Here is a 142,940-nt window from a genome sequence, read left to right as displayed (position 1 = left end):
AAAACTTGTCTTTATGTTTTACTCTGTGGATGTCTTTTTTGTCTTCTCCCCGTCCCCTCTGCCTTCAGGTTCTGTCCTGACTATCCTGCGTGCCCTCTTCTTTTTCGTGGCCTTGATCACTTCATCTCTGTTGAAGACACCCAACTCTGTAGCTCCCAGCTAAGGTATAGACTGTGAGTCCCCTAGCTGCCTATAGGAAGTCCTCTCCTGGATGTCCCACAATCGCTTCATACTGGACATCCAAACCTAATACTTCCCCTTACCCCCAAATCTGTTCTTCTCTCATATTCCCAGTCTCATTTGGTGATACTACTGGACCTAGTCACTCAAGCTGGAAGCCTGTAACAGCATGTGGGACAAACTGGAAGGAGACAAAGGAGGCAGCCAGGAGACCAGTTAGGAAGATATTTCCATCATCCAGGCAAGAGGTGTTGGCGGCTTAGGTGAGGGTGTGGCAGGGATAGATAAAGGCAGACCTGGATTTGCAGTGGACAGACAGGAAGTGACGATGGAGTAGATGTGAGAAATGAAAACCATACTGGACTACATGCTCTTCCCAGAATGCTCACACCTTCCTCCTCCTCCTTTTACACCTTTATATCAAAAACCAGCTCTTCCTCTGAGCCCCAATTCAAATGCTACTCTCTGAGGGCCTTTCCCAACTACTTCACCTGGACTTCTGCAACCTCTTCCCCTTGACCCGGTCCACAGTCTGCTTGGAGGCATTGGTCTGTGTTTGTCTTATCACCCACTGGAACCTCAACTCCACGAAGATGGGGGTATGTCTTGACTCCACCACAACCAGCCGAGTGCAGTGCACAGAGAAGGTGTCCAGGCAAAGGCTTGCAGGGGCAGGAAACCTCCAGCTCTGCCTCTCTCAAACCCAGGGTGTGGTCGGTGGGTGAAGTAGAGTTATGTGAGCTTCTCCTCCCCGGGGGCCACCCTAGTTGGAGTAAGGAATGGCAGGTAGCCTTCACTAAGGCTGAGGTTCAAATCCTGATTCTGTTCCTTACTAGTTGTGTGACATTTGTCAAGTCCCTTAGCCCCTATGAACCTCTTTCCTTGCTTTCCTGCCTCCCTCAGATCAAAGATCAAGTGAAATCCTATTTGTAGAAACATTTGTACAAACTCCTAAAAGGTTTGGCTACTTGTGTCTGGGCCCTCCTTCCTGATGGAAGCAGATGTGATGGCTGGAGTACAATGGCTGTCTTGTGACCATGAGGCAACCTTGAAAACAAAGCCTCATGCTTAAAATGTGCCTGTTTATACCTCCCCACCTCCTTATACTTCCTGAGAGTCCCAGTGCACACTGGGCCATGAGATATTCCCTTCCTTAGCTTCCCAGATGTTTCTCCCACATCAAGCCCCCTATCTGTTGCCGAAACTCTGCCTCTTTTCACCAGTGCAGAATAGAAACGTGGAGACAGAGTTTTGGGTGAAGTAAAAAAAAAAAATAGCTTCACTGCTTTGCCAGGCAAAGGGGCCACAGTGGGCTAATGCCTTCCAAACTGTGCTTCCCACCCTGGAGGGGGTAGTGAGGAGTCTTATAGTGCTCAAGGAGCAGGGTGTGATCCACTCGTGCACATTCTTCTGATTGGTTGGTGGTGAGGTCATCGAGAGTCAGCATGACCAACCCTCTGGTTCCAACTGGTCTGGGATCTATGTGCTTGTGGGCAGCATACAGTTAACTTCTTCCACCTGGCGGGGGGTTTCAGTATCTGCAACAGCTCAAGGATGTGACTCAGAATATTATCTACAGCCCTTGAGGAGGAACTAAAGGTCCTTGACTTTGTTTAATAGCTAAAGTATTATTATTTTGCCTTGCTTGACTGTTTCTCATTTTTTTTCTCATTTCTCTGATTAAATTTATTCTTTGACTAAAGTTTTTCTGCAGACAAAAGGCAGGCAGAGGACATGGGTGGGGGCTCTATTCTGGGCAGGCTTCATAGGGTCCTCCTCAGTTACATGCCCCGTTTTCCACAGGCGTTTCTAGTTCAAAACAAGTTCTGAGCATTTCTTCAGAGGAAGGTGTGTCCTTGGCCCATCAACTGTGGTGTCCTCTTGCTCTGTCAACTCCACCTTAGCTCTTCAGACCAGATGGCTTTGGGGCCACCTTCACCTTGTACATTCCACTTGGAATCTTGTTTGGGGACAAGAAAAAAGGAAGATAAATAACAAGTGTTGGCAAGGATGTGGACAAAAGGGAACACTTGTGCACTGTTAGAGGGAATGTAAACTGGTGCAGCCACTATGGAAAATGGTATGGAGGTTCCTCAAAAAATTAAAAATGAACTACCATACGATCCAGCAAGTTCACTCCTGGGTATTTATCTAAAGAAAACTAAAACACGAATTAGAAAAGATATATGCACCCCTATGTTCATTGCAGCATTATTTACAATAGCTATGATATGGAAGCACCCTAAGAGCCCATAAATAGATGAATGGATAAAGAAGATGTGGTGTGTGCGTGTGTATGTGTGTGTGTCTGATGGAATATTAATCAGCCATAGAAAGAATGAAATCTTGCCATTTGTGCCAACATGAATGGACCTAGATGGTATTAGGCTAAGTGAAATAAGTCAGACAGAGAAAGACAAATATTGCATGACTTAACTTAGATGTGGAATCTAAAATAAACAAGTAAACAAACATAACTAAACAAAAACAGAGTCATAGATACAGAGAACACACAGTTTGTGGGGGTGGGAGAGGAGAGAAGTAGGTGAAAGAGATTAAAAGGTATAAACTTTCAGTTACAAAATGAGTCATGAGTGGGAAATGTAGTATTTGGAATGTGAGTCAATAATTATGTAACATCTTTGTATAGTGACAGATGGTAACTAGACTTATCATGGTGATCATTTTGAAATGTACAGAAATATCGAATCACTATGTTGTGTACCAGGAACTAACATAGTGTTGTATATCAAGTATACTTCAAAAACAACAACCTCAGGGAAAATGTGATCAAATTTGTGGTTATCAGAGGTGGGGTGTGGGGGGAAGAGGAATTGGATGAAGGTGGTCAAAAGGTACAGACTTCTAGTTGTAAGATAAATACAAGGGATGTCATGTATAACATGATAAACCTAACACTCCTGTACATTATACATGAAAGTTGAGAGTAAACCGTAAGAGTTCTCATCACAAGGAAAAATTTTTTCCATTTCTTTAATTTTGTGTCTATACGAGGTGATGGATGTTCACTAAACTTACTGTGGTCATGATTTCATGATATATGTAAGTCAAATCATTATGCTGTATACCTTAAACTTATACAATGCTGTATGTCAATTATATCACAATAAAATGAGAAGAAAAAAGTAAATGGGATTTTACACGCATGCACACACACACACACACAGGAATATTATTCAGCTATAAAGAAGAAGGAAATCCTGCCATTTGTAACAACACAGATGAGCCTGGAGGACATTTTACTAAGTAAAGTAAGCCAGAAACGGAAAGACAAACACTCTATGATCTCAACTGTATGTGGAATCTAAAAAAGTTGAACTCGTAGAACCAGAGGTTGGAACAGTGGTTGCCAGTGGATAGGGGTGGGGAGGGTTGGGTACAAACTTTCAATTATAAGATGAATAAGTTCTGGGGATCTAATGTACAGCATGGTGACTGTAGTTAATAATACTGTATTGGTAACAATGTGAGGTGACGGATGTGTTATTTAACTTGATTATGGTAAATATTTCACAATGTATGTGTATATTAAATCATTTCATTGTATACCTTTAAAAATCACATTGTACAACCCAAAATATATATGATTTTTACTTGTTCATCACACCTCTATATATGTACCACATCTTCTTTATCCATTTGTATGTTGATGGGCATTTAGGTTGCTTCCATGACCTGGCTGTTGTAAATACTGTTGCAATGAACATTGGGCTGCATGTGTTTTTCTGAATTATGTTTTTCTCGGGGTATATGCCCAGTCGTGGGATTGCTGGGTCATATGGCAATTCTATTTTTAGTTTTTTAAGGAACCTCCATACTGTTCTCCATAGTGGCTGTATCAATTTACATTCCCACCAACAGTGCAAGAGGGTTCCCTTTTCTCCACACCCTCTCCAGCATTTATTGTTTGTAGATTTTTTTGATGATGGGCATTCTGACCATTGTGAGGTGATACCTCATTGTAGTTTTGATTTGCATTTCTCTAATAATTAGTGATGTTGAGCAACTTTTCATGTGCCTTTTGGCCATCTGTATGTTTTCTTTGGAGAAATGTCTATTTAGGTCTTCTGCCCATTTTTTGATTGTGTTGCTTGTCTTTTTAATATTGAGCTGCATGAGATGTTTACATATTTTGGAGATTACTCCTTTGTCCTTTGATTCGTTTGTAAATATTTTCTCCCATTCTGAGGGTTGTCTTTTCATCTTGTTTATAGTTTCCTTTGCTGTGCAAAAGCTTTTAAGTTTTATTAGGTCCCATTTATTTATTTTGGTTTTTATTTCCATTACTCTAGGAGGTGCGTCAAAAAGATCTTGCTGTGACTTATGTCAAAGGGTGTTCTTCCTATGTTTTCCTCTAAGAGTTTTATAGTGCCTGGTCTTACATTTAGGTCTTTAATCCATTTTGAGTTTATTTTTGTGTATGGTGTTAGGGAGTGTTCTAATTTCATTGTTTTACATGTAGCTGTCCAGTTTTCCCAGCACCACTTATTGAAAAGGGTGTCTTTTCTCCATTGTATATCCTTGTCTCCTTTGTCATAGATTAGTGGACCATAGGTGCATGGGTTTATCTCTGGGCTTTCCTTCTGTTCCTTTGATCTATATTACTGTTTTTGTGCCAGTACCATATTGTCTTGATTACTGTAGCTTTGTAGTATAGTCTGAAGTCAGGGCGTCTGATTCTTCCAGCTCTGTTTTCTCCTCTCAAGATTGGTTTCACTATTTGGGGTCTTTTGTGTCTCCATACAAATTTTAAGATTTTTTTGTTCTAGTTCTGTAAAAAATACCATTGGTAATTTGATAGGGATTGCATTGAATCTGTAGATTGCTTTGGGTAGTATAGTCATTTTCACAATACTGATTCTTCAATCCACGAACATGGTATATTTCTCCATCTGTTTGTGTCATCTTTGATTTCTGTCAACAGTGTCTTATAGTTTTCTGAGTACAGGTCTTTTACCTCCTTAGATAGGTTTATTCCTAGGTATTTTATACTTTTTGTTGCAGTGGTGAATGGGATTGTTTCCTTAATTTCTCCTTCTGTTCTTTTGTTGCTAGTGTATAGGAATGCAAGAGATTTCTGTGCATTAATTTTGTATCCTGCAACTTTACCAGATTCATTGATTAGCTGTAGTAGTTTTCTGGTGGCATCTTTAGGATTATCTATGTATAGTATTATGTCATCTGTAAACAGTGACAGTTTTACTTCTTCTTTTCCAATTTGTATTCCTTTTATTTCTTTTTCTTCTCTGATTGCCATGGTTAGGACTTCCAAAACTATGTTGAATAAGAGTGGCGAGAGTGGATGGACATCCTTGTCTTGTTCCTGATCTTAGTGGAAATGCTTTCAGTTTTTCACCATTGAGAATGATGTTCACTGTGGGTTTGTTGCATATGGCCTTTATTATGTTGAGGTAGGTTCCCTCTATGCCCACTTTCTGGAGAGTTGTTGAAGCATGTTGAGCACAGGCTCCGGACGCGCAGGCTCAGCAGCCATGGCTCAGGGGCCCAGCCGCTCTGCAGCATGTGGGATCTTCCCGGACCGGGGCAAGAACCCATGTCCCCTGCATTGGCAGGCGGACTCTCAACCACTGCGCCACCAGGGAAGCCCCAACATTCTTTATTTTAAAGTCTATTTTATCTGATATGAGTATTGCTACTCCAGCTTTCTTTTGATTTCCATTTGCATGGAATATCTTTTTCCATCCCCTCACTTTCAGTCTGTATGGGGACACAGGGATTTTTTTTAGGTAATGGTAATACTCTGTATTTTAATTGTAGTGGTGGTTACACAGTTTTATGCATTTGTCAAAACTCATAAATTGTACACTACATAGGGTGAATTACCTGACTTGAAAAAATTTACAGACCACAGAATTTGCTTTCATTTTATTTTTGGAAGGCTGTTCTGAAGTGATTATACAAATGCCATTTGACTTGCTATTTTGAAATGTCATTTTCTTTTTTTAGGTTATCTGCACACTTAAAAATTAATTGCTTCATTAAAAAATAATTTCATGACTTTTGAATGCTTTTAATTAAAGTACATATTGCTTTGCTGAGGACCTTGTCTCTGTCTTCTCCCTGGTGAGCCATGTTGCAAACTGCCTATTTACAGCAGGATTCTGAATCAGCCCACATGGGATGGCCCAATGAACTGCATTTAACCAACATCACTGGGGATTCTAATGCTTGTGGTCCAAGGACTGTTAGTAAACACCAGGAGGCAGTAGAGCTTTGTGTGAAGAATGTGGGTTCTGAAATCAGACTGCCTGGTCTAAAGTCATGCTTCAACCACTCATCTGCTGTGCAGTGGAAGCTTTCTGTGCCTTAGACTCTTTCTTTGTTAAAAAAAAAAAAATTGATAACAGTATTATCAACCTTGTTAGATTGTAGTGAGGATTAACAGTGTTAGCACAATGTCTGGCACCTAGTACATGCTGTCCTTGTTGTTAGTTGCATGTGTGATAGTCTTGCAGTGCTGTTGTAGGAAGCTCTTTTTCTTTCTTTTTTGGTTTTATCCTTTGAACTTTATTATCACGTTTCAGAAATATCTTCATTTGGTTGACATACTGATAATTCTTCCCTCATGGAAGGTTCTTTTTCTTGAAGAGTGAAGCTGTGGTCCAGATTGAGAACTTCGTGTGGTAGAAATACATCTATTTTCATTTTTAGAGTACTTTTCCTCCAGGTATTTCTCAGGGGACTAGGCAAGCCTCACACAATGAAATAGCAGGGGAAGGTAAAGGAGAGGGTGATGAATATGGGCTGGGGGAGTAAGAAATGCAAGGATTTTGGTTTCAGATCATAAGGAGCTGACAATTTGTCAAGCACATAACTCTCAAAACAATGTCTCCACTTATACACTTTGTTGCAGGTATGTACTATTTTGCAGTAAATCGTTTCCCATTTACCTTATGGAGTGTTATGAACTCTGAATTTATGAGATTTGTTTTTAAAGTGTGTGGGAAAATTATACCACTTCTCTTGTGTACTATGTAAGTACAGATATGTTTATATTAGCCTTTGGGGAAAATCCACAGAATTTATAATTCACAAAAGAAAGTAAGCAGGTAAAGGAACAGACCCTGTAACTGGAAGAGACTTTAAGAGTCTCTGATCCAGGTCCATGACTTTATGTACAGGTGGTCTTTATTAATTTCCATTTTTGCATTCAAAATGATTAAGGTTATGTGATTTTCCAAGGTCACATGGAAAATATCAGGATTGTAACTAGAATTTGAGTTTCCTGCCTCCTGGCATAAACGTTCAACCTGTTTTTGATGATAAAGAGGGCTGGATTAACTGATATGGGGACAGGGACTGGGAGAGTGTGGTGGGACAGAAGAGACCTTGAATAAGAACCACAGGCATATGAGAAAGCCTCATTCCTATACATTGCATGTTTCAGGCAAGTGAGGCCTGATACCTGTTGGATGAGGGAAGGCTGGCTGGTCATCACCATTCCCATAAGGAGTATAATGTAGGTCAATTAATTACAGTCTGAGGGTTTTTTGGTATAGAAACAATATGTTGGTACATTGAGAATGGAATCATCTCTCACAGGCACAGTAGAGTAGCATGGATCAAACTCACAGACCAATGCAAAAAAAAAAAAAAAAAAAGCACCAAACCTATCTTAATCTATACTGAGACACTAAACTATCCATGGGACAAATGGTTGTGTTCCCCCTATCCCTTATCCTATATAAGGGATATGGTGGGCATAGAGTGAAGGACATGGCGATTCAGGATAACGTTAAGGGATGATGTCATGGCACTTGATAAAATGGATGCACCCATCCACACAGAGAGGCACCTGCTGCATTGAGCAAAATGGACCAGGCTTTGGTCTCCTGGGCTTGTGGTGGAGATCCACTGTGAAATCAGTCTGCCTTTCCATTTCCTAAGGCTGACCCAATCCTCCCCGCCCTCCACTCACACGAGCTGTTAATCCTAAAATATGTTATTACCTTCCTTCAGTCAATTTTTAGTCAAGTCTTGTCTTGGGGACCTGCCTTATTTTAAAGATGACTTTTCATCTCTTTGCTCTAATCCATTATGTACATGCTTCAAAAAGTGTGATTCTCAGCAATTTTATTTCCTTAGTTCCAGAATTTTTTTGAAGGCAATTTTATGATTGACTCCATGTACCACCTACCATGTCAAAAAAATCTGACAAAGTTTTTTTCTTGAAACATCCTTAAACATATATGTCAAAAATATAATTTATTCCTGATGCTTGTGTCCAAACAGACATAAGTTCCAAACTGGATAAAATAGCTAACAAATGTTAGATGTCCTCAAATATGATGTGTTACCATGTGTCAAGATGAAAATACGCCCATGTATTTATAGACATGGGCTGCTATTTATAGACAATAGTGGAGAAATTCCAGTCCATGAATCAAACAGGGGGTTGAAGGTTCTAAAAATGAATCCATTGTACTATCAAACCCTACAGGAGTAACTTATATTTATTTTCCTGAGACTTATTCTATTGAATAATCATGATGAGCACTGTAGATGTGGTAAAAATGATCTGTAAATATGTCTCCTTATGAAAGCAAAAAAAGTGCATATAACTAACCTAAGACAATTTGTTTAAATTGTAAGATATCTGAAAAGCATCAAATTTGGCTCCAATATCATTTATAGTTCTGGTTATAAAATGGACCATTCCTGGAGGGAGAACAGCCTGTTCTACATTCACAAATACCAAACTTCACTTTAGTGAGGTTCCTGAGCAAAGCTGGCTTCCCTGACCCATGTCCCCAGGGCTGGAGTGGGAGGCATGAGGGGAAGGTGGGATCTGAGTTCTGTTGGCTAAGAACAAAAGTCTCTGTGGTGGAGGAAAGGCTTCTGGCCTCTGATGCCTGCCCCGTCATATCTAGAACTTTTTTGGAAAGACTTGAGCATAGAAATCTAATGAACTTGGAAATAAAGCTTCTATTGTAAAACGGCTTCATAGCTGGTTTCAGTACTTACTTTGTCAATTTTAGGAAACTGTATGGAACAACTGCAGAGTTCTCACAATCTAAGGTTTTGGTTATCTAATAACCAAATGCATTTCCCCTGGATTTAATGATTCGTGCACACAGTAAGTTTAAGGAAGATCCCAGGCTAAGTTGCAAAACAAACTCACATTAGTTGTAGCTATTAAAAAATCGATCACAGTTTTCAGCAGAGAAGGGAGTTAATTCTGTCTGATTTTCAGGTTGATTGATTGCTCAAGTATTCTCTTTCATAAAAGTACTCTTCCTCATTTTCAGACCAGTTTGTGGTTGTGCAAAGATAAAATTGTGGTCTTCTCTCATGCCAGCAGAGATGTGGTTCTGTGGTATGTTGTACAAACTATTTAAGATACTTATGTTTATGTACACACATACATGCTTTGTCTACCATAAAATATTTAGATTTTAAGTGTTAAAGGCTTTCTCATCATACCATGCAATATTTTTTCATGTACTTCATATAAACCATACGTTGGAAAGTTGTAGAGTCACAAAATAAGAAGGCTTTATAGTTTCAAAATAAGTATATGAAAACACAGTGCCATGAAGTTACATGGTGAGCTGGGGTGGAGAGGAAGCAGCCATTCACAGGACCAAACCCACATACATGCAGGAGACAGCAATTAAGAGGCCAAGGATAGGGATGTTTTGAAAATATACTTAAAACAAGATGAAAGATCTTGGACCTTTGAAAATGCCCTAGAAAGTGAATGAAAACAACAGCCTTCTCTTTTATCAGAGCTCTGACTCAGACCTACTACTAGGAAGACCTTGAAATACAGAATATATGTATAGAAATATATATCAAAAAACCATATATTCCTTTAAGTGGATCAAACTATTATATGTGCAAATTTCTTTTAGAGATCCTAGAAGCAGTTGCATACATGGACAACATTAAGTACGTAGGTGGCCCACCGTGATTCCTCACAGCCCAGAAGGCTCTCAGGGGTACCCCATATTTTCTCCCATAATTACTGGGTGCACCTGTAGTCCAGAGGAACTTGGAAGCTCTCAAGCTTAGCAAGGAGATATCAAAATGAGGCCCACAAAGCAACACTTCCTCAGGACAGATTTTTCCTGAACCGCCCCCCTGCCCCCGCCCCCCACTGAGGTCAGGTCTCTGCTGTAAGTTCTCCTAACAATGTACACTTCTTTTCTAGCACTCAGCAAACTGTAATTAACTATTCATTTTGTGATTACTTGGACAGGTCTGCCTCCCTACTAAACAGTAAGCTCTATGAGGGTAAGTCATTGTGTAAGTCATTGTGCTTTCCTCTCCATTTAGTCCAGTGCCTGATGTCTTGCATGTACTCAATAAATCTTTATTGCCTACGTGAAAGTGGTAGTTCTTTGTCTTTCCAATATTATTCCTGACATAAATTGAAACAGGTATGAGATTGCCATGGGAGGGAAGCTGTGGGGTTCAGAAGGTTCTAAGCAGGTGAAATGCTGTGGCTGGCCCAGAGGTATGCAAATGAGCCAGCCAGGAAGAGTTTCATACATCAGAGATGGAAAGGTTTTCCTACTAAGAAGACAGGCATCTCTGACAAGTACATAAACTTGAATTTGCTGCCTGATTTTGTGATTCTAGGTTTGAATGTTATGTAAATAGTTTTGTGTTTCATGTTCCTTTTAGCCACTTTCATTCTCACTTCCTAGTTCAAAGTCTCAGGAAGGGGTGTGGGAATAGACAGACACATTATGAGGAGGAGCTATAATCGTGGGCTCTAAGGGAATGTTTTATGGAGGTTAGCTTTGCAGAGACCAGTCGCATTAGGAATGAGCATCGTTATGATAATCTCGGTTGAGTTTTTATAGTTTATGAAGCTTTCAGATCATCTGATTCTCACAGACATATTGTGAACTAAGCGACTCAGAATCGTGGCCCACAGTTTATAGATGAGAAGAGGGAGGTTCGGAAGAGGTTGAGTTATCCAAGTTACAGTGAAAGCAAGAGCAAATTCACATTTTTTGAGAACTTACTATGTGTTGAGGCACTATGCTAAGCCCTCTATATTTAGAATATACAATTTAATCCTCACCACATCCCCATGATGTGATACATTATATATTATATAATAATATATAATAATATTATATATTATTACCTCCGTTTTACAGATGAGGAGACCAAGACCTAGAGAGGTCAAGTTGTTTGCCTCAAATCGCAAAATCAAGAAATGTAGAGCCAGGCTTCAAACCCAGGTGGTCTCTTTCAGAGCTCAGAGGATAAACCACTATGCTAATGAGTAGCATTAGGAGATTTCCAGTAGAGTATATTGTATTATTTGTATTTGCTAACCAGGTTTTCAGACTCTTGGTTCAATTCTGCTACTTTATGCTGCCATTTTTTATTTTTTGCTGTACGTGGGCCTCTCACTGTTGTGGCCTCTCCCGTTGCGGAGCACAGGCTCCGGACGCGCAGGCTCAGCGGCCATGGCTCACGGGCCCGGCCGCTCCGCGGCATGTGGGATCTTCCCGGACCGGGGCACGAACCCGCGTCCCCTGCATCGGCAGGCGGACTCTCAACCACTGCGCCACCAGGGAAGCCCCTGCCATTTATTTATTTATTTTTTAAACCTATTTGCAGTTTCACCTTAGCTTAGACTTTATCAGTAACCATAGTGATGTCATTGCATATGCCTGAGATTATATCAACCAAGTTCAGATAAAAATCCCTTCCTTATATTTACTAATTAAAAATAATTGTTGAATATATTTACTAGTTTTATGTTTTAGAGGTGCTCATTGCTTAATAACCACAAGGAACATCTATTGAATACACTGGGGAAAACTTGCACCTTTCTCTGACACTCTACAAAATATTAAGAAGTATAAAAAGAATCTAAGTCCGTGAAAATACGTGATTACATGAGTTCTTTTTAGTCCATTACCTCTTCGAAGAGATGACAATGAACAACAGTGATGGCACATTCTGTGTCCTCTACAGATCCAGCTCTCTCTCTCTATAGGTTCTCTTTGTAATTGAAAAGAGAACATGAGGGTGTCCTAATTTGTAGCTGATAAGAACAGTTACAACAAAAAGTGCCCTGCCTAGAGTTCTAGATAGGAAAGTGATCCATCCAGTCAAGATTTTGGGCCTGTGCACAGAGATGTGACCCAAGCTACACACCTGAGCCCTGGTCAGGAGGGCACTGAGCAGAGCCCAGCTTTTGAATATCACTGCATTTCAAAGCCACATTAGAAAGAATATTGGCTGCTATTTGGCTTTTTGTGTTATCTGTGCCTCTTCCCCTCTCTGTGATGGATAACTGAGGTTTTAATATACAGTAGTGACATACTAGTAGATGAAGGAAGGGGGCAGTCCCCAAGGGCAATCTGAACTTCTGCTTAGTATATTTACTCTTGCTGTTTTCCTTCCTCCTCATTTGTAATTCAAGAGGCTCTCTGAGAAGAGAGAGACAGCAAGGCTTCTTAGATGGATCAAAGGACGACAAGCTGGGATACCGGGTTCTATGAAAAGGTCTGCTATTGAATTTGTTCTGCTACCTTTAGGCACATCATTTGTTCACGCTGTGCTTTGGTTTCTTCCTGTGCTTGCTAAGAGTAAATAACATGTACTTGAATATTTTGTGATGATTATGGAGTATTTTAAATGCGTGAGTGATTTATTTTTCCAGGCCGCCTGCTCAGGTCTAAAGTGAAAGTCTGCTCCTTTGAGATGCTAGGCTTCGTGGTGGTCAACTGACCCCAAATCCTTTAGACGACAGCAGCCACCTAGTTGCTTCTTCTCAGCTCATCAGGCTTACTCTATAGTTGCCGGGCTTATCTTTTGGTCTCCTCTGTTTGCAGAAATGAAATATGTAATTTTATATGTTCATGCTGCTTTTACACTCCCCCACCCCACTCACCCCCTCGAAAAAGATGAAGGCTTTCTTTGGCACAGAGCTGCTTTATCTGTGACACTGATCCCAAGAGACAGTGGAGAGAGGTGACATGGCAAACAAACTGAATTATCTGAGCTTGTTACTATAGTTCCTTTTTGATGATTTGGGTCAGGACCACTAGAGGTTTGAACTAGATTTAGTAAGGTGCAGGCTCTTTGGGGTTTGGCAGGGAGAAGTCAGGGAATATACTGGAAACAGAACACAAAGTACCCTTCCCCTTTCCCCTCCCTGCCTTTTTGTTTGTTTGTTTGTTTGTTATAGCCTGTGTTACATTAGGCAACAAGATGCCCCTGTCAGCGAAAGGTGCCAAGCTGAGAGTCTTAGAAGCTAATAAAAATGTTTGTGGATAAGCAACAGTTTTGTTCCTCAGCAGTGGATCACCACGACGCTATTAAATAACAGTCTCTGAAGTGCACTAATGGAGTTAACAGAAAGGTTTCTTTTGTTTTGAACTAAAATACAGTGTATTACATTATTTCTAGTGAAGTTAAAAGCAGTTTCTAAACAAGCCTAGGAAGGTGTGAAGCTAAAGGACCCATGAAATATGTTACTCCTTAGTTGTAGCTTTGGTGGCAGCAGGAAGAACTTCAGACACAGGAACACAGTGTAACCTTTCAGTTTTGAAACGCTGCTAGGTCTTCCCGTTCTATAAATGATCAAAGAAACATTTGGGTAAATACTGCTCCCAAACCTTACTTGGCTTTAAGAGTGCTGGGTCCAACTTCCGTTTGTTAGTTCAAGGAAACAAGCAGCCAGGGACTCTAATTTGGGGTCTTCATTCTTGGACAGGGTCATCAACACACCAAAACATTACTTGCAGGTGCCCCAGCTGCAGCAACTTCCAACAAAGGCAGAGCTTTCCCCGATGCCTCTTAGAAACAGGGAGCCAGCAACCTGCCAGGCTTGGGGAACTGGGCGGAGAGGTGGGGAGGGATTGGTGGTAACTTTTCCCCCCTAGATTCCTGTCCGCTTTGCAGCCCCTGTGAAGCAGGGTGGAGGTCCTTGGGGTGGGGGTCTGGCTGGTCGGCTCTAAATGTAAATAGGAAGCCACGCAGCTCAGCAAGTAACAGTTAAGAAATGGCAGTCTCCATCTCTGGCAAGGACTTGGTCCAAGTGTCCGAAGGTACGAAAGGGATGAGGGTCACCCCCGGGTCAATCTGCACAACCTGGTGAAAGTCCCTCCGTGGTGGGGGCGTGAATGAGGGGCCCAGAGGCAAAGACTAAGGCGAGGAAAGACCAGAAGAACCGCGGACACTACCTTGGAGGGACGGGGAGGCTTCAGGTACCGCCTTGGAAATTATCTCCCCTGGCCCAAAAGTCTTAAAATCGTTTCCGCCATGATAAGGAGCCGCGACCAAACGGGAGGCGGGGACGCGCGCCACGCGGATGCGCGCTCCCTTTGTCCCACCTCCTGGCCGGCCCGCTCATTGGGAGGAGGGAGCGCGCTTCGGAGAGAACGCGCCGCAGCCGTGCGTACGTGGTCCGGGTGGAAACTGGAGCCGGCGGCGGCGGCGTTCCGGGGGCGGAGAGGACGGGGGAGGCGGGAAGGCTGCGCGCCGCCCGCTCCTCCCCACCCCCCGCCTCGGCCCTGAAGGGGCTGGATGGGCGAGTTGGGCGCGATGGCTCGATCCTGGGCGGCGGCAGCGGCGGCGGCGGCGGCTGGAGGCGGTGGCGCGTCCTCCTCCTTGCCCCGGCGCCGGCGGTGATCCGAGCGAGTGGCCGCGGCCCCCGATGAGACTGCTCGCGGGCTGGCTGTGTCTGAGCCTGGCGTCCGTGTGGCTGGTGCAGAGGATGTGGACCCTGCGGAGCCCGCTCACCCGCTCCCTGTACGTGAACATGACGAGCGGCCCCGGCGGGCCGGCGGCGGCCGCCGCGGGCGGCAGGAAGGAGAACCACCAGGTACTGGGCCGAACCCGGGCCCGGCGGGGCGGGGCCGTGGCGGCCGACCTTCCCGCGCTCAGCCTGGCTATTGTGCGGGGCGTCATGGCGAGAGGCCCCCCCGGGCCTCGCCCCGCCGCCCCGGCCTCTCACAAAGTTTCCCCCCGTCTTCCCGGCCGGGCGCTCGGTCCCGGCCCGGCGACTCCTTTTGTTCCGCGGCGCGGGCGGAGGACGGCCTCCCCTATCCCTCCCCGGCCCCGGCGTGCGCGGCCCGGAGCCCCGCATTGTTCCTGGGTCCCCGGCGGTGATTGCAGGCGCTCCGCCACCTCGGCGTCCGCTCCCGGCGGCGGGACGGAGGAACTTTGGGGTCGGCGCGTGGCGACTGGGACCCATCTGACACCAGGGCCTGAGAGCTAGATGATCGGACCAAACCCATTATCCCGGACAACCTTCATCAGCTCCGAGAATCACACCGAAAAGCCGGTGCCTCTTTTTGCCTGGTTGAATTTCTGAACGTACAAAAGGTCATAAAGAAATTTAACCGTGCTTCGTGAGCCATTTAACTCTCTGGGCTCGTTCCGGTGACATTTTCCCTAAGCACTTAAAAATGTGTTTGACAGGTCGTCACTCCCATCCTATCGAACCTTCCCCTGCTACTAAAGAGAGATCGCCTTTAAACTTTGATTTTGGTATCTGACTGCAGAGATGTGATAATAAGAAAGATGATGTAAGCTTCTACTGGAAGGGTTATTAGAACTGGGCAGGAGTGAATTCTTTAAAAAGTTGTAGTTGTGCACTGTGAACGATGGCGGTGTGGCTCGTTGGGTAGTCTTTTCATTAGCTTAGTTTTGTGCCACTTAAATATGTGCATTTGTAGTATTAAGAGTGAGATATTTCATATTTGACGGTAATGTAGTTGGCGGTTAACATGACTATTGCAAGGAGGCTTTTGAACTCTGCCAGAGTGTTCGTTTATAATAGCTAGCATTTGTAGTACATTTTGCCTTCCCAGAGAGCAGTAGCTAATTACTTCCCATCTTGTGTCTCATAATTTTCATAGTTTTCTCATTTTCCTATGTCATTTTTCTTGTTATGCCAGGTGTTCAGAGTTTACACCGAAGTTGATTTCATGTGTTCTAATGAAACTAAAGAATTATCTAAGGAGATAAGGCTATTCATTCAGACAAGTAGTATTTAGTTTTTCTTTAAAAAATATCTATAGTGGCCTTTTTCTATTTTTAAAGGAAATCATAAATTTCCATAAAATTTTTTAAAATTTATAATCCCACAGCTATTGCACTTTGTTAGGTAATCACTCCTATGATATTGTTAGGAGTGCACATAAAGTTAGTCGGTGATCTTAACTTGTAAACCACATTGTTTGCTACAGATTGATCAGTCAGTTTTAGAGTTGTACTGTAGTGATAATGTAGTTACCAAAATGTCATATATCTGTAAGGAACATGGATAATGGTGTAAAACAATGAATAGAAATGTCCTTTTTAACAGTTGGTAGAAATAAGTTTCTGGGTAGGATAAAAAGGAGGCTTATTTCCATTGACATGGAATTATGGTAGAGTCTCTTGGCTGTAGGTGTTTATTACAACGCTTGTGATTACCTCTATTGCAGTACACTTGATGTTTTCAGTGCTCAAAAAAGAAATAGACATATTATAAAACTGAAAAACTGTTTAAGTAACTTGATTTTTATGGGGCCTAGGTAGAACTATAGCTGTAGACATAGCCTCAGAATATGTCCTAGCAAGATATCTCTGAATGTCTTCTAATTGTGTACCTTTATCAAGTTGAATCTGCCAGGTTCTAAGGAAATGTAATACCTCATTTACTTCATTAGGCTTCTGAGATACTAAAGTATGTGTGTACGTGTGTACATGTGTGTGTTCTAACCAGTTGCACCTGACAGCTTGGCAGCTAATTTCTCTGAAGACTAATCTGGTGGTTTCTGAATATTAGGTGGGCAGGGGGAGATTGGCTCTTTTCCTTAGAACAATCAATCCAGACATTATTTTGAGTTGATACATGCACATTATGAAAATATTGTCCATGAATAAAGATTAAAATGAACAAAAGAAACATGTATAGAAACCACAGTGAAATAGGAGACTGTTCTCTCTGCAACGTGGCTGAGTTGATGATTTGTTACCTGCTTTATATTTCAGGATCCTGGGTTTGCCTTATAAAATTAGTTGCTTGTGAAGTAACTTAACCCTAAACGCTTTTCCTCCCTTCAAATTAATAGTTCATACTGGGTCTTCTGGTGTTCATTTGGGTATGTGGCTTCCATAGCCAGCCACATCTGGTTCTTTTGCAGTTGCATGAAAGTGGGGTTATGGATTTGATTGAACCATACTTAGCACAAGTTTTCCTTATGGTTATTATTATTATTTTTTTAAGTTTTATTTTTTTTTAATTTTATTTATTTTTTTGTGGTACGCGGGCCTCTCACTGTTTTGGCCTCTCCGGTTGCGGAGCACAGGCTCTGGACGCGCAGGCTCAGTGGCCATGGCTCACGGGATCTTCCCGGACTGGGGCACGAACCCGTGTCCCCTGCATCGGCAGGCGGACTCTCAACCACTGCACTACCAGGGAAGCCCTCCTTATGGTTATTTTGATTAAGAAGTTATGGTGGTAGATTCTGTGTTTAAGACAGACCTTGGGCAATGTTTGTTCTTTAAAAATAGCTATTTAGTTACTATAGCCTTGAGAGGCAAGGCTCCTTTGAGCTAAAGCAGCTCTAAAACTATAGTCGCAGCACCATTTTAATAACTCGGTTTGGTGTGCTAGCTTCAAAACTGGGATTTATGTTTCACTTTGGGAAATCGAGAAGCAAGGGAGGGCTTCTCTCAGAGTAGGGATGGATATGGCTTGCATGCCAAATTGGGCTCACTGACTTTTTTGTACAGACTGTGAAGTAAGAGTAGTTTTATACTTTTAAATGGTTGCAAAAAATATATAATCTTTTGTAATATGTGAAAATCTTTTTACATGAAATTCAAATTTCAGTATCCACAAATAAAGTTGTGTTAGAACAGAGCCACCAACTTTGTTTACCTATCATCTGTGAGAGCTTCCAGATACAATGGCACAGTTGCATGGTTGCTACTTTATGACCTACAAGCCTAGAATATTTACTGTCTGGCCCTTTACAGAAAAAAAAGTTTCCTCCAGAGAAAATTTCCAGCTTCCTTAATCAGCAGCACATTCTTTTTTTTTTAAGCAGCACATTCTTAATCACAGATTGCAAGGTGGGTAGTTTGACTTACTGGGAAGAAATTGAGGCAGACAGTGAGAAACTAGATATGTGACTTTTCAATATTGGCTGACCCGGAACTTACAAAGAAGATAACAGCAACAAAAACTTTGGATCTAGTCTTTTTGAGGCATTGCACCTAGTACTTAAAGTTAATGCAACTATTAAAGAGCTATTGAAACTCTTAAAGGACTCTTAGGCCCCACTAACTAGGTTCTTGATAATAACAGTTATTCAGCAGCTTCTCAATTGATGGAGTGAAAAAAGGATTTTTATCGAACTCCTTGGAGCCAGGCCAGGACTATTTCTGCAGGTGACATACTGCAAGGTTTTTTTTTAAAAGCACAGATAACATTATCGCGAGTTAATAAGGTGTGACATAAAATTGCAAATATGTGTATATCTGACATTTTATTTTTTCACCTTCTTATATAAACTTGAACTGTGCTTTGCCATAAGCAGTGGTGGATTTAAGATAGAATTGAAATGATTTGGATTTTTTTCCAAATGAAAAAACACTTGGACATCACAGCGAAAGATCAAAGGTTATGCTAAAGGACAGATTCTGTCTGCTGCCCCTCACTCCCCAGTTACCTTATGGAGGTGGACCCAAGTCAGGCATGAGTTATCAGTGCTCAGTGGGGCCAGTCAGCTAGCCAGACAGACACTGATGGATAGGTTCGTGTCCTCCTCTGAGCTGCCTTTGAAAGTCTGGAGGCCTTTGCAGCCGAATACCAAAGAGATTTTGAAAAGGGTTTCTTCCTTCCTTATAACCTGTGTTGAAACCCTAAACAAGTGTTTGCTTCAGTTTTACAGAACACGGGGATGCTCTGTTCTTCTGGATATACCAGAGGCCTTTATGTTCCCCTCTGAAGGTGCCCTAGGGGACCCAGGTACTTCCAGTAAAAGAGTTTTTTAGACCCTCTGAAGCGTGGTTAAAATCTTAGGATTGTAAAATACAAACAGTGAGTGAGTATTTGAAATGAAGATTGCCAGTAATTTATTCATTACATCAGAGCTGAAGCAATTTAATCTAATCTGTATAAGTTGTTTCCCTCCATGGACGTGAAGGTGTCTTGTTACTCTGCACTTTGAAATCTCACATAAAGAGGTTGTTGGTTTAGGTTTGTGTCATTTGTAGAAAAAGAATGAATGATTTGAATATCTCCTCCTAAGCTGTACTTATACACAAGGTGTCAATGATTAAACGTCTGGACTGACATGATTGCATTGTAGAACTGAGAATGTGATTTTTGAATCCTTAGCTGTCGAGGTCAATGTCGTCAGGCTTGGTCTTACCACCTGCTGTAGTAGAAAAGATTCTGCTGGACCCTGTCAGTGGAGCCTTTCTGGTTGTTTTTAGTGGTACTGAATATCTCAGGTCTTTGCTTACTCATTTCTTTTGAGAATGGCTGGGTGCCCAGACCTACAGTGTGGTTTTTGGGCATTCCTTTGAACTTCAGTTCTCTGACTGGCTTTTGTGGACCTTGGACAGGAAGGGAAAGAAAATCAAGTTATTTTGCTTCTATTAAGTGTCAGGTACTTTAAATATATTATCCTCTGTAATCCTCAAAACAACTCTTGGATGTGGTATATCCCCATTTTACAGACAGAAGATTGAGGCTGAGCAATGAAACTTGCCCAAGAGCACGGTTAATAGATGGCAGAGTTGGATTTTGAAACCCTGCTCTGTCTGGTTTCAAGGCCCAGGCTTTTCCCACTGTTTCATGGTGTCTCTCCTAGGAATCCTTGTTGTCTGAGGGGCTGTGAAAGTAGACTGCCTTCTTAATGGCAGACTGTCCCCATTCTAGTGGACGTCTGTGTAGACATTGAAATTATGTAGCTGAGTACAAAAACCAAGTTGTTCTTGCAGTTTGTGAGTTAGATAAAGATGGGACAAGCGCTTGAAGTTCTGGCTTTCATCCAGTTTGTGCATGCTTAGGTCAAGTTTAACATTGAAAAAAAAAAATCTTACCTGTGGTGTCTTTCTTGTGACACCAGCCAATTCTCTGACACTAACTAGGTGTTCTACAATTCACTTCTGTTTGACACTACCCGGAGTTAATAGCCCAGAGACTTAAGGGCTCCTTCCTGCAAGACTGCCCTCACTTCACATGTCAGCTACAAGTTGAGGGTCCACAGTCTACCCATGCTTCTGTCGGACTTGTTTATAAACTCTGTGGTTTCCACAACCCCCATCAGGTTAAATAACTTGCTGAAATGACTCACAGAGCTTAGGAAAACACTTTACTTCTGCTTATGGTTTATTATAGAGGATACAGCTCAGGAACAGCCAAGTGGAACAGATGCATAGGGCAAGGGGTTGGGGGTTGGAGAGGGTGGCACAGAGCCTCCGTGCCCTGTCCAGGTAAGCCACCCTCCCAGCGTATCGATGTGTTCAGCCACCTGGAAGCACCCAGAACCCTGTCTTTTAGAAGTTTTGTGGAGGTTTCATTACCAAGGCATGACTGATGAAATCTTCGGCCTTTGGTCAGTGAACTCCATCTCCAGCTTCTCTCCCCTCCCTGGATGTTAGTGGTGGGGCGGAAAGTTCCACCCTGCCCTCCCGGTCATCTCGTGAGCATACAAAAGGTGTTTTATCACTCCTGAGTTTCTCTAAGGTTTTTAGGAGCTCTGTGCTGGGAACTGGCGATAAATACCAAATATTTATTTTTTATTAAAATCAGGAAGTTGGTTTTTTAAAATAACTTTCTAATTCTAATTTTACTAATGTGCGCAAGTCCTTTGTATTTTGGAAGAAAAGACTGTTATATCATATGCCACGTGTTTGACTAGTTGAGGAACTCAAAAAAATAATTTCAGAAAAACTTTTAACTGTATCCCTCAGTCTGATAAGCAGATATAATTTTATAGGGAAATTGCATTTCTACTTTAAAGGAACGATTCATCAAACAAGGTTATATAAAGATGAGGAGATTTCCATGGCCTTAATGAAATCTCTAAGACATGACTTAACACTTCCTTATGTTGACTAGCTGGTACCCTGTCATGTCTACCTGATTTGGCCATTTATTGTTTGGCTAATTATTAGTATCTCTACAGTCTTGTTGCTAGTAGGGAGAACATTGCTATTTACTGTAACCTCTTTCAGAAGATGTTATGTTTAGTTATCACATCCTATTTCACACTTGGCATCAGCAGATGACTGCATGGCATAACTCTGGCTTGATTAGACTTTGTTATTTCAAAGATTTCCTTACTTATTTCCATTGAACAAAACTCAAGCAAACTTTAAAGGGAGATGCTAGCTCATAAGATGCTTTTTCAGACACTGTGGTCTCCAGCTGAGGAGTACAGCCCTACAGTAGGGCTGGCACACAGTCCTTCCAATGTGAACCTTTAACAGGCAGGATACTTTGTTCTTGCCTGTGCACATTTGTCTCTGTAGTCTTTGAGGAGCACACGTTCAAAGAACTCACCTGCTTGAACATGTGCAGAAGCCTACAGACAGGCCACTTAGTGAGAGCTCATTAAAGCTTTTCATTTAAGCTGGGTTGTCTGGAGAGAGGTAACTCCAGGGGCACTGCCACATGGTTGCCTGGGCTCCTGCACTGACTTTCTGTCAACATCTTAAGGGCAAGGTGACTACGTATTTAAGGCCTGAAGGTCCTGGCCAAGATCACGATGACATTACTTGTTTCTCTGGGTTTCTGATTTTTTCCCTCCTCTGGAATGTAAGTTCCTGGAGGCCAGTGAGTCCATCTTTAATTTTCCCTAGACCACTTTTGAGCTGGGATGGTTAGGAAATGCTAATGAGATTTTCTGGGTAAGCCCATTTAGGGGTTCTTAAGCAGTGGTGATTTTGTACCTTCAGGGACACTTGGCAATGTCTGGGACATTTTGGGTTGTCATAACTGGAGGGTGCTACTCGCATCTGCTGGGTACTTGCTAAGGATGCTGCTAAACAGCCTACAGTGCACCAGGCAGCCCCCATAACAAGGATTGTCCAGCTCCAAATGTCAATAGTGCGGAGGCTGAGAAGCCCTGGCCTGGTGTAGTTTAGTCGCTGTCTAGATCGGATTACCTTTAGACACCTTTAGTCAGTCTAACTGGCCAGAATAGTTCTGCTTTCTCAGACAGATACACTGGGTAGCCTGAAGCAAAGAGAAGCTTCTTTGAAAGAAACTCATAAAAAAACCACATGCACCTAGAACAGGAGCTTGAATCAGCTGGGAGTGCTCAGAAACCCCAGGCTTCCTATTCATTCAGGAGCTATAAGGTGGGAAATGAAATGTGCTCTGCCAGGTGCCTGGTACAAGGTAGGCACTCGGTGTGTTCCTTCATTGCTTGCTCTGCTAATGCAGTTTTGTGGTGGGTGGGTAGCTTAACTACTATTTACAGAATTGGGTTTAAGCAAGGCCTTGCAAAAACCTTGAAGTTTTAGAAATTGATGAAACCCAGTGACGCCTGTCTCCATGGTTATCCTTGTGTTCTCTCCAGGATTTTACTAGAAACTCTAAATTTTATCTGGTAGACTGCCTGTGATTTTTAACAATAATTGTTAAACAGATGAGCATTTATTGTTCATCCGTATCTGTGCCAGTCACTGAAGTCAGTCATTGTCCCTGACCTTTTATGGCGCTTTCTGTCTACTGGGAAGATAGACACCGGACATGCAATTATGTACAGGTGTTCAGTTCAGTGGTTATAAATGTTACTGAGGAGACTTGGGAGATGTGAGAGAGTATTAGAACAGGGGATCCATCCTAGTCTGGAAGTTCAAGGGAAACTTCCTTGAAGAAATATTTAGGCTTAGGTCAGTTGGGGTGGTGGGAAATGTAGGAGACAGCGAATACCATGCGAAACAGCCTTGGGAAAGGAGCCTCCCAGGAAAAGAAAGAAGGGTACGGTGTTGTGACATAGTGAGTGGCTGGGTGTTATGGATTGGTAGGGAGTGTCGTGAGGTGAGGCTGTGGACACAGAATGGACAATCCTGTAGGGCCTTGTAAGCCATATTAAGTATTTTGGATATTAAGACTTCTCTGAAGCAGGGTATTGACATGATTAGATTTGCATTTGAAATTTGCATTTTTAAAGAGATATGCTTGACCACTTAAGTTTTCTAAGTGTACAATTCAGTGCTTATTAGTATAGTCACAAAGGTGTACAACCATCCTCACTTTCTAATTTTAGAACATTTTCATCACTTGATACAGAAACCCCATATTCATTAGCAGACACTCCCCATTGCCTCCTCTCCCCAAACCTTTGGTAACCGTGATCTACTTTCTACTTTCTGTCTCTGGACCTGCCTATTCTGGACAATTCATGTAAATGAAATCATGTAATTTGTGGCCTTTTGTGACTGACTTATTTCACTTAGCATAATATTCATAGTTCATGTTGTCTCGTGAATCAGTACCTCATTCCTTTTTATGGCTGAAATAATATTCCGTTGTATGGATCAATCACATGTTGGTTATCCATTCGTCAGTTGATGGACATTGGGGTTGTTTCCACTTTTTGGTAGTTATGAATAATGCTGCTATGGAATTGACATTAGTATCATACAGATGGTCAGGAGGAACATGGAATTCAACCTTCATCTTTAAAGAGAAGGGCATGACTCCTTTTTATTCTGTAGCACAGTCTTTTCAGTAAGCATTTTCTTTTCTGAAAGATTTGTATGGCAGTAAAGATTCAACCACATGTGTTAATGTTGATGAATTGAGAGAAATGCTGTTAAAAACTTGAGTTTTGGGGAGCACTTGAAAGCATTATTTGCAGTTAATGGTGCCAATTCTTGCTTAGTTCTGGAAGTCAGAGTCTGTTATTGTTCTGGTTGTCCATTTACAAGTGGATGCCAAAGAATTCTTAGCTCCTCTGTTCCACTTGAATGACTTCTTGTCCACGTTAATAGAATGTACCTGATTGCCTATTACCAAGGTGATGGCTTTCATCTTGATTAGTCATTTCAGAGAATTAAGAGAAAATAAAAGTTAGAATGGCCTCAGTATTACAGAGTTCAGAATGTGAACCAGGAGGTCAGGCATATAATAAAAAATGGTTTATGACCTGCACTGGGGCATAACTTCAGGCACAATGAGTGTTAAGAATTAGTTAATGATTAAGCATGAACGTTTTCAGACCAAGGAAAAAAGTGTAGGCAGTGAATGTAAGAAGCTTCAAAGCTTATCATGTAGAGTGGGAAAAATAAAAATAGTATCAAGCTGAAGCAGTTTTGGTAAAAGTGTTTAATGGTAAATTAACACAAATCAGTCAACAATTGGAAAGATTTGGTTTATCAAGTCAGGGCACAGAGTTCGTAAAAAGATTAGTTAATCTTTGAAATCTTAATGTGCCTGTCTGCTTCTTTGTATTGGTTTATAACTGGTTCCTTTCAATGTTAGTGTTGGGAATATTACCCAAAATTTCATTCAATATTTAGCAAGCTTAGGATGACTGTAAAATTGGTCCATCAATTGTGCAAGCAGTTACAGGACACCTACTGCTGATGAATGGTCGTGTTTGTTAGGGGGAAGCAGGTTACTTTTGGCTACTCATGGGGAGAAATTGATTGTTTCTTAGTGGATAACAGATTAATAGTAACTGGTCTACTCTGCAGTTTCATCATGGTACTTAATGGACTTACGTTTATTTATCAGGCCATGTCAGAGGACTTTATCTCACGGCTATTATTATTACAGTAGTCTCATGTGTCTGGTCCTATATTGAGGATTGGCCTGCATTAACTTGCTTAATCCTCTAAGTAACCTACCAGGATAGATAGAAACCAGTGACATCTCTAGTCTACAGATGAATTTACAGAGGCTCAGAGATTAAGTGACTTGTGTGAGCTCGTACACAGGAATGGCTGAGCCAGGACTTGATGATGAGCTCACTCTAGAGCTGCGGCGCCCTGCAGGCTGCTTACCCCCTTCTCTGGTATACTAACGCTAGATGAAAACGGGACACATTTATCACGGAAGATTACATTTCATCCACAGTTGAGGTTCTTGAATTTTGTTCTAAAAGTGTGTTCTGGTTAGAGCCTATTCCTAGAAATCTGGTTCTTAGCATGTTATTACTTTGTCTTCTCATTGGTTGCATGTGACCTTAAGTAACTTCTTAATCTTTCTCAAACATACTTGGCTCCTGTCTAGTAGAATGTTATGTGACCTGGTAAAGCGCACCTCAGTGTTCCTAAAGGTCCCTATTTAGCCCACAAGAAGAAGCGCAGCTTAATCTGGTCACTGGAATATTAAATTCTGCTGTTCCTCCTCCGCTTACTTGATTTGTCTGGTGGTTTCGAGTTAAATCATTGCATTGAGTGACTGTTTTCTTATCTAAAAACAAGGTTAATGTTGGTAGTTATTGCCTTATGTTGAACCCCAGTGAAGGAGAGGCCAACAGTTTTCCTAATCTTGGGGTTCAGGGGGATATGGTGACAGAGTTTTGGGCCAGGAGTCAGAGCACTTGGACGGTGGCCTGGCTCTGTCACTTACTGAGCTGCATGACTCGGAAGCCTCTTCACCCTTCCCCCACTCTTCTCTGCGTACCCTGAAGGTAATGAGAATTAAACCAGGAATTATGTATGAGGAAATACTTTATACCTTATAGGTCATATAAGAGATGATGATTATTCTTAAAGTGCCATGAGATTATAACATTTGGAAATCTTAGATTTAATTTCGTCTTCTATTTTTTGTTTTTGGACTTCTTAGATGACGCTTCAGTTGTATGTTTTCATTTTTTTTCTTCTTTCTTTTTAGTGGTATGCGTGCAACAGAGAGAAATTATGTGAATCACTCCAGGCTGTCTTTGTTCAGAGTTACCTTGATCAAGGAACACAGATCTTCTTAAACAACAGCATTGAGAAATCGGGCTGGCTGTTTATCCAATTATATCACTCTTTTGTGTCATCTGTTTTTAGCCTGTTTATGTCTAGAACGTCTATCAATGGGTAAGTGAATCTTGGATACTTTTTTCTTTATCCTTAGGTCTAAAAAAAGAAAAGGAAAACGAAAAGTTACCTTGTTGAGATGTTGACCACCTCTACAGCTACAACACTTCTAGTCAGAATCCTTGGCCCAGTGTCTCAGCCTCTGCAATTATGCTTTTAAAATTCACTGTAACTTGATCTTGATAAACAGCCTCATTGGTCTGTATTTCTGTGATGGGAATCACAGTGCTTCCCACTTTGATGTGCACAGGAATCACCTGGGTATCTGGTTAAAAGGCAGATTCTGAGTCAGTAGGTCTGGGGTGGGACCAGAGATTTTGCATTTTTAACGTGTTCCAGGTGATGCCTATGCTGATCTATTAGAGAGGAGCAAGATGGTTGGAACCATCTTAACATAGGCTGAAAAGTAAGATCTTTGCCTTAAGCACACTTCCCAGGAGCAAGTTTTTTTGGGAAGGATCTAATTCAGCCCAGCAGTGGATGGTGGCTTGTTCGAGTGAAGGGTTCTCCATCTGTTCTTTCTTTCTTTCTTTTTAAAAATATTTATTTATTTATTTCGTTGTGCTGGGTCTTAGTTGCAGCAGGCGGGCTCCTTAGTTGTGGCACGTGGGCTTCTTAGTTGTAGCATGTGGGCTCTTAGTTGCGGCATGCATGTGGGATCTAGTTCCCTGACCAGGGATCAAACCCAGGCCCCCTGCATTGGGAGTGTGGAGTCTTAACCATTGTGCCACCAGGGAAGTCCCTCCATCTATTCTTACATAATGTTTAGACTCACCAGAATTTTGTAAACATTGTGGAATTCTCTATCCCTAGAGTGGTTCTCTCATATAAGTCTATGGAAGAAGCTTTAGGAATATTTTTATCCTTTCTTGGCCAAATTTTCAGACACCGCAAAGCCTAAGAATCCAGAACTCCAAAGAGAAAAGCAGCAGGGCTCAGTGCTTGAAAAGCCTGTTGGACCACTTGAAGCCACTGGCTGGGCCCACTTTTTCTTCCCTTGAGGTTTGGAGCCAGCTTCTACTGAATGTCTGGATCCCCAGTCTATCATCTGGTCCTTAAATATGTTTTCAGGAACCATGAGCCGTTTCTCAAGATTTCTTCATTGTTTATATGAAATTGCCTTAAATTTGCTTTAGCAAACAGTTGTTATTTTTGTATTGGTAGTTGAGTTTAAACAACTTGGTCTGACATTTTGTTTCTAAAATTCACGGCATTGAATTTCTGTTCTGTACCATTTATTTTTTCGCTGGGAAAGCAGACAAGTCACCGCAGCAGTGATTTTTAACCTTTTGGGGGCCCTGTACCTCTTTGAAAGTGATATAAAGTAAAAATTCTCTCTTCAAATAGTCCTTACATTCAGCATTTTGCATATAATTTAGGGAGATTTCAAACTCTAAACCGCTTCCCCCTACCTCTACCCTGTTCGCCCCTGGTTAAAATTCTCTGCTCTGGGATTTCACAGTTCGGTCAAAGGGGCAATAAGATTAATAAATCCGTTTTGGCTTATCTTATCCACAGCTCTTCTGCTTTTCTTTTTTAAATAACCCTCATCCCCACCCCTTCATCCCCCCTTGGCACCCCTCTCCCCCAACAAAACAAAAACATCTCTTGCCCTGTGTCCTATTCTCAGCTGGAAACTTAACTTTGAGCCCATTGGGAATTTCCGTCTATGGCAATGGAAGCTTATTACCACAAGTGGCTGTCTCTTATAGAAATAATTACTATGGTAACCTTTTTTTAAAGAATATTTATTTATTTTATTTATTTTGTGGGTTTTTTTGGCTGCGTTGGGTCTTAGTTGCGGCATGCGGGATCTTTGTTGCGGAATGCGAGATCTTTTCCATGCGGTGCATGGGCTCTTTGTTGAGGCTTGCGGGCTTCTCTCTAGTTGTGGCGTGCGGGTTTTCTCTCTCTGGTCGTGGCACGTGGGCTCCAGAGGCCGTGGGCACTGTAGTTTGTGGCACCCAGGCTCTCGCATTAAGGTGTGCGAGCTCAGTAGTTGTGGCTCGTGGGGTTAGTTGCCCCGCGGCATGTGGGATCTTAGTTCCCCGACCAGGGATCGAGCCGTGTCCCCTGCATTGGAAGGCAGATTCTTTACCACTGGACCACCGGGGAAGTCCCTATGGTAACCTTCTTGAATTAAAAAGATAAGGTACTTATCGACGTCCTTTACTGGGAAGGGGAAGACCAAGTAAGGAGAGACTTGATAGCTGTTTTCAGAGTTTATTTTATAAGGAAGATATTTGTAAGGAGGTTTATCTCCTCTGTAGACTTTAAATCTAGAGAGAACTTAGAGAACGTAGGATTTTTTTTGCGCGCACACACACACACACACACACCCCCCAAAAAAATACATCGATATCACTAACTTTGGGAGTTAAAGACAAATTAGAGAGCCATACCTCTCCGTGGTATGTGTTTGCTGGAAACCTTGTACTGAGCAAAAGTCAGTGTCTTGGTATTTTAAGTAGGATAATTCTTCATTGTGTGGGACTGTCCCACACATTGCAGGAAGTCTGACTTTTCTGACCTTGCCCTCTAAGTGACAGTAGCACCCTCAAGTAATTGTGACCACCCCAAACTCTTCCCACCTACTCCCAGGGCCCCTAGACACCAAAATTCATCTAGGCTCGATGAATTTAGATTTTTTTTTCTTTTGGCAGTTTAAATCTTTTTGTGTAGCCTCTGTTGCTCATGATCTTTGGAAATAGGACAATGCTTCTCTCTCTCGTGCCTTTCACCCTGAGCTCTGACCTCAGATGACCTCTAGCTCTAGAATTTTATGATTATCAGGTCAAGGGTCCTTAGACTCCAAAGAGATGGCTAGGGAAGCCTGTTATTTTAAAACTGGGAACGTTTAAGCCATGGAACTGTTTTGCAACTTACCTTTGGTCCTATGGCAAGTTAGCACCAGCATTTGAAACATGTACCCCCAAGCCTGTGACCTCTCTTAGCTCTTGTTCTGACTCTGGCTCCCATGTGAAATTTTGTATAGCTCTTTCAGGAAGTTCAGCTCCTTTTCTCAGATTTCTTTTTCAGCCTGTTTTCCCACTGGAAGATAGGAACAATTGAGGATTAAAAACAACTTGTCTTTTAGGAGATGTTTTCTCTGGGAGCTAGTTGTATTGGGTGAAAGTCTCTGAGGGTCCCCCCCACCCCATTTTTTAGCATTTCTGTAGGGCAGAAGATTTACTGCAAATATATTGTTAGATTTGGTTGACCTCTTCTAAGGGAAAGGGGAGGAGGAGTTTGTTATATGAGCTCCATATTTTAATTTTTTCCTGAAACTGGTCTTACCAGGAACACCCAGTTGCACACGTCCTTCCAGTCACTGTGTAACAAACATATTGCACCTTAGGATTATTTCCAGAAAGCAGCAGTATGGTACAGATTTCCCTGCCATTTCCTAGACCAGTGGTTTTCAGGCTTTTCCAGGGTCTGAAGAGGAAGCGCCTCAGGAGCTGCTTCAGGCTGCAGAGAAAGGCCCAGGAGTGGGCTGGCAGCAGCGCTGAGGCTCTCAACCTCATTTCAGCAGCAGTTCTCCTGTTACATTTTACATTGTCCATGAGTAACGTCTGCTTCATTTAAAGAAACGGTTCTGCTGCTTAAAGGAAGTTTGAGAATCCCTGCCCTAGACAGACTGGGATTTGAGAGCTAGAAAGCAAGTTCTAAATAGGGAGTGCATTTTATTTCTCAAGATGATGCTTCCTCAGGACTTGGTTTGATGTGTAGCTGCTTTTAGGAGAGCTCTCTTTGATCTCCATTTTAACTCCTCTTTTTTCAAAGGCATTACTATGTTTTAGATGTTTTTTAGGATTTTTAGAAATAATAGGACCCAGCCAATTGTATAACATACAAACTGACACAAGTATGAATCTACTTTTTAAATGCAGATTAACGGATATCACAAGGACCACTCTTCCTCTTTTCTCTAGTGTCTCTTAAAAATCTAATACCTAGAGCTATTTTTTATACTCATTGTTCAGTTTCATATTCTAAATGGCTTTTTTCCCCTATTTTCTTTTTCTGCTTAGTGTTATTGGCTAGTGTTGTGGTCTGATCCTGTTGGCCTGTCATTTTTTTAAACCGATATACATGTTTTCTATTACTCCTTCCATCTTTCCTTCCTATTTTGACTTAAATTCTTCACATTCATCTTTTTTTTTTTTTTCTTTGCGGTACACGGGCCTCTCACCATTGTGGCCTCTCCCATCGCGGAGCACAGGCTCCGGATGCGCAGGCTCAGCGGCCATGGCTCACGGGCCCAGCCGCTCCGCGGCATGTGGGATCTCCCCGGACCGGGGCACGAACCCGTGTCCGCTGCATCGTCAGGCGGACTCTCAACCACTGCGCCACCAGGGAAGCCCCACATTCATCTTTTAATTTCTTATATATTTTTTCTTCCCTTCCCACCTTTTATTCCTCTCCTTTCCCCACTCTTTTTGGTGTATTGTTTGCAGCCTCAAAGGCAGACGATGATATCTAGAGGTGTTTTCTTATTTTATTAACTTTGCTTTTTAATCATAAATCATATAGAAGATATATATTTTCATCGTATAATCGTATAAAATAAACATTGTTTAAGTTCAGAAGGCTGTTGGTGTTGAGTCACTACTTTGTGTGGATGTTGGGTGGAAGTGCTTAGCTTGTATAGAGTCATCCATTTTTGTCCTCTTTTCTTTTCCAGGTTGCTAGGAAGAGGCTCAATGTTTGTCTTTTCACCAGATCAGTTTCAGAGACTGCTTAAAATTAATCCAGACTGGAAAACGCATAGACTTCTTGATTTAGGTGCTGGAGATGGAGAAGTCACAAAAATCATGAGCCCTCATTTTGAAGAAATTTACGCCACTGAGCTGTCTGAAACTATGATATGGCAGCTTCAGAAGAAGAAATACAGGTACAATTTTTAGACATGGTTTAGAGTATATTTCTTGGTTTTAGATGTATTGCTTCTTGAGATTATATTATTTAAAGAATATAAATCAGAAACAATTTCCATGATGAGGAATTAAAAAAAAATCTTTCTATATTACAGTTGACTCTTGAACAATGCAGGGGTTAATTCACGTATAATTATAGTCAGCCCTCTGTATCTGCAGTTCCTGCACATCTGCGGATTTAACCAACCATGGACTGTGTAGTATTGTAGTGTTTACCTTTGAAAAATATGGGCAGTGTACAAGTGGACCCAGGCAGTTCAAACCTGCATTGTTCAAGGGTCAACTGTACAAGTAAGTGGAAATTGAGAGAGAAATCATCTTTCCTTGGCAGTGTTCTTCTGAACTAGAGGTTTTGGCACTGTAGGAAGGAAAAGGGTGGGTGAGAGACAGCTTGGAGATCAGATGTAGGGACTTGTTCCCTAATTTGAATCTGGCATTCTCAAATCTTGTTTTTTGTTTATTTTTTTAATTAAAAAAAGCTTTTTAAAAATTGTGGTAAAAATATGTAACATAAAATTTACCACTTTAACCGTTTTTAAGTGTACAGTTCAGTAGTATTAAGTATATTTGCACTGTGGTGTAACCACCATCACCATTCATCTCCAGAACCTTTTTATCTTTCCCAACTAAAACTTTGGTACCCATTAAACACTGATTCCCCAGTCCTCTGTCCCCCTGGCTCCTGGCAGCCACCATTCCACTTGCTGTCTTTGTGAATTTGACTATTCTAGGAACCTCGAATAAGAGGAATTGTACAATATTTGTCCTTTTGTGATGGGCTTATTTCATTTAGCATAATGTCTTTAAGGTTCATCCATGTGGTAGCATATGTCAAAATCTCCTTTCTTTTTAAGGCTGAATAATATTCCATTGTATGTATATGCCACATTTTGTTTATCCATTCATTTGTCGATGGACACTTGGGTTGCTTCTACCTTTTAGCTATTGTGAATAATGCTGCTGTGAACATGGGTGTACAGATATCTGTTTGAGTCACTGCTTTCCCTTCTTTTGGGTATATACCCGGAAGTGGAATTGCTGGATCAAATGGTAAGTCTGTGTTTAATTTTTTGATGCATTGCCATACCTTTTCCACAGCAGCTGCACCATTTTACGTCCCATTGCAATGCACAAGTGTTCCATTTTCTCTACAACTTCACCAATACTTGTTGTTTTCTGTTTTTTTGATAATATCCATCCAAATGGATGTGAAGTGTCAAATCTTGGTTTTTAGACCATCTGCTGCTTGAGAGACTTAGGAAGAAGGTTATTCTTAATTCAGTATGGATTCTATTGAATGGGGGAAGATGGTGCTGAGTATGGAATGGGGGAGGTGGAGGTAGAGCCTGCTTCCTTCTCTGATATATTTGAAGCTGGGCTTAGGCTTAGAAAGAAAGGAGAGAATTATGTACTCCCTCACTTTCTTACCCAGCTAGGTTCCTAAGTAGGAGACTATCTTAGGAACAGACTAACCCTAGAGACAGAGCATTAGCATAGCTCTTGGAGCAGGATTAGATTTAAATTTTGGCAAAACATGGACATTTTTAGCCTGGGGAAGAGAAGACCAAGTAGGAAGGAGGGGAAGGGAAGATTACTGTAAATGGGTATTTAAAGGGATTTATATGGAAGGAGGCCCACCTACCCCGGGCCATGGCCTTGCTTGTTTGCCTGACATTCAAACCCTTCTGAGACTAAGTGCCCAAAAGGAATTTTCAGTGAGACTTCAGATGTTTGAATTAGTGATTCAGTATATGTAGAGTTTACATGTTATGTTACCTGATAAACTTGTACACCACATAAAAAATACTTAGTTATTGGGAATTCCCTGGCAGTCCAGTGCTTAGGACTCGGCACTTTCACTGCTGTGGCCCAGGTTCAGTCCCTGGTCGGGGAACTAAGATTCTGCAAGCTGCGTGGAGCGGCCAAAACAAAACAAAACAACTTATTTTTCTTTCCCTAATAAATATTTCATATGCCAAAATCTGTTTGCAGTTTGATAGGGAAGTTATACTGGTTGACACTCTCTTCATAATATTATTAGTATGAAATAGAAACGTATTCACAAAAGTGGCAACTTTTGGTACAGTTTGACATTTTAATGGGCAAGCAGTATCTTACTAAGTTTAGGGTTCGCCTAATCCATGATGGCAGGGCAGACTTTTAGCTTCCATGGTTTTTTTTTTGGCTTCTTTTTGGGAGGTAGCTGTTTTTTGTTTCTCTTCAATATCTGGGCTCATGAAAAACTGGCTTTTTAGTAAAGGTTCTGGATGTCATTTTTGAAATAAATCCATAAAACAGAAAATGGCCAGGCTTTCCCTCTGTTTTGCCAGGATATTATTGTTTATGCCAGAAAACCTGATTGTAAAATTTAAGGGTGTGGCTTTGATTTTTAAAACAAAACAATAAATTTTCTCTACATTGCTGGTATTTTTTTTTTTATTTAGGATTTATCAAAATACTGATTGCTTTGTTACTTCTCTAAGGAAAATGTATTTTAAATCCCCCTGAAGGTAAACTATTACTTAACTCACTTTCTTGAACATAATAACCCCCTGAACGGACGCCTTTCTTCTAGGGTTAGAAATGCTGTTTTGGAAGAGCCATAGACATTTAGGAAGGAATTATACAATTACTTTTTGATTGTGTGTACTAATGAACAGTTCCACAATTCAAATGACAATAAATAAAAACTGTTGTTTGGCAGGAAGAAAATTTTGGCAGCATGGTTACCTTCCTTAGTCTGCTTTACCAAAAGTTAACGTGAAAATTTGTTGACATGATCTGAATGGTGGTTTGTAGATAGTGGAGGAAACAAGTGTGTGGCAAGATGCGGACTGGCAACGTGGACGGGTTTGGAATTAAGTCCGCACGGGCAGTTCACCCAAGTGTGTGGGTAGTTCAGAAGGAGTTGCGTATACATTTTTGACACCAGAGAACAAAGATCTTTAATGTAAATTTGAAAGATGCTTGACTTTAATCCATTATCTATAGGTTATCTTGATTTACAGGGATCTTTCTTGAAAGGAAAGGAAAATATTGTGGTTAATTCTATTTCTCGTGTTCATATCCTCTTTTCTTTTTTAACAAAAAGATACTGGAGACTGAAGGGATGGCCATTCACTCTCAACCCACCACCCTGGAAGCATTTATTCAAGGACTGATTGTTAGGTTCTTTCTCACCTTATATGGAGAGAGCAGGTTCATTGACCTGAATAACATACTAGGAGAGTTTCCAAGTTGTAATTTCTACTCTGCTAGAGATTTACAGTGTGACCTTGGACAAGTCACTTCTTTCATTTTTCTCATAAGAAGAGGAAGATTCTAACAACTTGTTAGGATTCCTGGGCTAATATGCAGTTTGAGTGGGGCTGATAAATATGTCTTCATCAGTGGAACTGAGTTTATAAGTAGAAATCACAAAACAGAAGTAAAGATGAAGTTGGACCTCTATAGGTATAGTTTTAACTGTCCCGGTATTAAGGCTATAATTTTCTGTTATGAGCATGTGTTTCTGTCTTTCAAAATTACCAACATGGAAACTACCTATCCTCAAATAATTCTGAGATGGATTTAGTTAGATTATTCTAGATATTTTTTAAAATACATTTATTTATTATTTATTGGGTCTTCGCTGATGCGCGCAGCCCCTCTCCAGTTGTGGTGAGCGGGGGCCCCTCCTCGTTGTGGTGCGCTGGCCTCTCATTGCGGTGGTTTCTCCCGTTGCGGAGCACGGGCTCGAGATGCTTGGGCTTCAGTAGTTGTGCCTCGCCGGCTCCAGAGCGCAGGCCCAGCAGCCGTGACGCACGGGCCCAGCTGCTCTGTGGCATGTGGGATCTTCCTGGACCAGGGCTCGAACCCATGTCCCCTGCATTGGCAGGCGGATTCTTAACCACTGCACCACAAGGGAAGCCTGCATTATTCTAGATTAAAACATGCTGATGATGTTGGGTTCTGCTTCGTTTTAGATCAGGCCTAATTTTTTTTTTTTTTTGGTTTTTTAAATCAAATATATAATTTGTCTTTTGCAAGTTTATGAATTTAAATTGGCTGTTTGGCTAAGGTATTAGTATATAAATAGTCTTTCTTTTTAATTGTTCATTTCTGCTTTTAAAATGGGAATTGATGACATTTTTATCCTGAAAGTAGAGTCTTCTCTCTAGTTTAAATGAGCTAAATACAGCTCCTAAAATCATCATTGCAGTCACAGTTTCGATACAACAAAGTGATTTTGGAGCTCTAATGCCCTAATTTCAAGCAACAAAGAAATCTGACTAGCTCCTTGAAGTTTGTCAGTTTTGCTTTGGAGGAGGCTTTAGTTTTTAAAAACATCTAGATTGAGGGACTCCCTGGTGGCGCAGTGGTTGAGAGTCCGCCTGCCGACGCAGGGGACACGGGTTCGTGCTCTGATCCGGAAGGAAGATCCCACATGCCGCGGAGCGGCTGGGCGCATGAGCCATGGCCGCTGAGCCTGCGCGTCCAGAGCCTGTGCTCCGCAACGGGAGAGGCCACAACAGTGAGAGGCCCGCGTAGCACAAAAAAAATAAATAAATAAAATTTAAAAATCTAGATTGAAAAGAAGATGCACCTGAGCAGTTAGTGTTTCTTTTTATTCTGCTATACAAAAATGCTCTAAAATGTCATTATACTGAGTTTTCCTAAACAGTCCTCATTATGCTTCTAGAATTTTCTAAGATATCTCTATCTGCTGAGCGTGATCAAAGACTTGTTTACCAAAGGTCCTTTTTCCTGTTTCCTTCTCCTCCTGTCTCTATCATAACATGCCTCACCTACCACGTTCTGATTGGTATAACCAAGCAGGAGTGAGTAATTTATGGAATTGCCTTGATGGTGTGGCTAGCAAAGCCTCTTGATACAGGGTCTCCTCCTCTCTGCGAGTAAAACATTGTAAAGGACTAGAAATGCTCTTAGGGCGAGAGAAGACAGGGAGGAGAGAGGGGGGGAGAGACTGAGTGTGTTCATGAGATACTGAGGGCTGAGAGTGGTGCGTTAACTATGTTCTTCGCTTACTGTTTTAATAGGATGTCCTGTGCTTTATCTTTTTCTATGTAGTTATTTAGAGATGAAGATTCTAGAATATGAAATAGTATCTCTCTCCTGGGAATAGAGATGTGCTCAAAAGACATAAATGGAAATTATCTTATACCACTCCTAGCCATTCTTAAAAATAGGAGGGACCCTAGGAATAGAAAACATGAATATATGATGTCTTCTACGATTACATTCCAGTGAATGTAAAAGTAGGATTCTTTGTTCATTAACTGATGTTCAAGAATTGGATGCTCCAGTTTCATAACCATTTTTATCATCTTATATCTTCATATTTATTAAACGTACTAGTTCTTATAAAGGAAATTTTGCATGTTTTGAGATTTGGAAATAGGAGAATTGCTAAATTTAAAGAAATATGGTTGTTTACTTTTGTATGGCCATTTTATTATTGCAAATATAAATTATAAATGAAGATTTTTGAACTTACTTTGATTTAGAAGACAAAATTAAAGTCTTTACTGGCATCTAAGTATTTTTAAAGATGTCTTTAAGAGGGTTTGTATCTTTCTGATTTTTCCAGAGTACTTGGTATAAATGAATGGCAGAATACAGGGTTCCAGTATGATGTCATCAGCTGCTTGAATTTGCTGGACCGCTGTGATCAGCCCCTGACTTTGTTAAAAGATATCAGAAGTGTCTTGGAGCCAACTAGAGGCAGGGTCATCCTTGCTCTGGTCTTACCTTTTCATCCCTATGTGGAAAACGGTAAGTGTGGCCACCCACTTACCAGCCTGTTATCCAGAATTGGTGCTTATTGGTATTTGTGATTCTGTGCTGTGCACAATTAGACATGGACTGGTATTTCTCAGAATAGCCTGGAATTTAACAGAGTACAGTTAACCCATGTAAAATACCACCTTGGTTAATGTTCGTCTTAATGTGGATTTTATAGAACTCTGGTACTCCCTTTGCAGTGGTAAGAATTAATACTCAGATGGATCTGCCTGCTCAAGATTGAAAGCCTAAAATGCCTTTAAATGGAGCCTTAACCACTAATTTATTAGCTTATGAGCTGAGTCAAGCAATAAATGATGCCTTTTAATCTACCTGAATATACCTGCCAAATGTTACAGCTGTTTCATATTTTACGTCTCTCGTCCCAGACTCTAATAATGATAAATGCTGTTGTTATCCATTTTTTCCTTTTGAAGACCATTTGTGTCCCAGCATGTATCATTTCTTTGACGTTTGGTGTTTTGATTGCATGGTCTTGCTCTTCAGCAACACTGAACGAAGAATATCTCAGAAGAAATGGTTTGATTTCATATTGCTTCACGTTTACTTTTGGCCAGAGACATTCATTCATACTTGGTTTTCGCTTATGTGGTTTGCATTTTAGATCATGTTGAAAGTTATGACTTTAAACCTCTTTTGAATTTTCATAAGTTATTGTACAGTCATGTAAAAATTATTATATGCGTAATGCATGTTAATATTTTTAAATCTTTACTTTTTCTTTTTTACTGCCTTGTTCAGCTTTGGGTTCAAAAACTCTAAGAGCTTGTAGACATTTTTAAGAAATCCATTAGTATTTTGTAAGCATCGTAGTTATCAAATACCTGTGAGAGTCTGTGTCTTAAGGAATAACACTGAAGTTTGCTTATAACTGTGGATTTGTGTTGCCATTCACTTGCTCCTTCTTTTCTTCTTATTTTTTCTCCCTCAGGTCTTAGCCCCTTCTGATTTCGTGCTTGTCTTAACGTTTGCCGAATGGTTTTAGGTTTGTGTTGATGGCGGGGAAAATGGAGAATTCTTTAGACATAGGAGGGTGGGAAGGAGAATAGATAGAATAGATGTCCCCTCCCCCATCTAACTTCTCCATTCCTGTGTTGAATCCTTTTGTCATGGTAAAGAAAAAAACTGCTATAATGTGTGAGTGCCCATATAGTGCAAATATGTGTTGTATAGGGGAAAACCTGGTAAATGTTGTCCTTGATAATTTAGCAGCCTGACCTTGTTTCAGTGCTGTTCCCTGTGCAACTAAACCTCGGCTCCATCTCACTGCATTGTAGTCACTAGTCATCAGGTTGTAAGGTCCAGTCTTCCTGTGTCCTGTTGGGCAACCACACAATGGAACTTCAATGCTACTTCCTGACATAGCAGGAGGTGGAAGAGCAGGGGAAAAAACATCAATCTAACCATGAATTTTATTTCCTTGTGGTTTTTTTGTTTGTTTGTTTGTTTTTTGTGCTACGCGGGCCTCTCACCGTTGTGGCCTCTCCCGTTGCGGAGCACAGGCTCCGGACGCGCAGGCTCAGCGGCCATGGCTCACGGGCCCAGCCGCTCCGCGGCACGTGGGATCTTTCCGGACCGGGGCATGAACCCGTGTCCCCTGCATTGGCAGGTGGACTCTCAACCACTGCACCACCAGAGAAGCCCTCCTTGTGTTTCTGACACTAAAAATTGAAAAGAAGTTAAACTGGACAAGAGGGCAGTCTCTAGTAAGGCCTGAAAACAAGCTCCTTGATTGTGGTTGCCCAGTTGCCTGTTGAATCCAAGGAGTCTGGTGTGTGATACACAGCAAACTGAGCAGCGGAGCCTTGTTTGCTGTGGGTGACCTTTAGTGACCTATAAGTTTTGTAGACCGCTTGTGGCACTCTATTATTGCTTCCTTTCTCTAAGTCACTAATTAGATCCTGATGATTTCCATGTGACACTGTGTGAAGACCCAGGAGGTGCAAAGTGATCTTGCTGTGAGTTCATGTATATGGGGCTGGTTTAAGGATATGTGAGTGTACTTTTCACACTTGGCTCAATTTATTTTTTAACAAAAGCAGTTGTAGATGAAATGATTACTTGTGTAATTTTTTTTGATTTGTCTTGAAGTTGAACCACAGCAATTTTGTTGCTTAGGTTAATTTAGGGAAAAAAAATGCAAAATGTATCTTTGTAATTTCAGTTTGTTTGGTTTGCTGACCCAATTCTGGTTGGGGGTTATTAAACCTAGTGAGAATTGTTTTAAGCATCAAAAAGGGGCAAAGTATGTAATCAAGAAAAGGAGACTTATTTTGCAAAAATGAACATTTAGTGATGTTTAATTTTTCAAAATTGTAATTTTTATGAAAAGGTAATTCATGGTCAGAAAGAGTTCAAGCAGCTTGCAAGAGAGTATAAAAGGAGGTTTCTTATCCACTCGTTACACAATCTTGTTCAGGTTTCTTGAATAGTTTTCTAAAGATAGTCTATGCAAATATGTGTGAACATGAAAAAATTGATTCTATAATTAAAGCCCATTATAAATAGTTTCATTGCCCTTTTCCTCTCAAGCATGTCTAGGAAATTATTCCTTACTAGTGCGTAAGTATCTACATCCTTGTCTACGTGTAAGCAGTGGTGTGCTGGAGCTGGTTTTACTGGCTCAGGAGAGCTGATTGTTATCTTGGCAGGAATTTAGTGAACTGGTTGTTAAACTTGGCCATTATTGAAATTGACCTCAATGGGAGTACTTACACCATGGAAATTGGCACACTCCACAAATAGTCTCTCCCTTCTCCTAGCTGATTGGTAAACCTTTACCAGCACACTGCTGGGCATTTGGTAACTTTACTAGGGAGGCCTCTGTTGACTTATTACTTTTAGATAACAGCAGTTTGCTTTATAAATATTTACAAGTGAAATGAACATTCTTAGGCAAGTCTTTTGCACACGTGTAAGTAGGTATCAGGATGTTTTCTGCTTCAAGAAACAGAAGGAGCAACTAAAAGTAGCTTTTAAAAATTAAGAGTTTATTTTAGAAAAGTGATTTCGAGGTTGGTTAATTCAGTGATGAAAGTGTCCACTGAAGTTCAGAACTTGCTTTCATTTCTTCATCTTCAGTGTGTTGACATTCCCCTCGCAATTACAAAATGGCTGATGCAGCGCCAAGCATCATGTGTAGGCGTGACAGAGTCTTGGAAAGAAAGAGGCATTTTCTCCCATCCTTTTTTTTTTCTAAAGTGATGGAAACCTTTTCCAGAAAGCTCCCTGGCACATCGCACTTTTTCCCATCGGTAAGGATGGGGGCACATGCCCTGCCCAGCCAACAACTGGCAGGCAGGTTAGGACAATTGTGCTGCAGGTCTGGGGAGGGAGTCTGCCCTGAGCATATTTACACTGTGAGACTGAGCTTGCGGTGAAGGTGGGAGGGATACTCTTATGCCACAGAGTATCTTTATCATTTAAAAAGTGTATGCTGAGTGATGCTGGAGATAAATGAGCGAAAAACATACAAATATCCTTGTCCTCATGGAGCTTATGTTCTAATGAGGAAGACAGACTGTAAACAAATGGCATGTTGTTGGTGATAAATGTTATGGAGAAAAATAAACAATAAAAGCAAAACAGGGGCTTCTTGGAATTGGGGGTTGGCTTTGGGCGCTATAATTTTAAAGAGGGGGGCTCAGGGAAGGGCCTCTCTTAGAGGGTGATGTAGGGAAAAGGCTGAAGGAAGTAAGGTTTATGGTTATCTGGATGATACATTTCTAGGAGTGGAACTGCTTGTTAAAGAGTGAGTTTTCCAGGGCTTCCCTGGTGGCGCAGTGGTTGAGAGTCCGCCTGCCGATGCAGGGGACACGGGTTCGTGCCCCGGTCCGGAAAGATCCCACATGCCGCGGAGCGGCTGGGCCCGTGAGCCATGGCGGCTGAGCCTGCGCGTCCGGAGCCTGTGCTCCGCAACGGGAGAGGCCACAACAGTGAGAGGCCCGCGTAATGCAAAAAAAAAAAAAAAAAAGAGTGAGTTTTCCAAATAGCTACACTGTGATCCTAACACCATTTATTGAGTAATCATCTTTTCCCCAATGCTTTGAAATGCCACCTAAATCATAGACTAAAGTCCTATAATGTGTTTGGTTCTGTTCTCTGAAGATTTATCCTTCTATATGTGTACCAATACCAAAATACTTTAATTACTGTAGCTTTATCATGCTTGTTAGTATCATAGCACTAGTCTTTCTTAATCAGTTTCTCTTAGATTTTTCTTGGCTTATTTATTTAACAGATCAACTTTAGCACTAACTTGCCTAGTTCCCCTATATTTATCGGTTAATTTAGGGAGTATTGAGTGTTCTTAGCTAATAATAGGATGTCTTTCAATTTATTCAGTTATGTTCATTAGTAACAAAATTTTCTTCATAAATGTCCTGCACAAGTTTTGTTAGATTTATTCTAATGGTGTGTGTGTGAGATATTATAAATAGGAATTTTTCTTCCTTCATGGTTAAAAAAATAAAAAATTTTCCCAGCTTTATATAATTGGCAAACATTTTTTGTATTTAATGTGTTCAACGTGATGATTTAGTATACAGTATACATTGTGAAATGATTGCTGCAATCAAGTTAATTAGCACATCCATTACCTCACATAGTTACCTTTTGTGTGTGTGTGTGTGTGTGTGTGTGTGTGTGAGATGAGAACACTTAAGATCTATTCTTTTAGCAAATTTAAAGTATACAGTTCAGTATTATTAACTGTAGTCACCAGGTGGTACATTAGATCCACAGAACTTTTTCATCTTATAACTGAAAGTTTGTATCCTCTGACCAACATCTTCTTATTTCCCCCACCCACCAGCTCCTGGCAACCAACATTCTCTTCTCTGGTTCTGCAAGTTTGACTTGTTTCAATTCCACATATAAGTGTGATCATATAGTATTTGTTCTTCTGTGTCTAGTTTATTTCAGTTAGCATAATGTCCTACAAGTTCATCCATGTTGTCTCAAATGGCTCTCCCATCATATTTTAGAGTGGATATTATGCATACACAGACAAGCAGTTGTTTTGTGTGTGTGTGTGTGTGTGTGTGTGTGTGTGTGTGTACCAGTTTTGTAACCATTTACCTTATTGGGTTATTTTAGTGTGTCCAGTAGTCTTCAGCATTGATTCTCTTGGGTTTTTTAAAATACAGTTATAGCATCTGCAGATGGTTTTAATACTTCCTTCTCATTTTTAGACTTTTTTTTTTTTTTGGTACAAGTGAATTTGTAGTTATTTCCAGAAAATGTTAAAGAAAAAAATGGTGGAAATTTTTGCTTTGTTTTTTACCTTAATGAAAAAATACTTTAAATATGATTCTGTCTTTTGGCTTGAGATTGCTGTCTGGCTTGAGATACATATTTTTAAAAAATCCTATTTTATTAAGAGCTTAAAAAAAATCAGGAATCAATGTTGAATTTGCCACCTGTGTTTTCAACATCTATAGAGATAGGGTTTTTCTCCATTGGCTTATTAAATTAATAGTACTTTTCTAATACATATCCACTCTTGCATCCCTGGGCTTAGGCAGAATAGTCTTGTATGTACCACTAGATTGTATTTACAAAAACTCTAAATAAAAATATTAGCATTAATATTATTGAAAAATGATAGTCGGTCTGATCTGATCTTTTATTTGGAGGATGTTATCTTTGTCATGTTTTGGTATCAATGTTCTGCTGGTTTTGTAAAAAATAATTTCTGAGTTCTTTCTAATGCTCTGGAACAGTTTAAATAGCATTATGGTTATCCGCTTTTGGAAATTTGGTAGAATTCTCCTGTGAAACCAGCTAAGCCTGTGGGTTTTGAGAGGTAGCCACTGGCAACTTTCTCACTTTCTTTCAGGGTCATTGTTCAGATTAAATTAGACATGTTAAGTCTTAAAGTTCCCATCAGTCTAAATAGAAAAAAGCTAGACTCTGGCCAGACTGCTTTGTTGAAAGAGCATAGGCTTTGAGGGCTGACCTGTTTTGAAACAGGGGTCAGCCCTTATTACCTGAGCCTCTCATTAAGCTTAGTGTTTCATCTGTAAAAATGGGGCTAATACCTACCTTGAGGTTTGTTGTGAAGATTAAATAACGTAATTTAAAGGATAGTGCCCAACCTTGTCTATCTCAGTATTGGTATTTGATACACATTAGATTTTTTCATTCCATCCTATTCCGTTACTTTGCTTTTATTTGTAGCTTCATTGATCAGATTTGTTCACAGTTCTTCACTCTGAAGTATTTGTCAATGTTTTTGCATTTTAACTTGGTCTCAGAATCTGTACCTTTTCCATCGGTTTATGTGACTTGACTCCACAGACACTTAACTATATGCCTATTAGCCCAGGGCTTCAGACTCTCTCAGGTCTTATATAGTAGAGAGAAAGAAATGACTTATTCTGAAAATCTCGTTTACACCTTTTGGTATGTGGGTTTAAGTGCTCTTGTCTAGAGGGTAGGGTGTATAGACACTAGAACCATGTCTGTCCATTTTCGTCTTCAAGTTGTTTTAATATTATTTGCTTTTCATTGTCTTGGGAAATATAAATCTAAACAGAAAGCTATAGCTTAATCCTTTCCAGTGAAAATTCTGGATGCTCAGATAGCAGGAAAATTAATGTTAGGGATCCAGTGAACAGTCCTTATGAAGAGGGGTGAGGATCAATGGCTAGAGAGTGAAGTGTGCTTCATATCTTAGTTGAAATGCTGAAAAAATATTTTTCTATAGAAACATCGTTCAATTGCATTCATATAAAGGCATTTAAGAGCCTACTATGTACCAGGCAGTGCTAGGCAGTAGAAATAAAAAGAAATGAGACATGTGCTTCTAGTTTTAAAATACTTACAGAATAGTTCAGAAGATGTAAACAGACAATGGCAGGATAGTCTGATAAGAAACATGACAGAGTACTATCGGTTTAGAGAAGGAAAGATCCATTAACTGCTAGGGAAGTTTTCATGTAGGTGACATTCGACCTGTTTGTATCTGTGGAGCATTTTACCAGGCAGAGGGAATGGCATGTGCAAAAAAGCATGAAGATGTGAACAAAGTGGGGTTCACAGGCGAGGACAAGTTCAGTGAGACCCAAGGATAGCATGCAAAAGAGGCCTTTGGTTGCATAATAGTATAGCACTCAATAAATATTGTTGGCTACATGGATGGATAAAAGAATGAATATTCTATATACATCAGGCGCTCATATATGACCTCAGGGAATATAACTACTTGGAAAAGTGTATTCCAAATTTTAGCTTAAAAATCAATCTTTGAAACACAGTCTTTGGTTGTATTGGCAAAGATTTAATCTGAATCAAATATGAATTTGTCTTAGGGATTTTGTTTCCTTGTTAGTTACACAAAGAACAGTATATTTTCAGCCCTGAAAGTACCAAGTAATGATTCTCAGAAACGAAAAGGAAATGATCGAATCCAACACTTCTTCTATTCACCTAGATGGTGTTTGTGGTTAGTGGTTTGGAAGTTCATTTATTTCAGCCAGGCCAGTGGTCTCAAAGTGGAGGGAGTACACAAGACAATTTATTTTGGGATATAGGAAGAAAATATTAACATTTTTATTTATATTACTTTTAATGCCCATTGTTTAATTTCTATTTTTGTGTATACACATATACACACATAAGTGTATATGCACACACTATATAAATCACACACACGCACTCAGACGTATATACATCCTACACACAAATAAAATGAGGTTATGTGCTCCCCTCCCTCCCCTTTCCATTTTTCCTGGCACATGTGATTAGAAAGGTTAGAGATTACTGATTTAAACCATTAGTACAAAACGCTTTCAAGGGATCTTAAAATATTCTAAACTTTGATCTGGGTTTTAAAAATAAGAATACATCTCATTTTATACCAGCTTAAGAGAAGCACTTTAATGAAATAAACATAATAGGTTGTAATTCATGTTTAGTAATGAACATATACTTGTAGGTACTTTAAATAGATTTTTTTTTTACACAGAAGTAACTTTCAGGGAACAATTCATAACATGTTTTCTTAGTGAGATGGTAATGAGTGCCATAAACATCCTTGCTGTATACCCAGTCCCTTACCTAACATTTCCCTCCTAAGTTGGTTAAAAATCAACATTGCAATGGACAATACAAAACTATATACTTAGTATGATCCCAGCTATGTATAAAGTGTAGGTTTGTATAAATGTGTATGTATGTGCACATATGTATATTTGTGTGTGTGTGCGTGTAATACAATGACTAATTAAAAGAGAAAAAAAATCAGTATTGCAAGGGCATTGTCAGGAACAGTGCATTGCCGAATCCTTCCCTGGTGCTGCTGTTTGGCACGAGACTGACATCTAGAGTCGGATGTGGCTTATTTGTTCTGAGGTTTTTTCTGGTTGAACTTTCTGCTTTGGATTTTCTGTATATAAATTATTGTATTCTTACTCTATATTCTATTCTGGTCTCACTTTTTGTTGGTAGCATGATGTAAGTTATTTTGCATACCCTGGTAGGAAAATGTGCACTATACCATTGCCCCATTGCAGTACCAGAGGAAATAATTTTTGCTACAAAATACTTTTCAAGGTGATTTTTTCTAACTCAAGTTTTGCCACTCTCCTTCCTCCCTCCATCCTCCTTCCCTGCCAACTTAGTCTAATTGGCCCATCACTTCTACACACCGTAAAGACAGTTCTTCCATGCAAGACTGAGGCACGTGGTGTGGCTTCAAATCTTCTTCAGGGCAACAGTCATCATGTGGTCCACCTCATATGTTGAATGAAACAAATAAAGGATATATGCTGTAATTGAAAGTTTTTGAAGATGTTTGACTGCTTAGAATTCTCCTAGCAAATTAGGAAAGTATTTTTCAGTTGCATTTTGTTGGGCTTTAGTATTGTGATAATTACTCTTAGTAATAGTTTCCTTATATTCTGACATTCTTCTCGTAGCCAGTTGACTTTTCCGTTTACTTTAAATTGTTTTTAAAAAAAAGCCCTGATCAGTGTATGTCCATTGACACTTGCATAACTTCTGGAGTTGGATTTTCAGTGACTTAATTGAAAATCAGAAGATTTCTATGGTCTTTCATAGTTAGAAGGTGCTCTTCCATTTTCATAAGTGTTGTCTTTCTCCTGCTGCAATAGTAAATAATAAGCCATATTTTAAGTTATGTAACCAATAACGCCACACTACAAGCAACATATAAACTACAGTGCCATCTTGCATTCTGGGTCCTAAATACCCTTCTAGTAACCTTAAAGGTCCAGTTACCATTTTCCCTTTATTTGGAGTAAGATGTGGGAACTGAAGAATAATTTTCTTGTTCAGATGCCATTGTCAAAGCCCTGGCTTAGAGCTTTAAAATTCCTACTTCCAGGCCTGTCTTCAGGCCATTTAACTTGGTCTCTTTGCTGAAAAAAGTGCCCCAGCATCAATAAGAAAAGAGTATGAACAGGCATTTATAGTTATTTAGAGTGACATCTTAGGTAATTAGGCCACTTCTTTATGTGTTTATATATACATTGAAGGATGAAGTGACCACGTAGATGATATTCTTTCCTGGATGAAAATCCTTTTCAGAAATCGGATTTTAAAAAACACACTTCAGGGGGGCTTCCCTGGTGGCGCAGTGGTCAAGAATCCGCCTGCCAATGCAGGGGACACGGGTTCGAGCCTTGGTCTGGGGAGATCCCACATGTCGCGGAGCAACAGCCCGTGCGCCGTAACTACTGAGCCTGAACTCTAGAGCCCATGAACCACAAATACTGAGCCTGCGTGCCGCAACTACTGAAGCCTGTGTGCCTAGAGCCCGTGCTCCGCAACAAGAGAAGCCACTCAATGAGAAGCCCGTGCATCGCCACGAAGAGTAGCCCCCGCTTGCCGCAGCTAGAGAAAGCCCGCGCGCAGCATCAAAGACCCCACGCAGCCAAAAATAAATAAATTAAAAACAAAACAAAGCAAAACCCCCCCCACACCTCATATCAGAATTCTGTTTCATTTGGCCTCATGGCTGCTGTTTAAGAAGAAAATATCTTTCCTAGTATATAAGTTCATTATTTTGTATACATTTTAATTTAAATCTGAGCAGTTTGATCATGCATCATGGAAACCATCTGCTCTGCTGGCTCTAAAACAATGTCTTGTTTGAAAAACCTGTTTATATAGGACTTTAAAGAAACACTATCAGAATGTATTGTAATCAATATAGATGTATTCTTTCTATGACTACAACCCCAAAGACTGAAAAAAAACCTCATTTCTTCTTCTTATTATTATTTTTTTTTGCGGCACGCGGGCCTCTCCCTGTTGTGGCCTCTCGTGTTGCGGAGCACAGGCTCCGGACGCGCAGGCTCAGCGGCCATGGCTCATGGGCCCAGCCTCTCTGCGGCATGTGGGATCTTCCCGGTCCTGGGCACGAACCCGTGTCCCCTGCATCGGCAGGCGGACTCTCAACCACTGTGCCACCAGGGAAGCCCTCCTTTCTTATTTTTATTAGCTGTATCTTTTTTAATGTGAACAAGTAAGTTTTCTATATAATTTGATCCACAGATGTTTGCAACATCTACTTAATGCTTACTACTGCATGCAAGATACAATACAAAGTAGCTTTCAACCCACAAAAGCATCCTCGTCTGTACTGAAAACATTGCCTGTATCCAATGTGTTTCTGAAAGACTTCATGTCACTAAGATGCCAGCCTGTTGTCTATTGAATATTGCATCAGATGACCTTTGTTATGTATTTATCAAAGCAAGTTCTATATAAAGATGCATTTTGTGAAAATCCTCTTTCAGACGTTTGTAAAGGAAAACTTGGTTATCGATAGGTTGTTGGCAGCTTAGTTGTTTTTAGTTAAACATATGCTTTATATCTTTTTTGATATTTTACACTTACAGGTTGTTGGTTTGTTTCCATGTGTCTCTTCGTATATAGTTCTTGAGCAATTTCCTGAAAAATACACCGAGCACTCTTTTTCTATAAATACAAATAAGAAAAAAATGTATCTCTCTCAGGAATAAAAGCAGTGATTATTGCACATCATCTCAGCCTTTTCTTTCTTTATTGCCATCAGTCTCAGAAGCTACCCCGCCCAACACATCTATACCTAGTTAACTCTTGTATTTTGAGTATAGTAAGTAGAATTTATGATTGAGAACTATCAATTTACCACATATGTTACCATTATCATTTTTCTCAACAATAGGAAAGAGTATCTGTGGTTGCAAGTTGTTCTTTGATGATGTTCTGAGTTTCTTAAATTATTTTGGATTTGAAGTAGTTACAACCACAATTCGAAAGATATTTTACAAGCATTGGTCTGTACCTTTTGTGAATCTTCTGTTTCTTTCTTTCTTAGAGTGTTAGATTTTGACTGTCAAGAAGAAAAGGAGAATCTTATAAGACACTTTATGTACTCAAAACAGTTGTGGCAGAGATCTCATACCATAATAAGGTTAAACTAACTTAATATTTAAATGGTAATGCAGTAAGAGTTAATAATTTTCATGTCATTTCTGAGATGCTTTATTAATAAAATAGCTCAAACTGATTGTAGGATTTATAGTAATCCTAATATAACATACACATCCCCCCTCTTGTAGCATGTGAATAACCAGAAGATAGTCTTTCTCAAAATCTTTAGGCCTTTTAAAGATATTTAAAGGCAGTTTCTAATCTCTTTTAACTTTTTTTTGCTCTTAAAGATTGTTCTTAGCCCTTTCATACCTCCCCCACCAGCGGAAAGTAGCATGTGTATGATGGTTATAAAGAAGGGTCTCTTATTCCCATATTACTGGGTTTTAAAAAGAAAACCCTGTAAATTGTGTACTCTGGTTAATAATTTCAGTGATGAAAATTTTTGCTTTCTTCTACAGACCTCTTCTGCAGGTGGTATTTCCTGCAAATGCAAAGGAAGATATTAATTAGATGAGCTATTTCTGAGGCTCCCAACATGTGGAGAGATGGAAATTATTTCCTTATGATAATATTCAAGGCCATAGGGACATCTAATGCAAGAAATTTTACTTACTTTGGTGAGGACGATGAAGTACACGAATACACCAGTGACGTAGATAGACAGCAGTGATAAGAGGGCCGTCAGGAGACTCTGCAATTCCTTGCTGAGAGCCTTCCTGTCTTTGTTAATTACAGATACAGAAAGAACCACAGTCACTATTGAAGCATATTATTGCAAATATTTGTATAAAGTATAATCGAAACTACATGTTAGAGGTGAAACATGAACTTATTCTATTTGGCTATTCATATAAAAATTTATTCAGGGTCTCTTGATTCAGAAAGTACTCAAGTATATGATATAGTTAAAGCCAGTTCATTAGTTCTTTAAATGTATTATGCCCAACATGTTATTCATTTTTAAAACTTAAAATTTTTAGAAATTCAATTAATTACTTGTCATAATGCTAAGAATCACTTTTTATATAAAGTTTTGCTGAAAGTTAGATAAACATTAAGAGTTTGTTCAAGGGTGTTTAAAGTTTCTTTTAGTAGATATGATGTACAGGTGTCACCAAGAGTCTGTTTATGGAGTTAAGATACTTTCCCATGTGTATTTATAACCTTGAACTGTTTAGTACACAGTGCAGTTCTCTAAGAACCTGAGAAGGCCGTACATTGAGACTCTAGTGCTCACTGCATGCTTAAAAGACAGGCATTGTTATATGTGCCCCTTATTTCTAATAAAGTTCTGCAAGTGGATTTATTGAATCCGTTTGCACATTCTGAATTTCTCCCTCCTTGCAGGAAGTGTCCTGTGCCCTAGGTAGTGATGAAGTAACACACCATGTCTTCAAGTACCTGAGTATTTGAAATACAAAATCCATTTAGATTTATAATTGTTATCTGAATAACTTGTACTTTTCAACTAAATATCCCATAGATGCTTATCGTGTGAACTCAGTTTATACAACGTACATTTTTCTTGTGAAACTAACAAATCAACCATATCTGTAAAACTTAAAAAGTTTCAAGTGCGAAATTAGGAGCTCTGTAGAAAAGGAAGTTGCCATGTCTATCTTAGTGGTACTTCCATTCCTGTTCCTCAAGAAGAATGTTTCTTCACATAAGCTTGCAGGTTTGAAACCTTCATCTCTTTACAAACCATTTTTCTTCTGTCTAATATTTTTTATAGAAGATGAATGCATGCAGTGAGATATACAGATCTCCAAAGCTGTTGTGTTTGTTTTAATACCTATAGCTAATATTTATTGAGCACTTGCTATGAACCAGGCACCATTAAAAGTGCTTTATGTGTATTAACGCATTTATAATTTACCTTACAGGTGAGAATAAACTAAGGTTAAATGACAGTGGAAAACTAAGGTTAAATGACAGTGGAATATCAAAAGGCCATTAGAGCACCAAAGCAGGGGTTAAAATACAGGACCATCTGGGCTCCTCAAAGTCCTGTTTTAAAACCAAAAGGCTGGTTAATTTGAGTTTACGTTTTAATGATCTCAGTGCTCATCATACCAGAGTTTTTTTTTTTTTTTTTAAAGAAGATGTTGGGGGTAGGAGTTTATTAATTAATTTTATTATGTATTTTTGCTGTGTTGGGTCTTCGTTTCTGTGCAAGGGTTTTCTCTAGTTTTGGCAAGCGGGGGCCACTCTTCAACGCGGTGCGTGGGCCTCTCACTATTGCGGCCTCTCTTGTTGCAGAGCACAGGCTCCAGACGCGCAGGCTCAGTAGTTGTGGCTCACGGGCCTAGTTGCTCCGCGGCATGTGGGATCCTCCCAGACCAGGGCTCGAACCCGTGTCCCCTGCATTAGCAGGCAGATTCTCAACCACAGCGCCACCAGGGAAGCCCATACCAGAGTTTCTTTAAAGGCGAGAGGTCTGAAAAAAAGCACGGAGTTGCTGCCCTTCTTTTCCTTCCCCCAGAATCACGTGAAGCTTTTCCTCTGAAATTTCTTAATTTCTTAATTTATAGAACTTAGCTAGGCTCCGTGTCCTCACTTGCATGAGGAAATTGTCATGGATTTTAGTAAGTCTCAAGAAGCCAGGGCCACACCGACCTTTTTTCTGTTCATTATCTATGCAGAAGGGGTAGGGTCAGGGATCCCCCAGGGGCTTCACCTAAAATTTGTGTTTATTCTCCATAATGCATTTTTTTTTTCTGGGTCCAATTTATTGATCGCTTTCGCTTCTCCAGTGTTTTGTTCTAGATGGTGCAATACCAGACTAGATACTGACAAGGCTGTCAGTTAATCATCACATTTCAATCAGTGTAACATACAAAAGGAGGATATAGTTGGTCAGCCTTTGCCAGTAAAGTCTGGACATGGAAAGAGAATATAGCACCCACATAACCCTGACTCTGCGTCTGTGGAGGCTGGGAGATGGTGTCAGAGGAGTTCTTGAATCCAGACTTCATGTTAGCTTGTGTGCAGGTCACACTCTTCACTGGCTCGGGTACTAAGTTATCAAATTTACCTCATAATCTCTGCATATAAGTATTGTGATGCATTTCGGGGGCAGAGCAGAACGCAGTGTTCGGGAATAAAGTCTTGACTAACCTCTTACCACCAGCACAGTCCCTCCTCCCGTCCGCTTAGCTCTCGGTTCCTTTGAACTGGGAAAGGCTATTCCACAGATGTAGATTGCACTGTCATTGAAAGCCAGCCTGTTTACAGTGAGGGCAACTTGGTTTTGTGCCAGATTCACAAGTGTGAATTTGTCTGTCTCATCTCTGCATCCATCCAAGCACAGGTTCTCGGGCTGGAGAGCGCCATAGCGAAACCACAGGCTTGTTGGTCGCTCTGCAGGGCACCCCGCGGTGGAGAAAGAGCACTGCATGGTCACAGCCTTTTGAGTGTAGTCCACTTCAAGGGAAGGTGGTTGAACCACCGAGACGGTACAGTTGCTCGCGGCACCTGCAGGAGGAAGCAGGTGAGCCTGTTTAGTGGGCCTCTCACCTCCCTTTGTGCTTCCGTTTTATTGACATTTTGGGGTGAAGAATCGTTGAAAGCCATTGCTTTCTTTTTCTTCCCTCACTCCCAGCACAGACAAGACTGTAAAAGTAGACACTGGTGACAGTATTTTATAATAACTATAAATGGGGTATAACCTTTAAAAATTGTGAGGTTGTACACCTGTAACTAACATAACATTGTACATCAACTTCAATTAAAAAAATTTGAGACTAGAAAAAAAGTAGACACTGGTATTCCTCACTTTTCCTAACTCTCCGAGTTTCCTAACCTCAGCCTGCTGTTGTGCAGTGATGTCTGGTGCTTGAGGGCAGCCCCAGAGAGGTCCTGGGAATCTGCATTATCATGAGCGGAGGTGACAGCAGATCCAGAGTCAGAAGTTCGGGGTCCACATGTACACTTGTGGTGTACGTACAAGCTTTCCTCTGACCTCCCTATGCAGATCACTTACTCTCTCAGGACCCGTTTCCTCATCCGTACCCCCTGGCCTCACAGGAATGTTGTATTCAATGTGGTAATAGGTATCAAAGCCCTTCATGCAAATGTCACGCCCACTGATTGAGCACATGGGCAGTAGGGATTTGGGGGGGGCCTTGTGGCAGTTGTGATTGCTAGGAATTCATGACAATTTACAATTGTTCTTTTATGAGTCTAGTTGTCCCAGTGGGAAACATTATAAAAGGCAAGATGTACATCTGGGAAAATGTAGCCCGGGCTTAGCCTACAGTGTCTTTGATTACTGAGCAGAGGCCTAATGAGCTGGCCGGGCCACAGCCCAGCAAGTTGGATTTCTTCCTGGCACTTGTACGTTGCTTTGTAGTCTCTTGTAGCTTTCATCTATTTGATGAGAGTGTAGCTCCTGGAGCACACACTTTAGTTCGGATCCTAGCTCTGCCAGTTCCTAGTTCTCTGGTCTGTTTCCTCATTAGCAAAATGGGGATAGTATTGTGCACCTCATGAGTTTAGCGGGAAGTTTAAGTGAGGCCATGTATGCATAAGGAGTATTTACTTACCTAAGTCTTAGTAAGTATTTAATAAAAGGTAGCTATTTCTGCTGCCACCATTATTCCATTAACGGGCAGTGTCATATGCCCATTTTAGAGATAATTGTGGACATCTCAGCAATGTGTTAGCAGGGCCGGGATTAGATATCCAGTCGAGTGCTCTCTCCACCACGTCCTGCTGCTTTCATGTCATAGAGGTTGGGTCCCTACTTTGGCCTTCTGTCTAATCCCAGGCATGTGAAGCTGGAAAGCTGCTCAGGTGTTTATAAATGGGAAGACCTCCCCTCAACCCTTTTGGGATCAAGGGAGGGGCTCTATGTGAAATAGTGTTGGTTGAGACAAATTGGAATTTTTGCATGTTTTTAGTCTGACTTTACCTGGTTATATGTTTCCATGTGGTCTTATTTGTCTGACTTTGTCCTTGGCTACTATAAACGAAATTGAAAGGTAATCCAAGTGGTCTGATGTAAGTTTCAGACGAGCTTTTTGTCACCTAACGTTTTTGTTATAGGTCCTGACCCAGAACAGAAGAATTAAAACTAGAATCATGGTATCTGTGATGCAGGTCTGTTCTCACCATGTTTTAATTTTAGCATTTGTACAATTGAAGACGAGCTGGGAGCTTTTTAGCAACCTGATAAACGTAAACCAGATGAGAGGGTAAAGTCACTTGGAGAAGACCAGCCTTCCTACTTCTTCAGCTGAGGGACTTAGCTTCACTCCTAAGTCTGATAGCTGTAAGCACAGGTCTCCTACCCAGACTCAGTCACCTTAGAAGTAAAGAAACGCTTTACAAGGTATAGTGATCGTTATGTATGGAAACTTGAAATGGAAGTGGGCCTACCAAGCCACAAAGTTAACCAGCAGTGTCCCAGTGTCAGGTCCTCTGTCACATAGAGTTTTTAACAGGGAAGCTGCCTTTTAACATTTTTCTTGGAGAGCTAGTGCTCCAGGGTAAAATAAATATTTGCAACTTGGGAGTTTCATATCTCTGCTCATTTCTGACTACTGCCTGAGAAGGGAGAAAACCAGTTGCAGTGGTTTCCTGTGAGAGCGCAGACTGTGAGGACACCGCTGCCCCTTCCCCCATGCTGTGAAGCAACATCTCAGTGAAAAAAGGGAAGTTTGGATGATATGTCGCCCTGCAGCCCACTCCGTGAAAGATTTCTCTTTAAGAACTCCCACATTCTGTAGGATTTTTTTTTTAAAAAAATCTGAAAAGGTTGAATGTTTATCTTCTTAGTGGAGGGAATAAAAAAAGATTACTATTTTTGAAGACCAAGCTAGAAAATACATAGAAAATTAATTTTTTGACACTTTCTAAAAAAAGCCTCTTTGGAAAATTTCGAACATATGCAGAAGTAGTCGACCAGCACAGTAACTTCTGTGCCGTCACCTGACTTCAACCCAATGTTGTTTCACCTCTTCTCCCTACTTGCTCCTTCAGTCCTGTGTTATTTTAGGGCAAATTCCAGATATTTTATCTGCACATCTTTCAAAATATATCTTTAAAAGATAAGAATTCTTTAAAATAATACTAATTAAAATATATTAAAAGTAATATATACATATTAGGGAAAAAAAGACTATAACTGAAAGTAGAAGCAAAAAAATCACCCATAGTCCTTTCATCACCCCCACCAAAATCACTGTTAACATTTTAATATATTTCTTGACAGATGAGAAAAAAATCATTTTAAGGGCTTTTGCTCCCTTTCCTGCCCTATGACCCAAACTTTGTGGGCAAATCTGAGATTATTAGATTTATTAGAACTATGGTGAGATTATTAGAACTGTGATGTAGGAAACTCTTTCATAGAGAAAAAAACAGGTATAGGCATCCATATATTATGAGATGATTCTTCAAGGAAGGAGCCATTGCAGTTGTTTTTTTAAATGACAAGTACTTTAATTTATAGAAATTCAGCTTTTCTGAAGCACTGTTCTTTAAAAATATTCAAGTATTGTTTAGTGCAGAGTGAGTTCACCTGTATGGGAACTGAATTGTTGATTACTAACATGTGATTTTACGAATATTTTCAACCCTTTGGTGAGGTGCCCTTCTCTACAGCTGCATAAGAGCAAAGGACATTTTCAGTGTTAATATGAAATTTTTTCTCAGCTATTTTTTTTATTACCTGTTTGAGAAAAAAAATTTATCACCTTAGACAATTTCCATAATGTTATACATTTAAAAATTAATCTGTAGGGGCTTAAAATATAAATGAATTAGGCGAAAAGTAGCAATTGATTTAAATAAAATGGAGGGAAAAATAAAAGAACCTTACCGACATGAAATAGAATCAGATTGAGTTCCAGACCGAGAATGATTTTGCCTCTGTTCACAGTCTCCATTTCTGTGTGTATGTGTGACGTGGTTGGTGGGATTGTGTATTTGAAGAGAGTTGGCTTTTTTTTTTAAAGAAAGGAAGAACCAAAGAGAGGAACTCTTATTAAGGAACCATAATCAGGAACTTTTTGAAATTGTGTAAAGATTGTTTGTAATCCAGTTTCACCATTGAAAGTTGAGATTTTAGCCTAGAGCACACTTCTAAATGTTCATATGTTCACATTTTTCTTGGATTTTACAAATCCTCGAAAGCGTTAGATGTTTTGAGTGAGATTTTGATTTACACGTGGTGCATATTCTCAGGATGTATTGTTTGACGGATAATTCGTACTTTAAATTTCTAGAGCAGTTCAGTCGCTGGTCTTGGGGCATCTAATTTGTGCTTAGTGCTGGGCCAGTAACTTCTGGAAATGGAGGAGAAGCAGAAGGAAGTGTCTTCACGTAGAGACAAGAGAAAAATTAGTGAACGGTACATCAGAGTACAATGAAGAAATAAGTTGTGTACCATTAACTAGCTGTGCCCCAGTTTGTGTGACCCCTTTTATTGTGCTGTGAAACAAATGTGTGGACTCTCTGTCATCCCCAGCCCCTTGGGGGCTTCATCAGTCAGGTTCTTTGTAAGCAACAGAAAATGACTTGGGCTGACTTAAGCAAAGGGTAATTTACTGAAAGGATTTGGGGTAGCTCAGCGAGTCACTGGAAGGACTGGAGAATCGTGTGTGGGGGGTCTACACACAAGACACATGCCCCAAAACATACTATAAAACTGATCCAAAGAGCACACTGCCGCCGCCGAGCACTAGATGCTGCAGCTGGACCAAAGCCTGTCGGTAGTACCGCTCAACGCTGCCCAGCTGCTTGGTCTCACGCCACCGCTCCGCCTCCCCAGAGAACGAGCCTCATGTCCCCACTTCTCTGGGTCACTAGCTCCTCCTTCCAGGTCTCAGGCGAGTGTTTCTGAGCTTAGGTCGTGTGCCAGTGCCTTAGCTGCCAGAAAGGCAGGGAAAGCTGCTTCCCCAGGCTTTGTCTTCCACCAGGAAGAGGGTGCTGGGCCACTGAAAAGAGTGAAAAATCTTCCCACTGTACTGTTTGTACTCTTGGCCCCTGTTGACTATATTTTGTCATTTACGGAAAGTTATTCTCAGTCTGAATTTAGTAACGCTTTTAGTATTATTGTGTTTTTTCCATCATCATAGCATCTAAAAGCACCCCCAAATTTATATATACTAGTGTGTGTGTGTGTGTGTGTGTGTGTGTGTGTGTGTGTCTGTAGTCAGTGCTTGGTATGTGTGTGAACTTGAAGACCTTTTCTAGCCCCCCAGTATCTGGGCATCTGATGCTCATGGGTGTGGAAATGACTAACATAACATAGACTTCAGTCACTATTCCAAGAAGTGCTGGATTGATTCATCCATTCTAGTGTGTTAACCACTCTCTGGTTCTGGAGCTTAAATTTTATGAAATTGTTCTGGAAAGTTAGAGAGTGGATTGACCTCCCTTGAAAAAGATACTGAATGATCTGTTTTTATGAATTAAAACCCTTCATTAGCCTATTTTTATTTTCAGCCTGATAAACCGCTCTAGTTAATATGTCGCATAATTTTACTACACTAGTGGCATTTTCTAGCATTTATCCAAAACCGTCTTTCAAATTTTACGTGTTACTCTCTGCTTCAATATTCCAGTGTTTAATCAGCAGTTTTCCAAACCTATTAACCGTTACACACCAATCAGTCTGAGGGAGGGTGATGTCCAAAACTGTCAGAGAAAATAGTAGTGTGGGCCTTGGGTCCAGTTAAACCAGGGATTATGTTTCTGCCCCAGTGTTCATGAACCTTGTAGGCTGGGGCACGTGCTTCAGTTCTCCTAAGTCTGTACTTCCTCTCTTTGTCCTACTGCTGGGTCACCTGGGAGATGATTCCTCAAAGCACCCGGTGCTTGGCACATACCAAGTCCTTAGCAAATATTGTTCTTCCCCTCTTCCCTCTTCAAATAACTTGTTTGTTCAAGAATTTAACTTAATGTTTTTATTTGTTTTAGTAGGTGGCAAGTGGGATAAACCATCAGAAATTTTGGAAATCAAGGGACAGAATTGGGAAGAACAAGTGAATAGTCTGCCTGAAGTTTTCAGAAAAGCTGGTTTTGTTATCGAAGCTTTCACTAGACTGCCATACCTGTGTGAAGGTGACATGTATAATGACTACTACGTTCTGGATGACGCTGTCTTTGTTCTCAAACCAGTATAAACACGTGGAGCTTGAAATTTTCACAGTCCACCCCAAGAATGTACGCTCCAGAAGAGGGTCTGCGTTCTCAATTATGCGAAGGGAGAACCTTTGGGGACTGCCATTCTAAATATCATGTAGGAATTTTAAAAGCCAAAATACTAATTATTTCTTTGTAGTGTGTAAAAGGAATGTTTTTAAAAAACAAAAACCCAACTCTTTGAGGATTTTTATTAACTCTTTACTCAGTAATGCAGGTCACACTCCGATTATGGAAGATATTTTTTATACTTAATTGCAGTAGGGACTCATTCCCAGGCAAAGCAATAGTCATGACTTCACATGGAACCAATAAATATGGATTGTTTTTAATAAAATGAAGACTGGCAATAAAACTGTCCATCCAGTTGCAAATATTGGTTATAGGATATAGCCACCGATACTCTTTCATGTTTAGAAATTCTATCATTATTCAAGAAAATGTTTTTAATCATGCTAATAAACTTTTTTGGAGATGACTTTGGCATCATGTTTGAGTTAATATAAGGCTTCCCTAGCATCTGTCATTGCTTTGGCTTCAGGGGTACCCGAATAGTAGCAGTATGTGAAGGATGCAGTTGACTTGAATGTGCGGTGAAGGAAGGCTTGAGACGGGGGTGGGGTGCTTACTGCAAGGTGTGGTGAACATAGGCAACCCAGACGAACCCTTAGAACAACCTCATTCAGATACAGTACTTCGAGGACCACTCTCACTCCCTAACTCATGTTGTTTTCGGAAGTGCGGAACACTGGATTCTGACTTTGTGGTAGCTTCTGCCCTACATTCAGAATTTTGTTTTTTCCGGACAGTCTCAGGTTCTCAGCATTGAAACATTCAGTTTTGTCTTCTGACAAAAATGCAACCTAAAAATGTTTTAATTCAGCTTCTTACTCTGTACTTGTATACATCTTTCCCAGAACTCGGCTCTTTCGAAATCCTTAACTGAGTTTATCGAAATCCTTGACTGAGTTTAGAGTTTGCCAAGAGTGTGGTTTGAGGAAACCATGTCAGACTCATGCATTCTAGAATCAGCAAGTACCTCCAACTATATATCCAGAAATGTTGCAATGAGGAACTCATTAGCAAGATCAATAGCCATTATGGATGGTACAAAGAGCAGAGCACTTAACCCAGAATCTAAAATCTCAGTAATAACAGATGCCAATTTGAGATCGTGGCTATTAATATGTTATTCTCACAACTTTATTTCTTTTGTCAGCCAGGTGTTTCATTAAATATTCTCATTCATATGCTCATAGAAGTTATCAGATCAGCACATTTACTGCAACACCTGGGTGTAAAGGAGAATTAAATCCTTGAGAAGAATGACTTTATTATTCATTGAGAACAGCATTCCCATGTCCTCACACCAATATCTTCCAATGTTATTGTGTAGTCATAAGAGTTGGGTTATGTGATTTATGCAAAAGTGTTATTGGTGTGTTCTAATGCTTTTTTCCAGGAGTTCAAGTAAGTGAAGTGCAAATACTTAGCACCTTAGATTGTAAAAATAGAGGAAATGAGTAAACTTAATGTAGTTCTTGTACAGTTGAGTTTTGCTTCTTTATAAACTGTCATCATCAGGGGTTACTATTTAGACTGCCGAACAAGAGTGCAAGAGTGACGGATGTTCAAAGAGGCAGGCTGCTCCAAAGTGTTTCATAACCTTGAAATCCAGAATTAATTTGAGAGTCTATTTGAAAAACACACACCTCATTCTTTAGCCCCCAAATCAGAGAAAGCACAGACATTAATTTATTTCAAAGGTAAAAATACTTTCTCAAAATCTGAGGTTCTCTGAAAGCCAGCTTCTCAAAAGTGCGTTTTTTTTTGTTTTTTTGTTTTTTTTTTGTGAAAATTTAAACCAGCAAATCCGCTCACATTTCATGCCTGGTCTTGAAAGTCTTGATGGTGTGTCACCATTCCACTAGATGGCAGTGTTGCTTACTGAGTGTCAATGGCTGTTTTTTTCCCTAAATGGAGTCATGTTTTTTCTTTTTTCTCCCCAAAATACAATAAACTGCCTTCTTGTCTACACCATTCCTGTGTAAGTGCTTCATATCAAGTTAAGGTTGTACTAGAGGAATTAAGAAGAGCTCTATTTGTGGTCAAAGCAAGCTAACCAGTTGACCTTAAAGGTCACAGAGAAAGGAAATGCAAGCTGCACCTGTGAGTCAAAGCTCTTTGCACCTGCAGTTGTAAGCCCCTTGAGTGTTGAGACTACTGATTTCAGGGAAGGGAAGGGAAGGGAAGAAGACACAATGGCCTTAGTCATTTCTCCCTTGTGCAGAGTTGTTAAGAGAGACAGTGTATTTTCTACCCTTCTCAATGTCGCGTCAGTTTTTACACAGTTGACCTTTAACAGAAAAGAAGCTGGGCTGGGAAATAAAGTAAAACTTAGCTGTTTCAAGTCGTCTTTCTGAGCAAAGCTTTGTTTTCACTTAGTTCCGAGTATAGTATTTAAATAGACTTATAATGAAGCAAGGTGCATTCATCAATTGCTTCCCCCTGCTTGGTTACTGATAAAAGTATTTCATGATCTTTTTTCTCTAAAAGCTACAGCACCTTCAACAGGGGCTTCTAGTGGCTAAAGTGACCTACTATGTTTGTGCAGATGCCTAAGTACCCCCCAAATAAGCTTTTTTCCAGTGCACCCATGTTGCAGCTGGAAGCTGGTGGACTGAGCTAGGGTTGTCCAGGCTGAGTTGTGCTGCCTAGGAGTCCACTGAGCACAACCCTGGGCTTGCAATTGACTTGAAACAACCAGGATGCTCACTAAGTCACAACTTATCAAAGATAGAAAATCATGAATTGGCAGAAGGAAGTTCACACTGTGTCCATGCTAAGATCTAAGTGAAAAAATGCACCCAGGATCATTAAGGAAATATTACCGCAATATAAAATTCAACAGCCTGCCTTTTTGCAAGTAGTGGATGATGAGACAATAGCTGGGCAACAGTGAACAGCACAAGAAAAACAATTTCATATCTACCGTAGCTATATAGGTGTTCATATGTTTTGCTGCTTACCTTTATCAATTCTAATACATTTGTATTGTCTGTCTTCTATGTAGGAGTTGATTCTAACTTCTTTTTAGTTGTCACTTGCTTTTTAAAATTTTATTTTAAAATGAACTTTTATTTTGGAATAATGTTAGATTTCAAGAAACCTTGCAAAGATAGTACAGAGAGTTCCTGTATACCCTTAACCCCCTAACGTTATCTTGCATGGAAGCCACGGTATGTTTGTCTAAACTAAGAAATTAACATCAGTACACTACTATTAAGTAAGCTACTGACTATTGCAATTTTGCCCATTTTTCCGTTAATGACCTTTTTTCTGTTCTAGGAGCCAATTCAGCATACCACATCCCATTTAGTTGCTTACTTTTTAAATTGTTAGTGTTTACTGACACAGTACCATTATTTATCTTTTCCTTCCAACTTTTTTATTGTAAAAAGCACATGAAATTTACCATCTTAACCATTTTTAGGTGTTCAGTTCAGTGGTATTCCGTACATTCATATTGTGCAACCATCGCCACTATCCATTTTTACTCTTTTCATTTTGCAAAACTGAATCTCTGTACCTGTTAAACACTAACTCCCCATTCCCTCTTCGCCCCCAGCCCCTGGCAATCACTGTTCTACTTCCTATGAATTTGGCGCTTCTAGGTAACTCATATAAGTTAGAATCATACAATATTTGTCCTTTTGTGACTGGCTTATTTCACTTAGCACAATGATCTCAAGGTTCATCCATATTGTAGCATGTGTCAGCATTTCTTCCTTTTTTTTTTTGGCTGTGCTGCGCGGCATGTGGGATCTTAGTTCCCCAACCAGGGATCGAACCCACAGCGCCTGCAGTGGAAGCAGGGAGTCTTAACTGCTGGACCACCAGGGAAGTCCCTCTTCCCTTTTTAAAGTTGAGTAATATTCCATTGTATGTATTTTGCTTATCCATTCATCTGTCAATGGACACCTGGGTTACTTCCACCTTTTTGTTATTGAGAATAATAACAAAATGCTGCTATGAACATGGGTGTACAAATAATCTGTTTGAGTCACTGTTTTCACTTCTTTCGGGTATATACCCAGAAGTGGAATTGCTGGATCAGATGGTAATTCTATGTTTAATTTTTTGAGGAATTGCCATATTGTTTTCCACAGTGGCTGCACCATTTTACATTCCCACCAACGGTGCACAAGGGTTCCAATTTCTCCATATCCTCCCGAACACTTGTAATTTTGTATTTGTCTTGATAGTAGCCATTCAGTGGATATGAGGTGGTTTTGCGTTTCCTTGATGATTTGTTCTTACAGTACAATTTGTACAGCATTGGGTTTCATTTACTAGTAACTTGCACTTTATAGCTTGCTATCTATATTGATATCAATGAATTGGAATCAGTGTCCACTGATACCAAAGTACTTCTTTTTAGTTATGAAATTTCATACTTTTGGAAAATTAGGAGAATATTATTACATAACTGGAACTTAAGATTTCCCTCTGGATTTTAGAGTCAATATGCTGTATTCACATGACTTAAATACTAGTGTATTTTTGATGCAAAGCCATTTAAAAATTACTTTCAGTAAGTGTAAAATGAAAAGTAAAGATCTCCTTTCTCCACCCCCAAATAAATGACCATGTGAAACTGGAATGTCTTATTACAGACCTGCATTTCTTAAATTCTGGAAAATAATTGAGAACAGGTAGAATGCCCAAATGCTGTTTTCTTATATCCTGTTCAGGAGTCAACACAGAATATGGGTTTTAAATGCCTTTGAACCCTCAACACTTTTCAAATGGTAGAGTTGTGGTGTTTGAGAATACATTGGCCGTCATTTTTATACTCAGCAGAACAAAAAAGTTTTCCCTGCCTTTGATTTTGCCACCTTGTTTTTATTATTTATAAGGTGGCTGTGACTGATCATAAAGCCCTACTGGTTTTGGCATGTTTGTTATAGAAAAAGTAGAAAATACCGACAGGTGTAAAGAAGAAAATGCAAGTAGGTTTTACCTGTATCATAATCTTAGAGCACCACTGTTAACGTTTTGGTATATGCCCTTCTAGACTTTTTTACATCCATATATGTACCCACACATACACATTTACAAATTAACATGAAAACTTTTGACAATAAAAAGATACTTTTATTCTTCCGAGATAAATCATGTGAAACTCATAGACACCTATTTTCTAAATCAAAAATTGACAAAGGATGGAAGACATTTTCTATCATTTAGTGCTTGAGAGCAAGATTCTTGTTTAAAGGATTAAACCAGGAGCCTGGGGATAAAAGGATGTTTTTGAGGATGCTGATAAATATTATAACTATTTTTAAAATAAAATTTATTTTATCGTTTTTGGCTGCCTTGAGTCTCCGTTGCTGTGCGCAGGCCTTCTCTAGTTGCGGCAAGCGGGGTCTACTCTTCGTCGCGGTGTGCGGGCTTCTCATGGCGGTGGCTTCTCTTGTTGCGGAGCACGGGCTCTAGGCACGCAGGCTTCAGTAGTTGTCGTTCTCCGGCTCTAGAGCGCAGGCTCAGTAGTTGTGGCGAACGGGCTTAGCTGCTCTGCGGCATGTGGGATCTTCCCCGATCAGGGATCGAACCTGTGTCCCCTTCATTGGCAGGCAGATTCTTAATCACTGCGCCACCAGAGAAGTCCCACAACTATTTATAAATAATATAAATATTACATTAAAACCATCAGATGAGCAACAGAGCAGTACAGTTGGCCATTTCTGAAGAGGATGTCTAATTTTGCCACTGACAAAGTAATTTTGCATTACACATTTTAAAAAAGTTATTTAAAAAAAATTCAGGCATTGAGATGTATTTCATTAAATGTAAAGGATTGCAAGGAAATCTCTAGAGTTCACAATTATATTTTCATTAGAAAAGACAGTTATTCATCATTTCACCATGAAAACCTAACACTTCAATGTATTTCCTTTCTGTTTTAATACAAGTGCATATAACATATATTACTTCATATTTGGCTTTTTTTGGATATAAAATGATTTCCTTGTGTTTCTGTTGTACAGTCTTTATTAATACCCATTTAAATAGCTGTATAACCCACGAAATGGATGTAGCATAGTTCATATAACCATTTCCTTAATGGTGAACTCAAGTTGGATCTTTTCCTACCGCCCCCCACCCCTTCTTTCTGTATTTATATGTAATGCTGCTGCAGTAAATATTTTGGTGCACAAACTTTTTTACTTCTGAGCATTTTTTTCTCCTTATATAAATTTGGCCATGTTTACTGACCTAGGGGTCTGAATATCTTTACGGTTCTTCTTCCCCTTTCCCTTCCTCTTCTTCCTTTTCATCTTCTTCTTCTTTTAAAAACCTTTTTATTACAGAAAATTCCAAGCTCACGAAAAAGAAGAAAACAGATAACAATAACCCCTGCTCAGGCTGCAGCAAGTATCAACACATGACCAGTTTGTTTCACCCAGATTCCTGCCACTCCTTGGTCCCCGTTATTTCCACGTAAATCCCAGACATCATATTTCAGGTTTGCAAATATGTATCTGCAAAAGATAAGGACTCTTTAAAAAGAGCCATACTGCAATTGTCACCCCTAAAAAACCTAACCATTAAACATCTAGCGACTACATTGCTGCAGTTGTCCTATCATTTTTAAAATAGTTTGTTTGAATTCAGATCCAAATAAAGTCGCTACATTGTAATTGGTGGATGTGTTTGGAGAGCCCTTCAGCCTCCTTCCTCGCTGCTGTCTCGGAGAGGGGCGAGGGAGAGCGCGTTTTCGCCTGCGTCTTGCACGCTTCGGGATTGTGACCCCCGCTGCGCTCGGTGCCCGGGTTTCCACTCGGGCAGCCGCCGCCGGGAGGTGGGCGCGGTTCCCACCGCCCGCGCGCTGGACTCAGAGCAGCCAAGCGGGGCACCGCAGGTGAGGCGCGGGCGGCCGGGGAGGACCCCGCGGGGCCAGGCGCAGGGACGCGGGCGGGCGCAGCTCAGGCGCTGGGGTAGCGCGGGGGCCAGGAGCTCGACGCGGGCCCGGTGCAGGAAAGGGGTACAAGGTGTGCGTGGGGCGGCGGGTGACAGACAAAGGAGAGGGGGCAAATGGCGGATTCAGCGGCTTTAAGGGCTCGCGGGGGCGACGGCGTCATGGGAGGGGGTGGGGAGGAAATTTCCAAGAAAGGGATCCGAAGCCACTTAATAATAGTAAGAAGAAGAAAATGATAATACCAGGAGCAACAACAATAGCATCAGTAATAATAATAGCTACTATTCATCGAGTGTTTGTATGTCCCACGCTGGGCTCAGGTTTTTTAACGTATTTTACATATAAGGAAAGTTCTTTGCATAGTTTACGTATTTTATCTCATGGCTGTTGCGAGCAAGAAATGAGAGTATCAGGAAGAGCATAGTACTGACTCTGCATTGCATAAATTGATGAACTTTAAAAATGTTTATACAGTCTTTCGGAGGGAGGTACTATTGGCATCCCCATGGGACAGAGGAGGAAATGCAAGCTCAGAGAGGTCAAGGAATTTGTTGAAGAGCACACAGCTAGTAATGGGTGGTTTAAATGAAAACGGGGGCTTCTATCCCTGAGGTGGCACCTCCCACCTGGAGTTTTAGGTTCAGAGTTACTGAGCAGAGGCTGGAGAGCAGAGCCAGTATGTGCTTGGAATCATTTAGCTCTGGGTTTGGGACCTGGCCCTGCCACCTACTAGCTGTGTGACCTCGGGCAGGTCACTGGACCTTTTAGAACCCGTTTCCTCGTCTGTGAAATAGAAATAACAGTAATATTTGCCTCAAAGATTCTGCAAGGACTGAGAGAGGCAGTGTGCATAGAGGGGCACGTGCTTTGTTCTCTCTCATTCAACGGTTGCTACAGTTATGATTACTAGGGAGTCCCGCCATTTGCTTGCTCTGTGACCTCTGCATGTCCACTGAACTCATCTCTGAGACCAAGTAAAGTAAACCTTCAGGGCTGGTGGATTGAGTAAATGAATTGGTCTGGCAGATGGAAGATGCACAGTGAGACCAGCATCCTCCTGTCTCTTCTTTTATCACAGAATCCCAGGCCTTCCATTTTGCTCTCCTGAGTCTAAAAGAGAGGAAGGGGAATGACTGTCCAGAGTCTCGCTATCAGTGACAGAGCTGGGACCGGCACTTAGGCCTCATGCCTGTAGTCCAGAAAGCTCCTATTCCCTTCAGTTCTACAACCCTTGTGAGCCGGGCAGTTCTAATGCCATGGTTTGAAATAAAATCCAAATCCAGTTCAAATAGCCTGGTATTCTACAAACCAGACAAGTTAGCCCACTTTGCATTCATAGTAATGAAAATAGTCTTGTGGGGTTTTTTTGTTTTTTTTTTTTATTATTATTATTATTTTTTGTGGTACGCGGGCCTCTTACTGTTGTGGCCTCTCCCGTGGCGGAGCACAGGCTCCGGACGTGCAGGCTCAGCGGCCATGGCTCACGGGCCCAGCCGCTCCGCGGCATGTGGGATCTTCCCGGACCGGGGCACGAACCCGTGTCCCCTGCATCAGTAGGCGGACTCTCAACCACTGCGCTACCAGGGAAGCCCTTGTGTTTCTTTTGATTTTTGTTTCTGGGAGAAAATCTCCAAGATAGTGTCTGTAGGTCCGTATGTATGTGTCCATGATTCAGACCTTAAATGGAGCTGCTTTGCAGACAGTAAAACTTCATGTACTTTTGAATTGTTGGTTTGTGTCTGGGATGGGATGCCCCAGCGTTGGGGGAACCTCCTAGCATCTTTGCAAGTTTCATGGAAGATGAAATGTCTCTCATCCCTTGGGTGACCAGCTCATCCTGTTTTGCCTGCACCTTTCTGGGTTTTAAAGCTGAATCCTCCCTGCTCATCCAAAAGCACGAAGTTTTTTAGGAAACCATGTTCATTTCAGGTTTGTGGTTATTGTTGCTGGTTTCATTTTGAGTTCCTTCAAAGCAGTCCTTGGTTGCCTGATTTTCACCCATCTGCTGGGAGAGGGCCTTTAGGTGGGAAGAGGGGCGGGCTGCGTGGAGAAAACTATCGACCCCCAAATCGCCGTTGCCCAGCTCAGTCCTTTTAATCCTCTTGGCCGAGCTCCTGAAAGAGAGTGACCCGAAGGGCTTTTAATTAAAACCAAATCCCATCCTGGCGATGGGCTGGGGTTTCGTTGGAACGAAGACTTTATGTGCAGCAGAAAGTGGGGCATCTGTTTCAGTAATTGTAAACCCCTTGTATAGTTAATAGGGAGACTGTAGCAATAAGCACAAGAAGCCTCATTGTCTGGGAAACTGGAGAATTGTGAATGAGGCCAATGCCCCAGGGCAGCTGACCAAAGGGAAGGGAGAAAAAAGGGCCAAAGGTTCCCCAAAGTCCCCAAACCAGTAAGAGTTATTATGAGAGTTGAACATACCAGCCTGCGGGGTGGGATTGATGGAGCAGAATGTGTCTACAAAGTGCTTTGGGATCAGGTTCGCTCAAAACCTGTTAGAATGCGCTGCTTTTGGTGTCTGGAGGTTTCAAAAGTTTCAGTTTGTTTTTGCCCTGGGCGGTCAAGTGAGCATACCTGTTTCCAAAGTTGGTTGAGAAGTCCCCTTGGGGGATAAAGAATCTATTTGCATAACAAGCCAGGCAATAGCAGGGGAATCTGTATTAGAGGGTGCTGGGGCGCCTATAATCTCAAGAAACCATGGGTGTGCATTATGGTGCAAGTTCCCAAGGGGGTGGCATCCTGTGACTGAAGTGAGCCTGGGAGTCAGGCACCACCCTCACCTGTTTTCCTACCAGTCCTCTGGCCACTCCTCTCAGCCCCCTTTCCCAGTTCCTCCTTATCTTTTATGAAAAAACACAGTAGCTCTCTCTTTTTTTTAATTTTTAAATTTTATTTATTTATTTATTTTTGGCTGTGTTGGGTCTTCATTGCTGCTCGCGGGCTTTCTCTAGTTGCAGCGAGCGGGGGCTACTCTTCGTTGCAGCGTGCAGGCTTCTCATTGCGGCGGCTTCTCTTGTTGTGGAGCACGGGCTGTAGTCACACAGGCTTCAGTAGTTGCAGCACTTGGGCTCAGTAGTTGTGGCTTGCGGGTTCTAGAGCACAGGCTCAGTAATTGTGCATGGACTTAGTTGCTCCGCAGCATGTGGGATCTTCCCGGACCAGGGCTCGAACCCGTGTCCCCGGCATTGGCAAGTGGGTTCTTAACCACTGCACCACCAGGGAAGCCCCCCAAAACAGTCTTTTTTGTTTTGCTTTTTCTTTAAAAAAATCATTTATGTGGAAAATTTCAAGCCCATATAAAGGTAGACACAAGAATATAATGGGCCTTATGTACCCATCACCCAGCTTCAGTTGTCAACTTGTTTCATCCATCCCTATTTCCTCCCTCCTGTATTATTTTGAAGCCATCTCAAATGTCACATTTCTTCTGTAAATATATGAGTGTAGCTCTAAAAGTGGGCTTGGCAAACTTATTCAGTAAAGGAACAGAGAGTAAATATTTTTGGCTTCGTGGGCCACACAGCCTCTGTTGCAACTTCCCAGCTCTGCCGTTGTAGTGTGCAAGCAGCCGTAGACGCTACTTAAATGAATGAAATGGCTGTAGTCCAATAAAACTGTATTTATGGACACTAACGTTTAAATTTCAAACATGAAATTTTAACGTGTCAAGGAATGCCGTTCTTTTGATTTTTCGAAACTTTAAAAATGTAAAAACCATTTTTAGCTCACGAGCCACACAGAACCAGGTAGCCTTTGAATTTGGCCCTTGGCTTGTAGTTTGCGAGCCGCTTGTAGGAGGTCATCGAGAGGACGTGACCGCCTGTTGACCCTGGAGCTGGACTTGGGAATCAGAGCCTCCTCACCCCTCCCCCGTCCTTGGAACGTACATTCTGCTCACTATTCCCACAGTGGGAGCATTTTCAAGGACGCAGCCTTGAGAGAGCAGTGTGTTGTTGAGATGGTCTGGACAGTATACATGACTGAGCTCCATTAAGGCCTCTATAAACTTTCTATATTCTGGGGGGCGGGGGTGGGGATCTTGCGGCCCCTCAAGACAAGCTTACTGTATAGCACAGGGAACTCTACTCAGTATTCTGTAATAACCTTTATGAGAAAAGAATCTGAAAAAGAGTGGCTATATGTGTATGTATAACTGAATCACTTGGCTGTACACCTGAAACTAACACAACATTGTAAATCAACTCTACAATATAAAATAAAAATTAAATTAACAAAACAAAACAAAAAATCCCTCATTAAAATATGTAACGGCAACAACAACAAAGACAGGCATTGTAAGTAGGTTTCCTTGCTTATTACACCTGTCCCCTACCAATCTTCCTCAGTCTCCCCTTACCCTCCCTGTATGGGGGCCAGCGTGTGAACCAACATCCCTCCTTTAAAAGATAAGTACTCCTTTAAAAATATAACCACATTTCTGTTATCAACAGTATTTCTTTAAAATCTTAAGATAATCACTCGAGGTGCAAATTTCCCCAGTTGTCCCACAGTCTTTGTTTTTTACGGTTTGCTTGAATCAAGATGCAAATAGAGTCTGTATGCTACAAGTAATTGTTATATCTCTTAAGTTTTTCAAGTTCCTCCGTGTGTGTGTGTCTGTGTCTATTTCTGTCTGTCTCTTTGCAGTATATTTGCTGAAGAAACTAGGTGGTTTATTCTGGGGAGTCTCCTACAGTTTTGAGTTTGCTGGTTGCACCTGGTCTACCTAACATTTTAACAAAGGAATGCTTGGGTCTCAGTCCTTGAAACTTACCCACGTCTCCCTACGCTCACTTTCTTGGTGATCTCATCCAGTGTCCTGGGTTCAAGTATATGCTGACTGCTCTGCATAGATAGCTCCAGTCTGGAGCTCTCCCCTAACTGCAGGCTCAAACACCAAACTGCCTACTTGCTTTCTCCACTCGAACAATTAATAGTCTTCTCCAGCTTAGCTTGTCCACATCTGAGCTCCAGGGCCTCTCCCCCAAACCTGCAACTCCTACGGTTTTTCCCATTTCCCACCTCTCTAGATGCTCAGGCCCAAATCCTTGGAGGTTCTGTGACTTCTCTGTCTTTTATTCCTCACATTCGGTCTATTGGCTGCACCTTCAAAATACCCGCAACCACATCTCACCGCCCTTACTGCCATCGGTGACTAAGTCATCATCATCATCATCTCTTACTGCTCTCTCTGCTTTAGCTGTTGCCCCCCTTCAGGTTATTCTCAACACAGCAGTTGGTTTTATGGAGCCAGTTTTTTAAAAGTCAGAGCACAGCTCTTACTCTTGTGCTAATATCACTTCAGTGGCTCCCATCTCCCTCCAAGTAAAAGTCAAGTTGCTAATGATGACTTAACCTCATCTACTGCTCTCATCCTCTTGTGATTTATTGCATATGTAAATTGCATTCCTAATGTCAAGGCCTTTGCACTTCTGATTCCCTTTTTCTGGCACATTCTTTCTCCAGACTTTCCCATGAGTTGAATTTTGAAAACATCAGTCTGGCTTATTTGTTTATTTAATAAACCCATATGTAGAGCTTTCTTCATGCCAAGCATTGTTCTAAATGATTTACTTCATTAACTCATTTTATCCTCATATGACACTATGAGGTAGGTACCATTTATTAAACCGCATCTTACAGATGAGGAAATGGAAGCACAGAGAGATTCAGTAACTTGTCCAACATCACACAGCTACTAAGTAGCAGAGATGAGATTCAATCCAGGCAGTCCTGCTCCACAGTCCATGCTTCTCCTTTCTCTTTTGAAATCAGCTTCTGTGAGGTATAATTTATATTACAATAAAATGCATCCATTTAAAGTGTAGAGTTTGATGAGATTCAATAAAGGTATGTACCTGTGTAACAACCACCAAAATCAAGGTATAGAAATGTCGCCCCCAAAGTTCCCTTGTGTTCTTTTGCAATAAATTCCTCCCGCTGCACCCAGTAGAGTCCCAGGCAACTTACTTGTTTTCTGTCACTGTAGATTATTTTGCCTATCATGGAGTTTCATATAAATGAAATCATGCCATATGTACTCTTTTGTGATTGGCTTCTTTTGTTTGGCGTAATGTTTTTGAGGTTCATCCGTGTTGGTGCATAAATCAGTTTATTCCTTTTCCTGAGTTTTTTTTTAATCTTCCATGTCTCTCCTTTACATGTTTATCCTTTTCTCTACTTTCCTGAACTTACAGAATATATTTATAATAGTCATCCGGTCTACTGATTTGATCTTCTGTGTCATTTCTGGATCTCTTTCTGTGGACTGGGTTTTTTCCTATGGTAACCAGCCATATATTCAATTTTTAATTGGATGCTGGACATTTTGGATTCACATTTCTGGATTTTGTGACACTCCTTTAAATATTGTTGGGTTTTGTTCTAGGATGCAATCTAGTTATTTAGAATCAACTTGATTCTTCCAAGACTTGCTTTTAAGCTTTGTTAGGGTAGGTCCAGGGCAGACTTTAGGGCTAATTCAGCCTATTACTGAGGCAGTACTTCACTGAGAACTGTCCTTGATGCTCCGTGTATTTGGAGGTTTTCCACTGGTAGTTGGGAATTATTCTCCACCCTGGATGAACTCCAGGGATTGCTCTGCTTATTACTGGTGGTTTTTTCTTCAGCTTCAGGTGGTTTCTTACATGTATAGGCATAGACAGACCAATAGTCAGCCAAAGACTCAAGGGACCCTTGTTCAAATCTCTAGAACTTTCTCTCTGTGCAAATCCCTCCTCAAGTAGTCTTCCCTGTGGATTCTAGTTGCCTTGATTTCCCTAAACCCCTACTCTGTCTCCTCAGCTCTGTTGGGATTCTCCTTCTGGTGCTGTGGTCTAGAGACCCCAGGCAGCGAGCAGGGGCACTTACAGAAAAACCTCAGCTTTCCCTCCTAAGTAAGGAAAACCCCAGTTCTCCCCCTCCTTCTTTGTTCTCTTCCTATAAGCCTTTTACCTGTGTGTCTCCTTTACTACTCACTCAAGACACTCAACACAGAACACATCACTTCTGACCCTCCTGGTCACCAAACGTGTGGAGGATTTTCCTTACGCCAAGTGATTCTGTGACACCAGCTGGGTGTCCTACAATTCAACTTAACTCTGACACTGTCTACCTGGAGGTAGCCTCAGGTCCCACAGGTTAAGGGCTCAGTCCCTCAAGACTTCTCCCATCCCACTTCAGACACCAATCTCAAGTAGCAGGTCTCCAAGTTACCCACAACTTCTGTCTGATTTGGCTACAAATCAAGGTTCCCATGACGACCTCCTCGGGTTCAATTAATTTGCTAGAGCAGCTCACAGAACTCAGGGAAACATTTACTTACATTTACCAGTTTATTAAAGGATATGATAAAAGGAGCAGATGAATAGCCAGATGAGGAGACACATAAGATGAGGTCTGGGAGGGTCTCAGGTCTCAGGAGCATCTGTCCCCAGGGAGTTGGGGTGTGTCACCCCCCTGATGTGAATGTGTTCATCAACCTGGAAGCACCCTGAAACCCCTATTATTGGAGGCTTCCTCACATAGGCATAATTAGTTACTAACTCCATTCTCAGCCCTCTCCTCTCTCTGGAAGATGGGAGGGTGGGGATGAAAATCCCAAGCTTCTAATCATGGCTTGGTCTCTCTGGTGACCAATCTCCATCCAAGAGCCCACCCAGAGTTGCCTCGTTAGAACAAGAGGGCTTCCCTGGTGGCGCAATGGTTGAGAGTCCGCCTGCCGATGCAGGGGACACGGGTTCGTGCCCCGGTCCGGGAAGATTCCACATGCCGCGGAGCGGCTGGGCCCGTGAGCCATGGCCGCTGAGCCTGCGCGTCCGGAGCCTGTGCTCCGCAACGGGAGAGGCCACAGCAGTGAGAGGCCCGCGTACCGCAAAAAAAAAAGAACAAGAGGTACTCCTAGTGCTCTTTAAAAAAAAAATTTTATTGGGGTATAGTTGATTTATAATGTTGTGTTAGTTTCAGGTGTATAACAAAGTGAATCTGTTATACATATACATATATCCGCTCTTTTTTAGATTCGTTTCCCATGTAGGCCATTACAGAGTATTGAGTAGAATTCCCTGTGCTATACAGTAGACTCTTATTAGTTATCTATTTTATGTATAGTAGTGTGTAAATGTCAGTCCCAGTCTTCCAATTTATCCCTCCCTCACCTTATCCCCTGGTAACCATACGTTTATGTTCTACATCTGTAACTCTATTTGTTTTGTTTTTTTTTTAATTTATTTTATTTATTTTTGGCTGCGTTGTGTCTTTGTTGCTGCCTCTAGTTGTGGTGAGCAGTGGCTACTCTTTGTTGTGGTGCACGGGCTTCTCATTGCGGTGACTTCCCTTGCTGTGGAGCATGGGCTCTAGGTGCGCGGGCTTCAGTAGTTGTGGCACGTGGGCTCAGTAGTTGTGGCTCATGGGCTCTAGAGGGCAGGCTCAGTAGTTGTGGCTCACGGGCTTAGTTGCTCTGTGGCATATGGGATCTTCCTGGACCAGGGCTCGAACCCGTGTCCCCTGCGTTGGCAGGCGGATTCTTAACCACTGTGCTACCAGGGAAGTCCCTCTATTTCTGTTTTGTAGATAAGTTCATTTGTAACCTTTTTTTGTAGAGTCCACGTATAAGCAATATCATATGATATTTGTCTTTCTCTCTCTGACTTACTTCACTCAGTATGACAATCTCTAGGTCCATCCATGTTGCTCCAAATGGCATTATTTCATTCTTTTTTATGGCTGAGTAATATTCCATTGCATGTATGTACCACATCTTCTTTATCCTTTTCTTTGTTGATGGACATTTAGGTTGCGTCCATGTCCTGGCTATTGTGAAGAGTGCTGCTAGGAACATTGGAGTGCGTGTATATTTTCAAATTATGGTTTTCTCTGGATATATGTCCAGGAGTGGGATTGCTGGATCATATAGTAGCTCTATTTTTAGTTTTTTAAGGAAGCTTCATACTGTTCTCCAGAGTGGCTGTACCACTCCTAGTACTCTTATCACTTAAGAATTTACAAGGGTTTAGGAGCCCTGTGTCAGTGATGGGTCAAAACCCAAATATTAGAACAAGAGATCCTCCTAGTGCTCTTATCATTTAGGAAATTACAAGGGACTTAGGGGCCCTGTTCCAGGAACTGGGGGCAGAACCCAATATATATTTTCTATTCTCTCACAGTTTCCCTTCTCTCAGGGATCTCAGTCTTGTCCTACCTGTTGTCCAATGTCTGAAAACCTTTGTTTCATGTTTTGTTTGTTTTCTAATTGTTTAAGGCGAGAGAGTTTATCTACTGCCAATTACTCCGTCATAGCTGGAAGCAGAAGTCCAACTCATTCCTTATTTATTGATGAATGGTATTCCAATGAATGGATATACCGTATTTGTTTCACTTTTCATCTATTGTTGAACATTTGAGTTGTTTCCAGTTTTCGGAATGGAACTCTACAAACCTTTGTATGGACGTATGTTTTAACTACTCCTGGGTAAATACCTAGGGGCAGAATTCCTGCATCATAGAGTATTGTATACTTAACTTTATAAGACGCGGCCAAACGGTTTTCCGGAGTGGCCGTATCAGCAACGTATAAGAGTTCATGCTGCTCCCCATCATCCTCAACACTTGGTGTTGTTAGTCCTTTTAACGTTTAGCCATTCTAGTGTGTATGTAGTGAATTTGTTACCACATCAGACTGGGGTCCGCTTGCCCGCACGCAGCAAAGCCGATCTATTGACCCTGGGTTTTGGTGAAGGAAAGTGCAGCATTTATTGCAGGGCACCAAGCAAGGAGTCCAGGGAGCTGGTGCTCAAAAGGCCCCCCCCAATCCCCAGAGTCTTTCAGGGAAAGTTTTTTCAAGACAGGGTGAAGGAGGGGGGTTTGGGGTGTGTGATCAGCTCATGGACATTCTTCTGATTGGTTGGTGGTAATTGGGAGTCGACATCATTAACCTTCTGGTTATAACCGGTCTGTGGCCTATGTGCTTGTGGGCAACATAAGTTTACTTCTTCCACCTGGTGGGGGTTTCAGTATCTGCAAAACAACTCAAAGGACGTGGCTCAGAATATTATCCACAGTCCTGGAGGAGGAGCTAAAGGTCCTTGACTTTAATGGCTAAAGTATTATTATTTTGTCTTGCTTGACTGTTTTCCTTTTTATGCGTTTTCTCACTGCCCTGGTTAAATTTGTTCTTTGGAACTTGGGGAAGGCCTAGGAGGCTAAAGTCTTTGTATAGACAAGAGGCAGGCGGAAGGGAGTGCGGGTCTGTTTTGGGAAGGCTCCATACGGTACGGCTCAGTTACAGTACCTCGTAAGGGTTCAGTTTGCATGTTCCTGGTAACTAATGATGTTGATAAGCTTTTATGTGCTTATTGGCCATAAATGTATTTTTTTTTTTTTTTTGCGGTACGCGGGCCTCTCACTGCTGCGGCCTCTCCCGTTGCGGAGCACAGGCTCCGGATGCGCAGGCTCAGCAGCCATGGCTCACGGGCCCAGCCGCTCCGCGGCATGTGGGATCTTCCCGGACCGGGGCACGAACCTGTGTCCCATGCATTGGCAGGCGGACTCTCAACCACTGCACCACCAGGGAAGCCCAAATGTATTTTTTTTTTAAATGAAGTTTAAGTTTATATTTTTTCCCTATTGGCTTGTTTATCTTCTACTTACTGAATTGTTAGAGTTCTTTTCATATTCTAGATATAAGTCCTTTGTCAGATATAACAGAATCCATGCTTTTAACTGCTGCTTTTTGTCTGATTGAGGGGAATGAGAGGTAGATGTCAGAATATAAACAGGCCATTGTAGAGTGAGGAGAGAGATGATTGTGTCTTATACTAGCATAGGGTTTAGATGGAGCAAAGTGGATGGAATTTAAAATTAAAAAAAAAAAACACCTCAAGGAATTCTGGGTCTATTTTTTCCCCTTTTGTCTTCTGAATGTTCCTAAATATATTTACAGATACAATCTGAATCAAACCTGAATTTTTCTTTGCTTGAATTAACTACAGGGAGAATGTCTCAGGAACCTAGGACATACTCTCTTTTGCTGTTCCTTTTTCTGAGCCATGGAGTGGCAAGTCATGGAGTTCCAGATTCCCGGCAGGGTAAGTCCTGAGGGAGGAATCATCTGCCATGGTTTCCACACATCTTAGGGAATGGAGTGGGGTTAGATCAATTTAGGTACATGATGCCGCAAAGTGTTTAGGGATGTGTGTGTGCCTGTGTGTGTGTGTACCCACGTAAGTGTAGAATTTTCAGGATCATTCTGAAAGGGTTTTTCAAACCAAGGTTTTTTCACACTGGCACATATGCTCACAAGTATAATTAAAATTCACTAAAAATTTCCTTCACGAGTAACCTTTTCGGGGGCTCTTTTCTTAATACATATTTGTATTTTTGAGGGTCATCCAGTTCAGTTCTATTTATACATTCAATGGCTTTGTTGCAGATTTGCCTCCTTTGTTGCAAAAAATGGCGGTGAGTATCCATTTGATTTTAAACAACATCCCCTGTACTGGAGCTGCCAACTTTTGGATGTTATACTCGACATTATCTCTTTGCCTTTTAGGAAGAAATAATAGATGGAAGCTACCTGAATGGTAATGTCCCTGCTGTCCCTGCTTGTTGCTTCTAAGAATTTCAAGCAGAATGTGCCTATGATCTCTCTGGCATGATTCCTTTTTAAGTTGTCTTTTCATTTTATTTCCATTGTAGCCTTGCTGGATCTCATACAGTTTCAAAGGTAACTCATCCTAAAGGGGAGGGGAAGGGATGGAATAGATTTTTAATAAAAATTCTTAATGGAAGTCTCTTAACTATAGAAAGTAAAATGTACTCATTACAAAAAATATCACCCAATGAACAAGTGTTTTAGAATAGATACATTCGTTCAACACAAGTTTGGCCCCCTCTGCTCTAACATTTACTGACTGCTTACTGTGTAGCAGGTACTATTCTAAGTGCTTTTATGCATAGAAACACATGTCATCTTCCCAAGCCTCCCCCTCCTCCCACCCAAGTAGGCCCTATTGTTACCCCATTGGACAGAATAATGAAACTGAGGCCCAGGGAGGTGATTTAAGGTCACACAGCTGGGAAATGGTGGAGCTGGGGTGTGTATCCGGCAGCCTGGCTCCAGGACTCACTGTTACTTTGCTCTCACTGTCACTTTATATTCTGTGTACAGGCTGGTGTTAGATACCAGGGATGTGGAGCAGGGCACTAGATAGTCTTATGGAAAGACAAATATGAACAGATAATTCTAATACAACAAGTACTATGAAGGAGAAATGGGAGCCTTGGGGCCCCGTGACAGGAGCACTTATTATACTAAAGTACAAGATCTCCATAAACAGTCTTCTCCCTAAGGTAACTCCAGTTGATAGTTTTGGATATATTCTTTCAGGCTAAAATTTTTTATCTATCTATCTGTCTATCCATCTATCTATGTATCTATAAAAAATGTGACTATAAAAGGCCTTCTAACCGTTTAAGGCAGGAAGATTTATCTACTGCCAATTATTCCATCACAGCTGAAAGCAAAAGTCCATCTCACTCCCTTCGTCTGGATGAGTGGCATTCCATTCCATACCATCTGTTTAACATTTCACCTGCTGTTGGATATTTGAGTTGTTTCCAATTTTTGGCTGTTATGAAGGAAGTTGTGCATTTTCTATGTGTTGGTCAATGTTTTAAGCACTTTACATGTGTGAACAAATTTAATTCTCACAGTTGTTCACTGTATTACATAGAAGGGGAAACCGAGGCACAGGAAAATTCAGTAAACTGCCTAAGGCCATACAGTTCAGTGGTAGAGCCAGGATTCAAACCCAGGTTTCGAGCCTACAGTCCTAACTGTGCTATTTCAGCCTCTCATGGTATACAAGGCATCTGTTTTCTAAACTTAATGTAGTCAGGACACCTTTCCAAGTCAATCTGTTTGGATTATTAATCTGAGTGGATTGTTATGGGATTTAGAATATAACACACAGCTTCAAATTGATCATTGTCTTTGAGAGACTGGTATGCAGGCTGATTCCTGGAATTGGAAACTCCCCCTCACTGTGCCAAGGAAACACATCTCCTACCTCTAAGCACAGAGTTCCTAGCATCCCGGCCCATCTTCATTGTCCTTTCTGAACCTCGGTCCCCTGATCACTCAGCTAGTAGGGGAACTGCTCATCCTAGGCGAGCCTGTCACCATGACCTTCTCCTGTCTGTCTTCAACTGAAGCTCCCATGTGTGGACGGCAGACCTGTCCCACAGAGTCGTGGCCTATCTGAATTCACGGAACGTTGCCTTCACCATCCCCAGCCTGCAGGTGTGTATCTGAGACCCATCCCTGTGTTCCCCTCTCAGTGCTCAGGGGTTGCAAAGTCAGGGGCCAGGTAAGTCAGAGAAGTGGGCTAGGTGGAGAGCTAGTCTTCACTTCCACAAAGGAACATGTTCTGTCCAGTGTTTTTTGAAACATGATATAAGCTCCTTTGTCTCTCTTTCATTTTTCCACTTTTGATGGCGACATGGTGTATTAGAGCAGCAGTCCCCAACCTTTTTGGCACCAGGGACCGGTTTCATGGAAGACAGTTTTTCCATGGGTTGGGATCGAGGGAATGGTTTCGGGATGATTCAAGTGCATTACATTTATCGTGCACTTGATTTCTGTTGTTATTACATTGTAATATATAATGAAGTAAGTTTAGAACTCACCATAATGTTGACAGGAGGCAGAGCTCAGGCGGTAATGCGAGTGATGGGGAGCGGCTGTAAATACAGATGAAGCTTTGCATGCTTGCCTGCCACTCACCTCCTGCTGTGCGACTTGGTTCCTGTCGGGCCACAGATCCGTAGTGGTCCAAGGTCACGCACTGGTATTAGAGTATAGGCTGAGCTACTCTAACAAAGAGACCATAGATTGCAGCAGCTCGAACAATTTAGTTTATTTCTATCTCATATAATAGTCCAGGGCTAGGTGGGAGGTCCAGAGAGGAGAGACAGCTCTACTTCAAAAGGCCATCGAGGGGCCTGGGTTCCTTCTGTCTTGTTGCTTTGTCATCATCTAAGGAGTGGTTGCCCACATGATTGAAACAGCACATCCCATTCTCCAACTCAGAGAGGGTGTGGTGGGAAAGAGGAAGTGAAGGCTGAATAGCTTCTCTTTAAGGATGTGACCTGCAAGTTGCACACTTCTTCCTGCTCATGTTTCATTGGCTCACAGTCCACAGTCACATCTTACTGCAGAGGAGCAAGATGAGAGACCATGTACCCAGCTAAAACTTATGGGATTCTGTTCCTAAAATAATTACAAGAGAGTGGACCTTTGGGTATAATTATCAGTCTCTCAATCATGGGTCCAAGAAATATTTTTCTTCCCTTTTAACTGTACTAGAAGAAAAACAGTAGCACAAACATGTAAATGGATGGCAGTGGATATTTGCCTTGGGGAACAATAGGGCCTGGTGGGGACTGCGGTGAATTGGCCAGCACATGCCTCATTAGCATAATCGGTAGCCCAGGGCGTTTTGTTTTGCCTTTACCAATACACTGTGAATAGCACAGAAAATTGAGACAACATTCTTTCAGATTTCAAAGACTATTATTTGATTCAGCAAAGAAGTCATGTCATTGACGAATGAATTTCTGACATACGTCTTCTTTTGTTTCGGTTTTTACTTACCTTATAGTGAAGATGAAAGTGTCAACCAACATTCATGTGAGGACGACACTCAGAAGCCTGGTTGTTATCCATTTACCAGGACACCCGCTAGGTGGAGGTGGCTGGTGGCCTCATGGCATCTGCTTTCTTCGCCATGTTCATCTGTGCAATCTAAAGAGGAGTGATGCCTGCCCTTTCTCTCTAGCAGTAGGGTTTCTCATAAAATGTGTATATTTTAACCTGATTAGGAGCTATACTACCTCTCTTCCTATTTGTATATTCATTTATTCATTTAGTATCTACTTATCCAGCCTCTATTCTCTGCCAGGCACAGTTCTAGACACTGGAGACTCAGGAGAACAGGCGGTCACATTAGTACCCACGTGGGCCTTTCTTTCATTCTAAGGGGAGAGACATTGACTAAACAATCATTCAACTCATTCAGGGCAGAGAATAATGGCTGGCACTTACTGAGAACACTTTACGTCATCATTTACTCCTCATGACCTAGGATTCATTCTTACTTACATAGTAAGTTTGACTGTTGTTCCTACCTTTCAGCTGAGAAAACTGAGACCCAGAGATACTGTTGCCCATTTATCAAATAAAAATACAGGTGTCTCAGTTAAATTTGACTTGCAGATGATCAACGAGTACATTTTTTTAGTGTAAGCATGTCCCATGCAATATTTGGGATATACTTACGCTAAAAAATTATTCGTTTATCTGCAAGTCAAATTTAACTGGGCATCTTGTATTTCATCTAACCATCCTAGTTAAGGAACTTGCCCGAGGCCGTACAACTAGTAAGTGGCAAGGTGGGGATTTGCACACAGGTTATCTGGTGCTAGAGCTCACCTTCTGTCCATGATGTCACACTATGCTGCCTTTCTAGAGCACCTCTATTTAAGGAAGATTTAGAAAAGAATTCCCCAGATAGCAGAGGAAATCTCTTTCAGGAGAGGCTGCTGGCCTCTGCCCCTCACCCTGGAGGGGGTGCCACGGGGAGTTCATGCTGCCTGAATTTTGCTCCTGTGCTGGGGGCTTGGAGCATGGGAGAGGGTTTGAGCATTGCCCATCTGGAAGTAGTAAACTTTCCAGGTAGAGGCCAGCTTCCCTGGACTTGAAACCTCAATCACCTGCAGGGACCAGGCAGGCCATGGGGAAATCAGCTACCTGGAGGGTGGTGAGCCGGAAGAGTAATTACAGTGAGCAGCTGTCCCTCTGCCTGTTGATTATTACACAGAAGGGGATGTGTGCCCCGCGTTGCCACATCTTTGTGGTTTCCAAGAAAAGTTGGAAATTTGGATTTTTGTGAGGAATTCCATGAATTTTAAATGTTAGCAGCTCATAAAAAATTTTGGAGCCAATTCAACGAAACATGTGCAGGCTGCCAGCTTGTGGTCTCTGCAGGGAATTAGGTGGCCTGGCTGGGCTGCTGGCCGTGGTGCTGACCATGTGCTCCTGTCCTGTCCTCACTGACTCTCCTAACGTTCCATATCCAGGCAGTCATGGAACACCACCTGGAACAATGTTTGTACCAGCCCTGGAAACTGCTGGAGGACCTGAGGGGAACCGACGCTCAGCAATTCCGCACTGCCATGAAATGTCTCTTAGAAGACAAGAAGGACCGCTTGGTGAGGCTCTCTTGGCATCCTGGGAGCGGAGGACATCCAGGGCCAGTTGGTGTTTGTCAGTTGAATGGAATTGAGCCTCACTCAGGCCTGGGCCCTTCTTTATCTCTTCCTCCCTCCTTCTCCTTCTGCAAACTCCCTGGGACCTAGGTTTCCTCTCTTACTTTCTCCAAAGTTCAGATGAAGAGCCTTATGAGTCATATGCTTATGAATACTAAGAAATGAGGGGTACAGAGGAGTCCCAGTAGTTTGGCTTCATAAACATCCATGAATGATTACTGTGCACCAGGGGACACTGGATTCAGAGATGAAAGACTGTCTCTGCCCTCAAGGAGCTTATGGTCCAGGGAGACCAAAAAACAGGGACAGAAAATTTCCACAAAATGAGGTTGGTAATGTAAGAGCAAAGAAAAGGGCTCTGAGACCCAGAGAACCCTTGGAATCAGAAAGGTGAGGTGTAGAGGTGGTTTTTTTTTTTCAGAGGCAGTTGAGTGTGGAGCAGTGTTTTCCAAAGGGTATTGAACCATTTAAACATTTTAATAATCATAAACTTATTTTAATGTCTGTTATTAAAATGCACATCAAAACTGTGAGTTTGGTGGAGATGTAATGTTTCCTTTTGAAATGAATTTAAGTTTTAAAAAGAGTTTAAAGTAAAAATATGAACTAAATAATAGTAAAGGCAATGCAAAGATATGGCAAAAATGAGGATGGTGGTCTTTGAAAATGATACTGATCTGTGTTTACTGTGTGTCGGGTATTATTTCCAGGGAACGATCAGCAAGCCGTTTCTGTAAAGGGCCGGAGAGTATATATTTTAGGCTTTGCAGGCCGTACAATCTCTGTCACAACTACTCACCTCTGCCGCTGTAGCATCAAAGCAGCCGTAGACGGCAGGTCAATGCATGGGTGTGGATGTGTTCCAATTAAACTTTATTTGCAGAAACAGAAAGTGGGTCAGATTTGATCTGTGGGCCATATTTGCCGACACCGTTCTAAGTGTTTAACAAACCTGGACCTATTGAATTGTCTCCAGGACCTTCTGAAATGAGGATAAATAGACTCTTACCATTTCAATATTCAGATGAGGAAACAGGCTTGGAGAGGTTGAGTAAGTAACCTCGGGTTACACAGCTTGAAAGTGGCAGATCTGAGGTGGGAACCTGGGCTCCTGACTCTAGCTGTGAGCCCTCTGGCATCTGGTGAAGCCCGTGGACTCCATCTCAGAATAATGTGTTAAAATACAATGGATGACAAAGGAAGCCGATTTTGTTGAAATACATTTATCAAAATACATAAGACAAAGTTAAGGGTACAGTAATTTATGTGCTTCTGTAACACATCCAATAACAAGATTTAGTGGCGGGGCTAATAGTTTCTGTAATTTTGAGGAAGTGTTGAGTGTAAGTGAGATTTCAAGACATTTGCAGCAATGGTAGTGAGTTATGAAAGTTTGTGATTTCTAGTGATGACACATCAAAGGTTCTCCTGCCACCTTGCTGGCTTGCTGCCTACGTTCATCCCTGAAGAAGATGCCAGGGACCAATTCCATGGCAGTGAAAAGGAGGATGCAGTTTCCCCCCAGTGTTCACAGATGCCCTAATACTATCCGCAGACCCCTGCCCAATAACCCCTAAGTTACACTCTTAGCCGCTGCACTGTTTGGCCCCAACCGGGAATGACGTAAGTTAGGAAACACATGGGCGTGGTGAGAGGTGTGGGCTTGGACTCCGTACACTTGTTTCAGATCCCAGCTTTGTGCAGGTTTGGCCTGGTTAACTAGTCTCTCTTTTGTTCTCATCACCTGTAATATTGAGTTAATTATAGCATGTAATGTTTGCTGAGTGTTCACTAGGTACCGGGCACTCCCCATTCATTATCTCCTTCAATTCTTATCTAGATCTAGGAGGTAGGCACTGATTTTATCTTCATTCAAGAGGAAGAAGCTGAGACTTAAAAAAGATAAGTGATTTGCTCAGGGACACACACATGTAAGTGGAGGGCCTGGCATCTGAACCTAGGAATGTCTGACCCGCAGACCCATGGGGCTTAACCTATAGGACTGTTGTGAGAATTACAGGAGGTGACGCATGCTTGCTCCATGCTTGACACAGTGCCTGGAGTGTAGTCCATAGGCAGTAAATTGTGGTTGTTGTTTTTGGAGGGTGTGTTGGGTGAAGGACAGAGTCGTGTCCAGTCTGATTGTACCTACACCCTGTCAGTATTCCTGGGGTCTGTGGTTCAAAAGATTCATTCATTCGTTCATTCTAACAGGCTATTTCTCAATGTCTTCTAGGTACCAGGCATCCCACTAGGCACATGGCTTGGGCCCCAGCACTTTCCTGGCTCAACCTCAGCTACACACTGGAATCAGATGCCAGGGCTCCACCAGAGACCAGTTAAACCAGGCTCTATACAGTGGTGCTGGGAATCACCTCCCTAGTGATTCTGATGTGTAGCCAAGATTGAGATCCACTGGCTTGGAGGAAAGATAGACCCATAAGCATCTCTAATGCATCATGGAGTTTGGTTCAAGATGCTGTTGGGAGCCCAGAGTGGAGGCAGATTTGGATTGACTTAAGTAGGACATCAGAGAAGACTTCACCAATGAGATGACAACTGAGCTTGGCCTTAAAGGATCAGCTGGATTTCTCTGGGAGAAGGAGGTGGAGAGGGGATGCCAGTTAGAGCAAGGGCCTGGGGTGTGACAGTCATGGTGTATCTGGAGAATGACAAGGTGCCTAGTGTGGGTGAAGCAGGTGAAGGCTTTGACTTTGTTCTTTAGATGATGGAAAGGTCTAGAAGATTTGACATAGCAGCATGGTGTTTAACAGTGGTCCTGAATTGCACCACTGCTGCTAAGTGTGGTCTCTCCCAGTGTTTCCAGATCAAGAGGCAGCTCTCAAGACAAGCCTAACTTCTATCATCCCTGTAGGAGCTGGATGACATCACTGTTGACTTGGGAGAGATTCGGAAACAAGCCTTGCAGAGCCCGGGCGTGAACCGCAGCCTGTTTCTCATCACGCTGGAGAGGTGTTTCCAGGTGCTGAACCCCCTGGAGTGTGTGGAGATCCTGGGCAGGGTGCTAAGGGGCTCCTCAGGCCACTTTCTCCAGCCGGATATCACGGAGAGGCTCCCCCGGGACCTGCGTGAAGATGCCTTCAAGAACCTGTGAGTGACCCCCTGCCCCCCCAGAGTCTGTCCTGAGAAGTCAAGGAGGTAACACATGAGGGAGGGGAGAAGGCAGGTGGGGACAGGTTAATATTCGAGGTCAGTTTAGAGATGGTTTGATTAAAACAGAGTCTCCCAAATTTTAGTCATTCTGGTATCATCCTCACAATTTTTCCGTACCTATATACCACCTGTATTATTATTAGTGCGTGTTTTTTAAAAATAGATTCATTCTATTTACTTAAAATATCTATTTTAAAAGTAAATATGGGACTTCCCTGGTGGCGCAGTGGTTAAGAATCCGCCTGCCAATGCAGGAGACATGGGTCCGATCTCTGGTCTGGGAAGATCCCACATGCCGCGGAGCAGCTAAGCCTGTATCCCACAACTACTGGGCCTGTGCTCTAGAGCCCGCGAGCCACAACTACTGAGCCCACGTGCTGCAACTACTGAAGCCCACGTGCCTGTGCTCTGCAACAAGAGAAGCCACTGCAATGAGAATCTTGTGCACCATAGCAACGAGTAGCCCCTGCTCGCCGCAACTAGAGAAAGCCTGCACACAGCAACGAAGACCCAATGCAGCCAAAAATAAATAAATGAATTTATTTAAAAAAAAGTAAATATGATACACACTACTGTATATAAAAAAGATAACTAACAAGGACTTACTGTATAGCACAGGGTACTATACTCAATATTTTGTAACAACCTATAAGGGGAAAGAATCTGAAAAACATAGGTACATATGTATGTATAACAATCACTTTGCTGTACACCTGAAACTAACACAACATTGTAAGTAAACTATACTTCATAAAAAATAAGTAAATAAATTTTAAAAAGTAAAGGGCTTCCCTGGTGGCGCAGTGGTCGAGAGTCTGCCTGCCGATGCAGGGGACACGGGTTTGTGCCCCGGTCCGGGAAGATCCCACATGCCGCAGAGCAGCTGGGCCTGTGAGCCATGGCCGCTGGGCCTGCGCATCTGGAGCCTGTGCTCTGCAAGGGGAGAGGCCACAACAGTGAGAGGCCCGCGTACCGCAAAAAAAAAAGTAAATATGGTATAATTACTGTAAATGGGAAACCAGTATCATTTGTCTTAAGTAATCATAAAAATAAATACAGTATAAAAAACAAACCAGTATCATTAAATCCTAGCTAGATATGTTGTTCTGAGCCTAGGACCTGTTCCCTTGGTTAAAAAAGGAGCTGAGTGTGTGTTGAAGACTCTCTAGCACTAAAGTGAGACTTCCACCTTGAGAGTCAGCAGGACGGACAGACACAGTTGGATCCAGAAGCTCAAATTACATCATCAGGAACATCTCTGGCTTTTTATCTCTCAGCTCTGCCCTCCTCTGTGTTGGCCTCACTCCCAGGCGGGCTCTCTCCACGAGGGAGCATGGGCACAGTTCCAGGTAGAGTCCTAGACCTGATTCTCATTGGTCCACACTGGGTCATGTGCCCATTCTTCTTTTTTTTTTTTTGGCTGCGTCACTCAGCATGTGGAATCTTAGTTCCTCAACCAGGAGGGATCGAACCCACGCCCCCTGCAGTGGAAGCGTGGAGTCCCAACCACTGAGCCACCAGTGAGGTCCCCATGTCCCCATTCTTGAGCCGGTCACTGTGGCCAATGGGATCTTATATGCTGAATGGCTTAGATGTGGGTCACAGTCCCACCCAAATGACATGGATCAAGATGGGGACATGGGGACTTCGCTGGTGGCCCAGACAAGTGTTGACAAGAAGAAGGAGTGGACACTTGACAGTCAAAACTCACAGCTGGCCAGCACAAAACTTTATGTAAACCCTGACAAGAGCCTGGGAGAAGGTTACAAGCCTTACAGAGAGAAAGACAACAGATCAATACAGAGAGAACGTTGCCCGACACTAGATTCTCATCATGAGCTGGGAGTCCAGAATATGGCCCCATTTCCCGTTTCTTGATGAGCATCATTTAATCCAACCTCTTCTTTCGCAGATGAAGAAACTGAAGCCCAAAGAGAGGACAGCGTCCCTTGAAGTGACCCCCTGGGGCTTGACTTAATTTGAACTCAAGCCAGTTCTTCTGAATCTCAGGTTTTTTTTTTTGTTGTTTTGTTTTTTTTCAGTACGCGGGCCTCTTACTGTTGTGGCCTCTCCCGTTGCGGAGCACAGGCTCCGGACGCGCAGGCTCAGCGGCCATGGCTCACGGGCCCAGCCGCTCCGCGGCATGTGGGATCCTCCCGGACCGGGGCACGAACCCGTGTCCCCTGCATTGGCAGGCGGACTCTCAACCACTGCGCCACCAGGGAAGCCCTGAACCTCAGTTCTGACCTTTTCCTACTCTACCCTCCCGTCCCCTTCTCCTTGTGACGATGATGTCATTAAGCCCCACCCCCCATTCTTCAAATGAGGAAACTGAGGCACAAAGAGATTGTATAACTTGCTGTAGGTCAGACTGCTAGGGAATGATAGAGCCAGCATTTTTACAAATGGGCAAGCTTTCCCTTAAATAATGTAAACATCGTTTTTTCAGAATTATATCTATCTCCTGTCCCTTTCATGTCCTGTGCTGTTCTGAAAAACAAAACAACAACCCAAAAAAGACAGAGAGAGAGAAAGAGAGAGAAAGAAGAAGAGGAAGAATAAGAACCAGGAGAAGAGGAGAAAGGGGGAAAAAAAACAACCGAGGAGAAGGAGGAAGAGAGGAGAAGAAGAAGAAAAGAAAGATACGGCAAGAAGATATTAAGATAGATTTAAGGGAAAGTTTGCCTCTTCATATATGAAATGACGGGGAGAGTGGTGAGGATAAACTTTAAGCTTAGAAAAGGGCAGATGGGTCATTTGGTGAATTGATTTTCAGTGGTGGTGGGTGGAGGTGAGGGAAGTCTTCCAGGATGAGTAGACTCAGCTATTTTGCAGGTATGAACTGGAGGGGTGATCAGTGCCAAATGCTGTGAACGGTCAAGTCATATTTGGACCAAATGGGACTGCTGGGTATGGTGACAAGGAGCTCATTCAGGACTTGGGCCACAAGGAGTGGTGTGTTGATGAAGAAACCAGATGTCAGTGTCTTAAAAAGTGACCAAGACACTTTACGCCCATCAGGATATCTGTAATCAAAATGTCAGATAATAACAAGTGTTGACAATGACGTGGAGAAATCAGAACCCTCAGACACTGTTGGTGAGAAAGTGAAGTGGTACGGCTACTTTGGAAAATAGTCTGGAGTTCCTCAAAAGGTTAAGCATAGAGTTGCCATCTAACCCAGCAACTCCGCTCCTGGGTCTATTCCCAAGAAAAATGAAATGTGTCACACAAACACACATGAATGTTTACAGCAGCATTATTTATAATAAACAAAAAGGGGGAAACAACCCGTGTCCATCAACGGATGAACAGATAAACAAAATGTGGTATATTTGTACAACGGAACAGAATTTGGCCATAAAAAAATGAATTACTGATGCACGTTCCAACATGCATGAACCTTGAAGTCATCATGCCAAGTGAAAGAGGCCAGATACAAAAGTGACATATGATTGCATTTATCGGAAATATCCAGAAGACGTAAATCTATAAAGATAGAAAGTAGATTAGTGGTTTCTAGGAGTTGGGATGACTAGAAGTTCTGGGGTGATAGCTAAAAGGTAGGAGGTTTCTTTTTGAGGTACTTTAAAGGGTTCTAAAATTGATTGTGGTGACGGTTGTACAAGTCTGAATATACTGAAAACCACTGGGTTGTGTACTTTGTATGGTATAAGTTATATCTGAATAAAACTGTTACCAAAAAAAAAAAGGACCTGGTGGTGAGGGAGTGAAGAACAGTCTTTGGAAGGTATTTAACTGTGATGGGAAGAGGAGAAACAGGAAAATCGCTACATCTGTAGCAAGGGAGTGGGAAGGGCTTTTAACCAAAGATAGCTTTGTATACTTTTGTTGTTTGGACCCTGCCTGAAGGCCTTCGTATTTGTTCCTTAATTGACACCTATGTGTATGTCATGTAGGTCTGTGGTGTTCAAAGATCTCTACGACCAAACCTCGGCCCATTCCCAGAGGGCTGTCTACTCCTGGATGACTGGGATTTTGCAAACATCTTCCAATGGCACTGGTGAGCCCAGGCTTTGAGGTGGGAACACTTTTTAGGGGGAGTCCATCCTTAAAAGTGATGCTTCATCTCTGAAGGTAGGGATTTGATTTCATTGCCACTTAAGATTTTTAGCTCCCTCAGCTTCCAAAAAGTGTTTGCTGTGGTTTATGGAAAAACCACAAACCCCATTTCATCAGTGCATTTTTCACACGCTGAAGTCTCTGAAGTCAGCGTCATCTGTATCTTACAATCAACACCGTGTCCAAGTTTAGCTTCTTAGTGGAACGTAAATAATGCTGGCACCTTAGATTCCATGAAAACTTGCTGCACTGCGCAGCATGCGGGATCTTAGTGCCCAGGGATCGAACCCTGTAGTGGAAGCGAGGAGTCTTAACCACTGGACCGCCAGGGAAGTCCCTCAATGAAAACTTTTAGAATCAGGTTACAAGTTCAAAATCTGTGTTAAAAATCTGTATCAAAGTGGGACAAAATAGTTTTTTTTTTGTTTTGCAGTACGCGGGCCTCTCACTGCTGTGGCCTCTCCTGTTGCGGAGCCCAGGCTCCAGATGTGCAGGCTCAGCGGCCATGGCTCATGGAACCAGCTGCTCCGCGGCACGTGGGATCTTCCCGGACCGGGGCACGAACCCGCGTCCCCTGCATCAGCAGGCGGACTCTCAACCACTGCACCACCAGGGAAGCCCAAAATAGTTTTTTTAAAAAGAAAATATAGGCAATAAAGCACAGAAATTTAGTGCTAAGCTTCCTGCAACCGAAGCAGCAATAGGTCAGGAGTAATTTATTTGGCAGATGTTCGTTAAAAACCTACTGTTTTCTAGAGCAGTGAAAATCATAGAGACAGAAAGTAGAGTGGTGGTTGCCAGGGGCCAGAGGGAGGAAGGAGTGGGGAATTACTATTTAATGAGTACAGAATTCCAGTTTTGCAAGATGAAAAAGCTCTGGAAATGGATGGTGGTGCTGGTTGCACAGCAAAGTGAATGTACTTAATGCCACCGAACTGTATACTTAAAAGTAGTTAAGGGGCTTCCCTGGCGGCGCAGTGGTTGAGAGTCCGCCTGCTGATGCAGGGGACGCGGGTTCGTGCCCCGGTCCGGGAGGGTCCCACGTGCCCCTGTGAGCCATGGCTGCTGGGCCTGCGCGTCCAGAGCCTGTGCTCCGCAACGGGAGAGGCCACAACTGTGAGAGGCCCGCGTATCGTAAAAAAAAAAAAAAAAAAAAAAAGTAGTTAAGATCGTAAATTTTATGTTACGTGTATTTTACTGCAATTGAAAAAAAAAGGAGAGAGAATGGCTATGTAGATTAGTAACGCAAACCATTTCACAGGTAGCTTCAACTTGTTGAATCTTTAATGTTAGTGATGTAAAGACAATAAACTTTTTAAACACCTAAAAAGAGCCTACTATGTGTCAGCCACTGGAGGTACAAAGGAAAAGAAGACTAAGTCTTTGTTCTCATGGAGCTATAATTTTATTGTGGGAGAGTAGGTGGAGAAAACTTGTAAGCAAGTAAATAAAGAGAGATAGAGAGAGAGGACACAAATACCCATAACTGCTCTGCAGAAAATAAAAGGGATCAATGCCATGGAAAGGGTGACTGCTTTAGCCTAGAACAGGGCTTGGCAAGTGTTTTCTGTAAAGGGCCAGAGTAAATTTATAGGCTTTGAGGCCCTACAGTCTCTGTCTCAACTATCCGACTCTGATGTTGTAGCACAAAAGCAGCTCTAGACAGCAGATAAATAGGCTTGGCTGTGTCCCAAGAGAACCTTATTTATGGACACTGACATTTGAATTTCATGTGATTTTCATGTGTCAGAAAATATTCGTCTTCTTTTGATTTTCCCTCAATCACTGAAAAATGTAAAAACCGGGAACTTCCCTGGTGGCGCAGTGGTTGGGACTCCGCGCTCCCAATGCAGGGGGCCCGGGTTCGATCCCTGATCGGGGAACTGGATCCCACATGCATGCCGCAGCTAGGACTTTGAATGCTGCAACTGAGGAGCTGGCAAGCCTCCACTAAGGAGCCCACGAACCGTAACTAAGACCCGGCACGGCCAAATAAATATTTTTTTAAAATGTAAAAACCAAACTCGAAGGTGGGCTGGGTTTGGTCCACGGGCTGTAGTTTCTGACTGCTGGCTAAGGAGGCAGGTGACATTTGGATTGAGACCAAAACGAGAAATGGGATCAGACATGCGAGGCTCTGGAGGAAGAGCATTCCAGGCAGGGGAAGCGGCAAATACAAAGCCTCCGAGGTGGGAATGAGCTGCGTGTGTGTGGGAAACAGAGAAAGCTGGTGGCGGTGAAGTGTAGGGAGTGCCAATCAATCCTTTTCCTGGAATTCAGCTCTGAAGTTTGTATATAAGAAGCATTAAACAATGGAATAAATGTCTTCCATGTGCAGCAGAATTCCCTCTGCCTGATGCCTAGTGGTAGCCTCCAAAAAACTGAATCTCACACTAAGTGACTCTGAGAAATTCACTCAACTCACCCTCCAGACTCTAGACTTCCCTTAAGTCCTTGTTGCCGGAATTTAGTTGGAGACAGACAAATTCCTCTATGATACGTTTCATTATTAAGCTAAGTGAATTGAAATGAATTCTATTTGGACTTTAAACTTTTTATTCATGAAGTTCCTTGAGGTAACTGGAAATACTTTGGGTGTCAAAACTATCCCAAGTTTGGGGATCATTGGTCTGCAGAAATACAGTTCATGCTTAATAATTAATTAGAGGGACTTCCCTGGTGGCACAGTGGTTGAGAATCCGCCTGCCAATGTAGGGGACACGGGTTCGAGCCCCGGTCCAGGAAGACCCCACGTGCCGCGGAGCTACTGAGCCTGTGTGCCACAATTACTGAGCCCATGAGCCACAACTACTGAAGCCCATGCGCCTAGAGCCTGTACTCTGCAACAAGAGAAGCCACCGCAATGAGAAGCCTGTGCACCGCAACGAAGAGTAGCCCCCGCTCACCGCAACTAGAGAAAGCTCGTGTGTGGCAACGAAACCCAACGCAGCCAAAAAAAAAAAAAAAATTAGAAATGAACAACTCAGCTTGGTTCTTGGTGAATTTAGTGGTTTCCCCACAGAATTCTCTAGCCTTCCAGGGCCACCCTTTCTTCTAATAGCCAAGTCAAGTGTCCAGGGTCCCCATCGAGAGGATCACAGGTGTTTACCTGTGCGCACCACAACAGCTCTGATTCCTGGGCTGGGGGAGGGCAGCCTCTTGTCCCTGTGACTTGGCCCAGGCACCAGCTGACTTCACTGTCTCCTCTGGGCACCAGCCATTGCCCACGGCCTGCTGCAGCAGCTCTTAGTGACTGATTCACTGCACCCTATAACGGCTCCTGCTTTTTTCATTTCCCCAAAATGCTACCAACGCAATGGTGTTCTGTGTAAATCTTTCACTGGAGGATTAGGGGCAATGGCAGCCAATTCTAGTTCACTGAAACTTGAAGTTGGATCCTGGCCACGATTGTTCTGAAAGCCCCACTGACATTTGCTGATGGGGAATTTCAAATGCCTGAACGGAATTATAGAGTCCTCTGGGAATTGAGAGAAGGGAGAACACTGCTGCTGGCTGAGGAGATGAGAGAAGGCTTTAAGAAAGGAAACACTTGGAAGCTGAAGAGTTAGGGGAAAGGCATTCTAGCTGATGAGAAGGGCCCAAGAGAGTAAAGATTTGGAGACCATGTGGGGTGCATATGAGGAAGGTTTGGCTCATGTACATGGTGATAATAAGGAAGATAAGGATTGTTACTGGTAGTAATAAAAGAGTCAAATATATTTCAAGTTAGTAACTAAAAACTGTATTTTGTGGTCTTAAGTATTAAAAAAATAATCTGCATTTCTAACAAGTTCCCAGGTGATACTGAGGCTGCTGGTTCAAGGGCTGCTCTATTGAGTAACGAAGTGGTGGACGTCTGTCATTGCCTGTGTGTAGTGTAGCATCTCATAAGTAGGGGGCTCTCAAAAGATGGTTGTGGAATGAATTAATAAATGCAGAGAGGAGTCCTGACATCAAAGATCTTTTGACTATCATATACCAGTGCACAGTCTTTTATTAATTTTTACTTATTTGTCCACTTATTTATTTTTTGCAGATGACTCTGTTTCATGGGTCAGTGCAGAAAACTTATGGATTTTGGGCAGATATATGGTTCACCTATCCTTTGAAGAAATTATGAATATTAGTCCTATAGAAGTAAGTTGGAAAAGTTCATTTCCATGTTCCCATCACTAATACTTCTGGGGTAAGGTGTATTCTAAACCTCTCATGTTTAGCCAGCTAGTCAAGGTGCCCTGGGAAATGAACACCCACCTCAGCTCAACATAACTTGAGCATCTAAAGAAAATTCCTGGAATAAGACCTCCAGCAGTCAGTCATTGGATTGTGTTCTAGTGTAGAAAAGCTAAGAAAAGAAAAAGGATTGTGGACTGTTAAGATAGCTCTGATGTGAAAAAACATGATCTATAAATGTTGGCTACGCACCAGAAATCATTTAAGGGTATTTTTGTACTCAAGAAAGGCCAAGGACGATAACTGTAGAGTTTCCGGTCCTTGGAAGCACGAACGCAAATGAAAAGCGATGTGGATTAATAGCTACTTCAGCATGTGTGATGATTGGATTTTAACTCTAGAGTTTACAGTGGAGAAATACACATATTCGAGGTTACTTGACTCACCCGTCAGGTGTCTTTCTCCTTCTGATGTTGGCTTGATGACACTAAAATACCTGGGGTAGCATGATTTTAGAATGCAGCCTCCAAAGAATGCTGCCAGCAGGGAGGCATTCGTAAGCAGTTTGGGGCTTGCCACCAGTTTTTATCCTGTGCGCCCTCACTTTCTGCTGGCCAGTGAGAGAAGTGTTCACATCAAATGACTGGCTTGTTCAAGGACCGATTGACCCAACAATATCTGGTTGTTGTGAAACCAGAGGCAGAACGAGGTTTCTCTTTTTACCTGGGAGGCTGGAAATATTTCAGATGTCTCTCAGTTTTATAATTCCCAGTTATAAAATTCCATTTTACTCTCCAAAAGAAGTTGAGTGAATTTCAGGAAGTCGATAGAGGTTAAATTCTTAGGAAACTGGGCCCCTAGCGGGGAATTTCTGAGATTCAGATGCCATTTGCACCATTTCTTCATCTTCTAAAAATGTAGAGAAGGGAGGTGAAGCCACAGAGTGCCAATGCTACGCGGGAATTTCATATGGACGAAGAGTACAATTCTTGAGGGAGAGAAAACTTTTTGAGACCTTTAAGCGCAGAATAACCATGCGTTGAAATATTGGAGACTTCAATGCAAAAAAGTGAACAAGAATAGAAAGAATCTGAATAGCATATTTAATAAAGTTGAATATATGATATATATTTGCATTATATAGGTGTGTTATATATTACATAAACATACATTTACATATATATTATATACATATATTCAACTTTGTATCTTACAAAGAGAACACACTCTTTTTTATCACCTGAGGGTCATTTATAAACTGACTCATCTATTAAAAAAATTCCAATTCCCCAAAACAAACGATTTATGGACCATATTCTCTGACCTCAATAAAGCAAATCTAGAAATAAATGTGCTAATATTAGCTTTAAAAAAGTTCAACTGCTCAGATAGTAAAAACAAACAAAAAACTTTCCTAAATAACAGTTGGATTGAAGAGGAAACTAAGGCAGCAGTTACAGACTATTAAGAAATCAATGACACCTATGGTTACCAAAGGGGAGGGGGGTGGGAGGCATAAATTAGGAGTTTGGGATTAGCAGATACAAGTTACTATATATAAAATAGATAAACCACAAGGTCCTACTGTATAGCACGGGGAACTGTATTCCATGTCTTGTAATAAACTATTATGGGGAAAAAGAGAAATCAATGAAAATGAGACATGGGCACCTCCAAGTGCCAAGAGTAGGGCACAGCACAGACCAGCAGGGCGGGGCTGCACGGGCCCGCTTCATCTCTCCACACTGATCTTCCTGTCCTTGTCCACCAGATTGGGCTGTTTATCAGCTATGACAACGCCACCAAGCAGCTGGACACGGTTTATGACATCACACCTGAACTGGCCCAGGCATTTCTGGAGAGAATCAGCTCCTCCAACTTTGATGTGAGGAATACCTCTACCATCCACAGGCAAGGGGCGTGGGCGTTGGGCCCTTGGAGCTGTTTCCCAAGATGCCATCTAAGCATCAGCTTCCTCTGAGCAGCAAAAGACCCGGGGAGGAAAGGGAAGTGGCTAGTCCATGTCTTTGGAGAGTTCCATGTCTTTGTGCATGTGAGGGAGGTGTTTCCCCAAAGAGACTCCTTTCAAGAGGTTGTGAAGCGGGGAAGAAAACAAATGCTTTTTAAGCATCTCCTACGTGCCAGACATTTTATACAACCTTATCAAGCGCTAAGATTCCAGCTCTGGGCACGAAAATGGAACATTTTAACTAGTACTCCATCCATTCCAAGGTAAATGTGTAATTTCCAAGAGGTTGGGTTGAGTATTGGAAATAGCTCATGGGTTCCCATATCTGTGAACCCCTTGTTATCCAGACTCTCAGGTGGGGAGCCCTGGGATGAGATCAGCTCTAGAATTTAGTGATTGTAACATGATCCCCCAGAACCATTTCCAGCAGGGGAGGGCCAGGAGCTGCACACCTGGTGATCCCAGAAAGGGTTTGAATGTTGGGGTGTGTGTGCAGTGGGGAGGGCTGACGGGCACTGTTCACCCATCTTCTCTCCATCTCCCAGGGCCTTACTGTCACAGTGCTTTCTCTGACATTACCACATGACCTTACATTTTTCAAAGCACTTGCAGAGAATGTTCTCATATAAAACTCTTACACCGGGGCTTCCCTGGTGGCGCAGTGTTTGAGAGTCCGCCTGCCGATGCAGGGGACACGGGTTCGTGCCCCGGTCTGGGAAGATCCCACATGCCGCGGAGCGGCTGGGCCTGTGAGCCATGGCCGCTGAGCCTGCGCGTCCAGGGCCTGTGCTCCGCAGCAGGAGAGGCTGCAACACTGAGAGGCCCAAACAAACAAAAACAACAAAAAACTCTTTCACCGTCTTGCCCTATCCTTAGTAATTTTCACCATTAGCATGGCTTCCATTTTTTTTTTTATAGTTATACCAAAAATAGCTTAGCTATTAAGAATATGGGACCCGGAACCAGACTTCCTGGGTTTAATCCTGGCTCTGCCACTTACAAGTTGTGTGATCTTGGCCATGTTACTGTGCCTCTCTGTGCCTCCATTTTCCCATCTGTAAAATGGGAGCTACTAAGCTGCCTACCTCATTAAGACCCTTGTAAAGATTAAGAACATCTGCACAATACGGGGATATATGTATACGTATAGCTGATTCACTTTGTTATACAGCAGAAACTAACATACCATTGTAAAGCAATTTTACACCAATAAAGATGTTAGAAAGAAAGAACATCTGCGAATAGTAAGTGGTCAAGAAATATTAGTTATCCTTAACATCGTTATTCATATTCAGTCTTCACTTCTTCTGAGTCTTCTTTTTTCATCAGACACACTTTCAGATCCTTTCCCTGGCCTGGTTGCTTTCTGGTGGACATGTCTGAGAGTGTCAGTGTCTGATCATGATCGACCAGGTGGTCCAGCCACGCTAAGTTAAGCAGATTTCATACGAATGCTAAGAGCATCCACTGATGAAGTGCTTAGTATCCACCAGGAAGTATGCTAATTAGTTGGTATGCCTTTTCTCATTTACCTCTCACAGTATTCCTCATTCCTTCATTCATCATATTTAAGGAAACCTCCCCATTAAAAGCATAGCAGAGCCCTGCTTAGAGAGGCAGGGCTACCCTGTACAGTGGTACAGAGTGTGCACTGCACAACCATGTGCTGCAGGCTTTCAGAGAAGTTAAGCAACTTGCTACAGGTCAGATGTCTCGTAGAGCTGGGCTTCAAACTCCAGTTGGCCTGAAGCTATGTTCTTAACCACTAGATACAGTGCTCCCCGTGAGACCGGGATTCAAATTCCATCTCTGCTCCTACGTTGTTCTGCCTCTTGTGTTTTTTTTTTAAAGATTAAATTATTTTATTCAATTCAATAGATTTTTTTCATTAAGAAGTTTATTTATTAAAAAGTTTTTTTAAACATCTTTATTGGAGTATAATTGCTTTACAGTGGTGTGTTTCTGCTTTATAACAAAGTGCCTTTTGTGTTTTTTCCCTTTTGAAGTCATCATCATCTGGTGATGTTGGTTGGAAATAAACCTCTGCCTCAGAGAATCCCTCAGGGTGGACAAACCCCTTATCTCTGAGTGGAAAATTGGGGTTTTTCTGTGGCTAATTGAGCACATGCTTTCCTTGTGCCCTTTATTGCCTCAGGAGGAGAGATGGCAGAGTTGGTTGGATCTAGATTTAAGGCCCTGCACCACTACTTGCCTTGGGCAAGTCACTTGATCTCTCTGAGTCTCAGTTGACCCTTCTGTGAAATGGGGCTAATGAGAGCACCTACCCTGCAGGGCTGTGATGAGATAATCCGGGTAAAGGGCTCAGCACAGTACCTGGTACATGGCAGCTGCTATGATCGTGACCTCTCGGTTCTAACTGGGGTGGGGCTGCGGCTGTGGCCCCCAGCTCTGCGCCCTCCACCAGCATCCCTTGTCTTCTCACACAGGCTGGGGCTGCTGGTTTGTTTCTACGATGACCTGGAGCTGCTGGACGCCGCTGTGGCCCAAGTCCTCCTTCACCAGATGATCAAGTGCAGCCACCTGCGGGGCTTCCAGGCTGGTGTTCAGAAGGTGCAGAAGGGCTGCAGGGCCCTGGAGCCTCAGCCTCAGTTTCACTAGCCAGAGAAATGGGAAGAACAATCCTGCCTGGCCTTTGAGAGAAAACATGTAGGGTTTATCAAGATCTAGGTCCAGCCTCGCAGGTGGTATCTCAAACACTGGGATGAGCTTAAAATGGGAAGAAACCACAAAAAACGGTAGGAAAAGCTTGAATAGATCAAAATTCAATCAGAGCAGCCACTTCAAACTTAAATGTGCATAAGGTTGCTTGGGGATCTTAAACGCAGATTTAAGGCCTGGGTGGGGCCCGAGACTCTGCGTTTCTAACAAGCTTCCAGGCGATGCTGAATCTGCTGGGCTGGTGACCATGAGTGGCATAGCAAGGGGATCCAGCAGTGGTTCTCGAACCTGGTTCTGTGTTAGTGGCACGCCCCTCCCCCAGGCTCTACCCCCCCAGAGATTCTTGTGTCATTGGTCTGGCCTGTGGCCTCAGATGCAGCCAGGGTGGAGAGCACTGGAATGGAATGTGTTTGCTGAGTTCCTAGACCAAGGTTTTGGACCAATAGGCACATGGGGACTGTCTCGTTTCCCTCCTCACTCCATCTCTCTCTCCTTTCTTCCCTTAAAGTCTTAATTCTGCCCGGCTTCTCTCACTTCTTTTTGCCTTTCTCATTGTTTTACCTGAAAAGATGACATGAGAGCAGTATTCAAGAAAGTTTGATAACATCGTCAATAATTCCACAGCAGTTTCTCACACATCACAAAACCCTCGGTCCCATTTGGCACTTTACATAGTAGGCCTTGTCTTGGTCAGTGCATATTTTTGTTTTCCAGGAAGAGCAGCCTTCCCAAGCAAGCTTGAGCAAAAATAAGAAAATAAATGTACTTTAAGGTCACAGGGGTAGCTGTGACCAAGAAGAAAGTCAGATACAATGAGATATGAGAAAACCCTTTGGATCATCTAGGTCAGTACTCAAACCTGAGGACGCATCAGAATCACCTGGAGGGCTTGTTAAAAACAGCTTGAAAACATACCCACATCCAGAGCCTCTGATTCAGGAGGTCTGGGGCGGAGCCTGAGAACCTGCATTTCTACCAACTTCCCAGGTGATGCTGATACTCCTGGTCAAGGACCACACTTTGAGAACCACTGCTTTAGGCCTTTTGCAGATGTGGGAGCCAGCTTTAGGGAAGGGGAGCTGCTGAATTTGGAGAAAGCCAGGAACTGTGACAGCTGTTTCTTTCACTTTACTCTGCTGCCCCCAAGTGGCCATCTAGAACACTCGCGTACATTCGTCTGACATGAAGATATGGTTTATGCAAGTTCAGGTGTTAAAACGTGAACCGTTCTCATTTTTTTGTACAGAGGTCACGTTGCAATAGATGAGTTTATCACCTTCTGTACTGGAAGCAGTTGGGAGGCACACTTGACTATAACTAGACAGGCATGTTACAAAAAATAATGAAGGGGATCCCAGAAATATGAAAACCTGTAACACATAATTTTAAATGAAAAATATAGAGCAGAAAATTGCACTTGTGTTCATGTTACAACTATGTAAAGACTACATGCCACAGTTTATTTATAAAGGCATAAGAAGTTTTGGAAACATGTACACCCAATTGCTAATCATAGTTATTTTTTTTGAGGTAAGATTTTCAGGAGACTTTCACTTTCTTGTTACTGTTGAGAATTATTTTTACATAGATTATATATTATTATGAACCCCCCCACCCAGCTATTTCATGAAAGAAAAGCAACCATATAGACAGGATATAGAGTTCAAGGTCATAAAAATAAAATAGTTGCTACGGGAGTGTGGCTGAGTTACGGATGGAGTGAACAAAATTTCCTTCTGCCACGCTTTAAGGTTGATTTAATAACAAATTAATATTTAAATGAAGCATAAAGTGAATTTGTAGCATACGAAAGTCAAAGCCAGAGGAGGTGGTGTTCTCAGTGGGGCGACTCACAGTCTGGGCTTAGCAGGAGTCCCTCCCCTTTTGACTGGGCAGGGTCGGTCGAGGGTGCATCCCGGGGTGTAGTCAGAAGGAAACACCATCTTGCTTGCTATCGACCCTCACCCCAGCTTGCTCCCCTTCTAGCTCAAAGCCGACCTCCTGGAAATTGCCACAGAGAACCAGACCCTCAACGAGACCCTGGGCTCTTTGTCGGATGCAGTCGTGGGCTTGACCCACAGTCAGCTGGAATCCCTCTGCCCTGAGGCTGTGCACGGCGCCATCTCGACCCTCAACCAGGTCTCGGGCTGGGCCAAGAGCCAGGTCATCATCTTGTCTGCCAAATACCTGGCCCATGAGAAGGTCAGTTGGAGCTTGAACTCTATTTTAATGCCCTGAGACCCAAGGGCCAGTTATACACACACAACAGGGGCAGCCAATCAGTAAGAAGATGGTGCCAAGGGGGACTACCTGGGTTCGAATCCTTGGTCTGCCACTTATTAGCTGTGTGACACTGGAGAATTGGCTTAACTTCTCTTGGCCTCAGTGTCCCAGTTTGTAAGACGGGGATACAGTAGCACCTGTTCCATAGGATTATGTGAGTCACACACGGGAAGAGATTAGAACAACACATGACCTACAGTATGAGCTCAATGAGTGTTAGCTATCTCTGAGTTAATCCTTTAAGCTTCCCAACAACCGTCTGAGGCCAGTAGTGTTACAACTTCCATTTTCCAGGTCATTCATACGAGGCACAGAGTGTAAAAGGGAATTGCCAAGGCCACATGAAAGGGGCAGAGCTGGGACTGAACCCAGGGCATCTGGCTTCACATCCTGCTTGCTTCACTCCCATGCTAACTACGTCCATCATGACACCATGACCAATGCCCACCCATTCTTACTTTCTGACTCAAGACCAAGGATAGACCATTCATCTTGTCCCTTCAGGACTTCTGGTGACTTTCGTCTGAAGGCTTTGCAGACCTTCTGTTTTGACTGGGGCCACATGGGTCCACTCTGTGAATCTGATTTTAGGGAGCTGAGGGACACTTGTCTCGTTCCTCACAGCCCTGGACCAAGAGGCTTGTCTCATTCCTGTGTCCAACTCATCCTCCAGAGGGGGTGAGGTGACTTTTGCTAAGAAGCCAAGAGCTCAAAAGGTCTTGCCTTCTTTGGGGACAGTAAGAGACTGTCCATTCTACAGGGAGTAACTATAGGAAACCACTCAACGGTTTTTTGCAGAACCAAGGAATGTCTCTGATTATATTACATCTAGCGTCTTCACTCCAAAGGAGTGGGGGAAAAACCAAGCGTGATTCCTGTTAGAGTGGCCAGCTATAGTTGTATTTGTCATAAAATATCACACTCATGTCCTAAAACGCTTCTTTACTTCAACTCAAAGCTTCCACATGAAGGTAGATGAGCGTGGGGCTTTGCCGTGTCAGGTGCCTGCCGGTGACATACTGAGGCCGATACTGAGGCCAGTGGGCTTTCTCAGGGTCCCATGAGAGCGGGTGGGCTGGGTAAACTAAGAGTCCCACGACCTACCCGAAGGTTCTTGCCCATTGTTGCCAACATGGGCCCAGTATCGCCGGATGTTCAGATTTTTTTTTTAATAAAGCAGAAACTCTAATATGGATTTTTATAAGATTCCTCCAATATTTAAATCTTGTCAGCTAGTTCAGATTACACACAGAAAAGCCCATTGCCTGGTCAGCTGTGGCACATGGATAGCACATTGCTAGTTGTGCTGTGGCCTCAGGTGGCATAGTGATTCCCCCAGTGGTACAGTTACTGGTGTCTTGTGTTTTGATACTTAGCTCTCTTTCCTGATGGAAGGAAGGAGGGTCTGGGAGGGCAGCTTGTGTCTTGGTCACGGTGGTTCCCCAGCACCCGTCTGGATGCTTGGCCTGCAGTAGGGCCTAGTAAACGTCCGAGTGGTGGAGGCCCGGAGCTGGGCCTCATCCTCCCTGGCCGGTGCCCCCAGGTGCTGTCCTTCTACAACGTCAGCCAGATGGGCGTGCTACTGGCTGGGGTGGGCACCCAGGCCTTCCACGCCATGGACCGCAGGGACCTCGTGCAGCTCCTGAGAAGCACCGTCTCCCTGCACGTGTCCGACTTATCACCTGCCCAGCAGCACGGTGTCTTGAGCAAGGTGAGAGGAAAATTTCTGGTCCGCAGCCCCGGGGCTCACAGAGCGTGTGGTTTTGGGGCTTTGGGAGTGGTCTGTGTCTTTAGGTGGGGTTGTTCTGAACCTGGAGAATGCCTTCCCCTGACTCCCACCTTCTCTCCTTTCCAGAAGGAGCCTCTGGGGGTTGTGCCTTATTCTCTCCAGACCCTGGTGCTCTCCCCAGCCAGTCAAATCTGGAAGACTTTTCTTCAATTAGGTTTCTTGCTGTAATAATGTTTTAGGAGTTTGGTTTTCAAATGTGAAAATGAATCCTGAATCCCCCTACTGCTTCTGAACGCCCCTCCTTTCATGCTCTGAAGCCATGTCCATATTCCTCTTTGTCACTTGCCGTGGGTCTTCTGGGCATCCTGTTCTATCAGACCTGCCAGGTCCTACTGTACAATCTGTTAAGAAACCAACCCAAAGGGTTCAGCCTAATTTCAACCAACACCTTGCAGATAGCTGTCACGCCTATGGTTAAATTAAAGAGTGTGGGTTTTGGAATAAGACAGACTTGGGCTTAAATCTCATGTATCGACTTTCAGCCTTACTCGTTAAGCCTCGGTTTTCTTATCTGTAAAATGGGGATAAGGATCATCTCCACCTCCTTGGGTTGCTGAGCAGACCTGATGGATTTTATTGCCAGTGAAGCACTAGAGAGAGTGCCTGGCCCTCACCCAATGCTCCATGTACCTTCTGCAAGGTCGTTATTATGTTTCTTCTCACTTTTGACAGGTGATGGAAGCAGGAGATACCGCCTCGGGCATTGTGGAAATACAAGGGGCTTTCTTTAAGGAAGTGTCTCTCTTTGATTTATGGAGGGAACCTGGATTCAACTCCACAGTCCTGAAAGAGAAGGAGCTCCGGCGGAGTCAGGTACGACTGTGACTCCCAGAGGTGGTGCCTGGGTTTCTGACTGTCTTGTGGGAAAGGTCTGTTCTAAGGTTAATTTGGTAAAAGAAACTTGTTTCTTGTGATTAAACTCAGGAGATAGAATAGCGTAGTGTTAAGTTAGACGAGACCCGAGCGTGAATTCCGGGGCTGCTGTTTATTAACTTTGGGGTCACTGCTTCTCCTCCCGCGGCCTCAGTTTTCTCCTGTGCAAAACGGGGATCATTTCTCCTGAGAATCGTGCTGGGCAGCGCACTGCACGTAAGAGCAGTGATCACTGGGGCCTCCTGGGGAGGGTTGTGCTGTGGAGGCCGACTTGCGGCCTCGGAACTTCCCCTGACTTGCTTTTCATTCCCTCACTCGTCAGCGTTTGTGGAGCCCCTGCCCCCCAGGTGCCAGGTGCTGTGCGTGGTGCTGGGGACACAGAAGCGAACAAAACAGAGGGAAGTCCCTGCCCTCAGGGGGCTTCCATCCTAGCGAGGGAGACAGTGCGGAAGGTCAGCAATTAAACGTGTGCCCTGTTAGGTGACAGGTGCTGCTGCTGAGCACTAAGGAGGAAGCAAACCAGGGGGAGGGCCAGGCCTTTTAGGGGGTGAGCTGTTTAGACAGGTGACCTCGCTGAGCTCAGAGAGGTTGTGGAGTGGCCGCTGTGAGGACTGCCTTCTACCCTGGGCAAGAAAGGGAGCTGAGGGGCGTCTGAGAAGGGACAGGATCTGACTTTGGTTTTCGAAGAATCACTCTGGCCGCTGCTTGGGGACTGAGTTGAGGAGAGCAGGGAGGAAACAAAGGGACCAGTTAAGAGGCTACTGCGTACAGTGGCCTGGACCTGGTGTTGGCAATGCAGGTGGTGGCCAATGGTCAGATTCTGGGTACAGTTTGAAAGTTAACAGTGACAGAATTGGCTGTCGGATTGGATGCGGGTGTGACAGAGGGGAGGCGTCAGGCCTCATGTGCCCTGAGCTGTTGCTGGTTACCCACCAGCGCCAGGTTCGGTGGGGTAGCAATTATTTTATCTACTCCCATGGTTCCCAAGGCTCTTGCTTAGGCTTGTTCACAAAGTTGGATTCAGCTGGTGGCTGGGCCTGGCGTCTCATTCATGTGTCTGACATCTGGGCTGGGGAGACTCAAACAGCTGGGGGTGTCTCTGTTTGCGTGTGGTCTCTCCATGTAGTGGGTTGAACGGTACCCCCCCAAAAGTTATGTCCACCCAAAACCTGTGGGTGGGAATGTGACCTTATTTGGAAAAAAGGGTCTTTGAAGGTTTAATTAAGGTCTCAAGATGAGATCCTCCTTGATTATCTGAATGGGCCCTAAATCCAGTGACAAGTGTCCTTATAAGAGCGGAAAACGCAGACAGCAGAAGAGAAGACAGACTTGAAACACACAGAGGAGAAGGCCACGTGAAGACGGAGTCAGAGACTGGAGGTGTGCAGCCACAGGCCAAGCAGAAGCCACCAGAAGCTGGAAGAGGTGCGGGAAGATTCTCCCCAAGACCTTCAGAAGAAACCTAGTTTGCCGACACCTTGGTTTCGGACCTCTGGCCTCCAGAGAATAAATTTCTATTGTTTTAGGCCACCAGGTTGGTGGTAATTTGTTACGGCCTTTCTAGGTGTCGGATACTGTCCAGAATGGTGGCTTTGGGCAGCTGGCTTTATAGGGGTGGTTCAGGGCTCCCAAGGTGTGTGTCCCGAGAGAGAGCTGGGAGAAGCTGTCATCTTTGGCGACCTTGGAAGTCACATAGCATCACTTCTGCTGCGCTCTGTCTGTTGGGGCTGTCGCAAAGCTCCCCACCATGCCACCCACCTCCAGCTACAAGCAGACTCCATCTCTTGATGGGGGAGTGGCTCCGGAAGCTTCTAGAAGAGCATATTAGGCGGAAAATATGCGATCACTTTGGAGAATATGTCCTGCCACGTGTGCTTTGAAGATATTTTTGTCTCAGCAGCTGAGTTGATGGAGGTCATTCCCTGAGATGGCGGAGATGATGGGGAGACCCTGGAACTTGACCCTGTGCCTGAGGAAATCTCTGGGGCCACACACAGAGTGCCTGGAACTTACCTCCCCTGCTGCTCCTTTCTCCTGGGCTCAGCTGTCATGTCACCGATGCCTCCGCCTAATGCCGGCTCATAATTTATTCTGTTTAGGGAATTATGTTCAAAGTTTCAGAGTCTATAAAATAGATGAATGTCGTATTTGATTGTATATGCACGTTAGGTGTTCTGTAAAATTACGTTCCTTGAAACAAATGACGCCCCTGCCTACGAGGCCTTGCTCTCCTGGGGGCCCACCTGGGAGGGCTTGAGGGGAGCGCTGTTGTGAGCAGGACTTACTTTACTGTTGGAACTTTCTAGCCCATCCTGGTCTATTCATCCGTCCGTTTTGTTTTCTGGGATGCCGTATGCTCAGAAACAGCAGGTGGGCATGAAAATAGGGGCTCTAGGGGGTCCTCAACTGGGCAGCAGCTTCTTAGAGCACAGGAAGTGAACTTCCAGGCTTGCTGCCCTGGCTTTGCTCCTCATTCACCTCCTGGAGCGCAGGGTCACCTGGGGTGTGAGAGCATGGACTCTGCAATTACCTGACACCAGCTCAAGTCCCTGCTCTGCCGCTTAGCAATTGTGTGGTTCTGGGTAAGTAACAAAGCCTCCATTTTCCCATCTGTAAAATGGGAGCATAGGACTCGTCACGGTAGGTGAGTGCTCCACCCCCATGGCAATCATTCTCTTCCTTCAGGCCTTGTTCCTGTTTGAGCTTCTGTCAAAGACAACCAGGCGGCCCGAGGAGCTCTTGAGGTAAGCCTGGGGCTGACGAGCCCTCTGGAGTCTCCCTCCCGAGGAGCCTGTTTCCCAGGAGGGAGAGTTGGACAGTCCTGCCTGCGGCTGGTGTCAGATCAGATCTGCCTTTGCTTGCTCCTTCTTTCCTCTTCCCTACTCTCCTTTTCTCCTGGGTCCCTGTTTTGTTCTGTAGCGCAGGGCAGCTGGTCAAAGGTGTGATGTGCTCCCACATTGAGGCCATGAGCGTGGACTCCTTTCTGGCTCATTTCCAGTATTTTGAGAACAACTTCTCTCTGCTTTCACCGTATCAGGTACCCTCGAAGCACTTCCTTGTTTCTAATTCTCTCTCCCTACCCGGTCGCTGGGTGAATTAACTGTGGCGTCTTAAGATGCTTGTGCCAGGACCATACTGATGCAAGTGACGATATGGGGCCAAATACGGAGCCAGGTTTTCTCCAATTTCTTTTTTAAAAGTTCCACATACCTATGTCTCTACAGCCAGAGTTTCAGTAGATTGGCTATTCTATACCCAGATTTGAACCCCAAAATTCACTTGGAAGGGATACCGTTTTGCATGTCCACAATTATGCTTTCCTGGGCCTGCAGGTCATACCCTCCTCTAACTTTCATACCCTTTCCAGAGGTAGCCTAGAATGGAAATAGTCCTCTAGGAGAATTTAAGTTTTCATTTAAAACTTCATTTTCCAAATAGTTAAGGAGACTCTTTAACCCTTTGGGGAGACCAGAGGCAGTGACTGACTTTCACTGTATCTAAGTAAGTAAAAGCGGGCCTTGGGGGCAGCTTTGGACTTGGAGTGCAAACGGTCGGCTGTACAGAGTCTGAGAGGGTGAGCAGGTGGCCTGGTGCATTTCAGATCTGAATGAAAAGTTTCCAAACGATGACTTTTCTTCCCGAGAGCCAGGAAGGGAAAAGCCGGGTGTATAATCCTTTGAGATCATTAGAGGAACAGGCAAATTTTTAATGAAGCCTGTCATTCCCTCAGATTGTTCATTCTGTCAGTGGTTCTCAAACTCGAGCTTGCATCAGCATTGCCTGGAAGGCTTGTCCACTGGGTATAACGTTTCAGTTTTGGTGGATGAATAAGTTGTGGAGATGTGCTGTACAGCACAACACCTGCAGTTAACAATATGGTATCTGCATTTCACAATTCGCTAAGAGGGTTGCTCTCGAGTTATGTGCTCTGTCCACAAAAACCAAAACAAAGGGACAGGAGGACACGTTGGGAGCTGTTGGCCATGCCTATTACCTTGATTGTGGTGGTGGAATCACAGATGTTTGCATATGCCCAACTCATCAAAGTGTATGCATTAAATATGTGCAGTTCTTTGTATATTGATTATACCTCAATAAAACTGTTAAAAAACCAGAGATTGCAGAGCCCCACTTGCAGAGGTTCCCTGGGGCTTCTGGGGTGAAGCCTGATATTTTTCATTTCTAATGGTTCCCTGGTGAGAACCACTGAACTATATTAAAAGCCTTGCCCAGGTAGGGTGGGAAGCAGGTTATTTCTGAAACCTGGACCTTGGCGTGGCTGTCTCCTTCCACTCATCAAACTGATGCAATGGATGGAGTTCAGGCCAGCTTTGAGGAAGACCTACATGTTCAAACAGGAAGAGTTGTCCCAATAAAGCTCCTTACCTGATTTTGCCCAGTTCTCAGAACCTTCAAATACCAGTTAATTAGAAAATTTGCCTTGATTTTTTATCTTTTTGCTGAAAGCACATTATTATAAAACAAAACAATAGAGAGAAAGTAAAGTTTCTCCTAGAGCATGGTTTCAACAGGGGACCATTTGGCCATATCTGGAGACACCGCTGGTTGTCACACCTGGGGGAGATGCTACTGGCACCTAGCAAGTAGAGGCCAGGGATGCTACTTGACATCCCATAACACAGAGGACTGCTCCTGCAACACAGTTACACTGTCCAAAATGTCAGTAGTGCTGAGGCTGAGAATCCCAGCTCCAGAAGTTAACTACAGAGAAAGTTTGCTATTGACTTGGGGAATTTTTCGTATATATAGAACATATCTACATGTAATTTAAGACACACAAATGAGCTCATACCATACACAGTGTTCTGTTTAAATGTATATAACGTGCGTGCGCACACACACACACACACACACACACGCCCACACATAAATCTACCGTATGGAAACACAGTAGTTGCATAGTATTCCATTGCATGGCTATACCATAATTTACTTAACCAGTCCCCTACGGATGTATATCAAGGTTCCATCTCACTGCTTGCAGTTATAAATAAAACTGTGGTGAGCATTCTCAGACTTAAATTTTTGTGTGCATCTTATTATCGCCTCAGTTTCTTCATCCATAAATTGGGTGCAGTCGTGTTACCTACACTGTAGGGTGTTCTGTTTAATAAGTGAACGTATGTAAAGCACTTAGAACAGTGCCTGACACACCGAGAGCACAGTCTGTGTTTGCCCTTGTTATTATTGGACTGAATTCCTGGCACTGCTTTACTCTTTTAGATTAATTGTTTGGCGTGGAAATACTGGGAAGTTTCCAGGTCCTCTATGCCACCCTTCCTCTTGGCTACACTCCCGTAAGTGAACATCAGTCTCCCTTTCTGGCTCAGTAAGATTGGCAGGTGTCACCAAAGCCAAAGTGATTCTCTCTCCCTGGGTGTTGGTGAGGAAACAGGGGCAAGTGGACAGTGCCTTCGACAGTTAAGTCCTTGAGAATCAGGATTTAAATTCTGAGCCTCACGTTGATATTTTAGACGGACTCTCCTGCTTTTTCTTGTTATTTAAAAACCAAAGCCAAAGCAACCTGAGCCTGAAGGAGTGAGTGCCAGTGAAGCAGGTCACATCTGGGCTGGCCTCACAGCTGTGTCCAGGCTCCAGGGGAATCAGGGCTGATGGAAGCAGTGGGGATTTCTCCTGGTATGTGTGGGTGTTCAGGCATGGGGGGGGGCAGCCCTGCTTTTTAAACATGGTCTGGACACTGTTTCTCTCTTTTCCTCTTTATTTCCCTCTCCCTTCTCTTGCTGCCATTGTCTTCATTGAATTAAAAATATTTATTGAGTGCTTACTACATACTAAGCCCTCAGAGATAAGTAAATTTTCCCCTTATAAGAGCTTACAGTCTCATGGAGGAAAAACAGACAAGCATGAAGCCAATTGTAATATCAAGTTGATATTTGGTTGAAAGTGACAGAACCTTGACTCAAACTGGCTTAGGCAATAAAAGGTAACTTTGGAGTCAGGAAAGTCCAGGGATGGACTTCAGGCATGGCTGGATCCAGGGGCTCAAATGAGAAGGGCAGAAAGGTCAGGGAGGGCTTGTATGACACCTTGGGGTGTTTTACTTGTATTCTGGGAGAGATCATCACTACTGTCCATATAGAGGATGGAGTGCAGGGGGCCTGGCTGGAAGGAGAGAGACAGTGGAAGCTTATTTCTGTAAACTTGACCTTGACATGGCTGTCTTCTTCCACACATCCATGTCTCAGCTCATGCCTTCAGAGGGGCTCTCCTGGCTGTTCCCATATCATTCTGCATTACAGAGCCATTTAATTTTCTTCCTTACATTCATCACTAGCTGAAATGATCTGTTTTATTAACTGGTTTCTGTGTTTCTTCCCCCTACAGCATCCCAAAGACAGGGGCCTTCCCCTCATGTCTTGTTCATGGTGGTAGCTGGTGCCCAGCACAGTGGTTGGCATGCAACAGATGCTCTGTATATATCTGCCGAATGAATGAATGAAGAAATAAATAAGATGGTGATACTAGGACTGGAGAGGCGAGAACAGATTTGAGTAATATTAAGAAGCTAGCAAGGACAGAATTGGGGATAAAGAGACAAAGGGGTCTGGGATGGCAGAGAGGAGGCAGAACATGTTTGGGGGAGGAGGTTGAATTTGCTTTGGGAACAGTCAGGTGGCCATGATGCCACATGGCTCCAGAGCCGTCTTTCTCAACCTTTATTTCATCATTGCCTCCCGAAGGGGAAAAACTTAATTTCTCCCTAATGAGAGAAATTACAAGGAGTAAGATTTTGTTGAGTAGGGTTGAGCTTTGGCGGATCACAAATCATTGTAATAACTAAGATTCCCTGCCCCCACCCTCCCTCTCCCTGAACCAGTTTCTCCCCACGGGGGTGATATCGCTCCTGTTGAGAATATACGGTCGAGAGCTTGGAGGAGAGTTCTGGACTGGGGTTGACAGAACTGGGAGTCATTTCTCTTACTTTCTCCACTCTCTCCTTCTCGTCCTTTTCCCTCCACTTTGTGTTTTATTCTCTCTTCTCGTTGTCTCTTTCTTCTTCTACCTTTTCATTTCCTTTCTCCTCATCTCCCCTCAACCAGTCCACCAGCCAACCTCTGTTTATGGAGATCCTGTTCTCTGATCAGTGCTGCTGGGTCATGGAAGAAGGGCATGATGGGAAGCTTGTTTCCCACCTGTAGGAGAAGAGCATTATGCAAAGTTTGTTTCCCACCCACAAATTAGGAGAATGATGGGTGGGAGGCTTGCTACCTGCCCAAAGGAGACAGAACATCTCTGGGGAGAACCAGCATTTAACGAACACCCCTGTGATAAGCTCTTGGGCATACAGACCCCGATTTCAGGGACAAATACAGAGCAGCCACTGTTTTCCTTCCCTCATTCTCTCCATCTCTCTCCAGGGCTCGCTACCTGGCTTCTGTCCCAGCCTCCCAGTGTGTGCCCTTTCTGATCAGCCTGGGGAAGAGTCAGTTGGACTCCTTGGTTTTAGATTCCCACAAAAAGAATTCAGTCCTCAAGAAAGTACAGCAGTGCCTGGTAAGGAAACTCTTCCTGGGTGACACTTTCACTGGTGTCCCTTCCCCTCCAGGTATCTGTGGCCATCCTGGAGAGCCCTCAGGGGATCTGGCTGGGCTCTCAAGTCTGATGTGATGGCCACAAGTGGGCTCTGAAACCACTGGGTGGAACACTCTTGGCTACTGGTTCTGGGGACTGCCATTCTGGGGCCTGAATGTTGGCAGGCTGCTCTGGAGGACAGGAAGGAGCACAGTACACGGAGTCTGGGTTCTAGACACACCTCTGCCACTGCCTGGTTAGGTGGCTTTGGACAGGTCACTTCGCCTTCCCGAGCCTTGGTCTCCTCATCTGTAAGATGGGTGCTGTAGCACTTTACTCATGGAGTATTGAGGACATGAAATAGGTAATATATTGTTTAATGCAAAGGCCCAAAGGGCAGAGGTGACAGTTTCTTTATCTTGAAAAAGTGGATGATATTAGTACTCACTCTTTTTTTTTTTTTTAGTACTTACCCCTTAAGGTTACTTTGAAGATGAATGGATTCAGGCATGGAAATACTTAGAACAGTGCCTGGCACCTAGTAAGCACTCGATAAATGTTAGCTATTTTTGTCATTTTGAGAAAGAGCTCTGGAGGCTTTCAAGGGCCGTGCAAACTTTGAAGTGCTGTGTTTATTATTGCAGTACTATCATTATAAGGGTTACTGAACTCTGAGGTACCCTCAGAGCAGTCACAGTGACGCTGACCACAGCCTCACTGAGTGAATGCTCACGATGGGCGTCTTCCACCCACACCCGCCCCCCGTGGGGTCCCCCAGACTTCTGGGGCCGGCACCCCTGGGGTAAAATTAGGCCCCGTGCCTTCTCTACAGGTCCATGGCAGGGTAGGCGATTCAGATCCTGGAACCTTTACGAGGTTTGGGGTCGGCAAGTGTTTCACGGGATCCAGCCCCACTGGACCTTTCCACCAGCTCCGCTTGTTGGTTTCAGAATGACTCCGTTGCTGATGAGTACACCGTGGACATCCTGGGAAACTTGCTCTGTCACTTGCCAGCGGCCGTCATCCACCGTGGGGTGTCCCCCAGGGCCTGGGCCACTGCCCTGCACAGCCTCAGAGACTGCCTGGACCTCAGCCCCCAGCAGAAGGTGGCAGTGAGGCTCAGGCTCTTGGAACAGCACGGGTGAGGAGGGCCCGGGCTCGGCTCCAGGGATGGGGTAGGGGCTGGCGAAGGGGCACCCGGCCCTGGCTCTCCTGCCTCAGAGCAGAGTCTCTAACTTAGGACGAGGTTAGACACTTAGATTGATTCTGGAAACATGATCTTTTTTCTTTTGGCCTCAGATTCCCTGTAAGGTGAGAATGATAGCTGTTCTACAGGCCTCATGTGGTTGCCACCAGTACATCTTGGCTTGTGGAAAGGGAAAGGGTTTCAAAAACATGGTACTTTACAAATGCGTGGAGGTGTTATTATTATTTTTGTTGTGAAACACCACCACCAATAATACTAATGCAGATAATCGAGGCACCGTCAGCTCTGGGTGAGTGAGAAGTCCCTGGGGGAAGACAGCTGTTCTTTCCCATGCAGAGTTTTCTGAAGTTAGGTCAGATATTTGAGTAGGGCCTAGATATCGGTCAATGGTTAGACAACAAATGTTTTTGGAGTAATTACTGTGTCCCAGACACTTACTATTATATAGAGTTTAAGAGCTGGGACTTGGGAGCTTGACTCCTTGGGTTAAATTTTTCTACCGTCTGCTGTCTGTGTGATCTGGGAAAAGATACGCAGTCTTTTGCACTTTATTTTTGCATCTGTAGGATGGGGACAGTGAGAGTCCCCACGGGGCTGTTGTGATGATTAGCTGAGTTAATGCATTAAGTGTTAAAGCACTTACAACAGTGCCTGGCATGTAGTACTGAGTATGTGACAACAGCATTTTGACTAGGAATGAAGATACAGTGGTTATTATTAAGTGTGGCTCCTGCCCTCATGGAACTTACAGTCTATTGGGGTAATATCGTTAATCAAAGAGTTAAGGGGAGGCTTTTTGGCCGGGGGTGGTTTGCCTTGGTCCTAGGAGAAAGGGTTATCATTGCTAACTGGGCAGACCTCCTTTAGAGATATCCTAGTGTGAGGCACTTCCCCGTGGACATTTGAGGTCTCCACAGAACAACAGTGGATCCTGTGTCAGTGCTGTTATTATTCTGCCAGGCTCGAGAGGAAATTTCATCTTGCTATGGGAGGAGACCATTATGGTAATTTAAAAGGAGCCAATATATCTTTACTGTTCTGTTGAGAAAAGGGAGGAAGGAAACACTCTGATGCAAATGACAGAAATTCAGTAGCTCAATTCACACTAAAACATGGGAGTTTACTGAGTTTAGAAATGGATGGGACTTCAGGCATGGCTGGATCCAGGGGCTCAAATGATGTCATCAGGAATGTGTTCCTCCCATCTCTCAGCTCTGTATTCTTGGTTGTGGCCTTTATTTTCTCCATTTGGTGAGAGGAATGGCCTCCAATATCCTTTTTACTGCTAGAGATGCCAGAAGAAAGAGAGAGCTTCTCTAGTAGCTCCATCACAATTGCCAGGGATGACTCTGATTGGTCTGTTTGCATCACATGTCTATTTTCTTGGTTAGGGACGTGGGACCAAGTGATTGACAGCCTCTCCAGGTATAAAGATAATCTTTTCCTAAAAGAAAAAGATGCTGGGGGACAAGGACAAGAGTGTGATTTTTCCATTTACTGTTTATTATTATCTCTCCTTAGACTCCCCCAGAACTGGACAGCTGAGACTACAAAGGATTTGGGACCCTTTCTAGTACTTTTCTCAGGAGATGAATTAAGCTCTGTTGCCACAAAGGTACCTCTGCGTTCTATCTTTAGAAGGCTGAAGGAGTTTGAAGGGGAGAGAAAGTGTGGTTAGTTATACTCCCTTGGGTTTGCTGCCAGTTTGTTTTTCTGGAAACTTCCTGCCTGCCTCAAAGAGCTCAGGTGTTTCCAGCTCCACTCCAGGATGCCCAAGGTTCAGGGAAAGGGAGTGAGGCAGCCGCTAAACGAGCTCAGGGTCTTTCACTTGGCCTCTGCCCAGATGTGCACAGGCTGGGAGCTGTCATTTAGCTGCCACTCTGCTATCTGTGTGCTTCTCACATGCACGCCTGTTCGAGGGCTTACACCCACCAGCGCCATATGCACACGCATATGTGTGTCCAGTGTGTGCAATCACATGGGCAAACATATTTAATCCAAAACCAAATCTTTATTGAGCACTGCCTTTGGAGGTAACACTCTACTTGGAGTAACTCTCCAAGAGTTAGACAAGGCCAAGAGGCATGCCAGATGAGCATGTACTAGTCAGCTTCTGCTGTGTAACAAAGGCACACAATCTCACTGGCATGCAACAAGAAGCATTTATTTCTTGCTGACTGGTCTGTGGATCTGGGACACTGAGTTTGCCTCTAGGGCTAGGCTACCTGGAGCATGTTCTTCTCACAGTGAAAGTCTGAAACTCTAGAAAAGGGAGTGCAAAGTGCAGTTCTCCTTAAGGTCTGGGCTGGAAAATGGCCGGCTGTCACTTTCTATCGGCCAAAGCAAGTCACATGAGCAAGCCCACCTCAGTGGGGCAGGAAGTCTCCTCCATGCAGGTGGAGGGTGGGGTAAGAGGGGATGTTTGCTGAACAAGAGTTAGATCAACCACAAAGCACGTCCATACACCCTCACCCCTGTACTCACACACGCAAGATGTATGTTGTCATACACGCTCAGGGGGCCTGAGCACCTGGCACGTCACCCAGGTTCACACATGCACAGCAACATTCCAGTGTCCAGTCATGGTAAAATCGTCTCCTGGGGTGTCCAAACCTAGAGTCATAAGCAGCAGCTGCATGTATCTTAAATGCTTATCTAATCTTTTTTTAAAAAATCAGCTTTTGAAATCGAAAAAGTCTTGTATCAACATGGTTAAATCTCAGAAACACGGTGTATGGAAGTTGCAAAAAAATATGTACAGTAGGATACGAAGTAAATAAATAAATACTAGTTAATTTTAAACACATGCAAAACAATGCCCTATGTAAGAGAACTTTAAAAGTACATGAGAATGGTTAATTATCAAATATCAAATTCAGGGTGATGGTTAACTTCTGGGGAAGGAGGGAGGCCAAGGGTGAGGGAGGGAGCTATCAATTATATTTGTGATGTTTTATTTCTTAAGCTGGGTTCTGGGCACATGGGTGCTCTGTTGTATTATTCTCTCTACTTTTTGTTTTAATGCCTGAAATGTTTAGTAGAACAAGTAATACATGCTCCTGGTTAGAAAATCCCATCTATACCAAAGGCTATAGGATGAGAAATTTCTCGCCCCACATTTCTAGGTTCCTAGCTTCTCTCCTCAGCAGCAGTTGCTGTTCCCAGATTCTTCTGCATCCTCTCTGGAAAATCTTCCTCCTGCCTTTACACGTTCTCCCTTTAAAAATACAAAATGGAAAATACTCTGCTGTGCAATTTGCTCTTTAGAAGTTAACTATTTATCTTAGAGCAGTTTTGCTCGTGACCTTAGCTGCACGTGGGAATCACCGGGGAAATTCTAAAAGGGACAGACACATGGACCCCACCCCAGACCAATGGTCTCAGAATCTCTAGGGCAGGGCCCAGGTGTCTGTGGATTTCCCAGGTGCTTCTCACCTACAGCCTGGGCGGGGAACTACTGGCTTAGACGGTGACTCTAATTCTGAAGATTAGAATAGAAGGAGGAACTATAAAACCCAGCGACTTTTGGGGCACACTCTTTTGGTGACTGGGACACAGAGACACACTGCTATAGGGAAGCGTTTGATGAATTCTCTAGACTCTTGGATAGATTACCAATAGTATCCTGAGCTTGACAAAGTGCATCAGCTCTAGATGAGAAATGGCACCTTCTCCAGGGCAACCAGAGGCCCCCTCGTTGCTAGTCTTCTCCTAGAACTCAGAGATAACTCTTTCCTCCTCCTTTTATACATATAAATTTTAACAAAAATGAACAAACACTACCAACCCCAAAAGACATAGGCATCCATACATTTTATAGATATTATCAGATGGTAATGATGCAGCATCTAACAGTCCCACAGAGAAATAAGTATGCGTATTTCCTACATCTTGGCCGGCATTAGGTATTATCACTTTATTTTATTATTGACAGTCTGATGGGTGAAAAACAATATATACTTATGTTATTGAACACGTATTGGATTAGTAGTGAGATTGGGTATTATTTTCTATGATTCTTGATAGAGACTAGTTGGGCTGGGGATTAAATTTACATGAGAAGCTGCTACAAGCGTACCTCGGAGATATTACGGGTTGGGTCACCGACCACCTCAATAAAGTGAATATTGCAATACATCAAGTCACATGAGTATTTTTGGTTTCCAAGTGCCTATGAAAGCTATGTGTACACTGTACTGTAGTCTGTTAGTGTGCAGTAGCATTATGTCTAAAAAACAATGTAAATACATTAATTAAAAAATACTTTATTGCTAAAAAAATGCTAACCCTCATCTGAGCCTTCAGTGAGGTGTAATCTTTTGCCAGTGGAGGCTCTTGTCTCGACGTTGATGGCTGTGTCTGATCAGGGTGGTGCTTGCTGGGGTGGCTGTGTCACTTTCCTAAGAGAGGACAGTGAAGTTTGATGCATCCAGTGACTTCCTTTCACTAATGATTCCTCTGCAGCATGCAATGCTGTTTGATAGCATTTTACCCACAGTAGAACTGCTTTCACAACTGGAGTCAATCCTCTCAAACCCTGCTGCTGCTTTATCAACTAAGTTATGATTATGTAATATTCTAAATCATTTGTTCCCATTTCAACAGTCTTCACCAGGAGTAGTTCCATCTCAAGAAACCACTTTCTTTGCTCATCGTAAGAAGCAACTCCTTACGCATTAAAGTTTTATGAGATTGCAGAAATTCAGTCAAGTCTTTAGGCTTCACTTCTGTTTCTAGTTCTCTTACTATTTCCACCACATCTGCAGTTACTTCCTCCACGGATGTCTTGAACCCCTCAAAGTCATCCATGGGGGTTGAAATCAACTTCTTCCAAACTTCTGTTAATATTGATGTTTTGACCACTTCCCATGAATCACAGATGTTCTTAATGGCATCTAGAATGGTTAATCCTTCCCAAGAGGTTTTCAATTTACTTTGCCCAGATCCATCAGAGGAATCATTATCTATGGCAGCTATAGTCTTAAGAAATGTATTTCTTAAATAATAAGACTGGAAAGTGAAAATTATTCCTTGATCCATGGGCTACAGAATGGATATTGCGTTAGAAGGCGTGAAAACAACATCAATCTCATTGGACATCTCCATCAGAGCTCTTGGGTGACCAGGTGCGTTGTCAATGAGCAGTAATATTTTGAAAAGAATCTTTTTTGTCTGAGCAGTAAGTCTTGATAGTGGGCTTAAAATATTCAGTAAACCATGTTGTAAACAGATGTGCTATCCAGGCGTTACTGTTCCAGTTATAGAGCACAGGCAGAGTAGATTTAGCATAATTCTTAAGGGCCCTAGGAGTTTTGGGATGGTAAGTGAGCATTGGCTTCTACTTAAAGTCACCAACTGAATTAGCCCCTAATGAGAGAATCAACCAGTCCTTTGAAGCCAGGCATTGACTTCTCCTCTCTAGCTATGAAAGTCCTAGATGGTATCTTTTTCCAATATAAGGCTGTTTACTGTAGCCATTTTTGTTAATTATCTGAGTTATATCTTCTGGATAACTTGCTGCAGCTTCTACATCAGCATTTGCTGCTTCATCTTGAACTTTCATGTTATAGAGATGGCTTCTTTTCTTAAGCCTCACGAAACAACTTCTGCTAGCTTCAAACTTTTTTCCTGCAACTTTCTTGTCTCTCTCAGCCTTCATAGAATTGCAGAGAGTTGGGTTTTGCTCTGGATTAGGCTTTGGCTTAAGGGAAGGTTGTGATTGGTTTGATCTTCTATCCAGACCACTAAAACTTTCTCCATATCATCAATAAGGCTGTTTCGCTTTCTTATCATTTGTGTGCTCACTGGAGTAGCACTTTTAATTTCCTTCAAGAACTTTTCATTTGCATGCACAGTTTGGCTAACTGTTTGGTGCAAGAGGCCTAGCTTTCAGCCTGTCTCAGCTTTTGACAAGCTTTCCTCACAAAGCCTAATCATTTTAATTTTAATTTAAAATGGGAGCCTTGTGACTATTCCTTTCACTTGAACACTTAAAGGCCATTGTAGGGTTATTAATTGACCTAATTTTAATATAGTTGTGTCTTGGAACAGTGAGCCGTGAGGAGAGGGAGAGAGATGGGAACAGCCTATTGGTAGAGCAGTCAGAACACACACTACATTTATTGATCAAGTTCACTGTCTTATATGGGCACGGTTTGTGGTGCCCCAATTACAATAGTAATGTCAAGGATCCAGGATCACAGATCACAGATCACCATAACAAATATAGTAATAATGAAAACGTTTGAAATATTGTGAGAATTACCAAAATGTGACACAGAGACATGAAATGAGCAAATGTTGTTGGCAAAATGGTGCCAATAGGTTTGCTTATCACAGAGTCGCCACAAACCTTCAATATATAAAAAATGCAGTATCTGCAAGTGCAGTAAAGCGAAGTGCAATGAAACAACGTATACCTGCATAAAGAAAAAAAGCAATGGAGGCAGTGAAGCAGTGTTCCAGTTTACACTCTGATTTAAGTCTGTGTTTCATGTGCTTTAATTATTATTCATTCCTCCTCTTTCATCTTCACTGCCCTGCACAGTTTCCTGACATCCTTCAGCAAACAGCTTCCAAGATGGCTGGGACTTTGCCCCCCAAAGAATTCCTCCAGGCTGTCTTTGAATCTGTTCGGAACAGCAGTGAGGAGAGCTCCACCTCTGACCGCAGCCCTGGTGAGTGTTCCTGGGGGTATCTGAGGCCGTTGTCATGGCAGCAGTGTTTTGGTTAAGTCCCTGGCTTCAAGAGGACTCCTTGTCCAGGGGACTGGATGCAATGTTTGCAAAGCAGTAGAGTAGCAAAAATCCACAGGGCATAGAATTACATCTTTTTTAAAAAAAAATAAATTTATTTATTCTTTTTTTTTTTTGGCTGTGTTGGGTCTTCATTGCCGCGCATGGGCTCTCTCTAGTTGAGGCAAGCAGGGGCTACTCTTCTTGGGGGGTGCGGGCTTCTCATTGTCGTGGCTTCTCTTGCTGCAGAGCACGGGCTCTAGAGCGCAGGCTCAGTAGTTGTGGCGCACGGGCTTAGTTGCTCCCGGGCATGTGGGATCTTCCCAGGCCAGGGACTGAACTCATGTCCCCTACATTGGCAGGTGGATTCTTAACCAGTGAGCCACCAGGGAAGCCCAGAATTACATCTTTGTAAAGTGATTTGGAATCACATCTTGCACACCTTACGCAGGCCAGTAGGTTTAATGGGTGAACACGTGCAACAAACATTTCAAAACAATTGATTTAAGGACCAAAATGGCTGTGTGGCTATGAATTGCCGTGCTGGGGCCAGGCTGACTGGATTTGGATCCCAGGGCTGCCACTTATGGGCTGTGTGACTTTGGGTAAGCTCTTTAACCTCTCTGTGCCTTGGGTTTTATCCTCGGTAAAATGGGGATAATGAAAATCCCTACCTCATTAGATTATCGTGAAGGTTGGTGGGTTTTAAACCTATAAACATGTACACAACAGTGCCTGGCACGTAGGAAATGCTCAGTAAGTATTAGATATGATTACAAGTATTATTGTGCACCTACTGAGTGCAGACTTGTGCCAGTAGGAGGGGACAAAGTTAACCAGACCCGAGAATAATTGTAATAATAAAAGTAATCTGTGCTTACTTTCTTTCCTGCAACAAATAATTTTTGAGCACTGACTGTGTGAACAAAACAACAACCCCTGCCCTCTTAGAGCTTACTTTCAGATGGGGTTGGGGGTAGCCAGACAATAAATTACAGACGTAAGTGAAGTACGTCGTATGTCGTGTGATGAGTATCAAGAAGGAAAATAAAGCAAAGGACAGGAGTCAGGGAGCGTGGGATGTGGGGCTGTAATTTGAAAGGAGAACACAGTTAAGGAAGGGCTCACTAAGGTGACATTTGAGGAAAGGCCCAAGGCAGTGTGGGAGTGGGCCCAGTGGGGACCTGGAGTTGGAGTCTTCTGGGCAGAAGGAGTGTGACAGGAGTGCGGGAGGAAGGAGGAATGAGGGGCAGTGTGGCTGGAGTGGGGTCTTATCTCCTTGTAAAGGAGACCCGAAGGTGGGGTTTCATGGCGGCATCGAGCACAGAAGTGTCGTGATCGGTCTGACGTTCACCTTGGGTCGTCGCCTCTCCGTGCATTGTCTCGTCCTCACCTCTGTCTATGGGGTGGGCAGTTTGCTTTCTCCCAAAAGCAGAATGAGGTTTAGAGGGATTAAGAGATTTGGCCAAAGTCTCAGAGTTAGTCAACGGCAGCTCTTGGAATTGAACCCAAAGCAGGAGATGTTCACCACTAGCCCGTACGGTCCTCACTGCCTAGCAGTCCGGTTGTCATATCGCCGTGCTCCTACTCTCTGCCTGTGGATACGTGAAAGTAAGACTTTCTGCCCTTGGGGGAGGATGCGCTTAGCTCCAGTGCTTAATTGGAGTTTTCTTTAGTTGGTTCTGGGTATTAATTACTGCTGTGCTTATAGTCATTAATGGATTAGCAGAATTACTACTTGCTTTCATTTTAGTTAATTTTTGTGTGTGTTGATTCATTCAGTGAATATTTCCTGAATACCTACTATGTGTCAGGCCCTATTCTAAGCCCCAGGAAGTGATAAGACCAAGTCTCTGCTGTACTTTTAAACCATTCTGTTCTCTAATTCTGTACTTTCACTGAATCCTGCTTTCATTGGAAAGTGGGGCAAAGGGAGTCCAGGAGAGATGGGTCTTTTGTCTCCTCCAAGTGGGTTGTGATAAAGATGTTTGAGGACCAGACATGTACCTTTGACCTGGTCCAGTTCTGCCTCTTGATTAGAGTCCAGTGAATTTCCATTTAAGATGCAGTGAAAGGGGAATGGCCACAAGGCTTGGGAAATGCCCAGCCCCAGGTGGCTCTGGTGAGTCTGTCAGCATCAGGGGTCGTCAGCTCCTAAGATAAGAAACCCAGGATTGCTCTTAAGGCAAAGGTTTTCTCTCAGGTTGGGCACATCTGGGCTAGCAAAGACAATATCTCATTTGTGTGTTGCTGAGAAAGTGGTTTGACTAGGCATGGTTCAGCTAACTCAGGACTCATATGGATGGGTTTCTCCTGTTGCCAAGGAAAATGTAAGAGACCCATTTCTCCTCTGTCCTGGGATGGGAAGGCCATCGCCTCCACCAAGATTTTTATGGAGGGCAAATCATCTTCCCTTTCCACACTTAGATAGGAGCGCCCCTTCCTTATAATTCTGGAAGCCTTAACTCTGGGTTGCAAACTCAAATGCATGGGGTGGCTATGGGAGGTAGCATAATAAAAATGGCTAACATGTATTGAGTACTTACTGTATACCTGGCACTGTTCTAAGTGCTTTATAAATAATAACACATTTAGTCCTCGCAAAAATTCTATGAGGTAATTTTATACTCATTTTATAGACTAGGAATCTGAGACTAGGAATCTGAGGCACAGAGGGGTTAAATAGCTTTGGATTTGAATCTAAAGCCAGAACTGTTCACCACCACCTCCTATTGCCCTCAAGGCAATTAGCAGTCCAGTCATAATGATGCAAAGCTCCTACTGTGTGTGTGCTTGTGGCTTTGCGAAAAGTTGGCATTTCCATGATTTCGTTCGGAAGAAATGGCACAAGTGGGATTCAAACTGGTCCCTGAGTCCCTGATCTCAGTTTCTGCCCTACACTATTTCTCATGGATAAATCCGATTGGAGAACAACATTACTCATTTCAATAAAGAAAGAGACTCACATTTCCTGAAATTCTCTTTCCTCTGTTCCTTCCCCATGTCGCTCATTCCTCAGGTTGCCATGGAGTCTCGGCTCCCTCCTCCAATGACATCATCAAGCTGGCTGAAGCCAACGCCTGCTGGGCCCCCGAAGGCCTGCTCTGCCTGGGGGAGGATGCGTTCCTCAGGAGCGTGGAGCTGCTGGGTGCCGTCAGGAGCTTCAGCCCAGCTCAGCTGAGGACCCTGAAGGAGAAGGCAGTACAGGTGAAGCCCATCTCAGGGAGGAAGCACTCACAGAGGGAAACCCAACACAGGGTCCCAGCCCTGCTGCGCACAGACCCCTGTCTTTCACTTTCACTTGGGTCATCTTGTTGAAATCTCACTGCATCAGTTCAGAGCCATAGTTGTGATCTCCGCACCGGAGAGATTTCTAGCTCCTCCCTCCCAGGGCTCTGGTCGGGAATGAGATGTGTCTTGGCATCTAAGGTAGGCTCAGTAAATCAAATTCCGTGGTGCCTCTGACTGAGGTGGTTTCCAGGAACTGTGCCTTTTCTTTCTCCACTCGGAGAACCCCACTGCTGCTTGCAGGAGGTTTTCTCAGAACCTGTTGCAAATTCACCTGAAAACAGAGCAGAAAGGAATAAAAAGATGACTAGAAGTAATTTGCCATCTTTGTAAAGATCGCTTGTTTCAGCTATTAGGATGGCTGTGGACTGTATAGTTACCCTTGTGGGGTTAAGACATTAAATTCCTTAAGATGACAACTCTATTTTTTTATATGAGTAATCCAAGTTTATTGTAGAAAAGTCAGAAAATAATAAAGAAGAAAATCAGTCCTAATCTTTTACCCAGAGGTAAGCGCTTGTTAATATTTTGGTATGTTCATCTGAAGCTTCCCAGACTTCTGTGTATGTGTGTGAAATATATATTTATATATTTCATACATACGTATATATGCTACAAAATATAGCATCACAGTCACCTACTATTCAATAGCTTGCTGTCCACACCAACAGTGTATAGTGCGTATTTTTATATATCAGAAATATAAATCTATATCAGTATTTTAAATAGCTCTATAATACTTTATGGCTGGTTTTTATTTATTTATTTAACCAGTTGGTAGACTTTTAGATTGTTTATTTTTTTTAAGGCCTCAAGGTGCATATTTATACATATTTCTTTGGCCACTTGTCTTATTATTCACTTAGGCTAGATTCCCAGAGATGGAATTTCTGACTCAAAGAGTTTAAATATTTTCAAAGCTTTTGATGCATGTAGCCAGATTCCCCTCTAAAAAGCATGTACCGATTTACATTCTCAACACCAGCAAATGGGGATATCCTGTACCCCATATCTTTCCAATTCTCTTTACTCCTTGTCCAATGGTCAGCCAATTTACTGTTCTTCGATTTTTGTTAACATACATTTCTTTAATTATGCCTGAGACTGAACTTTTCCCATATGTTTATTTCTTCTTTTGTGAATTTCCTGTTCATGTCTTTTGTCTGTTAAAAAAAATACTAGTCTAATCTGGCTTTTTTTCTCACCTGGAGGTTTGGGACACGCCTTCGTACTGGAGAGAGTACCATCTCGTCTCCCTGGGGCGCATCGTTCTGGCTCTTACTGAGAGCGAGCTTGAGCAGTTGGATCTCAGCTCCATCGACACTGTGGCTTCCCTCAGCCAGCAGACAGAGTGGACCCCAGGACAGGTAAGTAGATGTTGCTGGACCTTTCAAATATTCTACTTCTGTCTTAATTTTGTGTATATTTTCCTTTACGTCCTAGAACATACTTAATAGTATTTATAATAGTAGCTTTAAAAACCTTTCCTGCTAATTCCATCATAATTGTCATTTCTGAGACTCTTTCTGTTAGCTAATTTTCCCCATAGTTATGGGTCATATTTTCTTATTTGCAAGTCTAGTAATCTTGGCGGGCTGATGGGCATTGTACATTTTATGTCTTTGCGCACCCACCCAATTTAGTGGTACTCCTTTAAAGAGTATTGGGCTTTGTTCTGACATACACTTAAATTACTTTTAGATCAGCATGATCATTTTGAGGCTTCCCTTTGAGCATTATAAGGGTGAGTCTAGACTGAGCTTTATTCTGTGGTTAATTTATCCCCATCACTGAGACATGATCCTTCTGAGGACTCTATCCAATGCTCCGTGTATTTCAAGACCTCTTCTCTCTGGCTGGTGGGAATATGAACTCTTTCCAGCTCCATGTGAGCTCTGAGAATTGTTCAGCCTACGGCTTTCTGATGCCTTTTTTGATATTTATGTGGAGTTTCATTCCTTGCATGTGACCGGCACTCAGCCAGACTTGAGAAGACCTCTCTGCAGATTTCTGGAGCTCTCTCTCTTTCTCCGTGCAGTTTCTTCCTCTCCAGTACTTTGCCCCCAAAATTATAGGATCCCTGGCCTCTCTGAACTTGGATCTCTGTATCCTCAACTCAGCCTGACCGCTGGGCTTTTTTGGGTTCCCTTTCCTGCTCCATAGCCTGGAAGCTGCCTCTGGGCAGAGAGCAAGGGCAATTGTGGCACTCACCTGATTTGTCTTCCTTCTCCCAGGATTATAGGCCTGTGCTCCCTGCTGTCCAGTGTCTAAATACAGTTGTTTCATATACTTTGTTCACACTTCATGGTGAGAGGGTGATTCCTGTGTCAGTTAATTCTTCACAGGCTAAAGAAGAAGTTCTGTCCAGAATTTAATTGTTTCAGTTGGGAGGGCAGTTAATCCACTGTATTGCTAGAAAGGAGAGTCTTAGTTGCTCCGTGTTAACTTCATTCTCAGGCAGCCCTCCCTCAGCTGTTGTCTCCAGCGCTAGGCTTATATATCATGTAATTAGCAACCCCAGAAAAAAATGCCCCTTTCTCATTAATTTTTGAAACAGTCCCAGCATTGACTCCAATCATGCAGTTGCCCAGCCCTAAACTATCTGGTCAGGATTAGAATATGTGGGTTGGCCTGGCATACACCAGGGAGTGGAATCCATCTCACCAGGACCATATGTACTGAGGACGGGGAACGCGTGTGTCGTAACGATCCCCAAAGATGTCTACATCCTCATCCCTGGAGCCTGTGACTATGTTACCTTATGTGGCAAAAGGGACTTTGCAGGTGTGAGTAGGTTAAGGACCTTGAGATGGGAGGTGATCCTGGTGGGCCCAACGTAATCACAAGGGTCCTTAGAAAGGACCACAGATACAGAAGGCAATGTGACAGTGGAAGCAGAGGGACAAGGGACACACTGAGAGATTTGAAGGTGCAGTGCTGCTGGTTTTGAAGATGGAAGATGGGACTCTGAGTCAAGGAATTCAGGCAGACTCTAGAAGCTAAAACAGGCAGGGAAATGAATTCTCTCCAGAGCCTCCAGAACGAACACATCTTGCCGACCCATTTTAGGACTTGAGACCCCCCAGAACTGTAAAAGAATATATCCGTGTTGTTTCAGGCCACTAAGTTTGTGGTAATTTGTTACAGCAGCAAGAGGAAATGAGCACGGGTGGTTCAGCAGAAGAAAAGCATGGTGTTATCAAAGGGAGAATGGACGCTGGGCAAGCAAAACCAAGGCATGGCCCCTACTCTCATGAGCTGTTTGTAATCAGGATTGCCATGTCACATGAGTCTGGGTGGTACCATTCAAAGAGAACATGGTGTGAATTGTGCCCCCCTGGAGTTAGGTAACATGGAGGTCCTGGCCATAAGGATTAAGTGAGTTAATACATTGTTAAATATGGTGAACAATGCCTGCGACATAGTAGTCAACAAAAATTAGTTGTCTTCACCAGCATATTGTCATTGTCACACTCCCTCTCTGGTAGTTTAACACCTTCCTCATTTGCAAGGTGAGGGGGTTGGACCCCCAAGTCTGCAGTTCCTTCTACTCTGACGTTCTACAGTCCTGGGGTTCCGTGACACTAAAACTGGTTTTGACTGGTTTGAGAAGTACCACATCACATTTCCAATGTTAAAGTCATTCTGTTCGCAGTGTGGGAGAAAACAGAAGAATATATCCAACTTAGAACCCAGAGTATCTCTTTCCCTTTTTACCAGTTTTCAGTTCCCATGGATGGCAGTGAGATTTATCAATATGTTTGAAGAGGATATGGAAATCAACATTTGCAAATATCATTTGCAGTCAGTTCCTCAACTTTAGCTCCCGATCAAACGCTTCAATGCGTGTTTCTAGATTAATAGTCAGACCTGGTGGAACTACATTAACAGATAGTTCAGCTTAAAAACCAATATAAAGGGAAAAAAAAACTATTATAGAAGCCAGAAGGATGAACAGAGAGATTGAAATCTTACAGCTATTCACTTTTCAGTGGTTAATATTGCCTAAAAGTGCTGGTATTAATTGTCTTGGAATCATTACAGATACAGTGCTCCAGTCACTCAAGGAGATACATTGTAGCTTATCACCGTGCAGGCCGAGCTTGCATTTTCCAGGTTCCAGTCGCAAGGACAAGTTAATATCACATCTTCAAAGTAATTTTATTTGAATTGTATTTCTGCACTTTCATTTGAAAATGGGCACGCCTGATGGTTGGGGGGCACAGATTGCTGTGAGTCAATGAATGAAACCTGATTATGAAGACTTAATAAAAGCTAACTTGAATCTCCATCTTTCCTTCATCCCCAAACATCTTCACTGGCTCTGAAGTCAGACTGCCCAGGTTGTAATCCTAGAACCATTATCTACTAGCTGTGTGACCTTGGCATAGTTACTTAACCTCTCTGTGCCTCAGTTTCCTCATCTGTGAAATAGAGATAATATTAATATTTACTTCCTAGGGTTGTTGTGAGGATTAGATGAGATAGTATGTGTAAATGGTCGAAACAGTGTTGGCATACAGTAAGCATTCAATAAATATTAGCTATTATTACTTTGGATGCACATTGCCATTCAAAGACATTTAAATCTAAATGTTGTGTTCCTGAAATTCACTTACAGTACCTGTGAGCTTTGTAATCATTGAGGGGAAACTTCATGAAGACACTGACCAGTCCAATTTGCAGAGACGTGGGAAATCTCTCTGAAGCCAGTCCATCACATGACGGCAATAATCTGATGCCATTTCGAAGGAGTATATGTTGCCTACAGCTTCTGTAGCTCACTCACTCAGTACTTATTATTCCCAAAGTACTCTAACATGGGCTAGGCATTGTATCAGGTATAGGGATGCAGGAGTGAACTAGCTGGCTATGGTCTTTGTCTTTGGAGATTCTACTGGGTGATACAGACGAAAAGTTGAGTGATCAAGGTGAAACATTTAATAAATTTTGATAAGTGATAAGCAGAAAATGGACAAGGTGCTCATGGAAATAGTGGGGAGGGAAGCTACTTGGGATGGGGGAATCCAGGAAGTCTTCTCTGAGCAGGTAGCATTTAAACAGACCTGAGGGATAGAGAGACAACAGCCACGTGAAAAGAGGAATCCCATTTCAGCGTTTCGCAATCTTTGCCTATACTTTTTCTTAATGCTGGAGTGATCTATAGTGTGTGATGGGATGGGAGATTAAAGGGAGATGGGAAGATTCACTGTATCCCTGTGACCCTCACTTCCATTCAGGAGATGTTCGTCCTTGGAGGTCTCCTCCCTATCTTTGCCTTGTGAGCTCTGGCCCTTTTGTAATCTTCTGCGTCTGCCTCCATGAGCCCTGAGGAGCCAGACAATTATACAGCTCATCTTCAAGAGATTGGCTTGGGTCCTTCCTCAGATTCAACATATCTGGATCAAATCAATCAGGGTTAATCCAGTTACAAGTGACAGAAAACCCAACTCAAAGTGGCTTGAACAAGAATGGAATTGACTCCCATAACTGAGAAGGTCAAGGGTGGAATTAAGGTATGGCTGGATCCAGGGGCTTCAACACTACTGTCAGGAATCCATCTCACACCAATTTTTTTTTTTTTTTCCTGCGGTACGCGGGCCTCTCACTGTTGTGGCCTCTCCCGTTGTGGAGCACAGGCTCCGGACGCGCAGGCTCAGTGGCTGTGGCTCACGGGCCCAGCCACTCCGCGGCATGTGGGATCTTCCTGGACCAGGGCATCCTGCATCAGCAGGCGGACTCTCAACCACTGCACCACCAGGGAAGCCCATCACACCAATTTTTGACCCTGCTTTCCTTTACGTGGGCTTTGTTCAGAGGCAGTTTCTTTCTTTCTTTTCTTTTTTTTTTTTTTAAAATAAATTTATTTATTTATTTTATTTTTGGCTGCATTGGGTCTTAGTTGCTGTGTGTAGGCTTTCTCTAGTTGCAGTGAGTGGGGGCTGCTCTTCGTTGCGGTGCACGGGCTTCTCATTGTGGTGGCTTCTCTTCTTGCGGAGCACGGGCTCTAGGCGCACGGGCTTCAGTAGTTGTGGCACGCGGGCTCAGTAATTGTGGCGCATAGGCTTAGTTGCTCCATGGCATGTGGGATCTTCCCAGACCAGGGATTGAACCCACGTCCCCTGCATTAGCAGGCAGATTCTTAACCACTGCACCACCAGGGAAGTCCCCAGAGGCAGTTTCTTTCCATGTGTTGAGTTCTAGCAGATTCAGGTGTTTGTCCTTCCAAGGTCCAGTCCACAATAAAGAAAGCTCTTCTCTTCTAATTGCTCCAACCAAAGTCCTGGTTGGTTTTGACTGGATCACATGCCTAATGTAGAACCAGTCACTGCAGCCAGGCTAAGAGACAAACTGACTGGCCAGGACTAGGCCATAGCATCACCTTTGGAACTCAGAATGCAGTTAGCTCCAATTGAACCACATGAAGTGAGAGAGTAGGAGGTCTGGCTCTCCAGGGCAGGTCATGAATAATCAATGGTCACTATACTAAAATTACAGGGACCCTACACTACACATCAGCTCCTAAAGCAAAGCTCATTGAAGAGATTCCTGTGTGGTTTTTTTAATGCCAAAGGATTTAACGTACTACTCCCTGGAATTGAAGAGTGAGAGGCAAACCTATTTCAGGGTAGATTTCACGAAGGTAACATTTGACTTGAACTCCCAAATAAAAGGATGGTTGGATTTTAACAGTTGGGAATGCAGGAGGGGCATTTCAGATGGAGGCGCTGACTTGAGTAAAGGTGCAAAGGCAGAAAATTACAAGGTCAGAAAGTTGTGACAACTGTTGCTGGAAAAGTCTGGATCCTGATGCAGAAGAACTTAAATGACCAAACTATGTGAAGGTCATGAGTGATGAAGGGAATAGCCAGCAGACACAGACACAAGGTATAGGTGTCTTTAATACTGGTGAAGGATACAAGAGCTTCACGGCCTAAAGATGCCTCCATAGATCAGGGGACATACTCCGTAGAAGCAGGACCTTCAGGAGGCTAACCTGGATGAGCGGCTGGGATGATTTGGAGTGGGGAGTGTGTTCGGAGGAGTAGCGCGGGCGATCAGTCAGGAGGCTGGCTCCGTTATCCCCTCAGACCTTGGGGTCTTGATCATCCCTGGATAGTTCATTTCCTATCCTCCCACATTTTTATAGGCTAAATCCATTCTGCAAGGGTTCCTGGAGGATTCAGGCTATAGTGTCCAGGATCTGAAGAGCTTCCACTTAGTAGGACTTGGTGCAACCCTGTGTGCCATGAACATCACCGAAATCTCACTTATAAAGATCTCAGAATTCAGGTAACCAAAACACTAGTGTGCAAAATAGCAAATGATTGATTGGTTCGTTCGTTCATTCATTCAGCAAGATGTTCTCTGCTTCCTCATGCTTTGCAACTTTTCTGGGCTAAAATAGGGAGTGAGATTAGCTGGATCATTTTTTGGTGCTGAAACCTTCTGCATATCTTTTTTTGGCCGGAGAGTCTCCCAGGCTCACACTACATCCTCCCTCACAACCAGGGTGGTGGTGGCCAGAATTGGGACCCTGGTCTGCAGCACCCACGTCTTGGCAGAGTTTAAGAGGAAGGCAGAAGTTGTGTTTGGGGGGCCCACCGAGTGGTCCAGCTCTGTCCTGCAGGAGCTTGGGACCATTGCAGGTAAGAGACACCTTGAGTATGCCTTTCTCTCCCTTTCCAACCTTAAATCTGGGGACAGAAACAAACAAAATAATGAAAGAATCAGGACAGAAATAAAGATGCAGACGTAGAGAATGGACTTGAGGACACAGGGTGGGGGGAAGGGTAAGCTGGGACGAAGTGAGAGAGTGGCATGGACATATATACACTACCAAATGTAAAATAGCTAGCTAGTGGGAAGCAGCCGCATAGCACAGGGAGATCAGCTTGGTGCTTTGTGACCACCTAGAGGGGTGGGATAGGGAGGGTGGGAGGGAGACGCAAGAGGGAGGAGATATGGGGATATATGTATATGTATAACTGATTCACTTAGTTATACAGCAGAAACTAACACAACATTGTAAAGCAATTATACTCTAATAAAGATGTTAAAAAATAAAGGTTAAATAATATAGTCTTGAAAAAAAAAAGAATCCTTGACCACGTGTAGTGACTATCTATAGAGTTATGGTAGAACCTAGATTTCATGACTTCAAGTTGCAGAGGGTGGGGTCTGCAAGTCTGCTTTTTAAACAAGCTCTCTTGGTAATTTTTGTTAGCTAAAGTGGTTTAGAATGTTATTTAATTGGCTCCAAAATAGATTTATACACCATTTGAAATTTGTGTAAAGTGAAGCTCCTTCCGGGCGTACATCTCCTTGTAGGAGACCAATCAGGGTTAACGTGACCCACATTTTTTTTCCTGAGTTGATTAAGGAACCTGATTCCCCAGTGTGATTCTCAGGGACTTTTGTAAGGAAAGATGTTTGCCTAGAACACGCAGATCTGTACATTATGCAGCACCATTAATAAAACAAATGGAGTTCTGATGGCTTGAACTAAACCTTCATGATTCCTTTTTCTCCCCAGCTGGATTAAGTAAGGAAGAGCTCCGAATGCTTGACAAGGATTTGATGCCATATTTCCAGCCATCAGCAATCAGATGCCTTCCTGATGAGATATTCAAAGTAGGTACTCAGTTCCTCAAGGAGAATGGGAGCTTGACCCTATTTCAAATCACACAGGGAGGCAGATGGTGGGCCTTGGAGTCTAGGGACCTGCAACCAGCCTTCTGCTAATAGGGCCAGAGGAGAGCTGTGTGCCAACAGCGGATGGATCACAAGATAATTTTAGGTGTTTTTGTTTTTTTAAGTATTTTTTTCTTCAATTTAAATTTATCTTTTAATTGTATCTATTTTTACGGTTTCCTTCTCTTCGTAGCCACTGGTACTGATTTTCTATTTATGATGGTGTGACAGGTGCATATTCCCTTATCCAAAACCCTTGGGGGCATATATATATTTCAGAATTTGGAATTTTCCAGATTTTAGGAAGATCACTCTGTGAATCTGCAGTATTGTAACTTAATACCTTCAGCAGTGTCTGGGGAAGCACCTTGTAAGCCAATGCATTAATATTTCTGTGAAGAAATCTGTGACAGATCACACTAATTGGAATAAGTAGAGACGATAAATGGTCTCACATCAATTTAGATCAGATTTTGCTGGCAAATAAGTTTGTCTTAAACTTCGGAAAAAACTTTGTTTTCTGACTTTTTTGGACTTCAGAATTGCAGATGAGGGATAACATTTCCTGTATAACATTTCCTTTTAAAATAAAATTAAGTAAAATATTTTAATTGATTTTAAGAAAAGTGTTAAGGAAGCCACAGTAGGACAGGTGACAAACAGCTATGGAAAAAATTGAGAGGGTTGAGTTGGATCAACTGAGGTTAGGGAAGCAGGGTATCCAGTGAGAGGTCCTTCCTTCCTGTCCATGTACAAGATGAGGAGAGGGTTTGGTGGGGACAGTCTGCTCTGATGTGGAGTGACGCTGGTGTTCTTTCCCGCTGTGTAACTTGGAAACACATTCTGTCCATAAAAACTGGATAAGGCACACCCAGGAGGCTAGACAAACTCCCATGATGCAACATCATTGGTTCATTTTAATAAAGAGAGCGGACCCTGAACCGCTTCAGCACCCGGGACAGTTCCCAGCACAGAACAGGTGTGATAGCTGTTAGGGGAAATAAGTAAGTCAGAGTCCTTAATGCCATTGAGCTTCTCCTCTGGGGGCTCTGCACGGGGTAGGCAGCTTGGTTCTTGATGCTGGCATGTTGCTGAGCACTTTCTCCTGGTCTTGTTTGGAATGCAGTCTGTAGCTTACCTACTCCGAAAATTCCTAGTGGCCACTTACATTGTGGTAGGCTCCAGCCTAGGCACTAGGATGTAGGCTCCAGGCTGGTGCACCTGGGATGCACTGGTGAAGGGGTATAACACAGTGCCCTCAGGGGCTTGAACAGTAACATAAGGGAGTGCAGTGGCCAGGGTAGGGACTGAAGTGAACTGGAGAGCCCTGTCTAAATCTGGGGAAGCTGCTTCTCATCTCTGGCACATTGATGCAGTGTGACAATGTGGGCCAAGTATTGCTGGATCTTCCTTTTTTATCAGAATTCAGAAATCTCATTTTCATGTGAAATCTCCTGATAATTAAATGTTGGCAACCACTTTGAATCCATATTTTAAAACACAGTGCAATAGGCCTAGAGATTCAATCTGGCCTGTGGGTTGCAAGCAGCAATATTGGAAAAATAGATAATTTTTATAACGCAGACTCTATATTAATGGTAGATGTAAGGTGTAAGCCAGAAAAGCATGTCCTCTGTGTGTGTGTGTGTGTGTGTGTGTGTGTGTGTGTGCATGTGTGTGTGTGTGTGTGTGGTGGGGGGGGAGGTGATGCTGAATTTTGCAGGACGGGTTAGCTAGGTGGAGAGGGAGGAACAGTGTTCCAGGCAGAAGGAAGTGCTGCCTTCTGGGGCTGCAGACATGGACCTCCATTCTCCAGGAGTGAAGTGTGCCAGCGCAGAGGACGCTGGAGAGGTGGGCGGGACCCAGAGCTTGAAGCGCTTGTTACCATGTTCAGGAGCTTGAGCTGTGGCCTGGAGAGGTGGCAGGGAAGGGTTCTAAGCAGGGGCATGACATGATTCCAGAGAAGCATCAACCTGGACGGGAAAGAAGAGGGTGAAGGAGCAGAACCCCCTTTCTCAGAATCTATGGGGCCCTTAGAAAATAAGCAGGATGACTTTAGAGGCCCCTGCCATCCCATCTCATTCCACACCTACTGGAACTAGTTACCAAGTCCTCTCTAGGATGGAAGCGACTTCAGAAAACATCTTGTTCAGGGCCTTCAAAGGACTTCTGCTCTCCGCAGAATTTCCCATTTCCGGTGTCCATGGCAGACATCACTAATGGATTACTGTACTTTCCCTTCACTGAGCCCTCACAGGACTCAGCAGCAAGGGTTAGAATCACTTAGGAGACGAGTTATCTGTGCCATCCCACATCTAGTCCAAAAGCCCAGAGAGGCTATGAAACTTGCCCAAGGTCACACAGCTGTTATGTGACAGAGCTGGGACACAGATTCAGGTCTTTGCCTTTTAGGTGTGTGTTTTCTCCTCCACATCAGTGTTTCTCAGGTGGGGGACTTGAAGCATTGGGGGTGGGGTGGGGTGGAACCTTGCACTGCATTAAACAACACTGTCACCTTTTCACCTCTCCTTTACTACTGATTACTTGGAGGAGGAAGTCTCGATTTGGAGCTAAAATGTATTTAACACCTCTATAACACTTTAAATCCCCTTTTTTTTCCTGTTTTTAAAGAGGCCTCAGGTTCAGACATCGTTGGCCAAGACATAGAGCTACAATTCAACAGTGTCGTTTTATTTATTACGGCATATTTTAACTGAGTACTTATTGCGAGTCATTCCAATTTTCCACTTTTGGAAATTTCCATTAAATTTTTTTCATTTTAAAATAAGTTTATTTTAGTAGTGAAAGAGTGATCTGATTTTAAGTAAAAATCCTAGAGGAGCACATGGGTACGACGAAGGTGTGCGGGTGCTGGGCGGATGGCCGAGATTTGCGAAAGCCGCGGAGGGGCGCCTCTGAGGGCGCTGCCCCCTCTCCCCTGCAGGAGCTGTCCGCGGAGCAGATCGCCTTCTTGGGCCCGGAAAACGCCGCGGCCGTGACCCCAGCCCAGCGCCGGCAGCTCAGCATGTTGCAGCTGCAGAGCCTCCAGCAGGCGCTAGATGGCGCCAAGACACGCTCCTGGCTGGACGCGCCTCCGAGCGCCAGCCCCACCCGGACCCCCGCCTCTCTTTCTCCTCCAGGTGAGCCGGACAGACCCAGCCCGGTCCCCCACTCCTAATCCCGTTCCTAGTCCCTTGGTCCGCCCTGCCAGACCCGGGGCAGCGGGAAGGTTCCTAAAATTCAGGGTGGGCTCTCTGACAGTCCTTGGAGATCCTGCATTCCCAGAAAAATCCAAAGGCCCTACCGAGCACATGTAAATGATTCTCAGCTCCAGAGCACTTTAAAATCACGGGGGAGCCTTTTTTAAAAAACTTATTTATTTTTGGCTGCGTTGGGTCTTCGTTGTTGCGCGCGGGCTTTCTCTGGTTGCGGCGAGCGGGGCTACTCTTTGTTGCAGTGCTCAGGCTTCTCATTGCGGTGGCTTCTCTTGTTGCGGAGCACGGGCTCTAGGCGTGTGGGCTTCAGTAGTTGTGGCACGTGGGCTCAGTAGTTGTGGCTCGCGGGCTCTACAGCGCGGGCTTCAGTAGTTGTGGCGCACAGGCTTAGTTGCTCCGCTGCCTGTGGGGTCTTCCCGGACCAGGGCTCGAACCCATGTCCCCTGCATTGGCAGGCAGATTCTTAACCACTGCGCCACCAGGGAAGCCCCACCGGGGAGCTTTTAAATACTGCCAGTCCCGTGGACCCCACCCAGAACCCACTGAATCAGAATTTCTTAGGACTTAAGTCCTGTCAGTGGTTCCTTTACTCCTCCCTCCTCACCGTCCAGTATTAATTAATAAATTCAATTGACATATACTGGGCACCTGTTAATACTATGTGCCAAGCCTGCAGTAGGAGCAGGGAAAACAGAGGTGAGTAAGGCAGGTAAGGCTCTCTCATAAATAAAGAAGATTTCAAATCTGGTAAGACCAAGGGAGGAAAGCAGCAGAAGGTGGTGGTGGTGACTAAGGACTGAGCTGAGACAGAGGGGCCGGGGGTGTGGCTTTCCTTCCTGTCTTTCCTCCCTGCCTGTCTTACTCTCCCCCTCCCCTCACTCTCCCACTTCTCACCGCCTTTGGACAAAGCTGGTGCTGGGCTCTGGGGAGGCAACTGTGAACCAGCCAGGCGTGTCCTCTGTCCTCTCTGAACTCCCAGTCCAGCATGGGGGTGAGGGAAACTGCTGCTCCCTGGCGACCATGAGGCAGTACAAGGAGTGCTGTGAGGGGGGGACACAGGCCCCCAGGGAATGCTCGGGAGAAGCAGCTACCTAGGCTTGGGAAAGCGGGGAGCGGCCATGGAAACCTCCAGAAGACAGTGATTCCTAAGCTGCAGACCAAGAGAAGAGAAGATGGACCCAGCCAGGTGGAGAGTGTCCCAGGTAGAGGGAAGAGTGCGTGCAAACACCCAGAGAGACAAGCTTCGTTGTCTCCAGGTCTGCCCCTGCCTCCCTTGGGGATAGCAAATTGGGGGATTCCCAATTTCTGCAGCCACAAGTGGCCAGACATAGCACCTGCAAACCAGAGCCACTTACTATCATCTTAAAGCCTTTTCGTTGAAATATAATATGCATACATTTAAAAGTTATTTTAAAATGTTACAGTGTTTTGTGTATGTTATATAACGCACACAATAGGCAATGCACCTGGTTTAAAACACGAACGGTCTGAAAAGGTGTGCAGTGACCTATCTCCCCCATCCCCTGTTCCTTAGTCGCCCAGTTCCCCTCCCCAGAGGCAACCAATGTCACCAGCTTGTGTATCTGTCCAGAGATACTCTATGCATATCCATAGTTTATCCCTGCACTTTTACAAAACTTGTTATACACTTTGTTCTGTGCCTGGCATTTTTCACCTGACAGCGTACGTCGGAGGTAGCTCCACATCCGTACCTAGGAGCCGTGCGATTGTTGTTTCTCTGGCTACGGCATAACTGTAGTTAACTGGATCTCTGTAGATGACAATTCAGTTGTTTCTATTTTTATATTGTTACGAGCAGTGCTGCGGCGGATGACCTTATGTACTTTGCATCTGTTCAAGTATATCTGCAGGGTAAACTCTTCCACGTGGGATTGCTGGGTCAGAGGGTTTGGGCGTGTGTAATTTTGATGGATGCTCGCCAGGCAGGAGAAGCCTAGATTCCTTCCCCTTCCTTTCACCCCACAGGCCTGAGCTGGGGCTGGCAGCTGGGTGAACCCTTCCAGTGGGCCAGGCACTTAATCTCTTGTTTCGTAAATTTGCTTCATTATCCGAATTATCTGGGAGTGATACTTAAAATTCCAAATCCCTGGGCCTGGTACCAGGCTTGCCGAATCAGAGCTTGCCCGGGGAGGATCCCAGAATTTGCGTTTTTAGCATTCTCCCCAGGTGGCTCTTATGATTAAGGCAGCTCCGGTAGTCGCTGATTCACACAGTCTCATTTAATTCGCCTTTCCGTCCCTTGCAATTTGGGGTCATTATTCCTGTTTAGGAGTTGAGCAAACCAAGGTTGGGCGAGATCTAGTGAGTGGTTCAGGGAGAGGCACAGGGAGCTGGCGTGGTGCGTCCACCCTCCGCGGGCTGCTGAGACCTCCTGTGCACTCTTGTCTTGTCTTGTTTCCTTTTAGGAGCCTGGGTCTCCCAGGGTCTTGGGCTGGGCTGCCCTCTGCTGGTCCTGATGCCCAGGCTCGTGTGGTGAGCGGCATTTGCGCATTGCCCTGGGGCCCAGGCAGCTGCCCAGGGCACGTGGAGACCGAGGGCGCTGCAGACGGTGGGAGTCCCGCACCCCGACTCAGAGCCTCAGTGGGGGCAGGGAGACCCCGGGGCCTTGGAATTGAAGAAGCGCTAAAAGGAAGAATAATTGTTGAAAATGCTCTCGCACGTTCTTAACCTGGCTCGTGTCCTCAGCGGGGAGGCATTCTCTGCCTCATTTCAGTCTCCCTAGTTTTCCAGCTTGGAGACAGAGAAGCTGGGGAGGGAGGGGTGTTTCCTGTCAAAGCATGAAGACCTTGGTACACGTCACTGCCCTCCCTCCAGAGGGAGATGCCGGAGAGCAGTGGGTGCAGGCAAAGGCGCCGTTTTTGCCAGGGCCTGATATGGCTTCAATTCTGGCTTAATTTCCCCTCCTGGGAGCTATGGGCTGCATTGGATTTCTCCTTCTTGGATACTTCGCAGAGCTGAAATAAATGAATCCCGCAACAGACGCCAATATTCCTGCCTGATTGCTGGGACTAATTGATGTTTTGGTGGGCATGGCATTGCTTGGAAATTAAAACAGTTAACATGGCTCAACGTTGAATCAATTGTAACATACATTTTCCAGATGCCTTCCATTTCCTTGGGAGGCGGCTGAGTGAATGGCCGTGGAATTATCGGTGAAACTTTCAAAACATTCCTTTCTTGATGGAGGTGGTGGCTCTCCTTGTTTTAAGTTGCTCTGGGCTTTGGGGATGGGTTGAAATCAGAGAAAATAAACTGTGTAAGCCAGTCACTCCTGTGAATTTGGCACAGCAGAACAAACGCACCCTCTGGCCCAATCCTTTTGGAGGCTGGGATGGAGTTACTTCTGGAAATTCGCAGGACGCTCTTGGCCTTTGGTTCAGGAAGGGGCGCGTTGCCGCCTCCCAGGTGTCATGCCTTCTCAAATTCAGCCAACAAAGTTGTTTCACGCCACATCACTTACGTGGCAATTTAGGCATCCTGAGTACTTCTGTGCTGCCACCAGCACGGTCTGTGCCCTTTTCCTGGTCACATCCACAGTAGACGTCTCATCTGGAGAAAAGAAGAGCCTGCTTGAGTGTCCAGAAACCTCTGGTGTTCCATCAGAGGTGGGTGGGGCTTAAACAGCATCATAGGTAGATGTTATAGAGGCTGGTGTGTTTTCAGATGTCACATGTGATTATTACAGAAAATTGAAAGACCGGGGTGTGGCCCTGCGGGTGTTACTTGGGGTCTGATCCGGTTTTCTTTCATCCTGGCAGGGAAGTGACCACTAATGCTGCTTCTCTAGCACAGATCGTTTGTCTTGTTACAAACTCGAGCCCCAGTTTAGCTGGGCTGGACCAGCTGCTTGGAGAGGGACGCTGGGTGAGAATGTGTCTGCCCAGATTCCCATCGGAGGGGCCTTGGACCTCGCTCAGTATTCCCACTTTCTTCCAGCCTTGGGCAGGAACAATAACAACAATCTCGTTTGCGTTGGACTTCACGCTGCCAATATCGCGTAGTCTTTGCGTCTCACTTTCCCTTCTGATCCTTTGTTTTTGGTTTCATTCCTGGCTTGCGCCTCCCATCGTGGATGACAATAGCAGGTCCTGTTTGGGAGGCTAAGTCTGCCTCTGAGGGCTTTAGCTGTGTCATTAGCTCATGTCATCATCATCACGATCCTGCCAGGTGGATGCTGTTGGCTCCCTTTTTCCAGATGAGGGGACAGAGCCCGAGAGAGGTAAGAAACCCTTGTCTGAGGCCTCTCCGGTAGTGAGGATTTAAATCCTGACTTTTTATCTTGCCCTGTGCTGCCTCCTGGATGGGTATTCTTGAACTTCTCTAATGAGCTAGATCAGAGAGAGCTTCTGTAGATCCCGTCCTCTCCTCCTCTGGCAGGAGGCCAGCTTGCCTCACAGCACATATAATTGGTGATTGCCTCAGGCAGGAAGACAAATCCAGCTTATGCCCTGCAGGACCCCTGGGGTCTGCGGTTGAAATGCTCAGTCCTCTGCACACAGGAAAGCAGCGGGTCACAGCGCAGGTGCCACTCCCGTTCACCTTTCAGTGTCAGCCGTACCGTTGGATTCCCAGCCTCCACCTTCTGCAACTTCTCCCAGCTGTTTGCAGAGATCACGGACACTGGCATGCAGGTCACAGTGTGCTGGCCATGGCTCTGATCGGTCAGGACCTGTGCTGTACTGGTTATTAAAATGTTTGAATATCTCGCAGCTGTATCCTTTTACAGAACCCCACCTTCAGGCTTGACGGGAGTGGGAGTCTTTCTGCAACTTCAGCCTACCATCCAGTGGGGCTTAGAGTTAAGCTATTCTCTCTAGTCCTGGAACCCAGGGCTTCAGCCACAGCTGCTGGGATGGGCTCCACTGCCAAGGAGAGGTGGCTGTGTGTGTGGGTGCGTGTGCAAATGTGTGTGTGCGTGTGTGTTTACCTGGCTTTACTGTCATGGAAGAGACAGTAAACAACTTAATATTAAATATTCCGTATTTATTTGTCCTTAAAATTTCTTTGCCCACCCTTGCCTCCTGAGGTCCTTTAAAACATCTATACTGCCTCCCTATAAAACATGTATATAATAAACAATTAAGCCCGGCAGAATTCCAGACCACACAGTGTCTAAGCGGGACGTCTACAAAGCGCATGTCTGGAAGCCTTCTAGAAGTGAGTGTCCTCTCTGCAAATCCATCCAGGACGTCCAGCGATTCTTGGGATTCTCAGCCACCACAGGAGGGTCATTGTACACTTCTCGACCTCCAGTGCCCCAGGTACTGATGGTTTCAGAAAGGGACATAACTTGTCTGATCCTTGGAGACATCTGCAACCTACCTTGTTTGCCTTCCCTTTCATCCTGGCTTTTCATGAGCCAGATCAGATACATGCTGATGAAATCTGGAGGGAGGGGCTGTCCTTTCCCAGGAGAACTCTGGCCCTGAGGAATTCCTTCCAGTCTCTGAGACCCTCCGGAACACTCCTGTTGGCTGCAGGGTGGGTGGGTGGGAAGACTAGACGATTGTCCTCAAATCTTCTGCTCACTCCCTCTGTTAGGACGGAATATCCAAGCCTTTGCTGTGTGGCTTTGTCATGCAATTCAATAGGTAGAGTCTAATTCCCTACCTGCTAAATTTGGGCTTTGGCCGTTGAGCAGACATGAATGACGGTCCACCAGCAGCAGTCTTAGCCGCGCTTGCGCGATTTGGCTTGACCTCTTGGCAATTACTTCCTCATGTGAGGAGACCTGTGGGTGAGGAGACATGAGGAGCAGACCTGAGCCCAACCCACAGCTTGGAGCCAAGCTGAGAGCAGCAGAACCCAGGTGAGCTCAGGCAAGCCCAGGAGAGCCACAGCCAACCTGAATACCCAAGTGCAAGAAATAAATATTTGTTAAGGGAAGCCATTGAGATTTGGGGGTTATTTGTTACTGCAGCCAAAGCTGACTTATACTCCATGTCATCAACATGCCTTCCTTGCACAGTGCTGGTCCCATGCTGGGGATAGGAAGGTGATGCACTCTATCCCTTTCTTCACATTCCCATCATTTACCATGTACCCATGCCCATTTGTGAAGCTCTTTGTCAAGTGCTGTGCTACCTGATACATCGTCATGGCCCCTAACTTCCACTTATTTCCCATTTTCAAGATCAGGGGTCATAGAAATCAGGTCCCAGATGCTCAGGGGTCAGAGCTTATGCCCATAACATGGTTGTTCTGCCATGCAGCTTTCATATCTAATGACTTATTGAACTATTTCCCCTTGAGCAGTCACTGATCCAACATCATTCCCTCCAACCTACAGCTTAGCTACACTCCCTGGTACTGTCAAGACTCTGTAAGCTGGAGTCTCCCAGAAGAATTTTCAGGTCAAGTCATAGCACATGGCATAGGTGCGTCGGCCCATCCTCAGGGGAGAATGCCCCAGTTGAAAAAGCCATCTGGCTCTCCCCCAGGTGTGTGTCATCTCCTCCATTCACACTGGAAGCTGGAAGCCACTTTGAAGTGACTGATGTCAACAAGTCTGGCCTTGAGCTACCCCCCCTTGCGGATCTCCCCCATCATCTTCATCTGCTCCTTGTCATGTCAGGCCCATTGAGACCCCACTCTCCACCATGACATCTTGGGTCAGGGAACCTGAGACTGATGGGCGGGCTGGCGGGTTCCCATTAGTGTCCAGTCAGCTCCAGGACCTCTCACACCAGGAAGGATTTGGGATTGGAGGAATGGGCATGAAAACTCACCAGCATTTAGCCCCTGTGGGCAGAAACCTTGACTGTCTTGTTCACTGCTGTATTCCTCCTGTTCAGCAGTCCCCAGTAAGCTGGGTCATGGTTGGTGTTCATGACATATTCGTTGAATATGTAAATGTTTCATTTTCCTCCTCACACCAAACCGAACTCAGTAGGACCTTTGATCAGGCAAGTATTGGGAAACTTCAGCTCCAGGGGAGCTGGGGAGATATGATAAGAATATACTCATTTAACAAAAACTTATTGAGAACCCACTTTTTGCCAGCCCCCGTGCTGGGCACGACAGACGCAGAGTACACACAAGCCGGTTCTCGTGCAGCTCACGTTCTGCCGGGAGCTGGGAGAGGCACATAATAAACACACACGCACGAATCAGATAGTGATAAATACTATGGAGAGAAGTAAATCTGGAGGAAGAATTGGGAACTCCGGGTGGTGGTGGGAGTGGGAATAGAGAACAAACTTTAGGTAGAAACCAGGTGGTCAGGAGAAACCTCATGGAGAAGGTGTTGACAGAGCAAAGACTTGAAGGAGGTGTGGGCAGCGTGCATACACCTACACCTATGCCTATACTTACGTCTACATCTACATCAACATCTATATCTATATCCAGACAGGATAGCAAGGATGAGCAAGTGCAAAGTCCCAGAGGCAGGACTGAAGCTCCAGGAGTCTGAGCACCAGCAAGGTGACACAGGGCTGGGGTGGGGGAGAGGCAGGAGATGAGGTTGGAGAGGTCATGGGCCAGATCAGGCAGGGCCTCACAGGCATCACAGGGCTTTGCCTTGTGGCTTTGAATGAAACGAACGTGGCAGGAGGTGGGACCCCATGCATCTTTCCCCTCTTCCCATGACACCAGGGCCGCTTTGAAAAAGTGTCTCTTGCTCCCAGAATTCCTCTGGGTTCCGTCTCACATCCACGTATTGTTGGGCTTCCCTTGGTTTCCATCCTGCCGCTTCCTTGAAAAGGGGTCTTTGTACCAGTTCAGGTTGGTGAACGTTATCTTAGAAGATTTAACTTAGGGTTTTGTTTCCAGGCCCCTCCCTGTATCCCAGACATGGGGGGAGAACTTACCCTCACCTCCATGCTGCTGATTCCTGATGGCATCTCCTCCCCACACAGCTGGGTGAGCAGTCAGCCTAGCAGGAGCCCCTCCACGTCACCTGTAGGTGGTGTATCTGGAACCTCTTGACTTATATCCCTGCTGAGAGCTGGGAAAGGGTCTGGATTCAGGCCTAGCTGGATCCAGGAGCTCCAACAACATCCCCAGGAGTTGGCTTCCCTCTTGCTATCTTTTTTTGTGTGTGTGTGGTACGTGGGCCTCTCACTGCTGTGGCCTCTCCCGTTGCGGAGCACAGGCTCCGAACGCGCAGGCTCAGCGGCCATGGCTCACGGGCCCAGCCGCTCCGCGGCATGTGGGATCTTCCTGGACCGGGGCACGAACCCGTGTCCCCTGCATCGGCAGGCAGACTCTCAACCACTGCGCCACCAGGGAAGCCCCCCTCTTGCTATCTTTTGACTCTGACTTTAGATTTGGCTTCTTTCCTAGGCAGGCTCTACTTTCATGGTGGCCACCATCAGCTTTAGACTCATAGCCTAATACTTTATTGTTTATTGTACATTATTGAGAGAGAGAGAGAACTTGGTCCTTCCTGGTCATGTCAGCAAAAGTCCCTGGATTCACTTTGATTGGGCCTGCTTGGGGCCGGTGACATCACTGAACTGACCACTGTCTCTGGGATGGTGGAGTACACCAGCTGGCTGAGGCTAGGTTAGGAGATTACCCCAAACCTTACCCCAAATCACACTGACTGAACAGGAAAGGGCTGATTCCAGAAGAGTTCAGTTACCAAACTGTGTAGACAGAATTCTAAGCTGGCCCCAAACTCCCTGGTGTGCACGGCCCGTGTAACCTCTTCCCCCCAAGGGCAGGCAGAACCTGTGCATGTGAGGGGATGTCACTCCCATGACTGGGTTACTAGTCAGTTGACTTTGAGTTAATGAAAAGGGCAATCATCTGGGTGTGCCTGACTTGATCAGGTGCCCCCTTAAAAGGAGCCGGGACCTTCCTGATGACAGAACTGTTCAGAATGGGACAGCCTACGGGGGGACCACGTGGCGAAGACCCAGGGTGGACTTTAGGAGGAGAGGGAGGTCCCTGGCTGATGGCCAGCAAGAAAACAGAGACCTCGGCCATACAATCAGAAGGAATTGAAGTCTGCAAACAACCAGCCATCCTGGAGGAGGATCCCAGCCCCGGATGAGACCCCGGCTACAGTGACACCATGATCTCAGCTCAGTGAGATTCTGAGCAGAGAACCCAGTTGAGCCATGCTGAGCCTTCTGACCTACAGAACTGTGAGATAATAAATGTGTGTTATTTAAGCTGCTACGTTTCTGTCCATTTGTTATGCAGCAATAGAAAACTAAGACACAGAATAAGGGGAAACAAATGCAGGGGAGGCAGTGACTGAGGTGTACACGGAGCTGAGAGCTGGGTGGCCATTTTTGGTTGAAATAGACTCGCTCTGGAATTTAAGCTTAGCCTGGAAACCTGTCCACAAGCATGAGCACCCCCTGCCGCCTCCCTCCACCCCGGCAAAGTTTCCTTGGGTGGGCATCCTACTCCTTTTCTGTCTCTCCCTCTAGGATCTTTTGCTTCTGGTATGTTTATTTATCTTTTGCATTTGTCATTTATAGTGACTTAGCATCAGTTCCTCCTTCCCCACAATACTGTGAATTTCCTTTGGGAACATTCCTCTGGGACTTTTGCTCACGTGGATTAGGTGGAATCAATGCCACCTTCAGCTCCAGTGCTGGGCTCTGATTCACTGAAACCAGTCAGCATTTCTCATTCCCCAGTCCGCAGTGATTGATCAGGGAGCCAGGGCTGGGATTTTTATTCAACTGTTGGGCGAGAGAGAGAGAGAGAGAGAGAGAGAGAGATTCTCTTTCCTTCTGAACTTGAACTGTTCAGCCATCTTGAAATTGTGAGAAGTTGTATGAAGGAATGGAATTAAGAAATGGAATGAGAAGAATGGAGTTAAGGGATGATGTGAGAAAACCCAGGTTCTGGTAATAGTTTTCGGAGCCTGGATCAAACCATACCTGCAGGTCTGCCTGTGGATCATTTCAGTTACATGAACAAAATTGGGTTGGGTTTTCTGATGCTTACACCTGGTTGGAATGGCTTCTCTTGCCTTCCTTTTTCGTAATTCTTGGGTGTCTGCAGATTGCTTTTTATGGTGGGTGCAGCGGATCACAAAGTGTCATTTTCTCTATAACAAATAGTTTATGGATATCTTGGCTTCCCAGGGCCCCTAACAACACTGTTTTTGCCTGAAAGTGGCTCAGATGCACCTGAGTGTCTGATGGGTCACAGGGACCCTGGTTTTAAAAACTATCTTTACATAGATGATGAAATAGCCATTTAATGGTCAAGGTTTTAGCCTTGAGCCCTAGGCTTATTGTGGAGATGACACTCATCGGAGGTGGGCCTTCCTAGTTGGGAATTTGGCCTCAGGTAGCTTAGTCATATCCGGCTGACTCCAAGTACTTAAGTTTGGATCTGTTTGTCCAATAGGGTGGTGCCTCATGGCCCCCCACGGCAGCCAATACCATCTCCTGCTTTTTTCCCTCCTGACTTAGCATCATGCAGGGCGCGAATTCTG

General features: G+C 43.5%; 3 protein-coding genes and 1 long non-coding RNA gene across 7 annotated transcripts; 2 read left to right on the top strand and 2 right to left on the bottom strand.

Moving 5' to 3' along the window:
- Nucleotides 1–12,634: 12,634 nt before the first annotated feature.
- On the top strand, nucleotides 12,635–57,960 carry METTL9 (methyltransferase 9, His-X-His N1(pi)-histidine). Of its 3 annotated transcripts, none has more exons than XM_027126668.1 (5): nucleotides 12,635–12,699; nucleotides 26,006–26,196; nucleotides 30,884–31,093; nucleotides 36,727–36,911; nucleotides 57,258–57,960. In XM_027126668.1, exons 1-5 carry the CDS (start codon nucleotides 12,655–12,657, stop codon nucleotides 57,461–57,463), a joined length of 837 nt encoding a protein of 278 aa, XP_026982469.1. In that variant the 5' UTR covers nucleotides 12,635–12,654; the 3' UTR covers nucleotides 57,464–57,960. The 3 variants fall into 3 exon arrangements, with proteins under 3 accessions (XP_026982469.1, XP_026982468.1, XP_026982467.1); XM_027126667.1 differs by lacking the exon at nucleotides 12,635–12,699 and adding an exon at nucleotides 14,599–15,022 and having other exon boundaries at nucleotides 57,261–57,960; XM_027126666.1 differs by lacking the exon at nucleotides 12,635–12,699 and adding an exon at nucleotides 14,599–15,022.
- On the bottom strand, nucleotides 13,543–14,511 carry LOC113630787 (uncharacterized). Its single transcript, XR_003437086.1, has 2 exons — nucleotides 14,382–14,511; nucleotides 13,543–13,769 (listed from the first exon to the last, which is right to left on the bottom strand). It is a non-coding gene; the product is annotated as an uncharacterized LOC113630787 (long non-coding RNA).
- IGSF6 (immunoglobulin superfamily member 6) lies at nucleotides 44,208–55,246 on the bottom strand. 2 transcript variants are annotated; one of them, XM_027126669.1, is made up of 7 exons: nucleotides 55,156–55,246; nucleotides 51,450–51,806; nucleotides 48,943–49,049; nucleotides 48,790–48,810; nucleotides 48,238–48,285; nucleotides 47,808–47,888; nucleotides 44,208–46,048 (listed from the first exon to the last, which is right to left on the bottom strand). In XM_027126669.1, the coding sequence occupies exons 1-7, from the start codon at nucleotides 55,220–55,222 to the stop codon at nucleotides 45,989–45,991; spliced, it is 741 nt and encodes a 246-aa protein (XP_026982470.1). In that variant the 5' UTR covers nucleotides 55,223–55,246; the 3' UTR covers nucleotides 44,208–45,988. The 2 variants fall into 2 exon arrangements, with proteins under 2 accessions (XP_026982470.1, XP_026982471.1); XM_027126670.1 differs by lacking the exon at nucleotides 48,790–48,810.
- A 17,503-nt stretch (nucleotides 57,961–75,463) lies between the features above and the next one.
- Nucleotides 75,464–135,772, top strand: OTOA (otoancorin). Its single transcript, XM_027126665.1, has 28 exons — nucleotides 75,464–75,554; nucleotides 75,899–75,927; nucleotides 76,019–76,049; nucleotides 76,165–76,192; nucleotides 77,683–77,770; nucleotides 80,608–80,739; nucleotides 83,672–83,907; nucleotides 87,891–87,994; nucleotides 92,090–92,190; nucleotides 93,998–94,137; nucleotides 96,643–96,766; nucleotides 98,861–99,076; nucleotides 100,701–100,868; nucleotides 101,619–101,759; nucleotides 104,505–104,563; nucleotides 104,739–104,856; nucleotides 107,064–107,137; nucleotides 109,220–109,355; nucleotides 110,324–110,514; nucleotides 112,102–112,195; nucleotides 117,128–117,257; nucleotides 120,334–120,521; nucleotides 121,814–121,969; nucleotides 127,753–127,895; nucleotides 128,115–128,251; nucleotides 129,139–129,236; nucleotides 132,241–132,436; nucleotides 134,938–135,772. Exons 1-28 carry the CDS (start codon nucleotides 75,464–75,466, stop codon nucleotides 135,006–135,008), a joined length of 3,420 nt encoding a protein of 1,139 aa, XP_026982466.1. The 3' UTR covers nucleotides 135,009–135,772.
- Nucleotides 135,773–142,940: the final 7,168 nt, after the last annotated feature.

This window comes from Aethalodelphis obliquidens, unplaced genomic scaffold, assembly GCF_003676395.1.
Source record: "Aethalodelphis obliquidens isolate GAN/ISIS:26980383/991018 unplaced genomic scaffold, ASM367639v1 scaffold30, whole genome shotgun sequence".
Taxonomy (NCBI): Eukaryota; Metazoa; Chordata; class Mammalia; order Artiodactyla; family Delphinidae; genus Aethalodelphis; species Aethalodelphis obliquidens.
The sequence above is the reverse complement of the archived record's forward strand: the minus strand, read 5'-3'. Positions and strand labels throughout refer to the sequence as shown.

What these genes read in the sequence shown, in the direction of transcription:
- METTL9 (XM_027126666.1), top strand. Translation starts at nt 14,855, where the DNA reads ATGAGACTGCTCGCGGGCTGGCTGTGTCTGAGCCTGGCGTCCGTGTGG. An exon ending in TCTAGAACGTCTATCAATGG is followed by an intron (nt 26,197 to 30,883) that starts GTAAGTGAATCT and finishes TTTCTTTTCCAG; the next exon opens with GTTGCTAGGAAGAGGCTCAA. An exon ending in CTTCAGAAGAAGAAATACAG is followed by an intron (nt 31,094 to 36,726) that starts GTACAATTTTTA and finishes TGATTTTTCCAG; the next exon opens with AGTACTTGGTATAAATGAAT.
- IGSF6 (XM_027126669.1), bottom strand. Translation starts at nt 55,222, where the DNA reads ATGGAGACTGTGAACAGAGGCAAAATCATTCTCGGTCTGGAACTCAAT. An exon ending in TCTGATTCTATTTCATGTCG is followed by an intron (nt 51,807 to 55,155) that starts GTAAGGTTCTTT and finishes TTCCTCCTGCAG; the next exon opens with GTGCCGCGAGCAACTGTACC. An exon ending in AAATACCACCTGCAGAAGAG is followed by an intron (nt 48,286 to 48,789) that starts GTCTGTAGAAGA and finishes TCTTCTTGACAG; the next exon opens with TCAAAATCTAACACTCTAAG.
- OTOA (XM_027126665.1), top strand. Translation starts at nt 75,464, where the DNA reads ATGTCTCAGGAACCTAGGACATACTCTCTTTTGCTGTTCCTTTTTCTG. An exon ending in CTTTGTTGCAAAAAATGGCG is followed by an intron (nt 75,928 to 76,018) that starts GTGAGTATCCAT and finishes TTTGCCTTTTAG; the next exon opens with GAAGAAATAATAGATGGAAG. An exon ending in CAGAGTGGACCCCAGGACAG is followed by an intron (nt 121,970 to 127,752) that starts GTAAGTAGATGT and finishes ACATTTTTATAG; the next exon opens with GCTAAATCCATTCTGCAAGG.